The 144,179-nt window shown below is 34.1% G+C and overlaps 7 protein-coding genes, 1 long non-coding RNA gene and 5 pseudogenes across 10 annotated transcripts in view; 9 read left to right on the top strand and 4 right to left on the bottom strand.

The window, feature by feature from the left end:
* Positions 1–252, top strand: part of LOC120212644 (protein SHORT-ROOT-like) — a 1,813-nt gene extending 1,561 nt beyond the window's left edge. The window contains exon 1 of the mRNA XM_039210875.1: positions 1–252. This exon is cut by the window's left edge and continues 1,561 nt beyond it. Within this exon, the coding sequence (XP_039066806.1) occupies positions 1–14 (14 nt within the window). The 3' untranslated portion in view covers positions 15–252.
* Positions 253–22,197: 21,945 nt separating this feature from the next.
* Positions 22,198–25,703, top strand: LOC120212699 (protein TRIGALACTOSYLDIACYLGLYCEROL 2, chloroplastic-like). Of its 2 annotated transcripts, XM_039210920.1 has the most exons (6): positions 22,198–22,282; positions 22,827–23,482; positions 23,566–23,895; positions 24,211–24,326; positions 25,140–25,230; positions 25,332–25,703. In XM_039210920.1, the coding sequence occupies exons 2-6, from the start codon at positions 22,964–22,966 to the stop codon at positions 25,422–25,424; spliced, it is 1,149 nt and encodes a 382-aa protein (XP_039066851.1). In that variant the 5' UTR covers positions 22,198–22,282; positions 22,827–22,963; the 3' UTR covers positions 25,425–25,703. The 2 variants fall into 2 exon arrangements, with proteins under 2 accessions (XP_039066851.1, XP_039066852.1); XM_039210921.1 differs by lacking the exons at positions 25,140–25,230; positions 25,332–25,703 and having other exon boundaries at positions 24,200–24,332.
* Positions 25,704–34,844: 9,141 nt separating this feature from the next.
* On the top strand, positions 34,845–39,561 carry LOC120212772 (annotated as a pseudogene).
* A 1,427-nt stretch (positions 39,562–40,988) lies between these two features.
* LOC120212698 (hydroxyacylglutathione hydrolase 1, mitochondrial-like) lies at positions 40,989–43,059 on the top strand. Of its 2 annotated transcripts, none has more exons than XM_039210919.1 (4): positions 40,989–41,110; positions 41,989–42,171; positions 42,355–42,545; positions 42,840–42,850. In XM_039210919.1, exons 1-4 carry the CDS (start codon positions 41,087–41,089, stop codon positions 42,844–42,846), a joined length of 405 nt encoding a protein of 134 aa, XP_039066850.1. In that variant the 5' UTR covers positions 40,989–41,086; the 3' UTR covers positions 42,847–42,850. The 2 variants fall into 2 exon arrangements, with proteins under 2 accessions (XP_039066850.1, XP_039066849.1); XM_039210918.1 differs by having other exon boundaries at positions 40,990–41,110; positions 42,355–42,558; positions 42,758–43,059.
* Positions 43,056–46,466, bottom strand: LOC120212771 (annotated as a pseudogene).
* Positions 46,467–50,096: 3,630 nt separating this feature from the next.
* LOC120212770 (3beta-hydroxysteroid-dehydrogenase/decarboxylase-like) lies at positions 50,097–54,601 on the top strand. The gene is made up of 9 exons (XM_039210964.1): positions 50,097–50,261; positions 50,359–50,529; positions 50,893–51,009; positions 51,106–51,185; positions 51,533–51,719; positions 52,593–52,701; positions 53,279–53,453; positions 54,156–54,312; positions 54,485–54,601. The coding sequence occupies exons 1-9, from the start codon at positions 50,097–50,099 to the stop codon at positions 54,599–54,601; spliced, it is 1,278 nt and encodes a 425-aa protein (XP_039066895.1).
* A 35,525-nt stretch (positions 54,602–90,126) lies between these two features.
* On the top strand, positions 90,127–93,524 carry LOC120212697 (conserved oligomeric Golgi complex subunit 5-like). Its single transcript, XM_039210917.1, has 3 exons — positions 90,127–91,243; positions 91,377–91,850; positions 92,523–93,524. Exons 1-3 carry the CDS (start codon positions 90,149–90,151, stop codon positions 93,456–93,458), a joined length of 2,505 nt encoding a protein of 834 aa, XP_039066848.1. The 5' UTR covers positions 90,127–90,148; the 3' UTR covers positions 93,459–93,524.
* Positions 93,525–96,056: 2,532 nt separating this feature from the next.
* Positions 96,057–97,706, bottom strand: LOC120212696. Its single transcript, XM_039210916.1, has 6 exons — positions 97,609–97,706; positions 97,452–97,488; positions 97,277–97,348; positions 97,014–97,164; positions 96,702–96,845; positions 96,057–96,548 (listed from the first exon to the last, which is right to left on the bottom strand). The coding sequence occupies exons 1-6, from the start codon at positions 97,631–97,633 to the stop codon at positions 96,120–96,122; spliced, it is 858 nt and encodes a 285-aa protein (XP_039066847.1). The 5' UTR covers positions 97,634–97,706; the 3' UTR covers positions 96,057–96,119.
* A 6,119-nt stretch (positions 97,707–103,825) lies between these two features.
* LOC120212768 lies at positions 103,826–112,731 on the bottom strand. Its single transcript, XM_039210963.1, has 6 exons — positions 112,517–112,731; positions 105,991–106,200; positions 105,228–105,345; positions 104,941–105,003; positions 104,282–104,396; positions 103,826–103,869 (listed from the first exon to the last, which is right to left on the bottom strand). The coding sequence occupies exons 1-6, from the start codon at positions 112,729–112,731 to the stop codon at positions 103,826–103,828; spliced, it is 765 nt and encodes a 254-aa protein (XP_039066894.1).
* Positions 112,384–127,769, bottom strand: LOC120212767 (annotated as a pseudogene).
* A 2,775-nt stretch (positions 127,770–130,544) lies between these two features.
* LOC120212695 lies at positions 130,545–136,550 on the top strand (annotated as a pseudogene).
* A 1,791-nt stretch (positions 136,551–138,341) lies between these two features.
* LOC120212766 lies at positions 138,342–140,309 on the top strand (annotated as a pseudogene).
* A 2,344-nt stretch (positions 140,310–142,653) lies between these two features.
* Positions 142,654–143,765, top strand: LOC120212738. The gene is made up of 3 exons (XR_005524737.1): positions 142,654–142,736; positions 143,491–143,588; positions 143,677–143,765. It is a non-coding gene; the product is annotated as an uncharacterized LOC120212738 (long non-coding RNA).
* The last annotated feature ends 414 nt before the right edge of the window (positions 143,766–144,179 follow it).

Below are 144,179 nucleotides of genomic sequence, written 5' to 3'. Positions count from 1 at the left end.
ACTACAGAAACTGAACCATTTGGCACTGCATTTATGCTAGAATTTGGAAGCAAATCAAAACATGCAGAATGGAGTTCATTGCTTTTGCAATTATCTTTCTTTTGATCATTTCATATATATCATATATAGATGTAGTTACATATATGCTTGTATTTTATTTAATGTTTACTTTTTTTCAGCTTTATGCTTTGGAGTTTGTGATGTTCCTTTTTTTTCTGATTTAGATCATTATTCTTGTTTGAAGGTGTTTGAGTTTATGCCTCTGTCGTCTCCATGACAATATCCCACTGCTTCCCTGTATTCATTTTCCTTATATTTGGTTCATCAATTTATCATAATTTTGTATATATATATATATATATTATGTATTATAAGTTTAAAATAAAAATACAGTAATATTTTTCTAATAGTATGAGATGATTATAAGGTAATATTATATTATAATTTTTTATTTATTAATAATGTACATATACACATCAACTGTTTGAATTCGAATACTTTAAGATGAACAATATTTCTTTTACAGGAATGCATATCTCAATTTTACAAATGAAACAGGAATACATATCTCACATTAGGATGTTTTGATATAAATATTAACTACTAAACTTAATAAATAAAAAAAGGAAAAGCATTTATCCTACGAAAATAGTCATAATCATAAGCTTGTTGTAGTTTTTCTTTATCTTTTTATATGGTTATTCTATAGATTGAGAAATTATTTAATATTAGATAAATAGAAATTTTGACATGAATTGTTACATCAGTGATGAAATAAATGATGATTATTTTTAGAGATTTTGTATTCGATTATCAGTGATTGTAGAGTATACTAAATATTTATTATTAAGTAGTTGAGAGTTTTTAAATAAATACTACCATTGGTAACTAGCCTATACTAATAAATATATATATTTGAAGTTGTATCAGTTGATATATGTACATGCATGGAAAGATGTTTTTAAGATCAACTTATTTCCAAAATGAGAAATATGTATATATATAATTATAATTCTAATTAGGTAAGATTAAATCGTCGCCCCGCAAATTTAGTTAACTCAATTAACATTGTTATTTTTAATATAATTATCAGTATCTGATTTATTGATCGATTAATATAGATCGGGTATTGCAGAGGCAATGGCAACTCTCCCAACCCAATTTACTTCATTCGCAATCGCTAAGATTTGAACCTCTGACGTTGCTTAAGAAATCTAGTGTCTCGTTCCACTAAATCAACTAGTTGGTGGTATTAACATTGTTATTAGTTATAGGAATTTTAAATGTTAATATATCAAAAATAAAAACTTTTAAATTAATATAGCCAAACAGAAAATCAATAATATATGAAAGAGTTAATTGCATTATATACTATGACTTTAAACTATATTTTCATTTTTAATTGGTCTTAAACTTTTGAATATTCTAATTTAATCTCTATACTATGACTTTGACTCTAAATTAGTCTTTAAACTTTTAAGCATTCCAATTTCATCCGTAAACTATTATCCTCTATCTAAATTGGTTGTCAAACTTTTGAATTTTCCATTTTCATCCTCAAATTCATCCAAATCTGTAATTAGTTTCAACAACAATTTAACCTAAATTATATTTTTTTCAAACATATAATAATATAACTTAGCCTCACAGTTTTATTAACAAGTGATGTGATTAGTATATACATATAATTTGGGATGAAATCAAAATGCTAAAAAAGTTTAGGGACCAATTTAAAATGAAGGTCATAGTTTGGGGATGAAATTGAAATGTTCAAAAGTTTGAGGACTAATTTAGAATGATGCTCATAATTTAGGAATGAAAATAAAATATTTAAAAGTTTGAGGATGAAATTGAAATGTTCAAAAATTTGAGGATCAATTTATGAATGAGACTGATATTCATATTTTTTAGGACATGTGATGAATTAACTCTATACATTATAATTATTGATGGAATAAATGGATTGTGGTGGTGATAAGCTTTTCATTCTTTTTTATTTAAGTAGGATCAGGTGGAAAATCGATCAATTGTTAGTGTAAAGTATTTTATCTTCGTAAGGAGGTAAAAAAAGACAAGTGAGAGTAAGATGATTCTATTTGGTTCTATACATTCTCTTGAACTTGATTGAGATGTTTTATAGTGTCTTGGAGCTAGTGCCAAATTAGGGTCACTATGATTACTCGTAGACTAACATGTTAAACGGATATGGTTAACTGACGATAGAATTGGCTATGGTAGATCATATAGGTCTGTCAGATATCATGTCAATAATTTGTATTTTTAGGGATGTTAGATATTTGATATCCATCTTCTAGTGATATTTTTTCCTACATCTTTCAGAGTTCTTGAGGTTCATTATTCAGAAGTGCTTTTTGAGACGTAGGAGTGGAGATTAGGGGTGTGTAAATTCGGATATCAAATTCGATTTGATTTAAAATTTTCAGATACCTAAAATAGCGATCCACATCCGATCCGAAAAAATGAAAAAATCAAATATCCAAAAAAATTTATCAAATCTGGATCCTAATATAAAATTAAATTTAACAAAAATTAATTTTAAATTTTAAATTTTTTGATTTAATGTAATTTATTCGATAATTCTATTATATTATATATATAATTACTATTGTCACGCCCAATTTATGGGCTAAAATTTATTGATTTAAGTAAATTTAAGGGACTAAATTGTAAGTTTTAGAAACTTGCAGCTCGGGTTTAAACTCTGAGAAGTTTAGAGACTTAACCTCAAATTTTCCCATTTTATGTTAAGTGAGAAAAATAAATCTTCCCCCTATCGAAAGCAAAATTCCCCAAATTAATTCCCAATACCCCAACCCTAACCACCGCCTCTTCACCGTGTTTCGCTCCGATCCGACCATTGTTGCCGTGCGCTGACCCTACCAAATGATCGACAACCTCCCGCGACCATAACCTCTCATTTTTCTCATTGAGATCGGCCGCCAATTGTCGTGGAAGAGTCGAAGAAGCACCGTCGAGAAACCTCCCTGTCGCGTCAGTTTTTTGCTCGATTATGGCTGATTCAATGACTGTCTCGTCTCAGCATCATCACCAATGTGTTCCCTAGCCTGTTTCGCTCAAAACCGACCAGTGGGTTGCGTTAACACTGCCGATTTCCCTCCATTGCAGCGTGGGTAAGTTATAGATGTTTTCGGTTATTTTGGCTTGGTTGGTTGATATCATTGGTTTAATTTTGGTTGGAATTGGTGTGTAGATGCTCATGGAGTAACCAGACGACCGCCCCGAGCCCGTCGTCGCCGTACACGCGTCGCTGTACGCGTGTGGGACTTTCTTCTCAACCGAGGCTTCTGAAAAATTAAGTCAACTCAATTGAGTTGGCCGAGTCAGCTGAGTTAACTCGTGAGTCAACCCCTTAAGTTAACTCGGACAAAATCAACCTGATCTGACCCGTTGACTTTGACCAGAGTTGACTGGTCTAACCATTGACGGTTGACTTTGACCCAAAAAGTCAAAATTCTTGAAAAGACTTATTTTATGTTTTTCGACATCCTAAGTCCGAATATGGAGTCCATTTTTCCAAATTCGCACTCGGTAACCTGTTTCTTAGTGTTTTACCTTCGGATTCAATTTGGTTTCTCAATTAAGTTCAATTTCTAACATAAATTTGGTTGCTATGTGTTGAGTTAATCGATTGACGGAATCGGCCAAGAGGGGGTGAATTGGCAATTAAAATTTTTGTGGAAGATTTTGCAGAAAATTGAAAGTAATTGCACAGCGATTTACAGTGGTTCGACTTTCTCAAATAAAGTCTACGTCCACTACCTTAGCTATCCACACTAAGGATTTTCCAACAAATTCACTAATTTGTTCTTTCTTTTGAGGCCAAAGAGATAACCTTACAATTCCCTCAAGAGTATACCCCAACTCTTGAGAACACTCTTTTTCCCAAAGAGAAGATTACAAATTTGCAAACTTACAAGAAAACCTCACAAGGTAAGATGTTTGCACAATTCTAGAACAAGAAAAGAACACTCAAAGAAAATTACAAATGAGCACAATAAGTGTTCTTTGAAAGCAAAATGAATATTGAATGAAAATTGGCTTGAATTGCACAAACTTTGTGTTTGATGCTTTCTCTCTTGTTTCTCTATGATTTCTTGCTGATCAAGGGCTTCAGAACTTGTTTAAATACACATTGAATCACTTCTGAACGTTGGGGATAATTAATGAAGATAATATAGCCGTTTTAGTATGAAAACAATTAATAAAACAGCTTGGAGCGTGGGGGGAATCGGTTCCTCCTTATAGGGAATCGGTTCCCTAAGTGTAAAATTCAAATATTTCGACCGTTGAACAGGGGGAATCGGTACCCCCTATGGGGGAATCGGTTCCCTCCGAGCATTTTGGAAATCTCGGAGTCAAACCATTCAGGGGGAATCGGTACCCCTATGGGAGGGAATCGGTTCCCTCTGAGCAATCTGGAAATTTTGGGTTTGAAATGGTTCGAAATACTTTGAAAGATTATTTTGAAATTGTTTTAAGATTAAAAACTTAATTTTACACTTAAGTAAGGATTAAAAATGATTTTTGAAATATTTGGAGTAATGTTTTTATATTCGAATAAATTTATCGAACATACTTTAGAAAATCATTTTGGAAAATCTTAAATTCATTTAACTTAATTTATATCGAAATATCAAAATGTTTTCAACAATCTCCCCCTTTTTGATATAACAAAACATTTTAGTAATTTTAAGATTTTGAAATCAAGTTTTGAAATTACTCCCCCTTACTTTAACACTTCTCCCATTTATCATTTTAAAAACACACACTTAAACACACTTCTTCTCCCTTTTTGTTAAATCAAAAAGATTCAAATAAACGTGAAAATATTAAGCCATTTGATTAGGTATATGTATGCATAAGCTGCTAAGATCACAATTAAGAGAAACGTTAGCCATTAGTTCCGTAATCAATATTCATAAATAATGTGATATGGCAAAATTGGTCTATTGCTAATAATGATGTAAATGATGCAATAACGAATAAAACACACCAAACATATAAGTTCACACTATCCATAAATCCAAAATCCAACAATCCACAAAATCAAACAATTCAAAATGTTGAAACAATATTCATTTTGTTCAAAGTTGTAAAGCTAAACACAAAATCAAGCATCCGGATCGGTGGGAGGAAAACGGGCTCGCATAGCAGCCATTTCATGAGTTAGTTCATTAATACGAGCATTGGTTGCTTCATTGTTTGCACGCATCTCCTGAAGAATCTCTAATTGTTGAGCTCCCATTGTGGATAAATGAGACTCTATAGAGGAAAAGCGCGAATCCATTGTCGCATAACGAAAATCAAATGTCTCCATAAAGGATTGAAAATATGGAGGCATTTGAGTCGATTGTTGTGCGTGCTCCTTGGGTTGTTCAGGTTCTTCTTCAGCTTCATCGATATCCCTCATTAATTGTTCAAACTCGGGATCTTCGTCAGCTTCAGGTGGAGCTTGTGAAGAACTAGCTCCCGGAGTAGAAGATCGAACCCATGCACCGGTTTCCTTATTTTTGACCCATCCCGCTCTTGTTAAAGAAAGAAGATTGATTTGTTTCTTAAGAGGAAATGAGGCATCTAGACCAACTCGGAGTTCGGCTTTAAAAAAGAGATTACTAAGGATACAACCGTAAACTAGTGAAGAACAGAGTTTCTTATTTGGCACTAAGTTAACGGTTTCAACGATCTCAGCAAAGATAATCTCGGAAATGTTTATTTTTATATTGTTTTCAAAACAATGCAACCACCAAAGGTCTAAAGCTCTAAGAGTAGAATAACGACCCCCGGATGGTCGAAACCACCAAGTGATCATAAGATGAAGAAAACGCTCATGGAGATCTAAAACACTTGCACTATCATTCCGTTTATATCGTGAGCCTAAAACTTGTTTTTCGTTTGATAAACCTTCATTATCCAAGCCTAAGGCATTAGCTAATCAAGATCAAGATGGAAAATTGACCTAGGAGGTAGGAACGCACTCCTATGGTTTTGGTTTTGTCACGATTTTTGATACAAATGGCATTACAGTAGAAGATACGAACAAGTTGATGATAGACAATTGGTTCAAGTTCGAAAAGTTTATCAAATTTCCATTCGTGCAACATAGGGAGATATTTAAAGTTAATATCAACCATAGTTTGAAGAGATGGGATACGTTCTTCCCTAATCTTATATGAGTCAAAATATTGATAAAACCAATAACGATAATCTTTAGGACCCGGTTGATTGAAACAGAATTTTGGATAGTCAAGTTAGGATCAAGATTTGGAATAGGATTTGAGGAAGGAGGAGGATTTGTTTGACGACTAGAATGACTAGATGAAGACCTAGCACGTTTAGGATTGGACATGGTTTAGGAAATCGGAATAGAATTGATAACCTGCAATTTTAAAAACAAATGTATGCAATTCAATTAATCCCAAAACTCAAATGAGTCCTCAATATTTCAAGGTTCTCTAAACCAATCCTAATGGGCAAAGTTTTTGAAAAACTTTTGAAAAATATGGTTTTGAGAAACAATATATGTATAGTTTTTATAACAACAACATAATTTAATCAAAACACAATAATTTGAAAATTAACATTTTTTTTTCGAAAAATTAAAAACTTTTGGAAAATTCTTGTGTTTTTGATGAAATTAGTTGTAACATCTAGTTTCTAATCACTAAATAATCAATGCCCGATCACTATTTCAACCTAGAACTAATTAAAACTAATCATATGTTCAAAATCAATGAAATAGAGAGTTTAGAAAAAATTACCTTGAAAGATGAAGATTAAGGGGATTTAGATGTTGTTTGCACGATTTTAATGATGATTGCAAGTTTAGGAGATGATATTTGAAGTGATTTCCGATTAAAATCAATGATTGAGGCAGAATGGAGATTTGAGTGCTTAGAGGGTGAGAAACGGCGGAAGAAGAAGAAAAATGAGGGTTTTGGGGTTTTTGGGGTGTTCTGCCCGATTTAACAGAACCCCAGGGGGGTATCGATTCTCCTGTGGGGGAATTGGTTCCCCTTCAAATGGGGAATCGGTTCCCTCATGGGGGGATCGATTCCCTCTGCACAAAAATGCTAAAATCCGACTTTTAAGCACATAAAATGCTAAATTAATCTTCTCTAGTGGTATAGGCAACTCATATATTGAAAAATAATTATGTTCAAACAATTAAATTAATCTTTAAACATTATTTGAACATAAAATTAATTTTCATTAAGAATCATAAACTCCCCCTAACTAATAGCAAGAATGCAATCAAAAATTATTATTATAAGCATTTTTCAGTATTTATTAAAAGTGCTAAATTATTTTAAACACTAAGTAAAGATAGGTTAGTTAAACCTAATTCTCTTCTAAGTGTCCAAAACCTTTCCTTGTCTAAGGGTTTTGTAAAGATATCCGCTAATTGATGCAAAGTATCAACATATTCTAAAACTATATCTTCCTTAGTGACATGGTCTCTAATGAAGTGATGTCTTATTTCAATGTGCTTAGTTCTAGAGTGTTGGATGGGATTTTTAGTGAGACAAATAGCACTAGTATTGTCACACTTGATAGGAATGGTACCTACTTCAATTCCATAATCAAAAAGTTGTTGTTTCATCCATAAAACTTGTGCACAACAACTACCGGCTGAAATGTATTCCGCTTCAGTGGTAGATAATGCAACACAATTTTGTTTCTTTGAAAACCAAGAAATTAGCATATTTCTAAGGAATTGGCAAGTACCGGAGGTGCTTTTCCTATCTAATTTGCATCCTCCATAATCCGTATCAGAAAAGGCATGCAAGCTAAAGCTAGAGTCTCTAGGATACCAAAGTCCTAAACTAGGAGTGTCCTTAAGGTATCTAAAGATTCTCTTAACAGCTAGTAAATGTGATTCTTTAGGACATGATTGAAACCTAGCACACAAGCAAACACTAAACATAATATCCGGTCTACTTGCGGTTAGATAAAGCAATGAGCCAATCATGGATCTATATAATTTAACATCCACACATTTACCTCCTTCATCTAAGTCAAGCTTTGTTGAAGAGCTCATTGGAGTGTTATGAGGTTTCCCATTTTCCAGTCCAAACTTCTTGAGCATATCTTTGACATACTTAGCTTGATTAATGAAGATGCCATCTTTTCTTTGCTTGATTTGGAGTCCCAAGAAAAATGAGAGCTCCCCCATCATGCTCATCTCAAACTCACTTTGCATTAGCTTAGAAAATTCTTGGCAAAGAACATCATTAGTAGAACCAAATATTATATCAACATAAATTTGAACTACTAATAAATCTTTACCTTTTCTCTTTAAAAATGTAGTGTCAACATTTCCTTTTAAAAAACCTTTTCAATTAAAAAATTTGACAATCTTTCATACCAAGCTCTAGGAGCTTGTTTTAAACCATAAAGAGCTTTTGTCAATTTTAAAACATGATCCGAAAAATTTGAATCTTCAAAACCTGGAGGTTGTTCCGTACACTTCTTCTTTTATAACCATTTAAAAATGCACTTTTAACATCCATTTGATATAATTTAAATTCATTGAAACATGCAAATGCTAATAACATTCTAATTGCTTCCATCCTAGCTACGGGAGCGTATGTTTCATCATAGTCTATGCCTTCTTGAGTATAGCCTTGAGCAACAAGTCTAGCCTTGTTCCCTATAATACCACTTTCATCAAGTTTATTTCTAAAAACCCATCTAGTACCTACAGTAGATTTATTACTAGGCCTTTCAACTAATGTCCATACTTTACTTCTCTCAAATTGATTTAATTCTTCTTGCATAGCCATAATACAATGTTCATCTTTTAATGCTTCTTTGATGTTCTTAGGCTCTATACATGAAATAAATGCAACATAATTACAGATATTTCTAAGAGAAGATCGAGTAGTTACCCCTTTTGATGGATCACCTAATTTCACCATTGACATAGTTGTACTCTCTTGGAAAAGATACTTCCCTTTCTTCAATGGTTGGATTCTCGAGGGGATCATGAGTTTCCTCATCTTTTGTTTCTTCCTTTGATGATGATTCCAACGTCATGTCTAACGTCATTTGCTTGTACAATACCTACATCATCATTAACAGAAGAATCCTTCCTCGGAAGGGGATTATCATCGAAAACAACATGTATAGACTCTTCTACAACTAAAGTACTTTTATTAAATACACGATAAGCTTTAGAATTTAAGGAATAACCCAGAAAAATTCCTTCATCACTTTTAGCATCAAATTTGCCAAGATTTTCTTTACCGTTGTTTAAAACAAAACATTACATCCAAAAGGATGAAAATAGCTAATGTTAGGCTTTTTATTTTTGAGAATTTCATATGGAGTTTTCTTTAAAATTGGCCTAATCATTACTCGATTTACAACATAACAAGCGGTATTTGTGGCTTCCGCCCAAAAATATTTTGGCAAATTATTTTCACAAAGCATGGTTCTAGCCATTTCTTATAAAGTTCGATTTTTTCTCTCAAAACTCCATTTTGTTGAGGGGTTCTAGGTGCTGAAAAATTATGGCTAATACCATTAGAATTACAAAACTCAATGAATCCAAGATTTTCAAATTCAGTTCCATGATCACTTCTAACACTAGTGATAGAGTAACCTTTTTCATTTTGGATTATTTTTGAAAATGTGATGAAATTTTCTAATGCTTCATCTTTAGTACTTAATAATAGAACCCAAGTGTATCTAGAATAGTCATCTACCAAGACAAAAGCATATTGTTTTCCTCCCAAGCTAGTAGTTCTAGTTGGCCCAAAAAGATAAATGGATCAATTGTAATACTTACTAGTTGATACATCATTAATAGATTTAAAGAAACTCGTTTTGTTTTCCTTTAGCACAAGCATCACAGATTTATCATTATCAAATTTAAGCTTAGGCAACCCTTACTAAGTCTCCTTGAATTAACCGTTGCAAAACACTCATACTAGCATGACCTAGTCTCCTATGCCACAACCAATCATGCTCATCCTTAGCAACTAGGCATAAATTAGTCATATCAATAGAATCTAAATGCACCATGTAAATGTTTCCTATTCTATGACCAATAAGCATAATCCGATTAGATGCAATGTCAATAACTTTACAACCATTAATTTCAAATAAGACATTGAATCCTTTATCGCATAATTGACTAATACTCAAAAGATTATGCTTTAATCCATTCACATATAAAACATTAATTTGTATGGAAGAGGTATTACCTATTGTACCAATATCTTCAATGTGACCTTTTGAATTGTCTCCAAAGTCACTTCTCTCCATTTTTGGCGTTAAGCTCAATGAACCGACTTTTATCTCCGGTCATATGTCTTGAGCATCCACTATCAAGGTACCATGGGTTTGAATTTGTTTCCCGTGCCTTGTAGCAATGCTCATTTCCCTACAAACATAGATTAATTTTTGATTTTTGGTACCCAAATTCTTTTAGGTCCATATTCATTAGTTTCCAAAATCCTAGTCCTCTTAGGTATCCATTTGTGTAGGATATTTTTATCTTTAGTAGTAATGAGTTCTTTAGGAACCCACATACTTCTAATGATTTTACCATTAGAGGTTCTTTGGGGACCTCTATGATTGTAGTTTCTAAAACTTTTTCTAACAAAGTTGGATTTTGAATTTCCACCTCTTTCAAAATGTTTTGTTCCAACTTTATCAAAAGAAGTTTTAAGATCATCAATTTTCTTTTGATGATCATCATTGATCTTTGAAAGTAAATTTTGCAAATCTAAATTTTTCTTTTCAAACTCTTCTAGTTTGATTTGCAAATCTTTGATTTTACTTTCAAGATCGTTGTTGGTTTTGGATATGAGTTTGTTTTCATTTTTCAATTTTGAAAACATCATTTTTATATTTTAAAAACAATTTCTCATAATCCGAAGCCAACCCATTGTACTCCTAAATAACTCATCATAAGATAAATCATCAAAATCGGATGAGTTAGAGGTTACCTTAGAATCTTCCCCGAATGCCATCAAGCACAAGTTTGCTACTTCTTGTTCCTCTTCATCGGAACTTTCTTCATCGCTCCATGTAGCCACATGAGCCTTGTTTATTCTTGATTGACCTTTTTTCTTCAATTGTGGGCAATCATATTTGACATGCCCGGCTTTTTGCATTCATAGCAAATGATTGGGTCCTTCTCTTTTGGTTCATTTTTGAGGCCTTCGTTTCGTTTGAATTTTCTTCCTTGGTAAGGTCTCATCATTTTTCTGAACCGTTTGGCAAACAATGCCATTTCCTCGTCATCATCATCATTATTAGAATCACTCATCTTTTGTGGATTTGAGAGCAACTCCAATATTTTTCTTCTTCTCCTTTCCTTTGGTGTCTCTTCAATTATCAAGGTCCACCTCATCTTCGAGCATGATCTCATGAGTGAGGAGTGAACCGATAAGTTCTTCAAGAGTTAAGGACGATAGGTCCTTAGACTCGATGATTGCCGTCTTCTTTGATTGCCATGATTTTGGGAGGGAGTAGACTAACTTCCTCACAAGCTTTTCATTTGAGATGATCTCTCCATATGATTTGAGACCATTGACAATCGTTGAAAATCTATCCGTCATAGCTTTGATGTCTTCATTTGGTTTCATCCTGAAATTTTCATAGCTATGCGTTAGAATACTAATTTTTGATTTCTTTACCTCATCTGTACCTTCATGTGTGACTTGAAGTTTGTCCCATATTTCTTTGGCGGTTTACACGATGAAACTCTTCCGTATTCATCTGGTCCAAGAGCACAAAAATAATATGGATGGCTTTGGAGTTGAGCTGGAACATTCTTGTCTCTCCTTCACTCCACAACCTTGGATGAGTGAGAGGTTTGATGTATCCTTCTTCTACAGCATTCCATGCTCCCATGTCACTTGCTTGAATGAAGTACATCATTCTATTCTTCCAATAGGCATAGTTAGCTCCATTGAAGAAAGGAGGCTTGTTGACGGGCATCGAATCGAGACCGGAGTCGAAGTTTGAAGCGGAGGCCATTGATGACTTTAATAATCGATATAACTCTTCCCGAATCGACTCAAGAGGCGATAAAACCTTCAAATGAGTTAGGCTCTGATGCCAATTGTTGAGTTAATCGATTGACGGAATCGGCCAAGAGGGGTGAATTGGCAATTAAAAACAAATTCACTAATTTGTTCTTTCTTTTGAGGCCAAAGAGATAACCTTACAATTCCCTCAAGAGTATACCCCAACTCTTGAGAACCACCCTTTTTCCCAAAGAGAAGATTACAATTTGCAAACTTACAAGAAAACCTCACAAGGTAAGATGTTTGCACAATTCTAGAACAAGAAAAGAACACTCAAAAAATTACAAATGAGCACAATAAGTGTTCTTTGAAAGCAAATGAATATTGAATGAAAATTGGCTTGAATTACACAAACTTTGTGTTTGATGCTTTCTCTCTTGTTTCTCTATGATTTCTTGCTGATCAAGGGCTTTAGAACTTGTTTAAATACACATTGAATTACTTCTGAACGTTGGGGATAATTAATGAAGACGTGTGTGAAAACAATTAATAAAACAGCTTGGAGCGTGGGGGGAATCGGTTCCTCCTTATAGGGAATCGGTTCCCTAAGTGTAAAATTCTCTATGATTTCTTGCTGATCAAGGGCTTTAGAACTTGTTAAATACACATTGAATTACTTCTGAACGTTGGGGATAATTAATGAAGACGTGTGTGAAAACAATTAATAAAACAGCTTGGAGCGTGGGGGGAATCGGTTCCTCCTTATAGGGAATCGGTTCCCTAAGTGTAAAATTCAAATATTTCGACCGTTAACAGGGGGGAATCGGTACCCCCTATGGGGGAATCGGTTCCCTCTGAGCATTCTGGAAATCTCGGAGTCAAACCATTCAGGGGGGAATCGGTACCCCCTATGGGAGGGAATCGGTTCCCTCTGAGCAATCTGGAAATTTTGGGTTTGAAATGGTTCGAAATATTTTGAAAGATTATTTTGAAATTGTTTTAAGATTAAAACTTAATTTTACACTTAAGTAAGGATTAAAATGATTTTTGAAATATTTGGAGTAATGTTTTTATATTCGAATAAATTTATCGAACATACTTTAGAAAATCATTTTGGAAAATCTTAAAATTCATTTAACTTAATTTGTTATATCGAAATATCAAAATGTTTTCAACACTATGTATTCGAGCAATTATTGGAAGTTGAACTTAAGTTCGAGAGTGATCGAATGAAGTTTAAATGTGTAATCGGTGGAGCACAAAAATCGAGGTAATACTTTACTACCTATTGTATGCTTTCTGGAACTTGTTGATAATTGGTAACTACATCAATGAAATGATTGATCTTTGGGTAAAATTTATTTATTTTGGACTTGAACAGAATTTCGATAAAAAGACAGTAAATTGTATAAGACTCAGAGGCTCGTATATGAAACTGAAAGATCGATAGGAAATAATTAAGTTCAGTGATTCATTAATAAATGAATTGACTTCAGGATTTGTAAATTTTGATTAATTTCTTTAAAGGTTGAATACCGGGAATATTTGGATTAGAAATTACTAAAATGCCCTTCTACTGTAAAAGACCAAGACTTCCCCTGATGGTCAAAAATAACCCAAAAATGACATACTTGACCAATTATCATAAAAGTGCATATGTTTGGATTAAAAGAAATTACTGAAATATCCTTGAGCTACGAAATAACTAAAATAACCTCCAATGATCAAATGAACAAAATACCCTGAACTCTAAAAGAACTAGAATTCTTTCAAGCTTAATTTATCGGAAGTAATGCCACTAACAGAATTGAATGGAATGACGATAATACGCTTAAAATGTAAAAAAGGACTATGGATTGCTATGATAGTGGAAATGACGTGAGAACTCAAATCTTGATTCGCTTGAACCTTGAAATCGCCGAATTAAATTCCTGATCTATTTAAAAAACCCCAAAAATAAACTTTTACATTTAAAAATTCTTAATACTGCGATCCCCTTATTTTTGAATGATCATTTGAATATTAGATTATTGGAAGTGACACATCACTAAGTATTTAAATGATGGATTATTCTCAAGTTTTGAAATAACTAATGTGCCTGGACCCCAAAATGACTAAAATAACCCCGAATACCGAGATGACCTAAATACCTTTATGACTTGGATTAAGTGAATGTCGTTGGATAGACTATGGGAACATCGTTGAACCTAAATGATGTACTGCTTTTAAAGGTTATGGACTACAACCCAAGTCGTCGTACATTTTGGGATACTTTTACAACGTAGAAATGAAATAAATACCAACGGGGTACCTATTAGTCTCCTCAAGAAATGATCAAGGATGATTATGATATTGATCAGATCAGCTGGTGCAGTCAGTAATAAGAAGTGAATAATAATGAATTATCATGGTCTGAATGATTGACAAGTATCGCAGTGTTAGGATCTTTGGTTCAATTGGACTTGAAATATTGATAATTCAATATATATTCTTAAATACCACAAATCATCGCTCTAATTTTATTAGATTAAATTACTAAGAATTCTCCAATAATCAAATGTCTAAAATGCCCCTGATTTGCCTGAATGATGGGAACACTCATGTTATGTCTAAATCTTCAATAATTCGGATATAAAAGATTCTGAATGCCTTCCTGATACTCAATTGCCTCTGAACAATATCTCAAATATTGTATGATTTTGATAAATCACTTCCTGAATGATTGATGACTCTATTAGCTATCAAACCCCCTTTTTATAGGGATATTGATTATAAAATCCTATTAAATTACAGAGGTTTCATGGTCTCCACTTGATAATTGCTAAGTACCTCCAGAAAATAATTGGACCCTCTAGTGTGTTCCCTATGTACTACATGATTGTTTTGTCTATTTTGAAATGTGTTTCACCGAAACTTATGATTTATTGATTTACTGGTTTATGAACCACAACCACATGGTATGTGTTCTTTGATTACCATTTTCACTGAAAAAATATAACCGTTCATGATTTATGGATCAGGGGATATATTGGTTACTACTTGAACTGTTTTATTGGGACACTATCTGGGTAGGCTGGAGTATGGAGGCTCAACTCTAATCAAGTTGATAATTCCTTACGGACCTAAGGTGACCCTTGGGTAGGCTCCGAGGCCCCGAGAAACTTTCTTAGGTAGGCTTCGAGGCCCCGAGAAACTTTCTTGGGTAGGCTCTCAGGCACCAAGGCACTCCCTTGGGTAAATCATGGGATTGCATATGGTGTACGGGTGGAGGGCAATTATATGGTTTATTTCATTGTCACACTTACGAGATTTTTCTGGATCACAAACCAGATAGTATTGTTTAGTGTTAAATTTGATTTCTGCCAGATAGTATGGAGGTTCAGCTCTGATCAGGCTGGTAAATCCTTACGGAGCTAAGAAGACCCTTAGGTAGGCCCATAGGTCCCAAGGCATTCCTTTAGGATAACTCCTTTGCTGTATGTTTATGGTAAGTCCTTATGGATGCAGTTCTGGGGAACTGCATAAAGGTGTTTGGTTGGAGGGTTTTACTATGGTTTTAAAAATATGTTTTAAATTGTTATTGTTTTAAAAAGATTTGTACCTTTTCACTGGTTTTGTGGGAACACACTATACACCCTATTCTGATCTCCTGAACCTAGTCCTCTGAACTGTAAGCTTCATGTCGTTTACTACCTGAAATATTAGTGGAACCATCAGCTCATCACAAAAATCTGTAGACGTCTAAATCAATAAGGAAAATTATGCTTGCCCTTTATTTGCATGTCCTTCAGCATCACTTGTTAGTTCTGTATTACTGTGTTTCCTTAAGCTCATTCTTTTTACTTTTTATTTTAGGTTAAAAGATTTGATCCAGTACATCTATCGACATCGGTAAATGAGTTTCATTCGGCTTTGCTTGCAGAGTACGGTACAAGCGCAGTTAGGGGGCATGTAGGTCACATTTGGTTTTTATAACGAGTATGAACATGTATGATTTTAATTATGCCTGTAATATATGAATAGTTTTCCGAACTTGTATTTTAATTATAAATTGTTTTATGATTTTACATATTTAAAAAAAAATTCCGAAATTTTACTGTAGGTCGCTCTGATGGCCCTAATGTGGCACCTCGGATCGGATCGGGTCACCCGCATCGGTCTGTGGGTTTTACAACTATACAAAATAAATAATTAAATATTCTAATTTTTATTGCGTTAGAACTTTAATAGGTTAGTGGGTTACTCATTTATGTGTTAAAGTTATCCAAAATCTAAAAGCCCAGTTTTTCGAATTTTTGGATAATCTGAAAGTGGAATTTATTTGATCCGATTATCTGAAGTTTTTTTGAGTATCCAATCTGAATTATCCAAAAATTAAAAAAACGGATCAGATATCTAAATTTTCAGATCAATCAACAAATCAAATCATTTTACACACCCCTAGTAGAGATGACACGTGAAGAATATTTGAAAGATATACAACATTTGATTTTCTATAATCAAAATAATATCATAAAATGACTTGACCTGAGACTTAATTACTAAAGCGGTACATATGTTTTAATGGATTATTGTTTCGTGGAAACGTCATACTTATTATTTTTTTGAATGGCTTAAAGGCTTAAATACGTTGGTTCTCATGTTTTGCGCGGTGGAATGGCGTCAAAATAGACCTCATTTGATTTATTCATTACAAACTAAGCTTTTAATTGATAAACAAATCCCACTTTTCTCATCTCTTAATTGGTAGCATATAGTTTATGCATATCTTATTGGTTTACATCATGAATTGCCCGTCTAGCTCAGTTGGTAGAGCGCAATGTTTTTAACCTTGTGGTCGTGTCCCACTGAGGGCAATTTATATAATGGAGGTTTTCCACGGAAGCTGCTCTCAACCTGGCGTTGGGGGCAACCTACTACCTTACATCCCCCTTACCACATTACATATGGAAATATGGTCAGTTAATTTTTTTTATTGGTTTACATCAATCTTTCTTTATTCCATATATTAAAAATTATTGTCCACTCCTATATTTTGGTGCACATATATATATACATGAAAAGAATTAATAATTAAGATATAAAAATAATTAACATTAACATTGTTTTAAGTGTATATCAAAGTGTCACGAATTAAACGACTTTAGTGATTAAATGAATAATTATTATTTTTAGAGGTTTTAAGTTAATGATTACAGAGTATTTGAGCATTCATTATTAAATAATTTAAAAATCTTTAAAACAAATAACGCTACTGGTAATTGCCCAAACTTAATAAAAGAAGAAAGAAAGTGTACATCAAACGACATTGCATTTGAATGAAATTAAATTAACAGGTTTAAATATATACTTGGTAAGTGCTTTAAAAATTATTAAAGTTGATATTGAAATTTTATTATAAAGTATTTTGGTATTTTTATTAATAATATTTTTTTTGAATTAATCACTGATATCCGATCTATTGACAGACTAAACCAGATCGAGTACTGCAGAGGCGAGGGCGACCCTCCCAACCCAGTTTGCTCCATTCACAAACGCCTGGATTCAAACCCTTAACCTTGTTTAAGGGACCTAATACCTCATCCCACTTTACTACTTGGTTGTTGGTTTTTTTTTATTAATAATATTAATTCTTAAAGACGTGAAAATATAAAATTATATAATATATCAATGATAATATTATAGTCTATTTTTAAAAAATTATTTAAAAAAATATTCAAAATAGAAATAAAGATATATTAAAAAAATTAATCAAATAGTCTTATCAATTTCTCTCTAATCGACTAATCTAACTTTACTCATTTACTTATTTTTTATTTAGCATTTAATATGTTTTTATTTTACTACTAAAGAACATTTTATTTGTTTTTTCTTATAATCATTATGTTTCACTGTTTTCATTTATTTTCTGCTCATTTTTGTAGCAGTCATTTTCAATGGATACAGCATCAATGATGACTTTGTTTTAATAATCTTCAATTTTAGGCTTAGACTCATGTTTTAGAATTTTAGGATTCATACGAAGAACAAAATTGTAATTATTTTAGGCATTTATTTTCTTTATAAAAAAAATAAAAAGACAAATCCTATGACTTTTAGGATTCATACAATGAATAAGATTTTATTTTTTTTTTGTTTCAAATAAAAGAAATTTTTTTGGAGTCAATAGCTTGCACGTCAACAAGCTTCCGCCATCCTCGTTCCATAGGTTGATAAGGGAGCAATCATTACCTTTATAATATGTTTGTACATGTGTAACATAATAATTTTTATATTCATGCATATAGTATATGTCTTGAATTTATTAAGTGATTTTAGTAGATAAATAAAATAATATTTTTTAGATATTTTAAATTCAAATAATTGTATCTACATAATGTTTTAAAAATCCAAATTAACTTTTTCTTTTCCTTAAAAATTACTAAAAATGGAAAATTGATAATGAATGTTTTAAGTTGCCTCCAACAATGGATTGCAATAATAAAGGATTCATTTCCCACGCGATTTGATCAGCTTGGCCGGTGATAAAGTCTCATTCAATGTCAATATTTTATGAGCTTTTTACTTAAACATGAATCGATTCAGATTGTGATAACAACAAGCATATATAAGTTTTGTCTTCAATCATTCAATGAGTGCATGTTTAAAATATTATATTTAAATACCTGACAAATATCATATCTAAAATATAAGATTTAAGAAATTTATAGATCAAACTCGTATCAATAAGCGAGTCAAAGAAAAAAATTTATATTAAAATCTCAAGTATTTCAAGAATATTTTAGGATAACAACGGAAAGAATGTGGCAATATATCACAATAATTATTTTATGCATAAGTAACAAAGTAATATTTTATAAATGAAGTTATAATTATTTTAATTTGTTTAATATAATTAAAGAATGAGTGATAATGTTGTAATCTCACTAATAAAATATTTATTATCATTGATACATATTTTATAAAATATGTATTAAGTGTGGATATAATTATTTTCATTCGTTATAAATCAAACACACACAAAGTCTTATATATATATATATATATAAAAGATAAGATTTAGACACACAAAGTAAAATTAAAAGTTTATACATTAATTTAGAATCGTTGAATATTTGATAATTTCAGTAGTCCTAAATTAATATAAAACTAAAAGTTATTAACTGTGTAAGACTGTAAGTGAACTCTAATCTTATATAAATATATTTTTGGAAATTAATTGTAAATGAAAATTGTTTGTTTTAGAGAGAGGGGGGTGACCAAAGAAGAGACATTGGTGGCAAACATAAGGAAAGCAAGAAAATCCCATGTTTGGCTACCATGCACTGACTTGAATAGCATATTTTGGGCCTTTGCTTATTCTTACTTTAGTCCAACATTATGTAGTGGAATGCACTTTTTTCTACATTTAGATAAGACCCCATTTCCTCTTCATTGTTTCCTTTCTTTTTACTTTCAATTCTGCAAATTATTGTGCACTTTTGTCTGGGATAATAAGTCAATGCCAAGGAGATAGTTCTATTTCATGTGTGCCTAAGAGGTACCCGACATATTATATCAAAACGAAAATGTAACTAAAAAAAAGTTTTAAATAATATTATACCCGAAATTTTGTTATTATTCATGTGTATATTTGAATTTGATATACTAATGGTTAGTTGAGCTGTCTAGAGTTCTTTTTCTTTCTTTTTAGGTTCTTATTTTTCTTCCTTTTAAGTTTTTTTTTCTCTATTTGATTGTTTAGGGGATAGTACGATCGTTTTTATTTTAATAGTCTTGGGTGGACACACTCTACAGACACAACTGTTCGAATTCGAGACCTCAAAAGAAATCAAATATCGAATAAAATTAACGTGTACACTATACTTTTATTATACCTGTGATGTGGATGAATAAAATTATTTTATATAGAAAAATATATTCTTAAAAATTATATAACTAGTAAATATAAGTAAAGTGTTAAAAGATTTGTAAAACATCAAACTTGTTGAACCTATTGATTGACTTCAGTGGTCGAAGGAAATGTCGTTCTCTTTAAAGGTTCGAGCATTTACATTTGCAGGTTTTATACGTTATCAATAATTAAGAAAAATTATAAATATATTATTTTATAACTACTAAAAAATACCACTCAACTTTCAATATGTTTCGATTGCATTCTGATTTGCTGGACAAGTATCCAAACTTATTTCATTGCTTCATGGGCCATACGTCATATAAATTGAAATGATTTTTCAATTTCCAATTCCCACAAACCCAGCTTGATGTTTGGGCTACGCAAATCAACATTGGATTTTAATCTTGGGTTCATTAATTTTTGAACCTTATTTTTAAAAAAAAAATCTCAAACCTAATTTCAAATACTCAAATAAATATCCAATAATTAAAATGGATTTAAATAGACCATACAACCATTACTTATACCTATGTTCGGTGGAACAATGCTTAATTACTTAATTAGATCGAATATTATCTTTGTCGTTGATATTTAATTACTTATGTAACATTGGGTCTCATTATTAATTACATGATTATTTAGTAAGACCAATTTTCCATATCATCTGATATTATAATCGTAGCTTACTTGACCTCTAGGTGACACCAAATGTTGTTGTTTGTTTGCCCTTGTAATTGTGACTGATTATTATTATATTTTATTATTATCCAGTGATATAAAATTATGTAACACTGTGATAATGATATGATTTTATAGCTTAGTCCTAGAGTCAATAATTAGAATGTGCATGAGAATATTAATGGTTGATAAATGATTGATGATAAGTATGTTATGTCTATGGATAATGAAACATGTTTGTGAATTTTACGTAATATAATAAAGTAGAAGTGTACTAGTAAACTTGTAAAGCTCAATGTTTAGACGTTTTTATTCTTAAGTCGGTAGATTAGAGTTGTTTCGTAATTTACCATCGTTATATGACTTCCAACATCATCACTAGAGTACGATACTTGATTACTTTATAAGATATATGTATTCATAAAACTCTTATTTGTATTTAATATTTAACTCTGATATTAATTTGATTTATACAATATCACGGTGCTCCGAATTTTATACAAATAATTTTACAATCATTATGAATATTAATATTTTAGTATCACTTATTGTATTTATATGTTTAATTATCAAAACGAGAAAAAATTTAAATTAGACAATCAATTCGGTGATTTGATATTACATCTTATACCTATCATCATTGGATCGAGTTTAAGGTGTTATAATTATAGAAATTCACCTATTATAGTTGAGTAGAGCCCAAAAATAATGCAATTTCTTCTACATTTCATTCAAGGGTTTCGATCAAGGAGCTTATCTTGTTGTACAAATGAAGACATCTAAATTTGATCAACAAGTATTTTTAGGACCCGATATAATGATAAGAGATCTATGAACATTTTTATGGATCAAAACGAGGCCTTCAAGTAGAGGGATCTACCACAGTAAGATTAATGATTTTTTTTAAGGATCTTACAATATAAATTTTTTATTTGGAAAGAAATATGTTAATTTTTTAAAGTTATGATTTTTAAAGTATTTTTAGAAGAATATTGACATCCTTAAACATAAATTGACACACACTATTTATTTTCATTCACTTAAAAGATTTTATTCATACAATTTCTAAATTTGACACCCAAAATGATTTTTGAGCATAACAGCTTCAACGACAATTTAACTTTAAAATGTTATTGTTGTCCATGCATTACATTAAATCAAAAGAATAAATGATTTATTCATTTGAAACAATTGATACCAAAGGTTCATTGAGTTGCCAACAATCAACTAGAAGAAAGCTCCAAAGGATTCTAGGTTCATGACAGTGTAATGTAGACAATGCACAACATTATCATTGATATTGACATCGAACGAAAATATAACAAATTGATTTTGCACCAGCTTGAAAGAAATTACAAAAGAGCACCCAACAAAACTGAATCAAAATTGAAAGTTGAATGATCGATATGTAAATTTAATTATACTTGAGTGACATCTCATGTAATTTATCCTTTTTCTTACAGTTAGTGTCCATTACACATTTAACAAAGTATAGTATTCAATTGTAAATTTTCTCATAGTTGAGTGACCATGCTGGAATTTACTCTTATTATTATTATCATTATCATTACCATTATTATTGTTATTAACCATTGAGCACTTTATTTGTCTTTTGCATTTCCAACAAAATGACTGAAATACGGCCTTTGATTCGTGAAATGAAAAGCCCTAGCTAGCTCTGAAGGTACTCATCACTCACCAAACCTGTATACATCTTTCTTTTTAAACTGTTTGGTTTAAGAGAAAATTTCAAGAATCTCTGTAAGATATCTCTCAACTGTTAATTTTCAATTTATTTATTGCTTATACTTTTTTCTGTTTCTCTCTGTGAAATCTTAGGTTCCTAACTTCCTTTTACTGAACTAGTTATTTGATATGAACCTCAGTTATTGTTGAAAAAATGTGATGAATTTCAGTTTTAATATCAAGGACTTGATTCCCCCCTTTCTTTCGATTTCTTTCTTTTCATTTTCCCTTAAAACCGCTGTGAATTGAATTTAATAGATATTGGAGTTGTTTCTTTCGACTTCAACCTAGGTTTTTGCTTCTTAATTTCATTCTGTTTTGAGTGGTGCTGATTAATGCTACATCGAAGAGTCACTGATCTGGTTGTTTTTTCAAGCTTGATTGACGGTATTATAAGTATTCAATTTAGCTTGAATTTTGTTTTATTCATGGAATTGTATTTTTGGCTGAACTGATGGAATCTCAATTGTGTTGCCTTTCAGTTAAATGGAAGCCTCAGCCGCTGAATGTTTAGAGAGAACCTGCATTGTTTTGTTCTGTATTTAGCTAAAAGGGATAGTATTGTTAGCAAGTTTAGATTTCTTAGTACTCATAGCTTTCTGCTTTCAAATTTCCGAAAATGGTTGGAAATACATTATTCAAGATTCCAACGTGCCCGTCTTTGTCATCTTCAACTTTGACCACCATCCCACATTCTTCTCGGAGAGTTTTGCCGTTTGTTTCACCTAAACCAAGAATGAGGCCGGCAAAAGTTAGAGTTATGTCTGCCAGTACTGAGCATAACCCACCGCCACTTTCTTCAGAGGAAAAGAATCCACTTGCTGCTGTTTTAGATATTCCTCAGAATATTTGGAGACAAACTTTACGTCCACTGAGTGATTTTGGGTTTGGTCGTAGAAGCATTTGGGAAGGTGGGGTTGGGTTGTTTTTTGTGTCGGGTACTGTGCTTCTTGCGCTTAGTCTGGCTTGGTTGAGAGGGTTTCAGATTCGTTCTAAATTCCGAAAGTACCTAGCAGTGTTTGAATTTGCTCAGGCATCAGGTATTAGTACTGGAACACCTGTTAGGATTAGAGGGGTGACTGTAGGCAATGTTGTACGTGTTAATCCCTCCCTGAAAAGTATAGAAGCAGTTGTTGAGGTACGTTTCAGGATAAAAAAAATCTGTAATATTTTCTTCTGATTGGTTTGTGTATGCACCTACATTGCTGCCATCATTCTTAGGTTGAAGATGATAAGATTATTATACCTCGAAATTCACTGATTGAGGTCAACCAATCTGGTCTTCTGATGGAAACTTTGATTGACATCACACCAAGGGATCCAATTCCGTCACCTTCAGTTGGACCTCTCAATGCTGACTGCATTAAGGAAGGCTTAATTGTATGTGATAGGCAAAAGATAAAGGGGGAACAAGGGGTAAGCCTGGATGCATTGGTAGGGATTGTCACCCGTCTTGCTCGTCAAATGGAGGAAATCGGTATTGTCAACATCTATGAACTTGCTGAGCGAGTTGCTGCTGTTATTCAGGATGCAAAGCCCCTGCTCACAAAGGTGTGCAATGTTTTATTACATTTTATCTTTATGTCTTAGTGGTGAAGTTTCTTTTTCTAAGTTTTATTTCTGATAGTTCTATTAATCACAAAAGAAGTGAATGGGTCTACTTCATTATCTTTTCCTTTTCTTTTTGCCCCTCTATGAGTTCTGTTTAAATGATTTATTATTACACATTGTAGCCTGATGTGCATAAATCTAGAAGTTTATGTCTGTACGTTTTCTGTGCTCTAACTGATTGGATAAACATTCTAAACTAAAATTTTGATGGATTTTCATGTTCAAAATTTTGAATTTGTTGTAGTGACTTTTCAGATTGAAGCCATGGCCGAAGATGTGCAACCTTTGTTGGCTGAGCTTCATGATAGTGGTCTGCTTAAGGAGGTTGAGAATTTGACCAGAAGCCTAACCCAAGCCTCTGAGGATTTGAGGTGAATTCTCTATTCTTTCTTGGGTATAATTTTATTAAGATGTGCTTGTTACAAAGAGTTGCTCCTACATGCTATAACCAATAATTGTTTTCAGAAAAAAACATTACGCCAGCATGCTTATAACTGAGAATTGTTTTTAAGACACTTTTATCTTTGTCATCTGAATCTTATGAACAAATTATTGTGAAACTTCAAAGTAATTGGGTTATGAATATTTACAGAATATCAAATAAAAGGTCTAGCACATGATTTTTATTTTTCTAGGTAATTTCTGAAAATGCATCAAACAATGATGTTAATTCATACATCTTACATGTGTCATCTTCCACCTCCACTACATGTTATGGGGTCGTTTTATGATTTTTCCTCTGTGTTCTACAGTTAGCATTATATTATTGCTACAATCAACCCTGACGCTTAATAATTACAAGCAGCCACCTTATCTTCTTTACCCACTGTCTAAAACAAAAGTACTAAATGATCGAACTCCAGCTATCAAGGTATATATCCTTGCTCCTACAGTTAAAACTCAGTCGTAGATGTTGCATCATGAACTCATTCTAGATCCTTGAATTTGGAGTAGCAACTTTAAAAATGCTGTGGCTCAATAAATATTTAGTAATGTGGAAGTATCAGCCATTAGTGTGGACACTTTGAATTTGATCTATACTAAGATGTAATTTTCTAATTATGATGTGAGGGGAAGAAGACGGTTTGTGTAAACAAGATTTGACCCCCTTCATTTTGTGCCTTGGCTGCCCACTTTTTCATCTTTAATGTATGGCCTTAAAACTACAGTTCCTTTCTGTGCAGAAGGGTGCATTCATCCATTATGACCCCTGAGAATACTGAATTGATTCAAAAATCAATTTATACTCTAATTTTCACTTTGAAGAATATCGAGGTAAAAATTTACTTACCTGCTACTACTATTCCTCTCAATTGTTTATTTAAATCTCAACTTCACACCTGTCCCTGTCTCTCTCTCTTCATTTACCATTGCAGAATATAAGTTCTGATATACTGGGATTCACGGGTGATGAGTCTACAAGAAAGAATCTAAAATCACTTATCAAGTCGCTTAGCAGGATGTTGTGATTGTGAAGACAAGTGAAAAGAATACATAATAATTGATTACAGAGTCCAAACTCAAAACTGGTTTGTCTTTTCCATTGTTATAAAGGGGGGAGATATTGAAGTGAAGCTTTTTGTTTGTACTCTTTTTGTTCTATTGCAGTTGGAAAATCTTGATGCCTGAGTTATTTGTTGCACACAGATCACAAGTATAAATGCGAATTAAATATTTTTTCGGTTGTTAATTAGTGGTTGCACACTGTTGCTGTGATGGAATAAAAGTAGAAAACATTCTGGAGGCAACTGATTGCAGGGTGTGATGCAAGTAAGTGCATTTCATCATAGTTTCGCCGTGGTTTTGCTGTTTTTTCGAGAGGATTTGCAGGTAACGTTGTATCAAACCTATGTATTCGGGTTAAACCGTGATCGTTTCTCTCTGGTTATGCATATTATTTAGTTGGAGTAAGGCCTTGCATCTCTTTTTGTGCACTTTTTGTTTCCCATTTTCACTCCTCGTTGCATATAATCTAGTTGGACTAATTCCTTGCATCTCTTTTGTGCACTTTTTGTTTCCCATTTTTCCTCCTCATTGCATACAATCTAGTTGTTCGAATGACTTAATATTTTTCTTTTGGGTCCAAAATCCAATTTACACACTCATATTCTTCTCAAAAAAATTTCTTTAAAATTAACTAAAATGATGGATCAAACTTTTCATTTAAACTGTTTATTCTAATTAAAAGCATCGAATAAGTTAATTTAGATGGAAGATAAATGAAAAATAACTCGGTTAATTTAATCAATCAGGTGATGTTATGGAATAATAAAATTATTTGAGCATTTTGATTTAATTTTAAATCAAGCCTTTTAACTCATATTTTTTAGGGTAAAATATATGATTGATCATTTTCGTTTGAGTTTTATGCACTTTTCCTTTTTAAATAAAAATATAATAGTTGAATCTTATAATCTTCAAAAAATATTGATTTTGTGGTGATATTATTGTATAAGTTAAATTCAAAATGGGGTGATGTTGTTCTTAAATTAATTCTTTTAAATTTTTAATTTATTATTATTTAGGGTTGTGACATGGGAGATTTAGTTGGGAGGATATAATTTGTTTTGGTTAATTACAATGCAAAAGCATGAGATTCCTAGAGAAAATTAATATAAATAACATATATAATGGATTTAAGAATAATCTCAAGTATAATTATATAGAGTGTAGGCCAAAGGTTTAAGGGACAAAATTGACTAATCTCATTGGGGAATTAATTAAATAACTTAAGCCTAAATTCTAGATTGGCACTAAAACATGCAAACACATTAAACAAAACATGCATACATTTTAATTGGACCCTCTCATTTTAGGTAGACTCACTATTTTAAAACGTTGTTCATTTGTTAACTATCAATTTTTAAAAAATAAAATATTAAGATTAAAATATTTCAAAAAATAATAAATAAAATGATTATTTTATCAAATATTAAACGTATTATTAACATTATCTTGTCAGAATATTTGTTTAATAATGGTCCACAATGAATTATTTTATGGATGGTTTCAGTGACAAACTAATAATTAATATGAAGAGAATTTGTCAGAATATTTGTTATTTGACAAATATAAATTATTTTATGGATCATATTTGTCGAATCTCTCCACTTAGATAATTTGATTCCATCGAAGAAATTAGGTAAATTTTTTAATATGGATATATAATATATTTAATTGGGTTACAATTAATTTTCGTGTTATTTAAAAATTTAATTTATTCTTCAAATTAATAACTGAAAAAAATAAGACGATGCTTTATATATGATAGTCACATCTGCAAAATCGTACCTAACAATTTAATCATATTAATACTTACATCAGTTGGATTACCAGTTCTTTTCAAGGGAATTTAAGGAAGTTTCCCAAATAGGTCAGTTTTCACACACTTACCAAATATAATAAGGGGAAACTTCCACGTTAATGCATGGCCAATATATTATTTCCCAAAATAATATACTCATGCTATTATTTCTCCAAATGGGGTGTTTGTTACAGAAAAGTAAGATTTCCCGGCGTCTTCAGAGGTGTGGGATTCACTATCGGATATCTCGGCGTCTTCTATATATGTTAGTTCAAAAGATGTTCATGGGAGTTCTCGGCGTCTTCTATATATGTTCGTTCAAAAAATGTTCATGGGAGCTCTCGGCGTCTTCTTCAGCCTTGGGGTGGAGTTCTTGGCGTCTTCTTCAGCCTTGGGGTGGAGTTCTCGGCGTCTTCTTCATCAGCATCATGCAGGTCCACCAATAATGCATGCTAATGAGTTAGTTTGGAAGCCAATAATTCAATGAATTTTGGTAGTTAGAAACCGATAATGCCAAAGGAAATTTTATATAAAAGCATACACTTTATAAAATGTTGCAAAAGTATTGGGCCCTAGCAATAAACAAAAGCACATGTTTTATAAAAGAAAAGTTTGGTCCCTGGCAATAAACGAAAGCAAGCACATGTTTTATAAAAGAAAAGTTTGTTGTTATTAGAAGAAAATTTATAAAAGTATTAATTTTATAAAGTGAAAGAAAGAAATGTGACAAGTTAAGCAATAATGCATGCAATAATCAATAGAAAATTTTGCATGGTGGTGTAGTAATCGGAAATCACTCCATAATATGTGCGCATGTGAAGTAATAATGGTGTTGTTAATACACTGAATATGATTTATAAATAGGAGGATAGTGGTGTCTGGGAGAGTGAGAGAGTGAGTTCGAGGAGAAGTTAGAAGAGAAGAGAAGAAAAGCTTACATCGAGATTTCGAGAGTTATTTCGGGAAAAAAAGAGAAAAAAGTTTGAACAAAGGAAGAAATAAATCGGATTTATAGTAAGTTTTATGTAATTTTTATAATTCGTCCATTATTTTAATTTTTAAATAGAAATTAATTAGATTATTTTTTTTGATTTTAAAGAATGAACTATATTTATGATTTTGTTTTTGAGTAATAAATCGAGTATGTTAGTGGGTTATTAATAATCCATTAACATCTCGGTAGGTTGGTGGTTGCAGGTTATTAATTATCCATTATAATTTAGAATGTAATTTATTCTAAATATCTATATTTTTACGTGTAGAGAAAATGAGCAACAAGTTTTTCAAGATTGTCCATTACAATGGACACATGATGGAAAACGAGGCCGGGGTTATTTTTCAGCCTGAAACACCTATAAATATGATGTTTAAAAGGGACATCACATTTGTAGAGATGAAGGCGAGGATAGAAAGAAAAATTCGTGCTACTGTTGATGGTATGAGGTATAGATTTATGGTATGTCCCAATCCGGTCAGGTATGCTGCAGTACCAGTTGTAGAAGATGATGATATAATAACTATGGCTGAATTACATGACTCGACAAATATTCCAATTATTGAGTTACTTGTTGAGTTGTGTAATATATCTAATGTGCCTGGGTTATCGAGAAATGCGGTTGGAACTTCATCTCAAATGGGTTTTGAGAGACAGTTCGATAACCCGACATATAGGTCGATGAACAACTTTGTGGCGATGCTGGAAAGTGCAAATGAAGTTGGTGGAACATCTGGAGCCGCACAGTATGACGCAGAAAACCGATGGGAAGAAATACTTGAAGATTCCAGTGAAGATGAAGAAATTGATGAACCTCATTTGGATGAGGAAGACGTCATGTTCGATGGTGATGAAGCTGATATCAATATTGGTGAATATCCGACACCGTATCAACCTACCCCTCACATGCAAGAGATTGATTATGAAGTAATGAGGGCACCTGAATTCCCAGAGATGCCACATTTAACTTCAGGTTACATGATTGAATCGTCTGATAACTCTGGTGAATTATCAGTTGGGAAGCAATATAGAGGAAAAAAAGAAACTACACTGGCGATTAAAGAGTATTGCATAAGAGGTCATGTAGATTGCAAGGTTGTAGAGTCCAACCAGAAAACGTTGTACGTGAAGTGTGTTAAATATGGGCTGAGTGTAAGTGGCTGATCAAAGTGTCCAAAATACAGATGCAAGATGCTTGGGTCATCACAAGTTACAATGGTCCACACACATGTTTGCAAAACTCTATCGAACAAGATCACCGACTACTGGACTCCGATGTAATTTGTCAATAAGTGAAGGTTTTGGTTGAACAAAATCTAAGGATTCCTTGCTCGGTGTTAGCTGCATCTATTCGAGATCAGTTCGGATACAACGTAAAATACAAACCTGTTTGGCATGCGAAGGAGAAGGCAAGGAGGTTGGTATATGGTGATTGGGATACATCATACAATGAGTTACCTAATTTGTTACGAGCTATGAAACAATTCATACCTGGAACCATCGTGAAGTCTCAGACCATGCCTGCATACAACCGAGAAGGTCAACTTGTTATAGGGAAAAGAATATTCCATAGACTCTTTTGGGCATTCAAGTCATGCATAAAAGGTTTTCCATTTTGCAAACGTATGGTCCAAGTAGATGGCACATGGTTATACGGTCAATACAAACATATATTATTGATTTAATAATAATTACTTTAATGATTTAATTTTAATGATTTAATAATAATTACTTTAATGATTTAACTTTAATGATTTAATAATAATTATTTAACTTTAATGATTTAATTTTAATGATTTAATAATAATTACTTTAATGATTTAACTTTAATGATTTAATAATAATTATTTAACTTTAATGATTTAAAAATAATTACTTAACTTTAATGATTTAACTTTAATGATTTAATAATAATTACTTGACTTTAATGATTTATATTTAATTATATAATAATAGTAAATATATTCGATTCAATTACTTTAATTTGATACAAATAATTAAAATAAGGATTACAACTCTTGTCGGTGTCGGGGTGTTGTTGAGTAATAATGTTGAGGCCCACATCGGTTTCGTTGTGGTCGTTGCACTTGTCCAGGAGTTTGTTCAACATAACCAACCTGCTCATTCATCGAGGGCATAGGTTCTGGTGTTGTAAATATATGCCCACCACCACTATGCTCTCCCATCTGAGGACAAACACTCGTACTTGTCATCATAGATGTCATCTGATCAAAATCATTTGTTGCCCCAAACATAGGAGAGAACATGAGTGATTGATGAGGAACATGCTGAGGAGTGTAGGGCGTAACACCAGAATCACCAACCACTTGACTAAATGATCTTGTGTGATCAAAAGATTCTGGTGGGATATTATCCATTGTCTCTTGTTCTGCTCCACGGTGAGAATAACTCCTACTCCCACTCCCAGTCCTTCTTGGTTTCTCGGGTTTATCAAATTTTTCTGTATACTCTATAAATTGTCGTCTTTCTCTGATCGTTGTTAAGAACGGCTTTCCATGTTCCCAAAAATAATTCAGGTAATCCGAACTCTTGAAGTCAAAGTCATCTGCTTGTATGGGAGTGAGCGTTGGCAAGTATGAACCCCTGTTGTTCCAATGATTGATATGGTTGGCATGCCTCACCGACCCTACCCGCCCATCTAATCGATGGAGAGCATCATGATTCTCTGGAATGACTGGAATATGTTGGTGAAAGCCGAACTGCCTCAACACTTTATCGGCAAATTGGAACTCCACAAACATGAAATGGATCAATGGTGTAACAGCACACCAATATTCACAACCCTTCCAGACATGTTGCGGTACGCACGACATAATTTCTTGATCATCGTACGGCCTCCAAATAAACTATAAAATAAAATTATATAATTATTATTTAATTAAATAATTATAAAAATCAACAAAATAAATCAATAACAATATTATAATATAAACATAATAAAAAATAAATTCACTTATTAATTTTATATATACCTCAACTTTGCATTTGATGTCAATCTTAAACCTAAACTCTTTCACGTTATTGTGCGCCAACCCCGTTCTTTCTATTTTATGCCTCCATCTGTATACCAATCAAAATAAAATTCTATAATTATTTTTCATTTACAAAATATTCTTTATTTAATTTAAGATAAAATATTTTAAATCAATAAAATTACCTTCCGACAAGAGGAAAGTCAACTGCAGTTCGGCTAATCGGTGTTAACCATGGAATTCTGTACCACGCCCACGATTGTAATAACATCATGCATCCACTGATTTCAGTCGTATACGCATCATTAACAATTAATGACGCCTTGCACATCTCGCGATACAAGAATGCCAATATTGCTGATCCCCAACTATACTGACGGGTCATAAAGAAGTTCTCCAAAAACGGAAGATATTGTATATGGACAAGATTACTGGATTTATCTGGCATCAAGATTCCGTCGATCAAACGTAATATATATGCTCGAGTTGTATATATAATGTCTCGCTCACTACATTGTGGATCGAGCTTAAACTCATTTGCCAACCAGGATAATCTCAGTCGTGACCCTTTTGCTATATCTTTGTCTGGTACCTTCCCAAGGTAACGCTCACATGTTGCAAACACGTCAAGATCTGTATTTCCCACCACTGCCATTCCATTTGTAGGAACCCCGAGTTGTAAAGCCACATCCTCCAAAGTGATCGTACATTCACCACATGGAAGATGAAAAGTATGAGTTTCTGGTCTCCACCATTCAATTAATGCACTTATCAAACCGAGGATCAACCGAAATTCTCTTACAAAAGCAACATCATAAAAACCCACTGTTTTCAAATTATCAACAATACGTTGATCTGGCATCTCACAGTTGATAAGTCGAGGACGAAGGACTCGTTGTTCGTCATCCTGTAATTTATTAATCCATGTAATTAGAATTAATTAACTGTTCTTAAATAAAAAAAATAAGTCGATCATATTACCAATTCTCCCAAATGACTCGAAATATGTCGACCATCTAGCCTCAAAAGAACATTTTCTTCTGCCATGTTTCAACAAATCTAGACAAAAAAATTAAATATTACAATCAAATATTAAGTTGTTTTTTTTCAAATAACATGTTATCTAATTTAATAAAAAATAAAAATAAACTTCAAAGATAAATTTCAAATAATTAACTATTTGGTTCTCAATATTTTCAAACTTTGCAATATAATTCCTAAATTTATAAATTCTATCAAATTAAACCAATTATGCATACTAATACTAAATTCCAGCATAGTATACAAACTTTTAATAATTTACATCTTATTCCTTAAATTCCACAAAATTTGCAAAACGGTCACCATAACTTGACAATGTTCCAAAATGATCCAAAGCTTATTTCAAATTATGTAACAACATATAAATCATTATTTCAAACTATGTAATGTAATAACATATAATCACAACATATAATCACTAAACCTTAAAACAAGAAGAAAATTAGATCTAGGGCTTGAGTTTAAATTACCTCAATTTTTTTTGACTACGATGATGATCCTCTCGCTCTCTTTCTTCTGATATCCTTCCTCTCACTCTCTTTGCTTGTGTTATCTCACAATGAAGAAAGACGCCGAGCCGAGCACTCTTATAAAGATGTTTCGAACTCTTGTGCATGCATTATTATGAAGAAGACGTCGAGACATCCCCTCCCATGTGAAGAAAACGCCGAGCATTCCACCCCAAATTGTGAAGAAAACGCCGAGTAATCCACCCAAAGTGACCAAGACGTCGAGACATCCTCTACTTAATCACATGCCATGCCCTATTATCAACTCACCCCTTGAATTCCCTTTTGCGTGCATGATTCACTTTTGCATAAATATAGATCCTGTAACCTTTATTAATGTTTAGTGCTACTTTATAAAATTAATGTTTTTATATAATAAATGTATGGATTTGTTTAATATTAATCATGGGCCCTAATGTTTTTTGCTTTTGCATAAATTTATAAAATGTACGTTTTATCTTCCCTTGCTTTTGCTTTTGGTGTTTAAACTAACTCACTCATAAGTTGGAAAGTTTTCACGTTGGACCCTACAACCCATTATCTTCCCTTGCTTTCCTTGTTTTGCTCAAAAATCTATGGCTGCCAACGAGACCTCCATGTTTGAATGGAACAAGCATGGAAACCAAAGGAAGACGCCGACAGATCCGACGAGCATGGAAAATAATTTGAAGACGCCGAGACCTCCATGTTTGAATGCAAATTGTGTAGAAGACGCCTAGAGATCTGATTTTGCATGCAATTGTATTGAAGACGTCTAGATCTCCCTCGAATGAATGAACCAACCTGAAGACGCCGATAAATCTGCTAAAGACGCCAAGAGATCCATGTTCCTGTGTCAATTACCCCATTTGAGGAAATAATCACATTACAACATTATTTTGAGAAATAATATATTTCCCAAACATTATCGTGTCAGTTTTGCCAATATAATCACTGTCCTGCTTTATTTTATATGTGATTATATATATATATATATGTTATATTATTTATAAAAATCATATAATATATATTAAGTTTCATATAATACTATAATTTTATAATACGTAATATTCGTATGATAATTAAAGTCTTTAAATATGTAATAGGGGCTTTCCCATTATGTGGTTAACATTAAAAGAAAAATATAAATACATACAAATATTTCATATATAAAAAATATTACTACTATTTATTTATTTATTCATTATCATATTCAATTAGATTTATGAAAGAAAACATAAATTACCATAAAATAAGAATAAGATTAAGGAAAAGCAATTACCTTGGAATCCGGTAACAGGCAGCACCACCCCCAATTACTCTGCACATGCACCCATTTGCATACACAATATAAAATACTTTTTTTCAATTTCTCATTATTGGAAAACGATTTTTACATATTCATTAATCTACTTGAATGATAAAATAAAATAGTATTACTTTTAAAAATTATATATATTTAATTTTTTTTAAAATAAATATTATTTTATAGTTATTTTATGAATTACCCGTCTAATCAATTGATAGAACATAAGGCTATTGTAAGAATTACTGAGACCCATTTCTATTTTCCAGCATGTAGCAGTTCCTTTATTTACTACAGTTTCGAAGTTTTGCATTCATCATATATTGGTGCATGTGTTTGTATAGAACGTGTAAGATTCTGACACACATTTTCGTCTCTCTTTCTTGTGTTGCCAATCATGCATTATACCAACCAATCTATTATTCTCTTCTTCTTCTTTTCCAACTTTTTTCCATTTTCCTGTAAATTTCCAGCAACCAAGCTTTGTTTTTTAATCTTTGATATTCTTTTAAAAGTTGCATTTTGTTCTAAAGATAAAGCCTACCCAAAGTTATTTTTCCCAGTTTTTTGCTCTTCTTTTCACGTTTTCCATTTTGGGTTTCTTTCTATATAAACATTTATTAATTTATCTATTTTCTCATCCGGGTTTGGTGGATTTTTCAAGAATTGTACCACCATTATTGTTGTTTGTTACTTCTAATTATTGAATACATCTCATTTGATAAAAGGGGTCTATGATTAATCTTAGTACAATTTGTTTCTCCCTGTTTTAGTTTGGGTTTTTCTTTTGGTAAAAGACAATGTTTTTCCTTTTCTTAATCTGGGCATTGATCAGAGTCCTTTTATTTTCAGTTCCTTTGATTCAATTCCCCCATGTATTTTAGTACACAACTTGTTTGAGTTTAGTTCTCTGAGGTTTTTGTTCTAAAGAGTAAATGCAAATTGGAGGCACCTAAAATGGCAAATCTTGTTCCAGGTGTTCTTTTGAAGCTCTTACATCATATGAACACAGATTTGAAGGTTGGTGGTGAGCACAGGTCATCTTTATTGCAGGTAGTGAGTATAGTTCCTGCACTAGCAGGAGGTGAGCTATTCCCTAAACAGGGCTTTTACCTTAAGGTTTCTGATTCATCTCATGCTACATATGTATCATTGCCTGATGAACATGATGATTTGATTCTTGGTGATAAGATCCAATTAGGCTAGTTTATTCATGTCGATCGGTTAGAATCCGCTTCCCCGGTTCCCATTCTTCGTGGGGTTAGGCCGGTTCTGGGGCGACACCCTTGTGTAGGGAGCCCTGAGGATATTGTTGCAACTCATTCTCTTGGCTTGCTTAGTAATGGTAGTAAATGTGGCTCGGGTATGAAAACTGGGGAGAGAGTCGCCATCGAAACAAGTCTTAGGTAGTGGTCACAATGGAGAAAAAGATAAATCTGTTGGGAGTAGATCGAATGGAGGTGTAAGGACGATCAATTGGATAAGAAAATGGCTTCTTTGAGTAGATCGAAACCGCAATCGATTAAACCGGTATTGAGTTCGGATACGAAGAAGGAACCTTTGGGGATCGAAGGTTCATATTTCGAGATCAACTCCATCTTTCCCCACAAGTTGCTACTCATTTCCAACATCGTTTGAGAAGTTTACCACGGGCGTTAAGCAGCAGGCAGAAATAAAAGGTACCGGTGATCAAGTCTTTTGTTCAAATGATTGAATTAGGGGCCAAGGGTTTGAGAAAGAGCTGAGAAGGGAATATGGAAGTTAAGGGTAGGGAGCATTCTGATCTGAGGGCTAGCAAGCATGACATCAAGCAAGAATCTAGGAGCACTTCGGTATGTTTTTCTTGTTCGTGATCTTTAATTTGGCCGATCTGTTACTCTTAACTGAGTAAAACATTAGTAAGCTTAAAATATGAGATTACAGAATGTGATTGATTTTTTCTCTTACATCCATTTCTACTGTTTCATACGAGTTGTTCAAATTTTGTAGCAATATTTCCTCAAGGCCATAACCTAAGATGATGCTTGAACTCCAGTATAGGTTTAGAATACGAAATACATTACATGTATTACATGATTCCATTTGATTTGTTGGTAATTTTGCCTTTTTTTAAAAAAAATAATACATTATTTCAAGCTGTTTTACTCTTATGTAATGATTAAAACCCGGAGGCCAGGTTCCTAGAATGAGCACATCAAGCAAAAAGTTGCTTTCCAAAGAGGAGGCTAAGCTCCAAACATCTGCCAGGTCACTAAAAGAGGAGAGTAAATCTCCGGTTTCAACTAAGAAAATGTTGGATGAGCACAAGAAACCGAACAAGCCAAGAACTTACATTGGGAAGAAATCCAGAGACCTAACTAATAATAATGGTGGCCTGGGGAACATGATTAAGGTTCCGATAAATAGTAAAAAATATACAGATGCAAGTGTTTCATGGGGTTCACTCCCCTCTTCTCTTTCAAAGCTCGGAAGGGTATGAACCTATGACTCTTTACATCGTGATAACATTCATAGTTTTTATGGGAAAGTCTCTTTAAGGGCTATCTTTCGTAAAAAGGTTGTATCTCCTATTAGCAAATTCCTAGTGAAGAAAAAATACGAAGTTCAAATTTAACTAAAACTAACTTATATATGTCACTTCCTAGCATTTTGCAACACAGTTTCTTTTGTGATTCTCATGCCAAATTTATGTTTTTGGTTACAGGAGGTCTTGACACATAGGGATGCAGCGCAAACTGCGGCAATAGAAGCTTTGCAAGAGGCTGCTGCTTCAGAGAGCTTACTACGATGTTTAAGGTATGGCTATTTAACGATAAGGGACATGTTAACAAAGAAAATTATAGAAATTGGCAGTAAAACCCAAGTTTTCTTAGTTTCAAACTAAGGATTAAATACATTCAATGCCTGGATTTTGATTCGCCGTATTTTCATGGTTAAACTTTTTAATGATTGTGAACGATCTGTGTGTGTTAACTTACGTTTGTAACTTTAACCTGTAGAATGTGCCAACTACAATTCAGTCCATCATGTTAGTATTACTTCATGAAAAAATTTATGGAGTTCACGGGAAAATTTTACGTTATACACTTTCCATGAACAATTATTTCTCTTTTGTTTCCGGTTGTCTTTGATCTAAGTACCAGATAAGAGTAATTCAGTATCTAATTATTCAGTTTCTCCTTTAAGCTCAGCTGCTAACATAAACTAGTGCATCCCAGTCTGGCAGTCTTAATTTTCTAGTTTGATTGCTTAGCAATCTTACATTTGCAACTCTTATCTTGGCTTTATGGGGTTGGAACCAGTTGAGAATAGAGGGTCTTCTCCGGTCATAGCAGCAAAATTTCTTGCTTTTATAAGTGTGAAGAAAAACGAAGTATTTATTCCTTCATTGGCACAGTTGAAGTCTGTAATAGGCAAGCATCTCATCTCAAAGGGACAATTGAGAACTAAATTATGAAATTTTACCTCGACAGTCTCTAGGAAATTTATACATTTGGTATTGTTAAACTCCACAAGCAAAAGTGGTCACAAATTCCCAACCGCTTTGGCCTTCATGTCAAAGCGCAGAGAGATAGAACCACAATGGGGTTATGTAAATTCCTCGGTAATGGCATGACCAGCTTTCTCTTCCATACCCAGAAAACAAGTTCCATATGTCACTGTTGTGTGTGCTCTAACTAAACAAGTGAGGTTTTGTTGTTCAGTAAGAGCTATTATGCTTGGTTTTTCGTTTTAGTTCTTCACTAGACTTTGTTTTCCCGAACATACGATGTTCTTTGTAGTAGGTCTTAGTGGATACTATGTGATTGAGACCTGGAGAAACACATTTAGGATGGTGCATGTTGAGACACCCATAGACCCCCCCCCCTTTTTTTTCCTAATCATTTTTTTAATATTGTTTTTTGTAAATTTGTCTCTTCCTTTTATTTATCATTATGTCACATGGATACAATCTAAATGGACGAATTTATTAGACCAAATCATTGCATAAAAATAAAAAATCAATATCAGTATTTGATTGAGCTAAGTTCATGCAATTTATTATTTATTTATTAAAATAAAATTTTCTTTTGGTCAATCATTGAATTGAATGAAATCGGCTGAAATGGGAACCATTCTATAGAAAGAACAGCTTTTTTAAAATCGAAAATCATAGACCCTAAATTGATACCATATGAATTCCTATTCTAATTAGGACTTGAAATTGATACCACAACTTTAGGCTACGTAACATAGTGTGGACTGATTCTGGGTATTTTGGTCGTATTTGACAATATGTTTTGCAATTGTGGGTAGATCATTTCTAACTAAATTGTTCTATGCTTTCTTGCATGACATTTTTGGTATACCATCTTTTTCTTGCAGCTTATATTCTGATCTTACTGCTTCTGCCAAGGAAGATAATCCTCAGCCTGCGGTGGATCAGTTCTTAACCCTGCATGCAAGCTTGAATCATGCTCGGATGATTGCAGATTCTTTATCGAAAACTATACTAATTGGTTCGTCTCCGGAATCTGAAGGAAACCCATCAGAAGAGGCAGTGAAGGTCACATCGGATAGACGGAAATATGCAGCTTCATGGGTGCAAGCTGCATTGGCTACCAATCTATCAACCTTCTCGGTATATACCAAAGATCATAATTAAATTTCCGGTCATGCTTCAGCTTTGATGAAATATTAGAACACAGGAATAGAAACTTGAGGAATGAAGAACTATTTTATTCAACAAAGAACTATTTTTCTCAGTAATGTATGCAGAGATTTATAAACAGCAAATACAAAGGCTGTTAACTGCCCAACAACAAGATAACCACTTTAGCTTTAACAGTCTAACAACTATTTGTTTCATCTAACAAGCTTCTGCTCAAAGCCAGAAGGCTACCCCTGCCAACCAAAACATTTTAATTCTAGAAAATTCTGCGAAGAATGCTTCTGCAAAAGCCCAAGCAAAAACCAGTCCCGTAATCGGTTCTAAGCTTGTAGCACAAGGTATTCTTAGAAAAGCAGTGGATGTTTCAGGCCTTGGTCCGAAAGTACCGGTCGAACCACCACCAGAATGGACAAGGGGAAATGGCTTTGACGAGGCCGTTGACTTGGCTGAAACGCTGCGAATGGAATCCCAGGACTGGTTCTTAGGATTTGTGGAGAAATTCTTGGATGCCGATGTCGACACATCCGCTTTATCCGACAGTGATCAAATAGCTGGGATGTTGACACAGATGAAGAGTGTCAATGACTGGTTAGATGAAATCAGTTCGAGCAAAGACGAAGGAGAAGGAGGAGAGACGACGCCCCATGTTTCATCCGAAGCAATTGATCGGCTAAGGAAGAAAATATACGAATTTCTTCTAACACATGTTGAATCTGCTGCTGCTGCTCTAGGTAGCGGCGGATCCCAGCCACCACCACCCATCCGAACTGCCGAAATGAAATTGTAAAAGTGACATGGGCAAGTAGAGAGTGTCAATGAACAGCAGTGAGGCCAGCTTATACTAAATCAACACTTGTGAATATTAAATCCAATCCAACATGGGTCTTGACTTTTGAGGTATAAACACAGTAACCATATCAAAGGCAAAGCTTTGCAAGTTGCATTTGTATTTGTTGCCTTCAATTATACAAAGGAAAACACCTTTTAAGATACATTCAGAATCAGAGAAAAACTTGGTTCCTTTGACAAATGATTTTGGAACTTCATTTTTTAACCCCTTTGAAAAGTTGGGACTAATGTTTTATATTTTGATCTTTGTTTTTATTTTTGAAGTATTTTAACTTTGATTTCTTTCGTGATAGAAATTGTTAATCAACAAACTATTAACGTTTTAAAATATAAGACTTTTATCCTAAAATGAATTATTGAGATCAAAATGTTCTAAAAAATAATAATTAAAATAACTATTTAATCAAATATTAAGAGTATTTTCTAACATTATTTTTCAATTTTTATACAACTATAAGAGTTTTTTATTAAATCATTAATATATGATTTATTATTCAATTATTTTAGATATAACTTTGCAGCGTTTATCATCTGGATGATCGTCCCAATTCAATTTATTATATTTATAAATAAAATTTAATGACATATCTCACTATATCAATTAATTGAAATGACCATCCAGCTCAGTTGGTAGAACACAAGGTTCTTAACCTTGAGGTCGTGGGATCGAGTCCCACGGAGGGCATTTCATAATTCGGAGGTCTCCTACGAAAGCTGTTCTCAATTTGGTGTTGGAAACAACCTACTATCTTATCTCCCCTTACCACATATGGTTATAAAGACAACTATAAAGGTGGGTGAAGCTAACAATGTCCCGCAAAAGGTGATAGCAATCATGCGCCAATACTGCCCAACTACACTTGCACGTGTGAATCATCCATGAGCTCTAGTTCCTTTAAATTCTCACCGACGGTAACCTTATAATGAAAACGTTTTCTCAATATGAAATAAATAAAAATAATATATATTTAAATATAATTTTTAATTATTTAATATTAAACGATCATAATTTTAATATTCTTAATAATTAAATAAAATATGTCAAAAAATAATAATAATTTTTTTATTATCGAGTCAGTGGATTGGTGCTTATCATTGGAGCTTAAACGTCAAAATTAACTTGAAATAAATTATACGTGTCTCCTAAGTATAATGACGGGTCGAAACAGAATAGTTATTTTTTTAAAAATATGTTTGTAGTTTTTATACTATAAAAAAAATAAAATATTTAATAAATTTATTGTTTATATATATATATTTTTGGAATCTATTGATACGAAAATATTTATTTAATTATCTTTATTTTTTTACTAAACAAGCTTTTGTTGTATTTGAACTGAATCTCTCCTCCGCCCCTCCCCCACATAAACACACACATAATTGAGTGCCAGAGACGCTTTCTGATCTCTCTACAGAGAGACAGGCCTCTTAAGAGAAAGTAAACCCATTTTAGAGAGAGAGAGAAAGATGAAGTTGTAACCAAATGCTCTAAACCTTCATCTGCCATGGCCTCCTTCCCTTGTTCCGGGGTTTGTTTCATTGCTTTCATTTTGCATTTTTAGTTTTTTCTTCTGCTGAATTTCTATCTAATTTTTGGAAGAGAAATGAAAGTATAATGGTAAATATCTGATTTTTACCCCCTGTTGTAGCTAATTAAGGAAATGGGTGTTTTTGAATTGTTTTATTCTTTTTTCTCATGCTTAGTGTTAGCCTATTTTTGCTTATTTGCTAGTCTGTTTTTTTTTTCTTTTAGTAATATTTGGTTTGGTTTTTGTGACATTCTTACTCGTATTTTCCTACTTTTATTGCAATCATCCAAAATTCAGTCAAGTGTTTTTCTGTAGTTTTATTTACCTTAATAAGGACAATCAAAACTTGTGGTAAGAAAGATAACCAGTTTCTCCCTTTTTGTCACCATATGATGATATGAATCTCTTTTTGTGATGGTACATGCGAATGGGGTGATATAGTGTATTTTGTTGCAAGTTTTTTTTCATGTATTTGGAGGATTGTACCTTTGTATACATGTCCAATTATCTGTTGAACATAGGTGTTTCAGGAGAAAAAGAATGAAAAGTGGGACTAACATGGCTTCAAGTCGTTAAAAGAAAGCCTTGGTTTAGATCTAAGCTTGAGTTTTGATAATTTTGTTTGTTTTGTATGTGAAATTATTGATATCCCCCTGTGAAATCGTTTCATGCAGAGTATTGGTTTTTTCCCATAAAAATGTTAGATTTTGGTGGTTTACAATCTCGACTGTAACTACAAACCCTTCGATATGGAATTTCATTATTATTTTTCACAGAGCTTCTCTAAAATCCGTTGATCGTTATTGCAGGAACCGTTTTCTTGATTATATGTTGGTTTATGGTATTTACATTTCCAAGCCTGGTTTCCAATGTTTTAGGTGAGGAGTGGGCTTTGCCTCTGGCCAGGCAAGAGGCAACTTTGCATTAGAAAGGGTCTTGTGTATGACCTTATGCACTTACTATCAATTCCCTTCAAAACCTTGCGTGGAGCGAGTCGCTCTCTTAGGGTTGCAGAGTTTTGCAGTGTTTCCAATATGTCTTCCTCATTACAAATTGAATTGGTGAGCAAACCTCTCTCTATCTTTAATTGCATTTTTTTAACTTTTTCTTTTGCTTGACTGGTTATTATCATTTTTTACATGAAAAAAGAGTCCTTTGATGACTTCTTGTTGAAGGTTATAATTACTGGTTTTCATGAGCAGTAGTTATGAACTTTTTCTAGCTTTTTTTCCTTCTTTTTTCAGGTACCATGTCTAGGAGACAATTATGCATATCTTTTGCATGATGTAGACACAGGCACAGTTGGAGTCGTTGATCCTTCAGAAGCTGCGCCAATTATTGATGCTTTGAGTCCGAAAAACTGGAATTTGACCTATATATTGAATACCCACCACCATCATGACCACACTGGTGGGAATACGGAGTTAAAAGCAAGGTATGGTGCAAAGGTATGGAAAACTTTATCTCTTAAGTTCCAACTTTTCTGATGTTCAGAAAAAAAAACTTCTGTCACCTTTCAGCTCATATCAGATAATTTCCTCTCAAATTATCAGCTCATATATGGCGTAACTATTTGTAGTCTAATAGGCCTTTCGATCTTGCTCATAATGACCAAAATAATAACAATAATTGTGCTTTTTCATGTAGGTGATTGGTTCTGGAATAGACAAGGATAGGATTCCTGGAATTGATATTGTTCTAAATGATGGGGAAACGTAAATGTTCGCAGGTCATGAGGTACAAATCATGGAAACTCCTGGTCATACCCAAGTTTAGATCCGTTAGTCTATTCTGTTGGAAATCTCATTAATTAGTTACTTTTTATCATTTCAAAAGTCAGCGATAAGGTCTCGATGTAGAAACTCATGATTGTGGTTCTGCATTTTGTAGTAGCTTGTATCTTCTCATTCCCCTTTATTGTTATTAATTTCTAAAATTTAATTTTTCATATGCAACTCAGTACACATATACAAACAGAGAGTAAGTGAGAGAGACCGTGTAACCTGATAGATGTAGAAAAGGCGTTCTGAAACACTTTCAAGTAGTACATCATAGTAGTTGATTGGAGATCGATAGTGAGTTCCCATTAAGAAAAGCTCAAAGCTAGTGGATGATAAAGATCTATATCCTGAGAAACAGTAAAAATGATTAGCAACAAAAAGATCCGAGCGAGCTTATTATTTAATCAAGAGTAAAATTATGTTTCGAAGATCATCGCAAACCTACCTGCCTAATCGTGAAAAAGTTTCCTAGGGATTTGGACATTTTCTCAGAGTACAAAGCCATTGTGTATCCAGTAGCCTACATTACTCTGTTTACATGCAGCACAACTTTGTGCAATTTCATTTTCATGGTGAGGAAACACAAGGTCCATTCCTCCACCATGTATATCAAAAGTGTAACCCAAATAAGAAGCACTCATGGCACTGCACTCAATATGCCATCCAGGTTTTCCAGGTCCCCATGGACTCTCCCAAAATGGCTCCCCTTCTTTTTCAGACTGCAAAAATATTCAAATGATAATCAAGAAAAATAATACTATGCTGAGAAAGCCTACTTGGTGATAGGCATATAACATATAGTATTCTTATTTTTAAATTCAATACACCTGTATCTAAAATATAAAACTGGCAAAGTTGACATAAATTCAAGATAAACAATAATACTAGGTTAAATTGAACCATAAACTGATTATAATAGTTAAACATTTACATTCAAAGAAGTTATTATAATGAGCTTTAAGGATGATTTTAGGGATATATTCATTTTGCAAAACTGAGACTTGCAACAAAAACAAAAAATAATGCAGTTTGATGTAATATTTACTTATTATCTCAGTGGCATGAAACCCTCCTTTACATCTTCCAACACACCAATTTACGGTATCAGTTAGGAAAGCCTGGGTTCCTTCCTCCGCCCACTGTTTAACAACTTAAGCTGAGACATTTTGCAAAGTTCACATTTGATGCATGCCTTGTAGGGTACAAATAATGAAGAAAAACTACAATTTTAATCTACAGATAGTCAGGTACTTTATGTGATACTCGCAACATATTTTCCACTTTTTATAGTAGTATATACAGTATATAATACATGCATGACATAGGTGTATCATAATATTTCTCATAAAGATTGCCTTCCATAATGAAAAATCAGCTGGATTTCGCTTCCTTGAGTCAACAGCAACACGCTCCCCGGCTCGATTATCTTCTAATTTCCGCCCAGATAACTGGCCATAATCTGGAAATTTTTCCACCGCAAAGAAAACATCACCTTCAACTCTGTAGGCATATCCATTATCAACAATCTGTTCGAGGTAGCACATTGTAGATTAAAAGAAAGAAAACATCAGCTACAGAACAATTCAGACAAATGTAATTATAAGTTAAAACAAGCCTAAATGTTCATCTTGACATTGCAAAGCCTTAGTTAAATAGGTCAATATTAGAACTTCTGACACAAATAAAGATTCTAATTATAGCAAGAGAAGGGTGCATAAGTGGAAATAAAGTAAACTTTGGGTCTGTTCGGTAGGAAAGGTGATCATTTTCCATACCCATGAATAAAAACAAATCATTCCAATTAGGAATGATACTACTATTTTCCATCTTTCCAATTTTCGTTCCAACTTCCAAGCAAGGCATTAAAGATTACCAAAAATCTAACATAAAGGACATGAAACGATAAACAAAATCATGAATTATATTCAATACTGCTACAAAATATTTACACCGAGAATTTTAATACAGGGTGTATTACTTTGAGAATTTGCATCATTCCCTGCTCTTTTGAAGGTATCAAGAACATCCATCATAAGGCAATAAAGTGGCAATAAACAGCATTGCAACGAAAAATTGTTACAGATAGAAACTTTTGCATGCATTACCAATATAGCATGCCAAAGAAGAAATGCTAATTGCCAATAAAGAAGAAATGCTAATTGCCAATGAATAAGAAAACATACAACCAATAGTCCAGAAACTACCTGCTTGATCATATCAATGATCTGAGGAATGTGATCTGACACACGAGGTTCAACAGATGGGGGCAGACATTGAAGATGCACCATATCTTGATTGAATTCGTCACAGTACCGTCTGCTCAAGTTAATCGGATCCTCCCCCAATTCATTTGCTCTAGCAATTATCTACAGAATTTGAAAAAGTGCAAACTCAGCTATCCTTTCATATCAATTAAAAGAGAATAGTCGGCATCCAAATCTTAAAGGAAGGAAAAGAAAACAATTTGAAAGACAATTTCCCAAGCAGTAACAATTTAAAGATGAAATTTTGAATTAAGCAATAACAATAAAAAACTTAACTCATTTGTTTCTTAAAACTATCGACTGAAGAAATGAAATGCCCTCTAAAGATTAAGGAACTCTTTTGTTATTGCTTTTATAGCTTGATTTTGGTTTCCAAAAATATTTCCGGGTAAGAAAGCAAACAACAACATTTTTTTTCTTTTTGAGAAAAAAAATAATTTTACTTTTATGAAGAATAATTCTGTTAGAATAAACATTTCATTATATTCTTCATTTTTTTATCTTTAATTTATAAGTTTGCGTTCTATCATTAGCCTTGTTCTTTCAAAAATATTTTAAGGAACATTTGATCAAAGCAATAAACTCAAACTTAAGTTTTCAAGTTTCAGTTTTTGCTACTGAAATGGGGGGAGCATACCTTTTATGTTTTAACACTATACATTCTACAATAAAAAAAAATCAACTTAAAAAGAAAAAGCAAAACAACAATTTGTAGCTAAAAGATACAAAGAATATATATAAAAACTGACCTTGTCATCTACATCAGTGAAATTCCGAACATAACAAACTTCATAGCCCAAATGCTTAAGGTATCTGCCTGATTCCACAATTTTAACCCACAAAACCAAAATTCAAAATTTCCAATTAGTACATAATCCAATCACAAATAAAATTCAAATTGAAAAAAAAAATAGTTTACTAAATGGATTTGGGAAGAGAGTAAAGGAAGACCTGTAAAGAACATCGAAAGTAACATAGACACAAGCATGCCCGATGTGGCTGAGATCGTAAGCGGTAACACCCCAAACGTACATCCCAACTTGACCTTCAACTTTGGGCTTAAAAAATTCCTTCTTTTTACTCATCGTGTTGTGCAGCCAGAGCTCGGATGATGGAATCTCAGGCTCCAAAGCTTTGACATTGATCAACGGCTGTGGTGATGTGCTCAAGGAGGTGAAACAACGTCGGATTGGATTTCTCCGTTTTGGATGATTGAAAGAGTGAGTACTGAGTTGGAGCGAGCGGAGTGAGTTGGGGAAGGGAGAGAATCGGAGAGAAAAGAGGCTCGTAGCACTTCAGGAGAGTGCCCATTCGGTAATTACACTACCTTTGGATCCCCGGGGCTGCTTTTCTTGTTATCTATAAAAAGCTGTTTAGGGTATATAACACTCGCACCCAATCATTTGTATTATACTTCCTTTACACGCAGCGTTTCCAAATCAGTTTGCCCTCTACAATATCCATGACGTAACACGTTAATATTTAATTTTACCTCTAAATTATAATCAAAACATCAATTTAGTCTTAAATAAAATCTTTTTAACTCTAAAAAAAATTAAAAACCTTATCTTCCTCAATTAATTAACTCATCATTAACCTTCAATTATTAAAATTCATTAGGTTATTTCAATGATAAAAAATTATTGATCTTCTTAAAACTTTTGAGTTTAACCAATTACGTTTATAAATGTATATAAGCGTTATTCATAGATTAAAAAATATTTAATATTATCTTATAATTACTCATATTATTTAAAAAAAATGTTAAAAAAAAGTAATCATCAGTGAGAACTAAAAGAAAAGGTGTTAAATTGTCCAAAACATTGAGGTTGTGTTAATACAATCCCAGTTGTATAATTTTTCCACAAGTAATGCACTGGTAATTTATTTATTTATTTATATCATATTTACATTTTATGACCAATAAATAATATTTTATTTATATAATCTTTTTGTGTTAGTTTTGAATGATATTAAAGTAATTATTTTTAAGGTATGAAGTAAACAACATATTTAAAAAATGTCATATTCTAGTGTTGTTTCTGTATATAATTATTTTTGTTGATAATTTAATCCCCGATTTTTTTTTTACATAATTTGATACTCTCATTAATACCATGCCTTAGTTCAAACTATTAAGATAGTTCAAAATTTTCATTAATCGATTGTTAACATAGTTAAAAATTAGGTAAATTACACAAATGATCTTCCGACTATAGGGTGTTACTTTGTTGAGTCTCCTAGTTTTTAAAAGTTACAAAATGATCCCTTGATTCTAGGGTGTTATTTTGTTGAGTCTCTTGACTATTAAAAGTTATAAAATGGTCATTCAATTATTAAAGTTACAAAATGGTCTCCAGACTATTCGTATGTTTCAAACTCATCATTTTCTGTTAAAAAAATTAACAGTCGTCTAAGTTGGGCATTAACATGCTGACGAGATATGATAAAATCATTTTTTTTTATAAAATATGGGGTGAATACAAGGTAATATTTGTTAAAAGACTCAACCATTTGACAACGAACACTCGCACCCTTACATATGTGATGCTCAAACCTGTGACTTCAAGGGATAACAACAATTCCTTAACCATTGAAGTCGCTCGGTTCACGCTAAAATTATATTTTAATGATGTCTACCGGTATCATCGTTGCTTTCAAGCGTTGGCTAAACATCATAATGTTTTAAGCATTAGCTTTCTTAATGTAAACAAAGAGTCGATTCACAAAATACAACTCAAATGGTTCTAGAATCATATTTTATCACATCTCAATTAACAGGTTAACATCTAGCTCAAACAATCGTTAATTTTTATAATGGGAAATAACGAGTTTGAAATATATGAATAGTTGAAGTGTCATTTTGTAATTTTTAATAGTAAAGAGATTCAACAAAATAACGTCCCATAATCATTTATGTACTTCACCCTGAAAAAAATATCGTTGCATTGCAACCACATTTATATATAGTTTTAGAATATAATGAAATGAATTTAAACAAGTTTTTTTAATGTCAAAGTGAGATAGGGAGGGAATGAAATTAGGTTAACAGAGACTAAATTAGTATAATATCAAAATATTAAAGGTTACTTTTTAAGATTAAATTAAAATATACATAAAATAAAGGTTGAAGGAAGTTGAGCAAATTCCTTGAATATTTTACACTAAGGTAATATAGTTGTAACTTTGAAATGTTTCATGAAAATTATAAATACAATATTTTGTATGTCAAATGATTTCATTTTGTCTGTTGGCTAAAAAGCATGATTTAAAATCAAGTAACATTTTATGTTAGAAATGTGCAAAATGATATCATAAGCCTTTGAAATCATTTAGGGCATCAAACAATAACTATTTTAGTGACTAAATTGATAATATCTTAAAAGATTATGACTATTTGAGTAGTTAACTCTATTTTATTTTTTTTCTTCCCCTTATCTACCAATAAATATATCTTTTTTCTCCAAAACAGAACGCCCTCGCAAACAATAATAAAACATTAATGTAACGGTTCCCCGCCAAACACCTCGTTTGTTTACAACGCCCATAATTGACGATCTCTACAACGATGCTGGTGAAGACGACGTCCAATGACGTGGCCAGCGAGAACAGGACGTGTGTCGTTCTCGGAGGCCGTGGATTCCTTGGGAGATCGCTCGTTGCCAGGCTGCTGCGACTCGGCGGTTGGATCGTTCGAGTCGCCGATTCCTCTTCTCACTCCCTGCTCAACGATCCTTCCTCCGCTTCCGACTCTCTCCTCTCCAATGCTCTTTGCTCCGGTCAAGCCTCCTTTTGCCATGTTGACGTTCGCGATACGTCTCAAATCATCAAAGGTAAAACGATATAATTCACATATATACATGTATGTTTAAACGCAAATATACGCTCAATATATGCATGTGTGTTTTAAGATTAGGGTGATTTTAAGCTCGTTTTAGCTAAGAATAAATCCAGTCTGAGCTGAGCATTATTGTCTGAATTTACTGAAATTTTTGCGAGACTCCCCCCTCCCCCCGAGGTTTCATTGATCCTAGCCTTCAAGTAAAAGCATATTCATTGCTGATTTAAAATGAAAATGATCAAAAAGTAATACTAATTATACCATAATTAGTATATAGAGGTTAAACCATGCATTTTACAACCAAAAGAAATAGTGTATATATATATATATATATATCTGTATTTGCAAAAATGTTGTTTGCTTTTCATTTCAAACACGTTTTGGTTCCATTTCTTTTGGTGGGGGGGCACTTAGTAGTTTTACACTGTCCTTTCTTAATTGAAATGGGAATCCCTTTTACTAGAAATTTGAAGTAAAATGGAAAATGCTAAAAATGATGACTTTTCCTCAGAGATTAATATTTACCTGATTTATTTAGTGTAGCTGGAAAGAATGGGAAATTAAGGTTTTTAGTACCCATATTTTGCTCCTAAGAAACTATACATATTCTGATAATTGTAAACTTGAAAAAATGCTAGAGCTTAATCAATCTTTTCTTCTTCTTCTTTTTAAATTTTCCTTTACGAACTTACTGGGGAAATTGACTCATGGAATTGGTCTTGTTTGATTGCAAGAATATTAGCTAAAATATAGTAGTACCTACGTTCTCTTTGTTAAGAAACTGAAAGGTACTGAGGTGATGAGGAAATAAATTGAATTCATAATCTAATATTTTTAGTCTCATTTTCAATTTTGAAATTTCCTTGCAACATTGAAAATGTTTGAGAATTGACTGTGTTGACAATGCACCACTTGCAGTAACTAAAGGTGCAGATGTTGTATTTTACATGGAGCCGACTGAATTAGACATACATGATTTTTATACTTGTTACATGATCATAGTTCAAGGTAATTGATCTCCCCCCCCACCCCACCCCTTTGTGGATTTTTTCTTTCATTTGATATTTTAGTTTTGTAATTAATACATCACATTTCTAAAAATGGATACCCTTGTGGAGGTACTATATTCAGGTGCAAAAAATGTCATTAATGCATGTCGGGAATGTAGAGTTAGACGACTTTTATACAACAGTTCTGCAGATGTTGTTTTTGATGGTTCACGGGATATACTTCATGGTGATTTGTCTTTCATTTGCCCGGGGAAAGTATGTTTCCTATTGTTGCAATCTAATGAAACACTTTGGAATCTGGGTTTCCATTTGTTGTTTGCTAATTGTGATTTATTTTATTGCACTAATACAGTTTCTGGATACACTGATTGACCTTAAGTTTCATGCGGAAGGTCTAATCAGGTTAGCGAACAATATTGATGGTCTTCTAACATGTGTACTTCGGCCTAGTAATGTCTTTGGACCTTGTGATACACGCTTCGTGCCTTTGCTAGTGGATCTAGCCAAATCTGGTTTGTCAAAGGTTTGTGAAATGTCTCAATATAACTTAATCTGTGTAGAGCTGTAGTTTTACTACTATCTTATTTTTTTGGAAATTTCCTGATATTATCAATAGTAGCTGAAACATAATTACAACAATTTTCCTTTTAAGAACTTCTCCATTTTTATCCTAACCTCTCATTTTTGGATTCATCTCAGGTGAGATCCTTAGTTATGCATCTTAGATTCTTTTTATGCTTTCGGTGTTGGTGGATGTCTGCTTGTAAAATTCTATTATTTCTCTTGATTTGTTTTCTTCAAAAATTAATTGTCTATTTTATTTTATGATGCAACATGGAATATTTTTATTTAATTCTTTTTACATTGACTGGGTTCCTTATTTCAGTTTATTATAGGAAGTGGTGAAAATATGTCTGACTTTACGTATGCGGAGAATGTTGCTCATGCTCATATCTGCGCAGCAGAAACTCTAGACTCTCGGGTGGTCTCTGTCGCTGGAAAGGTTTTCCTTAAAAGTGTTATTGGATATGCAGAAAATCTCTTTCATATTTTAATTTATATTGAATCTATATATAAGGGAGATGTTCTCAATGTGCAGGCTTTTCTCATCACAAATCTCGAGCCCATAATGTTCTGGGAATTTGTATCTCTTATACTTGGAGGTTTAGGGTATCCCAGGTAAAGCCCCTTGATTTTAATAATGGGCGAAGTGTGACATGTCATTTATCAGCACAAGATGCTGCTGAATTTTTCCATGCCATTAGCAGCAGGGATCTATACATAATGAATCTTCTTGCTTGTTTGGCAGTGAGTTGCAGATGGTATTTACTGTTATGCTATACAAAACCTGTTGTTATATGTTTTGTTGTGCAGTTTGATTTTGTTTTCTGAATTCTCATTGTTTTTTTGTAATAAAATTGTGTTTGTCTTTCTACTGCATTGGTATAATTCCTTTCTTTCCCTTTGTTCGATTGTTCCAGACTTTCAATGTTTTTCTCCTAACTAGAGTTGTAATCGTACTGCAGACCTTACATAAAGGTTCCTACTTGGATGGTTTCATGTATTGTCTCACTTCACCAATGTTCACTTGACAAATTGTACAAGCATAGCGTATCATCTCACTACATGCTTCAATTAGCTTCACGCACCAGAACCTTTGACTGCTCTGCAGCTCAAAACCATCTTGGATATTCACCTGTTATCTCCCTAAAGGTAAGTTCCTTCCATCTTTCTTTTTATTTAAATGCAGTCCTTTCTAACATATAATAAACGCATCATATGTCCTTTCTATTAGCACTCCTATATTATATAGAGTATTTTCTTGATCTTCTGTTAGCATATAGTTGTTCCTAATTTATGTTGAATTTCCAAAGCATGTATACATTGCATTCAATTTCTTTTCTTCTTCTGTATTTGCTTTTTGTCCCTTGATGTCTTATTGCTAATGTTGATCTTTATAGGGTAGAAGCATTACTCCTTGTTTCCACATCTGAAAAATTGACAGGATTATACATCATCAATTTGACTTGTACAATCAATTAAACTTTTTCGCTTCAATTTATTTGTTTCCGGACAAGCTGTAATGTAAATAGGTTATGATGCTAGTTCATTATTGTTCAAGTTCCTTAAATATCCAGATGTATTGTTTTTTATGGCAAGGTTAATTCTGCTTATTTCCTTGAACAGAACTGATATAATGAATGGGATTTTGTAGAATTTGGAATCCTTTTTTGCTATGCGAAATTCAAAAGTAAAAATATGGTCCTTCAGAGTAGGCTTTCTAGCGGAATCAAATAACATCTTTTGTCCTTATCTCTTTATCCTTGTTCTTCCCTAGTTGATAAGCGGAAGACCATTATCATTCTCTGATATGCGTTTTTCCTCACATGACCACCTTAAGATATAATTAATGTTAGTTTCAGTCTCTAACTGATTAAATTCAGCACATATAAGTGCTTGATTCAAAGACTGTTACTTATCGTTTACTGATTACCTGGAAATAGTTTTTCAAGATCCAGTAGGTAGACTGCTAGCTTTTTTGGATCTGAAAGTTTGTCATCTTTTTTTGCTTTTTTGTTGCTTCAGGATGGTATCAAGTCAACAATTCAAGCATTCTCTCATTTAGCCAATGACACATTTTATACGAAATTTAATGAACAATCCAAAGTGGAGAAGATGCTAGGCGGCGGGATAGGTAGTCCATTATTTGATTTTTTTTTAATGCAGACTTGTAATGGCATTGCATAGGCATTTTCTCTGAAGTTTATGTTTGGCCAAAAAATTTGAAGTGGTGTCCTTTCAATGATTGAGCATATGTTCAGTTTTTAGTAGATTTTTTAATATTGGAACTAATTTTTTTTCCTTCAGATTGGTATTTTGTCTATCAGCGTTATACCTAATTTTCAAAGTCCAGGTGCTTTCTGATGCATACTAAGCAATAAGATTGCACTATCGGAAAAATAATTCAGATTCAGCTCCTTCTTCCCTCAAATGCTGGTGAAGGTTTCTGGGTTTTAATCATAACCAATAGGCTAAACAGTGCACGTTGACTTTGCCTGAAGCCTATGTCAACTTCATGGCAAATTGTACAATCAGATGCAGGCATAGTACTAGATGCACCAACTGATCACTAATTGAAGACTTTAAGACATTTCTCTTGACTCACCACCTTTTCCTTCAACGCATCATGCATCCTGATATGCTACTGTAAACAATTGAGGCATGATAACACAATTTTTGCCATTTAATGACCTTAATTTACTTTGTTTCAGTTGCAGACATCTTATTGTGGAGAGATGAAAGGAGAACATTTGCATGTTTTTTTACTCTGGTTTTGTTATTTTGCTGGTTCTTTCTCTGTGGAAGAACTTTTGCCTCATCTTTAGCCGACCTTCTGCTTCTAGTTGTAATCACTCTTTGTGGACATGGCATTTTATCATCAAAGCTGTGAGTATTGGAAATTAGATGCCTCTTATGGCATTTCATTGTGCCTTTTAAAAGCATCTTCATTTGTTGTGGTTTGTTTGAGCCCCATTTTTGCACATTGATTGAATCCATCTGGAAATTGAAACAGTAGCTTCCCATTTTGGTTTTCCCATTTCATCCTTTTTCTTTTACACTGTCCATGTTTTATGCCAAACTCCTTTGATTAATGTTATGTTTTGTTCGGACATACATTCCTTTCCATTCCACTGTTTTGGCTACATTGCTCTGGCTATTCTTTTTTTTTTTTTTTTTGCAGATTTTGGTGTTCTCTCTCGATTTTTTATAGTCAAATAGATGTTATGATGTACTTAATCTTGATTCCCTTTGTTCACTTTTACCATTTCTGTCAATATGACTAATTGAGGCTTTCTTTCCATACAATAAAACCAACATATTAGATACCATGACTTTTCCACCCCAAAAGCAATTAAAGAATGTGGTTTAGTTGTGTGCATGGTATAGAACTCTTGACATACCAAAACATTTTTCTCTCTAAAGTATTTACATTCCCCTTATCAACTGATAAAATCTGCAAGTTTTATTTTTTCTTCCATAGCCTGTTGAATTTAAATAATATTTTATTAAAAATCTTTTTGTACGAGGGTGCACACACTAATGTGAAAACATATTTATCTGTCTCTGATATAATTGCCTTTGCAACAGTTGTGGTTATGCTGTTCAAGAGATACCTTCTTCTTGTTTCCAAGTCACTGTATCAGATGTTCAAAAGTCATTGAGATCCATAGCATATATATGGAATAAAGCAGTACGCAGAATAAAAACGTTGGCAAAGGGAAAGGAGTGGAGCAAGTTTTTCAAGGTTTGCATTTTGATGGCAATTCTTTTAACAATCTATTGCACTTATATAGTGTTTTATTATTTGTTAGTAAAGCGTAACGGATTTCTAGTCTAGAACATGTATAATATGAAATCCCCTACATAGAACTTGTTGTTTATACATGTCATGTTGAAATCCTTCGTGTTCGGGTTAGATCATGCCGTACATTGCACCGTGTCATACCTACAATCTGGTATCGTCCTCTTCGGATGTTTACCATCTCTCAAGGTTTTGCCATCTGAAGGGCGCGCTTCCCCGGGTTCAAACTTAGAACATCACATATAAGGTTTTGTTTTAGTTGGACTTTGAAACAAAGGGTGAGGTTTTTTTATTACCCTCACACGCTATGCTACTCGGGTGTGAGGGTCTGAGTATGAGCAAAAAAACTAACAGTTCTTTCTTCTTGTTCTTTGAATTTCTCACTTATGCATTTAACTTGTTCAGGTTGTGGTTTCCCTTTATCTCTTGAAGTATATGCAGTCTTATTCCTTGGCCGTGCCTTTCGGCTTCGGTGAGCAAAAACCTAACAATTTGCTTGTACCAATAACTCAACATTTCTCTGGTTTAATTCTCGGTATTGACTTCGGAAATGATCCATATTGCAGCTCTGGTTTATGCCTTCACTGCATATTTTGTTTATGATCAATATGAAGCAGAGATTGATGCATTAAGGTTACTTCTGTTCTGTTGCATGGTGGAATTAAAAGAATTCTTATGGAGGTGCCTACCATCATCCTCACAAAAAGACAACGTTTCGCATCAACCAAAAGTCGCTGTTCGAGTAAAGGAGTGGAAATAGTCTGTTAGAGCTCGGATTATAGGTGTAAGTGTTGGATACAAGTACGTGCCCAATACGAGTATGTTCATTTCATTTTATGTATTTGGGATGTCCTTGAAGGATGATATGTAACATCGGACTACAAAAAGATTATTTTCCTAGCAAAATAGAGAAGTAGATGTAACTGAATGGTGTTTTATCCCTTCTAATTAATCGTTAATTTTAAAAGTATGTCAGGAGAGATATATATATATACATACATGGTTGAATATAAAAACATGGACGGCTGGAAAAACAAAAGCAAATGGGACGACTAAAGCATTCAAATGGGGATGCTTAGATTTCACTGTTAGGTGTTGTTTTTGTTGAAAATAGAAATAGAATTAATTACATTTTAGTCATTAGACTTTAGGGTATTTTCAAATATTAGTCTCTAAACTTCAACTATAAATACTCTAGCTCATTTAGCTTCAAAATCATCCTAAATCATTTCTTTCTCCCAATACTAGAGAGCTTTCTTGTGAGTAGTGAGTGTTTTATAAACACCTGTAAATTTTCTCTCTTAGTAAAAGATCTACAGCAGTCCGGAGACGTAAGCAAATTGGTTGAACTCCGTTATAAATTTCGGGTATTATTTTTCCGCTTTTATTTTGCATTCTCACTAATCTGATTATAGGAAAATTACTTGTACTCGGGTTTATTTCCCAACAACTGGTAATCAGAGCTTTTGGTTGTGAATTTTGTCAATTTTTTGTGAGGTTGCTACTCATGTGAATAGTGAATTTTGTGAATAGTAAAATTTTGTCGGCGATACGAATTTGTCGACGGAGGTGTTCTAATACACGGCGGTTCGCGAAAATTGTCAGAACGATCCAAACGAAACCAGATTCGAGTGGGAGCGATGGTTGCAGACGAAGGGAAGGTGAAAATTGAAAAGTTCGATGGTGCGGACTTTGGCTTTTGGAAGATGCAGATTGAAGATTTTCTGTACCAGAAAAATCTATATTAACCTCTCTCTGGAAAGCAACCAGAGGACATGAAGAATGAAGAATGGGCTCTTCTCGACAGACAAGCCCTCGGAGTTATCCGACTGACGTTGTCCCGAAATGTTGCTTTCAACATAGCAAAGGAAAAGACCACGGCAGGTCTTATGGCGGCTCTCTCCAGTATGTATGAGAAGCCATCAGCCTCAAACAAAGTTCATTTGATGAGGCGATTATTCAATTTGCGGATGGTGGAAGGGGCATCGGTGGCTCAACACCTAAATGAACAAAACACAATCACAACCCAGTTGAGTTACGTGCAAATTGAATTCGATGATGAAGTTCGAGCTGTAATTCTCTTATCATCTCTACCAGACAGTTGGAATGCTACTGATACAGCAGTCAGCAGCTCGTCGGGAAACAGCAAATTAAAATTCGACGATGTTCGGGATCTGGTATAGAGTGAAGAAATTCGACGGAGAGAAGCGGGTGAAGCATCAACCTCCTCAGCCTTGCACATGGAGTCCAGATGGAGAACTTCAGAAAGAAATTCAAATCGTGACAGATCAAAATCCAGAAGGGGCAAATCAAGAACAGGAAAGAAAGAATTTACTTGTTATAATTGTGGCAAGAAGAGTCACTTTAAAAGAGATTGTCGAGCATTGAAAAAAGATACCGGCGCACAGGAATCTGCCATAGAGGAAACAAGTGATGTCATGATTCTAAACGTCAACAGTCCGATTGAATCATGGATCTTGGATTCAGGGGCATCTCACCCCATGCCGAGAAATCATGGAGAACTATGTCAGTGGTGATTTTGGGAAGGTTCATCTAGCTGATGATGAAACCTTGAAAATCATCGGAAGATGAGACATCCGACTAAAGTTACCAAACCAGACCACCTGGACGCTGAAAGGTGTGAGACATATTCCTGGTCTCAAAAGAAATTTGATTTCTGTTAGACAGCTTGATGGAGAAGGATATAGTACAACCTTTTCAGACTGTGAATGGAAGATTACCAAAGGAGCACTCATCATTGCTCGTGGTAAGAAGACTGATACTCTCTATGCAACCTCAAACTTAGAGAATATCATTGATGCAGCATATGCTGATGGAAAATCAAACTATGGCACCAAAGGCTTGGTCATATGAGCGAGAAAGGGATGAAGACACTTTTGTCAAAAGGGAAGCTGTTGGATCTAAAGAATGTAGATGTCGGGCTATGCGAGGATTGCATCTTATGCAAACAAAAGAAAGTAAGCTTTGCAAAGATTGGTAAAACACCCAAGGCTGAAAAGTTAGAGTTGGTTCATACTGATGTATGGGGACCATCTCCATTTTCATCTCTTGCAGGCTCATTATATTATGTCACCTTCATTGATGATTCTACAAGGAAGGTGTGGGTTTATTTTCTGAAGAAGAAATCAGAAGTCTTTGATACCTTTAGAAAATGGAAGGCCATGGTGGAAAATGAGACTGGTCTGAAATTCAAGCAGTTGAGGTCTGACAATGGAGAAGAGTACAGAAATCGTAGATTCAGAGATTTTTGTGCAAACAATGGGATCAAGAAGGAGACAACAGTTCTCATGACACCGCAGCAAAATGGCGTAGCAGAGCACATGAACAGAACTCTGAATGAACGTGCCAGAAGCATGAGGATACATGCCGGATTACCCAAATTTCTATGGGCTGAAGCTATCAACATTGCAGCTTACCTGATTAACCATGGGCCCTCAGTTCCTTTGGATGGCAGAATACCAGAGGAAGTTTGGAGCAAGAAAGAAATAAATCTTTCACACTTAAGAGTGTTTAGTTGTATTTCTTATGTACACATATATTCTGCTGAAAGAAGTAAACTTGATGCCAAGTCCAATAAATGTGTTTTTGTTGGTTATGGTGGTGATGAGTTTGGTTATCGATTTTGGGACTATGAAAATCGGAATATCATCAGAAGCATAGATGTTATTTTCAATGAGAATGTAATGTACAAAGATAGGGCAACCATAGAATCAAGTAGCTCCAATACCGAAGCTGAAACAAATGAATTTGCTGAGTTCGAGGAGATTTCTGGAAATGATGTTCAAATCAGTCCTGAAGCAGTTCAAGAAGAACCAGACACACCAGAACTGAGACGTTCCTCCAGAATTCCTAAACCAACCCAGCGTTATTCGCCTTCTTTGCACTACTTGTTGCTGACTGACAATGGTGAACCAGAGTGCTATGATGAAGCAATGCATGTGGAGGATTCAATCAAGTGGGAGTCTTTCATGAAAGATGAGATGGACTCGCTTATGTCAAATTAGACGTGGGAATTAGTTGAATTACCACCAGGCAAGAAAGCACTCCATAACAAGTGGATTTATTGGATCAAAGAAGAGCACGATGGGAGCAAACGCTACAAAGCAAGATTGGTTGTCAAAGGCTTTCAGCAAAAAGAATGTATTGACTACAATGAAATTTTCTCTCCAGTCGTGAAGCTATCTACAATTAGACTGGTATTGAAAATTGTAGCTGCAGAGAATTTACATCTTGAGCAGTTAGATGTGAAGACAACTTTCCTTCATGGTGATTTGGAGGAAGAAATCTATACGAGGAAGCCAGAAGGCTTCATAGAGGCAGGCAAGAAAAACCTGGTATGCAGGTTGAAGAAGAGCTTGTATGGTTTAAAACAAGCTCCTAGACAGTGGTACAAGAAGTTCGATAGCTTCATGGGTAGCAATGGTTTTACCAGATGCCAAGCAGATCATTGTTGCTACATCAAGAGGTTCGACAATAGCTTCATTATTTTATTGTTGTTTGTTGATGACATGCAAGAGATTATAAACTTGAAGCAAAAATTGTCGAAGCAGTTTGCTATGAAGGATCTGGGCGCTGCAAAGTAGATTCTTGGGATGAGGATTAAGAGAGACACAAAGTCGGGGACTTGGATGTTATCACAGGTTGAGTACATAAACAAAGTATTCTCCAGGTTCAACATGCAAAATGTTCAACTAGTAAGTACACCTTTAGGTGTTCATTTTAGAATCTTCAAAGAACAGTCACCAAAGACGGAGGAAGAATGTGCACACATGATGAAGGTGTCGTATGCCTCAACAATTGGAAGTCTAATGTATGACATGGTTTGTACTAGACCAGATATTGCTCATGCAGTGGGAGTTGTTAGCAGGTACATGAATAATCCAGGTAAGGTACATTGGGAAGCTGTCAAATGGATCCTCAGATATCTGTGGGGTAGTACAAACAAAGCACTTTGTTTCAAAGGTGGAGATACGATACTGACAGGCTATGTAGATGCTGACTTAGCCGGAAATATCGACATCAGAAGAAGCACTACAGGGTATGTCTATACTCTAGAAGGAACTGCAATGAGTTGGGTTTCTCAACTACAGAAGATAGTTGCTCTCTCCATAACTGAAGCAAAATATGTCGTTGTTACGGAAGCCAACAAGGAGATGGTTTGGCTCCAAAGTTTCTTGGAAGAGTTAGGCAAGAAACAAGAGAACAATGTTTTGTATTACGACAGTCAAAGTGCTATACATCTAGCAAAGAATCCGTCTTTCCATTCCAGAACGAAGCATATATAATTGATATATCATTTTATCCGGTCTCTTCTGGAAGATGGGATTTTGAAACTTGAAAAGATCAGTGGAACTTAAAATCCAGCAGACATGTTGACAAAGACGGTGACCATGGACAAACTGAATTTGTGTTCAGCTTCAGTTGGCATGCTAGAATAACAAGACTATAAATATTGTTGCATTGATCGAGGTGTGAAGACATATTAAAATCAGTCTTCAAGTATGAGAATGTTGAATATAAAAACATCGGCAAAACAAAAGCAAATGTGGCGGCTAAAGCATTCAAATGGGGCTACTTAGATTTCAATGTTATGTGATGTTTTTGTTGAAAATAGAAATAGGATTAATTACATTTTAGTCATTGGACTTTAGGGTATTTTCAAATATTAGTCCATAAACTTCAACTATAAATACCCTAGCTCATTTAGCTTCAAAATCATCCCAAATCATTTCTTTCTCCCAATACTAGAGATCTTTCTTATGAGTAGTGAGTGTTTTATAAATACATGTAAATTTTCTCTCTTAGTAAAAGATCTGCAGCAGTCCGGAGACGTAAGCAAATTGGCTGAACTCCGTTATAAATTTCGGGTATTATTTTTCTGCTTTTATTTTGCATTCTCACTAATCTGGTTATAAGTAAAATACTTGTACTCGGGTTATTTGCCAACAACTACCGTACGTAACACATGCTGAGTGCACTAGAAGGGGTAAATCATTGTTAACTATCGTCCCCCATCGAGAGTATGGACACATATTCGTAACAGCAGCAACTAGCTGAACACCAACCACACGATGTCATATAGAAAGCCTTTAATGAGGCTTCCAATTTAGTTATGTGACACCCAATATCTATTAAGACGATTTATCTTTAATACTAATTTCATATTAACTATCGAAGTGACCCAAAATAAAACGGATTTTATGCCTGTATATTTCTTTTTATACATCATTAGCAGAACTTAAGAGTGAACAAATAACCTAGAACATGCTTGAAAACTAAACTGAACAAGTATTTACAAACACAATGACATTCTCACCTTCGTGTAGCATACTTACTAAATTATTATTTTGGTTAATTTACTAGAAAATCATATTTATGGAGTACCATTTATGATTTCACTATAAACATATATAGCAAAATTAATTTACTAAAACATTCATATTTATAAACTGAATTATTTTTATTTATATTAAATATTATATTTCAAATTAGCACATTTATATCAACAAAACCCTCCTACTAAACAAGAAAAACTCCACTCTATGTATAGGCATTGTCGTAACCGGTTTTCGTCCGGGCACGAATTTTTTACTTGGCGGGAAAAGTGATGTGAATAAATGGTTTTTAAAATAATTTGGGAGTCGCCATCGGCCTTTTGGGTCAGGTAGGTCGAATACCTAAAAATCATCATTTAAAAGAGTTTTTAAGAAAACATCGATTAAAAGATAAACTGATATGCGTTTTAACCAAAAATTCGTTCTTTTTAATATTAAAAATAATAATTTTCCTTAATAAAATAAAACAATATGTGTTTTATGGTTTTTATAAGTAAGATATTTATTTATTTTTAAAATACTAGAATAGAACATCTAGTTGCTTTAAGACTGTCCTTTTCTTAATATCGAAAAATAAATAAATATTAATATTTAAACAAATATATAGATGTATATTTATATGACTAATATGAAAATAAAATAATAATTAAAATAACATTTAAACATATTGGAATTGAAATGATAATAATACGAATTAAATTGCAATTAAATAGTGACTAAAACATATAAAATTAAAATAATAGGATTAAAATATAAAATATTAAAATTTATAGCCCTTATTTATAGTATTATAAAAATACAATTACTAATGATGTAATTAACCCTAATTATTAATAAGTAATTAAAATTATAATTATTAAAATTAAAGGCTCTAATTCGAATAATAAAAAGATCTAAGTACTAATAATGTAATTTAGCCTTATTTAATTAATTCGGGTTAAAATGATAATTACTAAACTATAAGGGACTAAATTAGGTATTTATCCTAAATATATATATTATATTATGTAAAGGACTAAAATAAAATAAAATAAAATTACTAGATCGAATTATAATATATAAAAACATGCTATAAGGATCAAATTGCAAGTTTTTAAAGTTACAATGGCTGTGGGAATAGTTTAGCCGTATGCAAAATTACACAGAGGCCCTCCCTTAAACGACGTCGTTTAAGAGAGGGCATATATACCCTATTTTGGCTGGCCCTTCGGGCCATCTTATCATTTCCTTCATTTTCTCTCTCTCTAGAACTGAGAGAGAGATTGCTCTCTCGCCTCTCTCTAGATTCCTCCAACCAGAGGACGGCCGGCAGCCACATTCCGGCGCCGATCACTGCCGCCGGCCGCCGTCTCTGGTGGCCGAAGATTACCAAACTACACCAAATTAAGGATTTGAACTCCTAAAGGCCAAATCCGGCCTCCTTTTACCCTAAATCTCCTTAGATCGACCTAGATCTAAGGTTTTTTACCTTTGACTTTCGGCTTTCCGACGGCACGAGGAGGCTCCGATGACTGCAGTTTCGTCGGTAAGTTTCTTTCTTCTCTTTTTTTTTCGATATTTGGCTGTTGGGTTGTTGCTATCTGTTTTCCCTTTTTCTGTTGTGTTGGGTATAGTTCTCTTTTGTTCCTCCCGTTGGTTGTTGTTGTGTGTTTCTTTCTTTGCAGGTTCGGTGGTGGCTTTTATAGCCACCGCAGTGTGCTCCTCGGACCGGATAATAAAGGGTCGAGTTCGGTGAGTCACCATAGCTATGGTGGTGACTCACCATAGAGCTTGACGTGGGCGGCTGTTATCGTTACAGCAGAGCTTCTGGAGTATTCTGTTGGCGTCATCGTGGCACTGAAGCGTCGGCAAGGCAGCTGGAGGTTTCTGGCGAGGCGGCGGCTGAACATGGCCCTAGGGTTATGATACCCTAGGGTTTTCTTTGCTGGAGTCATCTGGGCCGTTGGATCAAGGCCAGATCCAACGGTTGAAAAGAGCTGGTGGCTGACTGAGATGATATAAACTTTAAATTTGGTTTAGGGTTTAGTTAGATTCGGGTTGGGCTTGTATCTGATTGGGCCTGAGCATGTAAACTGGGCTGAGTTGATTTGTAATTGGGCTCCGGGTTTTGGGCCTGCAATGTATTAAAATTAATTAATTATTTAATAATAATATAATATAATAATAAAACAAAATAATAATAATAAATAAAACAAATGAAATAAAAACTAGTGTCTTCAGCTGCCCCTCTTTGTTCATTCTTGTGCTAACGAGAATAGGGCAAAGACGAAAAGACAATAAGTTTTTTTTTTTCATTTGACTTCATTTTATTATGATGGAAATGTTGAACAAGTTCTTCTTCTTTGGGATTAGTTCTTCTCATTATGAACTTTTCCACTGTGGATGACAATTTATCTCCTTTTGTGATGTAATCTAGCAAAAAGTTGAACAAATTCTCCTCCTTATGAACTTCTTCTTCTTCAGATGAGTTCTTCTCATTATGAACTCCTTCTAGAAATGCTGATGATGATATATCTCCTTCTATGATAGAGTTATGCAAAAGGTTGAACAAGCTCTTCTCATTATGAACTTCTTCTTCTTCTTCAGATAAGTTCTTCTCATTATGAACTTTCTCTAGAAAAGTTGATCCATCGAGTGATGAATTCAAACAAAAAGTTGAACAAATTCTTCTCATTATGAATTTCTTCTTCTTCAGATGACGAGTTCTTCTCATTATGAAATCTACCTGGCAATGTTGATCCATCAAATGATGAATTTAAACAAAAGGTTGAACAAGCTCTTCTCATTATGAACTTCTTCTTCCTTCTTCAGATAAGTTCTTCTCATTATGAACTTTCTCTGGAAAAGCTGATCCATCGAATGACGAATTCAAGCGAATGGTTGAATAAGTTCTTTTCATTATGAACTTCTTCTTCCTTCTTCAGATAAGTTCTTCTCATTATGAACTTTCTCTGGAAAAGCTGATCCATCGAGTGATGGATTTGAGCAAAAGGTTGAACAAGCTCTTCTCATTATGAACTTCTTCTCCCTTCTTCAGATAAATTCTTCTCATTATGAGCTTTCTGGTAATGCTGATCCATCGAATGATGAATTCAAGCGAAAGGTTGAATAAGTTCTTCTCATTATGAACTTCTTCTTCCTTCTTCAGATGAGTTCTTCTCATTATGAACTCTTCTGGAAATGCTGATGACCCGAAGGTTTCGAAAACATCAAAAAGCTCCCGAAGGCTTTTTTGGAAACATCACGCACTGTAGGACTTACAGATGACCCTAAGACTTTGAAAACATCAAAAAGCTCCCGAAGGCTTTTTTGGAAACATCACTCACTGTAGGACTTACAGATGACCCTAAGGCTTTGAAAACATCAAAAATCTCCCGAAGGCTTTTTGGAAACATCATGCACTGTAGGACTTACATATGACCCTAAGGCTTTGAAAACATCAAAAAGCTCCCGAATGCTTTTTGGAAGCATCATGCACTGTAGGACTTACAGATATGGGAAATAGTTTACTAAGTAAGAAACTATGGAAATCGTTTTCTTACTTTTCAACAATTTCATTTTCAGAAAAGATTGAATGAGAAACTATGAAAAATCGTTTTCTCATTCTTCTTCAAAATAACTTGTTGATTGGGTAACATGCCCCATTTCGAAATAACTCGAAATAACTGTCTCAAGCGAAACAAATCTTTGTTTTAAGAAAAACAATCTCAAGTGAGATAATTTTTGTTTCAAGTGAAACTGCCTCAAGCGAGACAAATTTTGTTCTAAGAAAAACAATCTCAAGTGTGATAATTTTTGTGAAAATATCATGCACTGTAGGTCTTATGGATGTGGGAAATAGTTTACTAAGTAAGATACTATGGAAATCGTTTTCTTACTTTTCAAGAATTTCATTTGCAAAAAAGATTGAATGAGAAACTATGGAAAATCGTTTTCTCATTCTTCTTCAAAATAACTTGTTGATTGGGTAACATGCCCCATTTCAAAATAACTCGAAATAACTGTCTCAAGCAAGACAAATCTTTGTTTTAAGAAAAACAATCTCAAGTGAGATAATTTTTGTTTCAAGTGAAACTGTCTCAAGCGAGACAAATTTTGTTTTAAGAAAAACAATCTCAAGTGAGATAATTTTTGTGAAAACATCCTGCACTGTAGGTCTTATGGATGTGGGAAATAGTTTACTAAGTAAGATACCATGGAAATCGTTTTCTTACTATTCAACAATTTCATTTTCAGAAAAGATTGAATGAGAAACTATGAAAATCGTTTTCTAATTATTTTTCAAAATAACATGTTGATTGGGTAACATGCCCTAATCTCAAGATAATGCTCATTCTTGTGGATTACGTCCATATATTCTTCAGATGTTTGCGTGATTCTTGTTTTTGCGGTTTTGAATTCTACCTTCTTCTTGTAAGGTATTTTCATCATGAATCTTCTTGTTCTTACGAAGATATGTAAAACTTTATGTTTGAATGCACTCAGATGTATCAATGTAATGCATTATCTATTGTACAAATGATGTTCTTATGAATGCATGAATGTTGATACAATCTTCATTTGACTTCAAAGTGGTGAACTTGGTCTTCCTTCACTTCATTATTTATTGCCAAGGTTACCTCTGGATATCAGTGTAGCAACTTATGCTATCAAGCTTGCATTTCTGCAGAATCATCTGATCAACTTGTATCTTTGCGTCTTCTTTGCTTCATGAAAGTCTCAGAGGAAATGTTTCATTTATGGAACTCTTGCCGTAGTCCAAACTATGATCTTGATGCACCATTATGTCTTTGATAAAACCAACTTTCTTTGCTTGGACTTGTGTAGAAATCCAATAAAGCTTTCATCTTTGAAAAGAGAATCTATCATCTTTAAAAAGAGAATCTATCATCTTTGAAGAGAGAATCTATCATCTTTGAAGAATGTAGATGTAGATATGCCAAATTCAGCATGGAAACGTCTGTTCTCATTTGACTCTTAAAACACATCATAAGGAGAATTTATCCTAATTCCTTTCATGTCTACACATTTAATAAGATCTCGAACAAGGCAACTTGGACCATATCATGTCGAGATACTAACAACAACCTGTCGTTCAATCATAGTTGGCTCCACTAGTTTCTTGTTGTTAAAATTTTAGCTCTCCTTCTGTGGAAAGAAATCTTCATCATATCTCATTTCTAATCTTGGGGTTGAAGAAAACATAATTCATCTTGAATCAATAGATGGATACCATATGATCACAACATTGGTTTAGCACCATAATTACTGGTTCGTATTTGACAACACATTCATCCTTTTCTGTGCCTTCTGCTCAGATTTCTCAATCATTGAAGCTCTTTGCCTAGTATTCAAAGCTTTTGTATGATGTCACAAGATCACTTGAGAACAAAACTTAATGGGGATTCAAGTGTGATGTTGGTATGACCAAAAAGTTGGTCAAGTCCACAAGATATGCTAGTGTCGAATTGAATAAGAGATACCAACTGATCTTGATTTCATCTTGGGCAAGGGAAAGTGTAATACCAATCATGTTTTCTTCCATAATGAGTGTTGTAAGAAATGAAAACACATCAGCTATAGGAGCCATGTATAGAACGATATCCATGAAATTCTTGTCGTTGGGGATGAAACACCCATGATAAAACCAAAATAGATGAAAACTCCGTTCACCCTGGCTGGCAATGATAACACCAATAACAATGGGAGTAAGGGTAATATAATATGAGCCTCTTTATTCAATATCATCAAGCAAACAACAATTGATGTGAAAAACAGCTTCGTAACCTCAACATTATGGTTGAAACTAACTGCCAGAAATCTCAAAGAAATATTTTCAATCATCACCGACACACAAAATACAAAATTCAAAGCCGAGATTTTGAGGAATTGAACCCTGGATCGACTGGTTTGCCTGAGGACCATCTTTATTCATGAAACCATGATGTAGATTAACAAAGAACACGCTGTCATGTGACACATGGTTAAGAAGATTGGGTATTTAAAACCATACTTGCTGAGTAAATATTTGTTCAACAACAAGACCCTGATGTAACTGCATGATGAAAGAATTAATTATGTATAGATAGCTCGACTGTCACTGTTTTACCCTTTTCATTCTTCATATCTTTCTGTCTGATTGGAAATATTTGCTCAAAATCAATGATCTTTAACACATGACGATGTAGGCCTTCAGTGAGCCCCAACATTGGCTAATACAAACGTTCAAAATGTGTCAACATTCCAATTAATTGAAATGGGCTTGCAGTAAGCCCCAACATTTGTTGACGTAAACATTCAAAATGCGTCAATGTTGTTGATTATGAATGAAATAGGTTTTCAACATACCCCAATATTTGCTTCTTGTTGATGTGAGCTTTCAAAATGCCCAAATATTCATACTGACGTGGGCCCTCAGAATGCCCCACATGAATCATTTCTTTCTGAAATGGGCTTTCGATATGCCCCAACATTTGCTAATACAAACGTTCAAAATACATCAATATTCCTGATTCTGATTTGAAAGGGGCTTTCAGCATGCCCCAGTATTTGCTTCTTGTTAATCTGAGACTTCAAAATGCCCCATATGGATATGTCTGAAGTAACCTTCAAAATGTCCCAACATTCTATTTCTGGTTGAAATGAGCCTCCAAGAATACCTAAAATGCCCCACTATTCTATTTCTGTTTGAAATGGGTTTTCAAGATGTCCCGCACGAATCTGTCTGAATTGGACCTTTAGAATGCCCCCAACCTTCTAAACTGTAAGGATTATTTCCAATGTTTGTTTGATTTCAATATCGTGATCCCCACGAGGTTCAATTTTGACAATGTACTGTTGTGGGTACTTGTAGCTTTATTCATGCCTTAAATATATTTATCTTGAATACTCTCATTCTGGTGTCACTAAACAGCAGTTGTCAAGTAACTTGAGGAAATCTCTTCATGTTGTCACAAACTTAAGAAGTGCTCAATCATTTTGACGGAAATGACTGAGATATGTGCCTCTTCTGAATGAGGTGCCCACTTCTTGGATCTGGAAGGATCTAGTTGGACAGAGCGGTATAAATCGTTTGGTAACTCATTCCAGGCTGACACAATGAACTTTTTTTCAGTGAAGGCTATTTCTAGAATATACTTTTCCATGCAACATGTTGATTCTGATAACTACTCGTCTGATTATGAAGCGATCTTTCAGGATGATTTCACAGATATTGATAGTTCTTCTGATACTGAGGAAATCCTGAATTCTGATTCTGATGAGGAGAATAAACTGTTATACTTGACGAAAATGGGGTACTCAGAGGCTGAGGCTTCAATATCCATGGAGATATGTGATCCAAATTCATCAATTGCAGAGTTGACAGATTTTTTATGTGCTGCTCAAATGGTTAAGGCTGCTGACACACTTCTTTCAGTAGAAGATAGGAATCAATTATGCAATGACCCCAATTACAAGCAAAGACGAAACTCTGGCTATGATTTTTGGAAAATGAAGAAGCAGAGGAAGCTTGAAAAGAAGCTTCTTAATGAAGATGATCATGTTCATCTTTCAAATCTAATGATTGGTTTTGGGGTTCATACCAAACCAAATCAGATAACTCAAAGAACACTTCCAGAAGATGCTATTGGGTCTCCTTATCTCTACTATGAGCAAATTCATCTTTCAAATCTAATGATTGGTTTAAGGGTTCTTACCAAACCAAATCAGATAACTCAAAGAACACTTCTAGAAAATGCTATTGGGCCTCCTTATTTCTACTACGAGAACATGGAACTTGCTCCAATTAGTATTTGGACTGAAATGTCACGGTACTTATACGATGTAGAGCCAGAATTTGTAGATTCGAAGCATTTTTGTGTTGCTGCCCTGAAATGGGGCTATATTCATAATCTGCCAATTAAGAACAAATTTCCTCTTATTCTACTTTCTCATTGCACCATACATGATGCTTTTCCATTGACAACAAACTGGTGACCTTCCTGGGATAAAGTTGAACTGTATACACATATGTACAGGAAGTGCCAAATTGACAGAAAGGATCCGTAAGGCTCTTGAAGCTTATGACGATGAGTTACCTTCGAGTGTCCAGAAGTATGTTCTTGATGAGTGCTGAAAATGGAATCTGGTATGGGTTGGAAAGAATAAAGTTACTCCACTTGAACCTGATGAGGTGGAAATGCTTCTAGGTTTCCCTAAAAACTATACATGAGGAGCTGCTAGAGACAAGTTCCCCAGTGATATCAATGTCATGTCTCTTTTCTCTGGAATCAGTGATGCAAGATTGCCTTCTATTGTCTTGGCATATCTTTGAGATGTGCAAGAACTGAATGGTAATCGGTTGGAGCAATTGATAAGAAGATTTGGCGGATTTGACCTTATTGTCGGTAGCATCCTGTGTAACAACCTTTCTGGAAGAAATAAACACCATCAGGATGAACTAGAAGATTTTTGTTGGTGCATTTTCTTGCAATGACTGCTACGACAACTGTCTCTTCTGCTGCTCCAATATATCCCACTCTTTTCGAATCATGGAACAGTTTAGTTGACAGTAAAACTGGTCATCTTCAACTTTTGGAATCCTGTAACCAATATTACTCTATATAAAAGCCTATAAGGGTAGATTCTGTTCCAATGTCTTATTCTGTGCCATAAGTCCTCAAATTCAAATTCAGCAATCTTATGAATGACATAATGGATATAATCTTGACAAAGAAAATGATCGAAATAGAAGAAGTAGCAATGATGTATCAAGACTTAAGCCAGCATCACGGTATAACCAGAGTGCAGGTAGTGACTTGTTCATGGCTCTATGATGTAATCTTCTAGAGAACATGAATTGATGGTTGGGGAAAATAATCTGTCTGGTGATGCTTATCGCCCTCAGCATGAGATAAACGATAATATTTCTTGATGAGCTACTAATAATATCATAGGAGAGTGTCACAAGTTCAATTCTCCAGACTTTCTGGCTTCTTGGACCACTTGCCTTCAAAAATGTGAAGTGCTTCATTATTCTGGCCTCGTTCATTCTTTTTCTACAACAGAGGTAGAATAAGCAACAATTGCTTTAAGGACCTTCCTCATTTGAGACTGTCCTGTTTGAAAATGTTTTTTTCTCCTTTCTTTATTGAAGAATGAAAGAATTTTGTAAAGTATTACCCCTTTCAGGTTCACAATATAATCAAATCATAAACAATGAATTTAATGAATATCCAATAAATCAACTATACTTTTAAATCATTCAAAAATCATAGTCCTATGGCAAGTGTCAAAATTATTGAGTGATTTGAGGTGTAGGTTGATTTTGGTAAAGTAGGTTCTTTCAAGTTGGTTCAGTATGTCGCTTCGGGTTGATTTTGGTTGTTATGTTCATCTCGTAGAGATACTTCTTGATTCCAGAATATCAGGAACGTCTTTAGGATGTGCGGTGATTCATTAAGAGCTTAAGATCGTTTCTAATGTCGTTGTTGCACCATTCAATATTCGAACCGCCCTTTCAGGTTTTCAACTCGAATCCTCCTTTGGTTCTAAGATGTTATTTAAAAATTTATATCTTGAACCCTCATTTTATCATTTTTCATATCATGCATTAAAGATTTTAAAAACCAATTTTTGTAAATAAAAATCAATCTTGAGAGGCGGAATAAAATCTGAAGATATTTTCTTTCACTTAGAAATCCATGTATGATTAGAAGGGACTTTTCAGGTACGTAACGTAGGCCATGGCTTATGGTTACAAAAGAAAGGGATAAAAAGGCCCAAATAAGTGTTTAAAGGTAATCAAACCAATGATCAATTCATTCTGATGCCTTCACCTTGCCTTGCTTAACTTGGATCTGCTTTGTTGGGGATTTTTCCATCATCTGGATCCCTCTAGACTGCCAAATTTTGGATTCATTTCTATTTTCTCATATCTCCAGCATTTCTTGCTCTTCTTGTTTGTACTTGATCAACCTTGTAACTTGAGGCTCAATAAGTCACCCATCTTGATTCAATTTTCCTTTTTTTCTTTTTTTCTTTTTTTGAGCACCTCTTTTCCTCTTGCATTTCAAATTCTTTTTGTACTTGATCAACCTGTAACTTTCAATAAGTCACCCATCTTGATTCAATTTTCCTTTTTTTCTTTTTTTCTTTTTTTTCTTTTTTTCTTTTTTTCTTTTTTTTTTTTTTTCTTTTTTCCTTTTTTTTATGAGTATAGGACTTCAATTGCTTTGAGCACCTCCTTTTCCTCTTGCATTTCAAAAAGTCTTTCGTTATTCTTGACTGGATTGATCTTCAAGCACTTTGTATTTGACATACCTTGTAGTTCAAAACTTTCTTGACTTCATGGAAACTTGTCTTCGTAATAAAACTATATTGACAATCTTTATTCTTGTGAGAAAATATCCTTCACTTTACCCCCCACTGTAGAGGGTGATCCTTGGTTAGGGTTGAATTAGAAGAAAAATTATTGAGGCTCAAATGGGGAAAACAAAGGATATATATATATATATATATATATATATATATATATATATATATATTAAAGGATAAATGAAACAATGCCGTTCATCATCTCATACACAGAAACCTTTGTAAAAAGAGGTATCCACAGGGGGATGAATATTCAAGATTAACTTTATTTACATGAAAAAATGTAATTAATGCATGATATATTTATTTCAATCAATCACTTTTTCCTTCTTCTTTGAGTATGTCCCAATCACTCGAAATTATCTTCGATAAGTTGGTCCATGATGCCTCATCTCATCTCTTCTTGTAGGAAAATTCACGGATAACTGAAAGTTTGGTTCTTTTGAAGTCTTTTGGTTTATGATGGTTTTGTATTTGGAAGGTCAAATGTGTGACTTTTGAGGTCATATATATGGTGGAAGGGGTAGTATCATAAACCAACCAACTCTATCCGAGAAGGTAAACATCTAGAGTTGGTGTCTCAAAAACAGGTAGAGACATTTCTTCAGAGTCTCAGATAAATGTACGGTCAAAATTTGGTTTTAGTAAGGATCAAGTAATTGGCATTGGATGGAAGGTATAATTTTATCACTTGCCAAAGATATATAATTCTTGAAAAATTAAAAGAATATTTAATCTACTTGATACTCAATAATCTCAAGATTAAAAATTGATTCCTTGCTCATAACCATAAAAGCAACACAAGTTTATTTATTACACACAAGGCGGAGAAAGGAACAAAAAACATGTTCAAACAAGATACTGAAAATAGAAAGATACTACAGTGGTAGATATCACTTCCACTTGTTTATTTATTATGCATCATTACTCCTCTAATGTTGAGTGTGTAACAGGATCATAGTCTTTTTCCTCACTTGCCCGCCATTTCTTGATCATTTCTCTTATCTAGGCTCGTTTGGATGATTCCTCAGACGTACCAATCTCTATTTCTTCCTTAGCAGCTTTGTGGTCTGATCTTATCTCCTTGTTTAGCGGTTGGAATTTGGGCTCAAAACAATCTTTATTAGTGACAATAGCTTTGTCCCGGTTCTGAACACATATTGCAGCTGTGATTGGCATAGTATTTGTCCTGTTCTCTAAACTGCCCAAAGTTTCATCTGTCTTCAGGAAGTCTGATATGGGTGTTTGAGATGTTTTCATGGTTGCATCTTCCTAGTTTATTTTTAGGCCTACAGGCCAATCTCTGATTACATCCATGGGAACCTTTTTGCTTTGATTTCCTTTCCAATTTTCTTGTGTATGATATTCTTCACAGGATTTGATCACATTAGTCTCAGTCGAGGCAATAATTTCTGAGTGTGGAACTTTAACCCCTTCTTTTACCTTGCATTTTTGAATTGTTTGCTCTAAAGGATCTTGGAAATTTCCCTCAAGGTTATCAGGAACCTTAGTTGAACAACTTGGAATTCCAGTCTGATTTATCCAAGGAGCATCCTTATAGGTCCAATTCTCATTTGGAGGCCATTGTGACTGAACAAGTCGTGGAGTAGTTAAGCTGGCAGAGAGCATTTTTTAATATGATTTTTCACCTGAAAAGTGGAAAGGAGGAAATTGAAAACTCTGCACATTCTTTTTCTTCTTGACTAGCCTTTGACCCTTTTCTATGTCCTTTTTCGTTGGGTAAAACTTATCTCTCACAAGTGAACTTTTTCCATTCATTGATTCTTCATTCACTATTAATTCATTCATACCCTTCGGGACCAAATCTTGAAGCTGTCCTGAATTACCATACTCACTAATAGGTTCGTAATCATCAGACAATATCACGTCGAACTCATCATTATCATTCAGATCCTCATTCATAGCCTTCACTGCGGAATCCTCTAAGGGTTTCTCTCCATGGATCATATCATTCATCATATCCATTAACGTGGTCATTTGTTCTTTTGAATCATCTTGGATCTTTTTTGCGTGATTAGTCATTTCTTGTTGAGTCTTAATAAGTTGCTCTTGCAGTTTCTCGATTCTACTGGCCCTTGCTAAGATCTCATTCATGGTTCTTATCCTTGTTTAGGAAGACAAAGTTAACTCCACTTTGATTTCAGAAATTCTGTCATGGAATCCTCCACGAATTACTCTCATGTTTTCATGTTTAAATGTATGTAAAATAGTTTAAAACCAAATGTAATTATGTAAAAATGAAAATGTAAATACAAACGTAAAAAATGCAAAGGTAAATGCAAATGTAAATATGTGAATGTAACAATAAAAATGCAAATTGTATAGTACAAAAGCAAATATAAAAGTATAAATGCACAGTGAAAAATGCAAAGATGCAAAATACAAATGCATGTATGAAAAGGTGTTTACTCAAGAGTGATCATCTTAGAACAGATTTCATTGAACACAAAAGTTTCGGTACATCAAACAAAACTTTACATATAAGGATATCTTTCACTCCTAACTTCTCCAAAGCCCAGTTAGTTTCCATTCATGCTCAAAAAGTTGAGTCTTAAGTCTGCTTCATCTCCTTGTAAAATCAGCTAAATCTATCATTTAAGAACCATATTATTTGTCTGGACTGCAACTTCTTCCATGACATTCTCTTTCATCTTCTGTGTCATTTCTCGGAGTTGCTCATTTTCCCTTGTAAGATAACTTTTCTGTCCAAGAAGTTCTTGAACAAGATCTTCATATATGTTGCAGTTCTTTTTCAGCTTGGTGACCCCTGTTATCCACTCTTCTAAGGTACTTCCTAGGCCAGCATTTTGAAAGGTTTGACTGATCTTCTGAAAATATTCATGCATGGTTTTAATTTATGTGCTCAATTTCTTGTTTTGGTCATTCAAGTCCTTCAAATAACATGCTTGAGCTTCATAAAAACCTCCACTACTCTGAATGCCCTGACTGTTGTTCTTACCATAGACTGCTTTTGGTATCAATCTGGTAGGATCTTTGTGTAACACTTTTGGTATTAATATAACCGGTTCTCTATGTACAGAACTTCCCTCGATCCTCGTAGTTTCTTCAGGATGTTTTTCCTTGGCCGTATCATATTTTGTTTGATCATAAAACTTTTTGTCCATTTACGATTTCTTTCCAATTTGATGAACAGTCTTTCAAGTCAACACCTTTTGATTATGCCATGATCATGCAATTCAAACAAAACAAATTAAATATAAACAAGTTTAGAGCAAACAATATGTATGAAAAAATGAGAAGTGAAAAAAGAAATTAGTTAGTACCAATTAATCGAAAGAAAAGTCTATCTATCAAGGTATAAATCTTAACCTCATGCTTTCTAGTTCCATGCTTTGTTTGGAAAAATTAACCTAACTGCATGATTTCTAGTTCACATGCATTTATTCAGAGAGGAAAATAATAAATTAAATAAATTAAAAGCTAGAGCTTATTTCTCCTTTGTGTATACCTATGGACATGGTTTCAGTATTGTCTTAGATTAGGAGAATTTCTAGGGTTTATTATATGCAGGTTTTTAGTTCTAGGAGTAAAGGTACTCGAATTGTCCTTGTTGATGCCCCCTTGGGCTATCAACCCTCAATCCTAGTCCATTACAGACTTAAGCACACCGAGTTCAATTCGAGGGGACACATTTCTTTATGTCTAACACGGAGAAAAAATTCTCACGAAGACATAGAGCATCTGAACCCCGAAAGTTACTTGCTAGGTCTGACACGGAGAATAAATTCTCACGAAGACGTCGCTTTCACTCCCACTTAAAAGGGACAAACTCAATTATAGAGCTTTATGTTATGCAATGCAAGTGTTGTGTGTAAGGAGAAAATGTTCAAACCTCTGACAGAAAAATAAATAATGAAATAAAATACTTGCAAATAAAATGAAATATTAATAAAATAATATATATAAATACTATGAAAAAATAAGTATATATAAAAATTTTGAAAAGAAAGAATTATAAAATAAATATATGAATTTTTAATTTATAATTAATAGAGATAATTTATAATTGATTTTAAAAGCTTGACTTTATCCCCAACGGAGTCGCCAAGCTGTCGTAACCGGTTTTCGTCCGGGAGCGAATTTTTTACTTGGCGGGAAAAGTGATGTGAATAAATGGTTTTTAAAATAATTTGGGAGTCGCCATCGGCCTTTTGGGCCAGGTAGGTCGAATACCTAAAAATCATCATTTAAAAGAGTTTTTAAGAAAACATAGATTAAAAGATAAACTGATCTGCGTTTTAACCAAAAATTCATTCTTTTTAATAATAAAAAGGGATTAGTGGTCGGTTACGTTTAGGGAATGATTAGTACCCCTACAACGCCCAAAATTGGTACTTTTTAATTATAAATTGTCTCTATTATTAGAAATTTAAAAATTCAAAGATATATTTATTTTATAATATTGTTATTTTTATGAAAATATATTAATAAAATATGTATTTATTTAGAAATATCAGAAAAGGGATTCTAGGTGTTTTAAGACGTCTCTTTTCTTAATATTCAAAAATAAATAAATAAATATTAATAAAACATTTATTAAAAATAGATTAATATATACAATTTATAAAAAAAGTAAAATATTTATTTAAAAATACTAGAAAATTGACATCCAGTTATATTAAGATTGTCATTTCTTAATATTTAAATAAATATTAAAAATAACTATTTTCCTTAATAAAATAAAACAATATGTGTTTTATGGTTTTTATAAGTAAGATATTTATTTATTTTTAAAATACTAGAATATAACATCTAGTTGCTTTAAGACTGTCATTTTCTTAATATCGAAAAATAAATAAATATTAATATTTAAACAAAATATATAGATGTATATTTATATGACTAATATGAAAATAAAATAATCATTTAAACATATTGGAATTGAAATGATAATAATACGAATTAAATTGCAATTAAATAGTGACTAAAACATATAAAATTAAAATAATAGGATTAAAATATAAAATATTAAAATTTACAGCCCTTATTTATTGTATTATAAAAATACAATTACTAATGATGTAATTAACCTTAATTATTAATAAGTGATTAAAATTATAATTATTAAAATTAAAGGCTCTAATTCGAATAATAAAAAGATCTAAGTACTAATAATGTAATTTAGCCTTATTTAATTAATTCGGGTTAAAATGATAATTACTAAACTATAAGGGACTAAATTAGGTATTTATCCTAAATATATATATTATATTATGTAAAGGACTAAAATAAAATAAAATAAAATTACTAGATCGAATTATAATATATAAAAACATGCTATAAGGATCAAATTGCAAGTTTTTAAAGTTACAATGGCTGTGGGAATAGTTTAGTCGTATGCAAAATTACACAGAGGCCCTCCCTTAAACGACGTCGTTTAAGAGAGGGCATATATACCCTATTTTGGCTGGCCCTTCGGGCCATCTTATCATTTCCTTCATTTCTTCTTTCTCTCTAGAACTGAGAGAGAGATTTCTCTCTCGCCTCTCTCTAGATTCTTCCAACCAGAGGACGGCCGGCTGCCACATTCTGGTGCCGATCACTGCCGCCGGCCGCCGTCTCCGGTGGCCGGAGATTACCAAACTACACCAAATTAAGGATTTGAACTCCTAAAGGCCAAATTCAGCCTCCTTTTACCCTAAATCTCCTTAGATCGACCTAGATCTAAGGTTTTTTACCTTTGACTTTCGGCTTTCCGACGGCACGAGGAGGCTCTGATGACTACAGTTTCCTCGGTAAGTTTCTCTCTTCTTTTTTTTCGATATTTGGCTGTTGGGTTGTTGCTATCTGTTTTCCCTTTTTCTGCTGTGTTGGGTATAGTTCTCTTTTGTTCCCCCGTTGGTTGTTGTTGTGTGTTTCTTTCTTTGCAGGTTCGGTGGTGACTTTTATAGCCACCGCAGTGTACTCCTCGGACCGGATAATAAAGGGTCGAGTTCGGTGAGTCACCATAGCTATGGTGGTGACTCACCATAGAGCTTGACGTGGGCGGCTGTTATCGTTATAGCAGAGCTTCTGGAGTATTCTGTTGGCGTCATCGTGGCACTGAAGCGTCGGCAAGGCGGCTTGAGGTTTCTGGCGAGGCGGCGGCTGAACATGGCCCTAGGGTTATGATACCCTAGGGTTTTCTTTGTTGGAGTCATCTGGGCCGTTGGATCAAGGCCAGATCCAACGGGTGAAAAGAGCTGGCGGCTGACTGAGATGATACAAACCCTAAATTTGGTTTAGGGTTTAGTTAGATCCAGGTTGGGCTTGTATCTGATTGGGCCTGGGCATGTAAATTGGGCTGAGTTGATTTGTAATTAGGCTCCGAGTTTTGGGCCTGCAATGTATTAAAATTAATTAATTATTTAATAATAATATAATATAATAATAAAACAAAATAATAATAATAAATAAATAAAACAAATGAAATAAAAACTAGTGTCTTCAGGCATGGTATTTAACCAATAATGAATTTGTTTGTTAACCGAACGCTGAAGACTGTTTTGAGAAATTCGTATCATTTCTTTAGCAACAACGGTCTTCAATTTGGATTTACAAATAATATTCAAATTTAAAATTCAGCATAATAAAGGGACTAAAACAACAATTAATCATTATTTTAAAGATTTGGCTATCTGTTTCGATACGACAACGTTGCAATGTGGCCCTATCCTTTATCCTTCCTTCTCGCTTGAGGTTTATATATTTCCCCCCCAATCTCCTTCAATGGGATTCTTTGAGCCATAACTTTAAAACCCGCGCAATTGGTCCACCGATGAATCTACAGAGGCTAGGCAAAGAATCGTACGATTCCGCACCGCCGTCGAATCATTTGTGGGTAGAAACCTGCCAGGCGAGACGGTGGATTCGGATCTGACGGAGTTGTTCAACAAATTCGGCGCACTAGATAGCGTCACCACGTACTCTTCGAGAAGCTACGCCTTCGTCTACTTTAAGCACGTGGAGGATGCCAAGGCGGCAAGGGACGCTCTCCAAGGAGCAACCTTGCACGGAAACCAGATCAAAATTGATTTCGCTCGACCTGTTTGTTTCGTTCTTTTCTCGTTAGGGTTTTCAAAATCTTCGCAAGTTTTGTATAACTATTCCTGTTTATATTATGAAGTAATCCTGAATAGAAACCGATGTTTTAGGTGTCTTCCGAATTCGTATTTTTATTTTTTGAACAATTTTTTACAAATCATTCGTACTATTTTTCATGAAACCTCGAAATAAACCTGGAATTTAAATGCAGTCAAAATATGAGACTAAAGCGAGCTTAATCAATTAAAAAGAATAAAAAAATATCTGGGTATAGATGGTGGGAACATATTTAAGGCCATAGATCGTACTGTAATGGAACTGACAAATCCTCGCAACCGCCAAGTAGTTTTCAAAATTCGCGGATTTAAGGGTTGAACTTGAGAGTCGGGTATGATGGAGATCTTTAAGACATACGAGTTTTCTAATATAATTTCTTCTTCTTCTTCTTTTTCTGAAGAATGTACATAGCAATTAACTTTTTTTTCTTTGTATCAAACAATAATTTTTGGTATTCACAAGTGGTCGAAAGCAACAACTTGATCAATTATATTTTTCCTGCAATCAATCTCTCAACGGAAATAACGGATGCCATTGCTGCTAGCTGAGTTGCAGGTTTTATAAATTTCGTTAGTCGTTAACAAAATAATCAAGTTATGCTTAATCGATGTGTGGATTATTCGTTTTCATTCTGAATTTAGTTGGTATAGGGTCGGGTTAATGTTTTCACCCGGTAGATTCTTTAACAAAAGAAAGTGAAATGAGTTTTCCCGAGTTGGATGTGTTGATGGATCAAATTTTTTATTAGTTTGGGTGGTTATAAGATTCTATCTGTTTAGAATCTTCATAGTCGATTGACAATAAATGTTCACATATTTTGCATAACTACTCGAACTCGGAATTTTTGGAGAGCATATTCATCAAATCTAATTTTAAATGTACAAACTTGTATCAATAACAAGAAATCTCCCAAAAGAATTTTCAACTAGTCGCCGTATATTGAGTTATATGAATTCATTACTTCTTTAAACCAATTCAATTGCACGATCGCCATAGGGTTAAGGAATTTGGCAAATTATAAAATTCCTTTAAAACTAGTTGGTATTTTAATTCATTTTCACTACTTTTCCCCAGAAAACTTTTCTAAGCCAATTAATGTTAGTTTGATTAAATTTTGGTAAATTAGATTTAGATTAAACAAACAAGGTGGTTAAATTGGAGTTTGACAAAATTGTTGTTTAGGTGATTAAACAAACAAGCCAATTAATCAACAGAATGATAAGCATGTGAACTTTAATTTTCTATTTTATTTCTGGAGGCTGGAGAACATATATACTGATGCATTTTGACCAAGATAACATTTTTTTTTGTTTGAAGAAGACAGTTAGTACAACTTAAAATGAGTTGAAATCTTTCATGTCAAAAGAGACCAGCTTCATATAGATTAGAAATTGTGCAAGTAGAAAGTGATATTTTTCTTGACTTGAAGAATTGTAGGATATCATAATCTACATATTTGCTTGCAATAGAACAAATAGTAGAGCATTGTTGGATATATGAACTGCAAAACTACACCGTTAGCACTGACTGGAAATAAAAACAGTAATTAAAATGAACAGATTCGTAAACCGTGTCGTGGTAAAAACCACTGCCTTAGAAACGAATTCGCCCCGATGTGTGTAATCGTTGCAGTAGGCAGACCGTCCCCCGAGGTTAACACGGTCGCTCCAAATTCCGTACACCTGAAATCGGAGTGAACTGCTGGTAGTATTGCTTTTCTGATCGGAAAGTACAAAGAGAGAATTTTTAGAAAACACTTGGAGAGTGAATTCTGAATGTTGAGAGTGAGTTGAGAAACTGAATATAGCTCTCTATTTATAGGCTAGAAATAGGGTTAAAATCGTCCATAAAATTTCAGGATTAAATCTCTTCTTTGTAACAGCTGAAACGTCTAGATGAACCAGACTCAGAAATAGTCCAGGTTCATTGCATCATTATTCAGCTGTTATAACTCTCGAAATTATATCATGTAACCCCTGGAATTAAATCAAATAACTCATGTAACTCCTGATATTAACAGCTTGTCTCCTCTGTACAAAGTTGGAAATCAGTCCAGATACATCTTAACGTTCTTTGATTTAGTTTAGGAAAGAACTGTTTAATTTCTGATAACTCATAAATCATCTATTATCATTTTGAATTTAAACAGTCCTCAGCAGCCTATAAATATCAATTGAAATCTTTCACATTTTCCATTTGTTTCTTTCAAAGAAAAATTCCTCAAGAATTTTCTCTAAAAAGATAGTATCCGCGCGGACGTGTCGAAGACACGTATTACCACGAGCTGAGCCAATTCGTGCCGTGCCGAGCCGAGCCGAGACGAGATGGACGAAGGCGGCAGCGGTGCGCGAGAGTCCCCCTTGTTCTCTATCACTCAACAAGGAAGTGGGAAATCCAAACCTTAAATACTCATTCCCAATAGTGTTTCCAATACTATGTGGGATTGAGCATTACCAACATTCCCCCACTAATGCGAAAGAATTCTTCTTAAACTCAAAAACATACTTTCCAGAAAAGCAATAGCAAGATTAGTTGCTTAAGCACTAGTGAACGTATCTGGAACTAGTACATAGTGATGATGAGAAATCCTTCTTTTAGATAAGTGAAACTAGTCTGGAACTTTCTAAGATGGGGGTAAACTTATAACACACAACTGACCCCTTCATCCGCCTGAGTCCTCGATGTGTAAGATATATATATATATATATATATATATACAAAAGTATATATTTGGCCATCTTACCTCAGGATTCTAGTAAGTGTGCTAGAAAAATGGCCCAATATTTTTCATAGAAGGCGGCTAACCCTTCTCACTTACATAGGTTATTTTATCAAGTTTTCTTAACATAAACCACCCTTTAAAAAAGGATATGAAATAATTAAGAGCTTTTATAATAGCTCAACCTCACAAAGGGTATGGTGACTTTCTTCAAGTTCATTATTAATGAACCACCCAAACTCTGGGCTAAGAAGTCATTAAGAATAAATATTCAACCTCATTTATCAGTAAATTCAATAAGTCCTTCTCACTAGAACCATCCAAATACTTGGATTTGAATTTATATATTAAGAGTTTAACAAACTCAACCTTTCTGTCGGTAAGTTCATCATTTTCTACCCACTCACTCTGGGTTATGAACTTATTAAGAATAGATATTTAGCCAAAATCGGTAAATTCATCAAGTTTTTCATACTAAGACCACTTAAAGCATGAGTTATGAATTTATTAAGAGCAATTAAGCTCATCCTGGGCATTCATATTATTCATCATAGGGATATGCAGTAGGAATGTGCACTATGAGTCTTTCTATGGTTTCGTTTGACCTCATGGAACTTTGATAACTAAGTTGGGTATCCATCATGAATTCCTCAACCAATGGGCTTTAGACTCATCCCCCTCGACGAATCTAGGACCAGCTTCCGACTTAACCCTTTGGTAAGTGGATCTGCTAGGTTCCTTTCTAACTTCACATACTCTAAAGAGAGCACTATATTCTTTATTAAGTATCTAACAGATTCATGTCTTATGCGAATGTGTCTTTTTCTTACCATTGTAAGCTTGGTTCTTAGCCACACATATCGCAGCTTGTGAATCACACAATAATGAAACTGGAGGAGTCGGTCTTCCCCACAATGGAATATCTACTTACAAGCTTCTGAGCCACTCGGCTTCTTGCCCAGCTAGGTCAAGAGCTATAAACTCTGACTCCATGGTAGAACGAGCAATACAAGTCTGTTTTGATGATTTCCACGAGATTGCTGCTCCACCCAAAGTAAAAACATACTCGCTCGTAGAGCTTACCTCATCATTATCAGAAACCCAGTTGGCATCACAATATCCTTCCAGTACCGCAGGAAAGACAATGAACTCAAGTTTCCAATCCAAAGTACCCTTAAGATACTTCAGTAAGCGTTTAAGAGCAATCTAGTGTTCACCACTCGGATTATGAGTATATCTACTCAGTCTACTCACAGCATAAGCAATATCAGGCCGAGTATAGTTCATTAAGAACATTAAGCTTCCAATTAATTTAGCATATTCAGTTTGGGAAATGCTACTTCCTTTATTCTTAACAATATGTATGCTAGGGTCATAGGACGACATCAAAACTGTCAAATTTCTTTAGCACTTTCTCTATATAATGTGCTTAACTTAAAGAAAATCCCTTATCAGTTTTGGTAACTTTGACTCCTAAGATTACATCTACTTCTCCCAAATCTGTCATCTCAAACTTAGTGGACAAGAAATTTTTAACTTTGTTAATGGACTCAATGTTGGAACTGAAAATCAACATGTCATCAACATACAAACTTATGATGACACATTCAGTGTCAAACATCTTCGAATACACACAAGCATCTGAACCATTCACAATAAAACCAAAACTAAGAATAGTTTTATGGAATTTCTCATACCACTGTGGTTGCTCCATGTAAATCTCCTCATCTAGATCCCCATTCAAGAAAGCAGTCTTAACATCCATTTGATGTACCTGTAACTTATGAATAGAGGCTAGCGCAAATAATGCACGAATCGTTGAGATTTTCGTAATGGGATAGTATGTATCAAAGTAGTCTAAACCAAACCTTTGAGTGAACCCTTTGACAACTAACCTAGGCTTGTACCTTTAAATCGAACCATCTGGCCTCAGTTTCTTCCGGACATTTATTGTAGATTGGTTTGAATCCATTAGGCAAGTCAACTAACTCCCAAGTATGATTAGACATTATCGATTCTAGTTCATCATTAATAGCGCTTTTCCAGAAACTAGCATCGATAGATCTTATAACTTTTTCAAAAGTTTTAGGATCCTCATCTATCAGAAAAATTTGAGCTATAGGATCGAAAATGGAGCCTAATAATTTATCTCATAAGTAAAGGAAGTAATAAAGTCTGGTCCAAAAGTGGTTTCAACTCTTTGCCTTTTACTTCTTCTAGGATCGAAATCATTTTCTTGAGAAAACCTAGCAGGAATACTAGAAGAAGTGGATGGAAAATATTTTATTTTTGTTTCGACATTTAATCTCGGTTCCTTTAAAGGAAAAGTATTTTCAAAGAAAACAACATCTCTTGACTCACAAATAGAATAATCTTGTAAAAGCATGAATTTGTATTCGACATTATTCGTAGCATACCCTATAAACACTGCATCAACGGTTTTAGGTCCGATGGTGGACTTCTTAAAGTCTGGAAAACCCACTTTAGCCAGACATCCCCACACTTTCAGGTATTGTAAATTAGGAGCGTATCCTTTCCACAATTCATATGGGGTAGAATCTAATTTCTTATGAGGAACTCGGTTCAAGATATGAGTTACCGATAGAATGGCTTCCCCCCATATGTTATCAGATAACCCTGAACTTATTAGTAAAGAATTCATCATCTTTTTTAAAAGTTCTATTTTTCCTTTCGGCTATACTATTATGTTGAGGAAAATAGGGGGTTGAAGTTTCATGAATTATGTCATTCTTTTCACAAATATCTTTTAAGAAATTAGATCCATATTCACCACCTCTATCAGATCTAACCCGTTTGATTCTCCTATCTAACTGATTTTCAACTTCTGCTTTATAAATAAGAAAGAAGTTTTTCAGCTTCATCTTTAGTCCTTAGGAGATAAACTTTTGTATATCTTGAATAATCATCCACAAAAGTTATGTAGTAGTGTTTTCCTCCTTTACTTTCAGTGTTTCTAAAATCTACTAGATCAGTATGAATAAGTTCTAACAACTCAGTCTTTCTATTAGAAACAGTCTTAAAGTGAGGTCTAGTATGCTTAGCTTCTACACAAATCTCACATTTGTTAAAGCTAGTTGTGTTTAGTTTAGGCAGAACATTCATATTTATTAATTTCTTTAAAGAATGAATATTCATGTGTCCTAATCTAGCATGCCACATATCAATGGATTCAACAATATAAGCAGAAGTGGTAGCTTTATTTTCATTAAATTGAGTTTCTATGACAAATAAACCATTGCTTAAAAACCCTTTCCCAACATAATCACTATTTCAGGAAAGTACAAGTTTATATGCCTCAAAAACTAACTTAATGCATGCCTTATTCAAAAGCCCACCACTTATCAAATTTCTACGCAAGGTAGGTACATACAGAACGTTATTTAAAGCCAGAGTTTTACCAGAGGTCAGCTTGAGTAAAACTTTGCCTTTGCCTAGCACTTCAGAGCTGCTAGAGTTCCCCATGTACACACGTTCACCTACATTCCCATCATCGAATTCGGTGAAAACCTCCTTCCTTGCGCAGAAATGCTTTGAAGCGCCAGTGTCAACAACCCGTTCCAAAATGTTTTCCACCAGATTGACTTCTGAGACCACCGCAACAATGATCTCATCATCTTCTTCTACAACGTGCATCTGTGACTTGTTTTTATTCTGGCGGTCTGAGCGGTGTTGGCATTGGTAAGCTTTGTGGCCGGGTAAACCGCAGACATAACACTTGAGCGTCTTTCCTTCAGGTTTGGCCTTTCATGACTTCTTGAAGTTGGTAGCCTTATGAGGTTTTGTCTTCTTGTCTTAATTCCCACGTTTCATGGTCTTCTTAATTTTAGACTTAACCAAGTTAGCTCTAAAAGATAAATTACTCATAGAATTAGTAGGCTTATCTTTTAAACGGTTGGCTTCTTCAATCTTCATATGGCCCACGAGCTCTTCAAGCGAAATTTCTCTCTTCTTATGCTTAAGAGAGTTGTGGTAGTCGGACCAGGACTTGGGCAGCTTCTCAATGAGAACATTGGCTTGCAGTACCTCGCACATTTGCATCCCTTCGGCGATGATGTCAGCGAAAAGGTTCTCATAGTCATGGACTTGATCCATTATTGGCTTGTCATCAGTCATATGGAATTTGAGCCATTCGCCGACAACGTACTTCTTGATGCCAGTATCGTCTGCACCATACTTTTTATCGAGAGTATCCCATATTGCCTTGGCACTCATTTCTCTAAGGAACATATCAAATAATTTATTTGACATGTGACTGAGCAGATGTCCTCGCACCGTTTTGTTATCTTTCTCGTACTTCTCGTAGGTAGCGAGTGCAACAGCGACAGTTGCTAAGGCAGCATCATTGAGGACCGCATCAGTATCATTACCGGTAGCTGGGGTTGGCGGCATGGTAGAGCAACACGTAGTCAAGATCAAGTTGCTCGAAGAATATCAGGATTCTTTGGGACCGCCTTCTATAATTCTTTCCATCAAGTGCATCGAGCTTGGAAAGATTGGGTATCAGTTTGCTCAAAGGTGTTGACATGATTGCAGTATATTTGAATTCGTTTCTAAATTGTTGGATATATGAACTGCAAAACTACACCGTTAGCACTGACTGAAAATATAAATAGTAATTAAAAGGAACAGATTCGTAAACCGTGTCGTGGTAAAAACCACTGCCTTAGAAACGAATTCGCCCCGATGTGTGTAATCGCTGCAGTAGGTGGACCATCCCCCGAGGTTAACACGGTCGCTCCGAATTCCGTACACCCAAAACCGGAGTGGACTGCTGGTAGTATTGCTTTTCTGATTGGAAAGCACACAGAGAGAATTTTTAGAAAACACTTGGAGAGTGAATTCTGAATGTTGAGAGTGAGTTGAGAAACTGAATATAGCTCTCTATTTATAGGCTAGAAATAGGGTTAAAATCGTCCATAAAATTTCAGGATTAAATCTCTTCTTTGTAACAGCTAAAACGTCTAGATGAACCTGACTCAGAAATAATCCAGGTTCATTGCATCATTATTCAGCTGTTATAACTCCCGAAATTATATCATGTAACCCCTGGAATTAAATCAAATAACTCCTGATATTAACAACTTGTATCCTCTGTACAAAGCTGGAAATCAATCCAGATATATCTTAACGTTCTTTGATTTAATTTAGGAAAGAACTGTTTAATTTCTGATAACTCATAAATCAGCTATTATCATTTTGAATTTAAACAGTCCTCAGCAGCCTATAAATATCAGTTGAAATCTTTCACATTTTCCATTTGTTTCTTTCAAAGAAAAATTCCTCAAGAATTTTTTCTAAAAAGATAGTATCCGCGCGGACGTGTCGAAGACACGTATTACCACGAGCTGAGACGAGACGGACGGCGGTGCGCGAGAGTCCCCCTTGTTCTCTATCACTCAATAAGGAAGTGGGATCCAAACCTTAAATACCCATTCCCAATAGTGTTTCTAATACTATGTGGGATTGAGCATTACCAACAAGCATTTTTGAGATTACATGAATTCAAGCAATTAGATGTTAGCATTATGGATGAATGCGTTTTAGTTTATATTCCTGCAATGTTTTTGATTTGTTGTTCCTCCTTAGATGCTCTGTTCTATGTAAGAAACCGTGTCTAACCTTTGAACTTTTTTGGGGTTTGGTTTGAAATTTCCCAGGCAAGACCTTGTAAGAATCTATGGGTTGGTGGGATTAGCCAGGCTGTTTCAAAGGAAAAATTGGAAGGAGAGTTTCGTAAATTTGGTAAAATTGAAGATTTCATGTTCCTTGGAGATCGTAATACTGCATTTGTTGAATATTCCAGCATGGAAGATGCTTCTGAGGCCATGAGAAACATGAGTGGGAAGCGAATAGGTGGGGAGCAGATACGTGTTGATTTCTTGAGATCCCACCCTTCAAGAAGAGTACCTGCATTTGGAATTTTAAGTCTTCTTTTCCTAGTTAGAACTATTTTATGTTACTCGGACTCGACTGAGACGATTCGAAACAAGTTTGTGTTCAACATGGGCATGCTCATTTTTTCTTCCAAGTTTTTTCATGTGTTCTGAGGGTCCTTGGAGGGCATATCTTCATACTCATGTTCAATTACTTCAGGAAAAATGGAGAGTCAGAATGACACAGGAATTGCCTTTCTGTTAGAATTGGCATCTAGTTCACACGCCAATATTTTCCTGTTCTTAAAGCTTGTGGATCCAGTTCTCCATTCCTTGTATCTTGAAATACACATTTAAAACTCTTTAATGTGCTGGTAGTTATGGTACTGAATGAATTTTCTCATCGATCCTCTTGACAGGATCAATGGCCTAATAATCATGACCTCAGAGATGGGACTTTTTCTGGAAGGATGGCGTCTTCTGACAGCCATTCTCTTGCAAAAAGAGCTGTGAGTTCTAAACCGAAAAGCTTCTTTTGATCTAGAATTTTCATAATGTTCTTCATCGATCCAGCACTCACATTTATTGCCTGACTTGAATGTTTTTGCATTCTGATTTGTCGAATAATCGTAAGAGCCCTTGATCTCACAAAAATAAATTTAGAAGTTATTCATCATGAGATGAATTTGTTTTTAGGGTTAATGTCGGGGCATCGTCACAATATTGCCTTCCCATAACAAATCGAAGCTTGCACTTGTCCTACTGACTACACGTGTAATTCACACCACCAACTTTGACAAAGATACAATAACAATCTATGTTTTTGTTATGCATCTTGTTTTTGGAACCATGAAACAATTTTGTTTTGTTACATTTTACAATTAAGTTATGTAAGAGAGTATAGAATTTATTAAATATTATGTACAAAAAATATTATGTTTCAATAAATATTATTTTATTAAAGATTATAGAAGTTATATTCAAATGAATATTATATATAAAAATATTATGTTTGAATAAATGTTATTTTATTAAACATTATGTTCAAATAAATGTTAATATAAAAAGAAAGTAATATTTTCATGCATATTATGTTTACAAGACGCGAGGTATATTGAATATTGCTCGTGATAAATTACTCATGACGGTTTAAAGTCTTGTAGATCCTGCGTCCTACAATACGCGAGGTATTAAATAAAAATATTAAATATCGTTATGTGAAAAGTGCATCCACGTATGACGTATCACGCGCATAGTGAGAGACAATTAATTACACCGCATTTCATATGACACGAGGTAGTTCGACGTATTAAGTTTAGGGAACATCTATCTAAATAATCTTGGGAGGGGTTGAATGTTTAAAAAAATATTTAATGGGTTATTATTTAACAATGTCATTATTTGATTCGTACAAAATATGAATTATTTTAATATCAATATATATTAATTAAAAAAATTAATTTTCGACCCAAACTATTTTTCTTAAAAAGTCGCATTTATTCTTTCCTAGACGATGGGTCTCTTCTCACGGTAACCCATATATTTTGTTAATAGTATTAGGGCCGTAAACGAAGTAAGTTGAGTTCAAATATTATGAGTTTTACTTGACTAAAAAATTGGATGAATTTAATAATTCAATCTCAATCATTATATGTACTATTCAACATATATAACATTTTTTTAATTAATCATTTATATCTAATTTATTAATGACTAATCTAGATTGAGTACTGTAGAGGCGAGGGCGACCCTTCTAACCTAGTTTGCTTCATCCGCTAACACTAGGATTCGAACTCTTGGACCTTACTTAAGGGACCTAGTACATCATCCCACTAGGTAAACTGGTTGTTGCCTTGTTGGTGAACATATCTAACATTAATATTATTAAAATGTGTAATTTTTATCTTAATAAGGAAACAAATTTAAAATTTATTTAACAAATTATGTGATAAACTAATAATCTAATTAATAAATTTTAAAAAATGATTGTCCCTTATTCCCATACGTAATGGGGTAAGGGAAGGTAAGATAGTAGGTTACCCCAACACCAAATTAAAAGCAACTTTCGTAGAAGACCTTCTAATAATCTAATTAATAAATTTTAAGATATTGATATATATTCTAAAAAACAATTATATAAGTGAGTCCAAATATAAATTATGATGGCTTAAGATATCAGCCGGGGCTCCGAAGTGTTTGCCCAACGGTATGTTATAACTACAGTCTACAGTTACTTTTAAACTGGTTCTCCATTTTTCTTATGGTTTTAGAATCGGACCGATTAGTGAACCGGTCATACTACCAGTTCATTGATTTAATTGGTCGAATTGGTCTGATCGGTCGGAAGAATCGGATGACATCATAATTATTTAAAAAATTAAATAAAAATACCAAAAAAATTTAATAAAAAAAATTTATATCACAAGTCATATTCAAAGCAAGTCATAACATATATAAGTTAAAAATCATAAAATCAAGTGAAACAAAATGATTCAAATTAACTACAACATAATATTTAAGGTAAAACATATTAAATAATAAATATAATTATATAACTATAATTTAAAAATAAATTTGTGGCTAAAAAATCATAACAAAATGATATTGTTTGGTTTAATTTAAAAAAAAAACAATCTCACATGGCTATGAAACATAGAAGAACATCACAAAAGTCTAAAGAGTAAAAATATGAGAACAAAACAATCTACATGGCTAAAAACATAGAAGAGCATCCCAACTAACTTCTATAAATAATAGAGGTAATTTGACATTCAAAATCATGGAGCCTTTTGGTGAGCATAGAGTGAACTATTCTTTCACTTCAATCAAACTCGAATTTTAGGCTTCAATCGAGCTTCTAAATTTTTTTTGAGTTCAAGCATTTTCGAGTTTAAGTTTCAATATTATATTTCGAGTTCGAGTTGAACTTGATAATTTTTAGCTCGTGAGTTTGAGTCGAGTTGAGCTTACTTTTAAAGTTTTCAAGTTCGAGTCGAACTCAACAATACTCGAGTTCGACTTGGCTCGTTTAACAAACGACGTCGTTTGATTTAATTTTTAAAAAAAAAAACAAAATTGACGGTTTTTTCAAATTTTTCCGATTTTCAGTCGATCTGGTTTGAACGATTCAGCAGTTCCGGCTGATTCACTAGTAACGATTCAACCAATATAAATTGAATCGAACTAGACAACGATTTTCGATTCAACAGTCGATCCGGACTGATTTTCGAAACACTGATTTTCCCCCTTCAATCTTCTCTTAAATTTTCTTTTAATTACTTGATAGATCTGAAAGATTCGTGTTCATTTTTTGATTCGGAAAACCCAGAAAAATGGTTTCGCCGGCTCCCCTCCAAAGACCCACCGCCTCCTCCTCCCCTCTCCACCGTCTCTCCACTTTCAAAAACCCTGCGGCTTCTCCTCATGCTCCTCCTCCTCCTCCTCCGCCTTCTTCCATTCTCGACTCTTTCGCCAAAGACTCAATCCTTTCCCCTTTCCTCTCCCCTTCTTTCTCTTCAACCACCTTCTCCTCCGCCGCTCTGTCCTCCGGATCCCCCGCTTCTACCGCCGAACACCTCCTCCAAGCCATCCGCCAACTCGATTCCCAAATCCGCTCTCACGTCCTTGCCAACCACCCTCTCCTCCTCACTCAGTTATCTTCTCTCAACAACGCTGAGGTTTCCCTCTCCACTCTTAGATCTTCCATCTCTTCGCTTCAATCTTCGGTTCGTCGAGTCCGATCTGAGCTCACCGAACCCCATAATTCAATCCTCTCCAAGACTGTCCAGCTCTCGAATCTACATAAAACTTCCGAGCTTCTCTCCCACTCCATACGTGCTATTCGTCTTTCCAAAAAGCTACGAGACCTTATGGCTTCCGCCGAGGCAGAGCCTGATAAGCTGGATCTTGCTAAGGCTGCTCAGTTTCATAATGATATCTTGACCTTGTGTGAGGAATATGATCTTGGCGGTATCGATATGGTCGACGAGGAAATCAATGCGGTCAAAGAGATAGGGAGTAAGTTAAGAAGTGAAGCAATGAAAGTTTTGGAAAAGGGAATGGAAGGGTTGAATCAGGCTGAGGTGGGAACTGGGTTGCAAGTGTTTTACAATCTTGGTGAGTTGAGAGGGACGGTGGAGCAATTGGTGAATAAATATAAGGGAATGGGTGTGAAGAGTGTGAGTGTGGCATTGGATATGAAGGCCATTTCAGCTGGTGGCGGCGGATTCGGTCCCGGAGGTATAAGGGGGAGTGGAACCCCGCAGATTGGGGGAAGTGGGAAGGCAAGAGAGGCCTTGTGGCAGCGGATGGGGAGTTGTATGGATCAGTTGCATTCTATAATGGTTGCAATTTGGCATTTGCAGAGGGTTTTGTCGAAGAAGAGAGATCCTTTTTCACACGTCTTACTGCTTGATGAAATCATTAAGGTAACCCCATTTTGATTCATAATTGAATTAGTCTAATTTAGTGTTAGACATGAAATGAAAGTCATAACAACATAGGAAATGGCATAACATGTAACTGCTGTTTCCCTGTAATTATTTATACGTCTTGGTGCAGGAGGGTGATCCCATGCTGACAGATCGGGTGTGGGAAGCTCTAGTTAAGGCTTTTGCTACCCAAATGAAGTCCGCTTTTACTGCATCAAGTTTTGTCAAAGAGATATTCACAAATGGGTATCCGAAGCTCTTCTCTATGATGGAAAATCTTCTTGATGGAATTTCACGTGACACTGATGTCAAGGGGGTGTTACCAGCCATAACTTCAGAGGGAAAAGCTCAAATGGTTGTGGCTATTGAAACTTTTCAGATGGCTTTCTTGGCTGGCTGCCTAAGCCGTCTGTCAGATTTTGTTAATTCTGTTTTCCCAGTCTCAAGTCGTGGTAGTGTTCCCTCCAAAGAACAGATCTCTAGAATTCTCTCTCGCATTCAGGAAGAAATCGAAGCTGTTCAATTGGATGCTCGATTGACTCTTCTTGTTCTGCGTGAAATTAGTAAGGTTTTGCTGTTGATTGCAGAACGAGCTGAATATCTGGTATTTCATTTTTCCTGTGCAAAATCTGTTTTCCTTACTGATTTCAATAACTTCTATGTGCAGAATTATACATTAGTATACACTAAACACTTCATATCCCTGATTTAGAATTGGGATCAGGATTCAGGGTAGGGGAGGATGAACGAGGTTACCGCATCCTTGCCTTTCCTACATCTGCTATGGTTTGTCTATAGGTGTTTATGATTAAGAACTTGTTAATATTTCGTCCCTGCAGTGTCATTGTAAGTTTTTGGTATATTTGGGAAATCAGGTCGCAGTGATTGTATTGCATCATGATGTAACTGCATGGGGTAAAGTTTAAATATCATCAAATAAACATATTCACTAAAAGTTACAACACTTTTCTATTTTGTTATTTCTAAAATATGAACTTGAGAAATATATGTGGTGTCCAATTTGTTTATGCCGATAATGTTTATGCAATTCTATTTGATCTAATCATGGACTTGATCTTGCTACTAGTGATCAGTTTAATCTCATTGATGATTTCTGAAGATTTCCTTTATCCTCAACCCTGAAAAGTCTTCGCCAAATCTTATAATAGTATACCAATTAATACAACTCTGTGTGTCATGTAGTACATAATTGCCGTATACAAACACACACATATATATGAAATGATAACTGTATTCAACTTTGTTAAACTGGCAGATATCAACCGGTCCTGAAGCTCGCCAAGTATCTGGTCCTGCTACTGCATCTCAGCTCAAGAACTTTGCATTATGTCAGCATCTACAAGAAATTCATACACGCCTAACTTCTATGATCATGGAGCTGCCAACTATTGCAGCAGATGTGTTGTCACCTTCACTTGGTGCAATATATGGTGTTGCTTGTGACTCTATAACATCCTTGTTCCAGGCAATGATTGATCATCTTGAATCTTGCATCTTGCAAATCCATGACCAGAACTTTTCTGCACTGGGCATGGATGCTGCTATGGACAACAATGCTTCGCCTTACATGGAGGAGTTGCAAAAGTTCATTCTTCACTTTCGTCGTGAGTTCTTATCTAGGCTGTTGCCGTCTTCAGCCAATGCTACAACTGCAGGAACAGAAACCATATGCACAAGGCTTGTGAGGAGCATGGCTTCAAGGGTTTTGATTCTCTTTATCAGGCACGCTTCTCTTGTTAGACCCCTTTCGGAGTCAGGAAAGCTGAGAATGGCCAGGGACATGGCTGAGCTGGAATTAGCTGTGGGCCAAAATTTGTTCCCAGTTGAACAATTAGGAGCACCATACCGAGCTCTTCGAGCATTCCGGCCACTAATCTTCTTGGAAACTTCTCAACTAGGAGCATCTCCTCTTCTTCAAGACTTACCATCTAGTGTAATACTGCATCATCTCTATTCCCGAGGCCCTGAAGACTTGCAATCGCCGCTCCAGAGGAACAAGCTTACACATTTGCAATATTCGTTGTGGCTGGATTCTCAAGGGGAAGATCAGATCTGGAAAGGAATCAAGGCAACACTGGATGATTATGCTGCAAAGGCTAGGGCTAGAGGAGAGGAGTTCAGTCCTGTATATCCTCTTATGCTTCGATTAGGTTCATCGTTGAGTGAAACTGCACCTTCATCTCAAAAATAACCAAATCATCTGCAATTCATCCTGTAAATTAGAATAAACAAATCGAAGCAACAGTTGCCATGTTGGTTGCCTAGTAGCAAAATCTTTAGCAATGAACATCTCTGGGAAAAAAACTGCAAAAGTGTTACTGGGTCTACTTTAAACCTTTAGGTAAGCACGGTCTCATCATCTTTAACTTGGATTTTTCTTTCAAAATGAATTCTTTTGTGATGAACTGACAATTCGTTTTGTCATCTCTCTCGGTGTTTAGGGTCTTATCAGCTTTGGGAAAATAGGATCAATGGCAGATTTCACAAGTGGTTGTAGTTGAATAAAAATGCCTGCCTTAAACTTGGCATTCTATGCTGTTTGAATTTTGAGGTCACCACTGGTTCATTTTTCTGGTTATGTTCATCTGTTCTTTCAATTTATAATTCTTTCATTTTGTCATATAGTAGGGTTCCCTGTCTCTCATTCTGACAAACTTATTATATGAATAATATCTTCCTTTTTGGTGTGAAAAATGTTACTGCAGACTGAAATCAGATATTTCATGGCTTCTGCCTTCTCGTATGTTTTCATAGATTTATTAAACTAAAGTTCACACTTAATAAAAAAAACTGTAATATGATAAAAGATTTAAATAACCCGCATGTTTTGATAGTAATTTATTATTATAAGATGAATTTTTTTTAGGGATATTATGTCAGCAGTCTCCTTTGTTTTTGGTCTGACCAAACCGACTTTGGTCACATGTTTTCTAATAAAGTGGGCTTGGTCCCTTACGTTATCGATCCGCTGTCGACAGCACTTCCATGGCTTTCGCCTTTAATGATCTCATGTGCCAAGTACTCTTGAGTACCAAAAAATGACTTCGATCAAGCATTGGTAGGTTCTGCAATGAGCTCAGGAAGAGGACTCACTTGATGATTTGATTCATTCTTTATTTTGTCATTCTTAGGGTCGTTCGAAAAAAAAGGCTGGATACAATACGACTCCAGTACACATGTTGGTTGCAAACATGCAGGCTGAGTACAGAATGCTGAACTTTTCAATTCCAGGGTCGAGTTTGATGATTTAACCAGCGTCGGCGAGACTTGCATCTAATAGAGAGGTCGAAATCCAAAGCATTATATGCCCATCTTCTCTGTAAATGACCCTAAGCATGTGCAGATACTCCAGTGAGAACTTTGGCCGCGTAAAATCTGCAGAACAATAGAACATGATCAATGGCATTTCCTAACAGCTAACATTAAAAATGCAAGAGAAAAAGGAGCTAACCTGGCAGCTTGGGAAGTACCTTCCAGGTTGTCTTTGTCTGAGAGCATGCAAGTCTCCTCCATGGCAAAACTCCGTAACCAAGCAAGAAAGCATCTCTGTCTCAAAATGTGTATACAAGGTGAAGGTAGGGAGGAAAGAATGATCCAAAGATTGGAAACCTCTCTCTCTCTCTCTCTGTTTGGACTCGGAGAAGCTTCTTTCGACTCGTCAAAAGAGCTTTACCCATATCTTTCATCGCAAAATATGTGCTGGTTCCTGTCAATACAGACTGATGAAGCAAAGGAATGTAGTCGGTGGATGTGATAATGAGAATTTGAGGAGAAAATTCTAATTTTCTCTCTATTTTATATCTTTATTATTTTGAATCAAATTAAATTCAGATCAAACTCCTAAAAAAATTATCAACTCAATTAACAATTACCTTTTTATTCTTCTAACTTAATATTAATTATTTTAAGATTGCCATAATTTTTGACGTTTCTCCATAGACAGATAAGAACAAAATGAATTTACTGAAAAAATGGATCATATTTATTATGGTGGGTTTAGGGTTTATGTATTAAATTTATGGAAATATTAAATATCGGTTTAAGAGAGGTTAAATACACATTTTATTATTAAAATCTCACACCTTAATTTAAAGGGTAAATCACAAATTTGATAATTGAACTTTACTCTCTCTCTCTCCTATTTCACTCGCTATACTTTAAATCTTTTCAATTTCCTCACTGAACTTAATACATTGAGATTTTTTTGTCACTTGGTTGATAAATAGTTAAGGGCGTTAAAATGTGTTGTTATATAAATACAAAACAATGTCGTTCTGGTGAAATTTTTGTTTTTCTTAAGCGGTGTCATTTTTAGCACGTTTAACTATTTAACGGCGGAATGACCAAAATAGGAGAGAGAGTAAAGTTCAATGACAAAAATAACCTAATGTAGTGAGGAAATTAAAAACTTTTAAAATTCGGTAGCAAAATGGGAGAGAAAGTTCAGTGATGAAATTTGTAATTTACCCTAATTTAAATTAAAACCGATTGAACATATATTTTTTAGATTCTTAACCCTAAAACTCCAGTAACTAAAATCATCTGAAGAGTAGTTATCCTTCAACAATATGTTTACATAGTATTAAGGGGTTGATCCCCGGATTTGGCAGTACAATTAATTAAAGAAGAAAAAAATATGTAATCAACTACAGTACCTAAACTTTAAATCAGACCAAACAAACTGGCCCTTGTATTCTATCTTCCTATACCTATCTCAGATAAATTAACTCTATCATTATTTCAGTTTAATTAATTTCGTATCTCTACCTGTACAAAAACCAGTATTTTTTGGAAGCTGCTGCCTGCCTTGTCTTCCAAGGTATCAATCTTGAGTTCTTCAGTGCTTTTGCCTTTAAACTGAATCATGATTTGTTGAGTGATGCTTGATTATCACATCATTATTTCTCTGTAATTCCGATGAATCCGTTGCTTGAGATTCGGGTTTGGATGAAATGTCCGATGAATGAAGTTCATGATCATGGCGAGCTTGCGCTGTCCATATGAGAACCAAAATTACCATGACGACAGAGAGAAGAACCATTGCCGCCCATGAGATGCGAGCCGATCGCTTCCACGGTCTGCAGTGTTGGGAAAGGATCTCCGAAAATGCGTCCTTCACGGACCGGCATTGGACTAGATTCTCCACGCCTGGATAAACGTTTAGCAGGTTTTGAATTGAACTCGTGTAGGCCTCGACCGTTTTGTAATCGTTGCTGGATATGAATTGTCCCTCTTGACAGGTCCCATTGTTGGCATCTGAACAAGTAAATACTTTCAATATCTGCAAACAGATTGGACAATTAGTCACTGATATCCGAGATCTAATCGACAGTGTCGGATTTAACCAATGTGGTAAACTCGAAATGCATGTCAGGTAGGAGTAATGTATAGGAACAAAATTACAGAACCTGAAACCACATGATCGATTGCATACCTCTGGTATGTCGCCAATCCTGATCGTATTAGCAGGGCAGTTATTTGGCTGATATGTATATTCCGGTGGTGCAGAGAAAGGGTTGCAAACATGAGAAAGAGTTGGATATGTTGTTGCTTGCAGCTGCGATATGTTTGAATTCACCTGAAGAATTGAAATCACAATGATCATTAAATTGTTTATTACATTTCGTGTTTAGTTCGGTTCATGTCGTTGCGCAAGTTCATATTGAATTTGGATTTAGGTTAATCAGGTTAATTTTCGAGTTCGGATTAAACATATGAAGTAAAACATCAAATGAGATTGAATTACCTCATTAACAAGGTTGTAAATTCCAGCACTAACATCAGAGAGGACTGACTCTGCAGACAGCAATTCATCACAAGGGAGGATTGAACTCAAAGTGTTGTTGTATGGATTTTCTTGGAAGTTTTCTAGGGCGGTGCATGTATCTCCTGAAAACCTGGAATTCAAACATTTGTGTTCAGTTTTTCAGTTCAATCAAATCTGGAAAAAATCCTGAGAAAATAACATATAGATTGAGAAAACCAGATAAATATTAAGCTTGCACTTACTTCTCCAGGAAGAAATAAACCCCAAAGAACAACCAGCATAGAATTGTCAAGATCCAACACATTCCAATTAGCCTGAAAAAAATTGGAAAAAAAATTAAATCTTCAGCTAAATTTCATCACCTTCAATCATTGATTCATTAAAAATCTCAAGCTTATGAATGCTCAAGTGTCTTACCAGTAAAGTGCTCGTCGAATTCTCAAAATTCCAGTCACTGCAGAAGAGGAAAAAATTCAACTTTGATAAGAACAATGGCAAAAAAAATCTAAATTCGATAAGGATTGGGGATTTTGTTCGTGATCATGAAAAGTTTCAGAAACATTGATAAACATACCTGACAAAGCAATAACTGCTACCATGTTCAAGGAAATAGTCACAGTGGTTACTATAAACCTGTAAGAACAAATAGAAACAAGGATCCATAATCAATACCAGAGACACACTCGGGTTCGAGTAACATACATACAAAGATACTAAGTAAGTTCGAGAGGGATTTACACAATCTTGAGACCCCTTTCGATCAATCGCCTGTTTCTCCTCGCCTGTCTCGCGATATCGTCGGCTTGGATATCCAACCTCCGAGATGTAGTAGTAAGAAAAGTAGAAGCCTGACCAGTTGCATCCGTGTCTCCCAAGCTATCCCTCATTTCTTTCATGGCTCCCGTTGTGTTATATATAGTTTCCGATGCCCCGTTTGCCGTTCTTATAACAATGTCCACCACAGTTTTCGCTTCGGAATGGAATCTAACTGTACCTCCAAGGGCTAAACCTGAAGCAACTCTGAAAACGAGAACATGGTTTTCTTCAGAGCCCGGAATTGATATCGATCTTTGAAACTCGGTAACATGAGATTATTGAATCGAATTGATTAAATTTGAGATGTTGAAGAACTTACAGTGTAAAGATTGTGAAGATTATAGCTAGGAGAAAAGGCCATAGGTAACATTGCTTGTGACAGACCGATTTCGTTCTGGGTTTTCTGCTTCTTCTGCAACAGTAAGCAATTGCCAGGAGATATATTCCGTACAAAAATCCACATAAAAGCCATGAGAATGCGATTGCGAAGCCGTAGATCCCTGTAAATACAACTGACTGCAAAACAGCGGAAATTTATTCAAAATTAGATGGAGATTATTTCGAACCCAAATCAAATAAAATTATGTTTGAATTTTAATTAGTGAAATCAAACTTCGAATTCCGATCAAATTCTAATAAAAAAATAATGTGAAATTGTAAAAGAGAAGAGAATTACAGCCCAATAATGCTTGTTGGTGATATCAAATCCTCCTCTATACTTGTTGAAATTGTCCAATGGATCCACCCTCACTGTATCATCTTCATTGCTTGAATTTGTATCTAATCAAAATTGAAACAAAACCAACCTATTAAAACTTACAAGTCATGGATTTATCAGTTTCGTTAACTAAAATGATCACTAAATTAAAAAAAAATATTTTGATCGCTTACATTATTGATTTATAACGCTTTGATTAAATGTAATTAAAAAAAATTTGATCCTTAAACTTCAGATAAAATGTTTTTTTGATCCTTAAACTTCAAATAAAATATTAATTTAATTCTTAAATTTTAGATAAAATATTAAATGAATCTGATAAAAAATAAAATGAATTAAAAAATTTAGGATCCAAAGATCGATGACAACGACGGTCGACAATGACTAATGATGATGGTGAATGAAGGCTAGTGACCAAAACGTTATAAAACAATAAAATTAATGAGCACAATATCACTTTCAAAATTTAATGACCAAAAGTAAACACTTATAAAATGAAAGTGACCATTGTACATAGTTTTACCCTTAGATTAATGTGTTGCATCCCAACCAGTTTGTCATACACTAGACTCGGACCCTCTCATATATTTTTGGGCTCGGCTCATAGTTCATACCTTAAATAAGAGTTTTAAACTTGGAATTGGCTTAAGATATTGTTTTAATTAAATATTTAGTTTTTATTTTAATTGGTATAGGAAGAAAGAATATATTTTCCAATATTTTATTTTCTACGAAACATATTTATTCCACCCTTCGTAATCATAATAGAGGAGTCAAATGTAATTAGAACTGACCTGGGGAAGGTGAATCAAATTGGGCAGCAATTGCTATGAAATTCAAGGCTAAAATCAGCACCGTCAACAACGTTGTTCCATTTGTAAACCCCATTCTCAACCTGCCAAACCATCAATGCCATTATTTTCCGAGCGCGAACTTATGAAAATATATTAGAGTTGTAAAATATAGATATATAAAATTAGATAATAAAAAAAATATTTAAATTATACGAGGATTTGAATGGTCAGAGGATTGGACAGAGTAGTTGCTCTACAGACATGTTAGAAACCAAAAATGGGAAGTTGAAAGCAAAATATTTATAGCAAGAAGCCATGAGGTTCAGTTGTAAAAAAGTAGGGGACTTGAAGTGTGAATGGAGAAAGTAATATATGAAAGTGTTGGCATAACTTTTGTAAAAGCATTGGCCTCTCAAGCAAGCAAAGAACAATTTCCTTTTTACTCTCCGAGGATAAGAGATGAAGAAGAAACTTGATCTGCAAAGGAAATGGAACTACTCACACGACAATCTTCAAACCTCTGCCACAACAAATTCTATAATACTCCCAGATAAATAGAAACTCTTGTAAAAATGAATGATCAAATTGAAAAATACTTTGAGGATTTCATATCCATTTTCATCGAAATCTCCATCAGCTTTAAAGTTCCCCCGGAGTTTGAGGTGAGGGGGTTTGTTTAATACTGAACCCACTTGCGAAACAACCCTCTCGGCTTTACCACATGGATATATATTCATTGGGTTTGTCTGAAATGGAATTGGTTTGAACCGAAACCATTTCCTTTTGTCTCCCTGTTCTTTGCAAAAGTCAAGAAAGAACCAAACTTTGGTTTTTGTTATTTATTTAGCGGTCAAAATGGTTGTCCGCCTTTTTGTCAAGATGATGTGCCCGCGTTTCTTCTCTATTTGGGTCAACTATGTATTTAGTCAGTCAAGTATTTCTGTGGTTTTATTTTGATCACCAACTATTTTTCTCAAATGTATATCTATTGTTATGTTTTAGTTTCGTTTTGGTCATTTGTCATTAAAAAATGCCTTAAGGGATACTTTTATCCCCGTAGTAGACCCAATTTATTATTTTCGCCCCTATGGTTTTTTACATCAATTTAGTCATCGAAGTTGTTTAGGGGCATCATCCTAGCCCTTGAAGTTCGTTTTGACTAACAGAATAGTTGGTCTTGTGCATTTGTTTATGCCAAGAATTTCCACGTCAGCCAATATTATTGACGTGACTTAATGATGACATGGTATGTATTAGATATATAAATAATAAAATATTTTAAATGTTTACTAAATACAACGGTCATAAAAAAATCTCAAAATTTTGACCTAATCTCTTAATCTCATTGAAATAAATAATAAAATTTTGGGAATGTTTTTCTGATCGTTGTATTTAGTAAATATTTTAATCTAATCCATCAATCCACAAACACAGAAGATTCACGATTTTGTTAGTCAAAATGATCAATGAGCTTCAAGGGTTAGAATGATGGCCCTAAACAAATCCGAGGGCTAAATTAATGCAAAAAAAAAAATCATAGGGGCAAAAATAATAAATTAGATCTACTACAAGGACAAAAGTAACCTCAAAGCCTTAAAAAATTAACGATGGTGTGAATGTGTTACCATAAGATAATGTCATGTCATCATTGAAAAAAAAATTATCACATCAACAGTTCTATTTATTCTTTTTGGATGACCAAAATGAAACAAAAACATAACATTAGGTATGACTTTATAGAAATATTTGAGTGACAAACAAAAATAGAGTGACTAAATATGTAGATTACCCTTTTAATTTTTGTGCAACAAAGTCCAAGCTATAAAACCAACTTGTTGATTGTAGTTGAAAGTAAGATTAATCCTTTTTGACACCGTAAACCGCCATTTCATACTTTTTGTTTTCTGTTAACTAAAGCTATAAAACCAAATTGTGACTTCGACAGATGATTAGACCACATTCAAAGCACAATTCTTTCTTACAAAACACGTGTTTTGCCTGCTTTTTCACTCTCCATAATCATCTTTTATGTACTTTCATTTATTACATTTCTATCCCTTAACTTTTAATTCATATAGAATGAACCAAAAAATAAATAAATCATTCAATCTAACTGTTCATTTAAGAAATGAAAATGAACATCTCTCAAGTATGATAACGAAAAATGTTAAACTTCATAAATGCCTGGGACGTGTGGACATATAATTGTTAATTGAAATTTGTTTTGAGTTTGATGATCATAAAATTAATTAAATAATTTTAATAATAACTTAAATTATCATAAAGAGGGTCACATTTGATTGAGAGTAGTTGGTTAAAATATTAATTTGATCTGAATTAGATTGAAAATTGAAAAGTGATGATTGAGAATTTAGGGACAAAATTGAAATAGAGGGAAAAGGATGAATAATGCATGGCGATTACCCCAATCGATAGTTGTAGTAGATTTTGATGGATAAATTTGGTATGTGTCATTGATATATCACTTGGATTTCAATATTTAACACTTTGATTATTCAAGTCAAAAGATTTCGAATTATTCGAGTTGACGAGTTCTATTTTATAACTCGGAATTGACTTGAAATTGTTTTCGAGTTGAGTTTATAAAATTCGATTCGAGTCGAGTCAAATTTTTTAATTTTTTAATTTAATTATTAATATTTATAACATTATTTGATTCAAATTTAAATGTTATTTTATAACCATATACAATGCATATATATATTTTTCGTATTTTTTCATATGTGATTTACATATACCATACAAAGTCGACGAACTCGACTCGAACTAAACTTGAAAATCAATATACTAATTACTAAAATTTTCGAGTTATTCGAGTTGTATTTTACAACTCGATTTGAACTTAAATTTTTTTCGAGTTGAGTAGTGTTTATGAAATTACAACTCAAAGTCAATTCGAATTAAATTTTTCTAAGTCGAGTCTAGTTTTGGTCCACCTTTCAACTTCGATATATATTGGTGACTTTTGATCCCAAATTAGGTAATTGAAATCCTAATGTTCAAATAAATTCATTGATTCACGCATGTACTTGACAAGTAATCTTTATGTGTAATATATTTGTATTTGAAGCTTCGGACGAGGGTCCAAACTTAATTCATATTGACTAGATTAGAAAGGAAATCCTGCTTCTAGATCTAAACCCTTAAACAAAAATAATAAATTAACAAATATATCTTTGTACAACATTATCAAAGCAAAATAAACAAAAACTAAACATAACATAACATAATTGCATTCAGTCGAATTTCGTTAAAAAAACTTGATTTTGATTTTATAATATATAAAATTATTATATAATCACGAAGCTTGTAAACTATATAAACAGATTTAAAAAACCATCACGGTATCTTTATAATTAAAATCGTTAAAGTTTAATTTTTTATTTCACGAGAAAGCTAACAAATTGTAGGCTATAAGAAGGGGTTAAGATGGTCCTAATCTAATCCATGTTTTAATTATAATTATGATAAGGACACTCAACATCTTCGTAGGGGGAACTCTATTAATAGGCTTGTCCTTCCTATATATTATATTATATGGTAAATTATACCCAAATCACTTAATTATAAGTTAGGTAAGAAATATGTCACTTTTTTTTGTTACAAAGAAAGGTTTAATTAACAGTTAGGAGTCCTCCTCCTCCACTTGTCCAAGTCCAGTTGGAGGAGACGATACATATCAACTGGCGGATGAGCGAGTTCTGACTGAGTAGGAGTGCCCGTGCGTCCAAGTAGTGCTAAGGCATCGGCAACACCGTTAGCTTCACGGTGAATATGCTTGAAAGTGATTTGCCACTGACAATGCAGGAGATCCCGGAAACGACAGACCAAAGTTGGTTCAAAAGGGGAAGAAGGTGAAGAGAAAATCTGAATAGCTTCTTTGTTATTCATCTCGACTTCTATGCTTCTGAATCCTCGAATCCATGCAACCTCTAAACCGTCAGCAAGAGCCCAAAGTTCGGCATGGAGAATGGAACAATGCCCCAAGCTACGATAGCACTCATCAATCCAATCTCCTTCGGAATTGCGAAGGACGCCGCCTCCTCCTGCTCCCATTGTATTTTGATTCACAGAACCGTCGATGTTGAGTTTGGTAAAGCCATTAGCAGGAGGCTTCCAAAATTGAATTCCGTTCCTCTAAATGGTGCACTTGGGTCCGGACATGTGATTTAGTCTTTTTTGAAACATGCCATTGTATCCTTACGATTGAAATGTATGTCTCATGTGACATGGTATAATAACATTTGTTGTCTTTAAATTTACATATTCTATTAAATTTGTCTTAATTGAAAACAATATAATTAATTTAATTCATTGTATTTAAAAATTTCATCGTTTTAGTCTCTCTCTTTTTTTGCGCTATTATCAAATCAAGAGAACTTATCTGATTAAAGTAGTAGTTGGATAAAGATATTCTACCATAAAACATTAACAAGTTATTATTAATCATTCTGCTCCGGAAGTTCGCCCGTCACCCCGCCGATGGCTGTGAAATAGCATCACGCAGCTTTCAATTTAAATTTCCAACGCAAACATCATAAAAGACAGAGTTCTCGTGCTTAGTAAATTTCAGGCACCATAAATAAATTTAAATTCAAGCTTCATTTGTTAGTTGTTACAATGATCAACAACAGAAAATATATTCAATAAACAAAATCAGAAACTCGAACAACATCCGAGGGAAAAAACTCAAAAATACATAAAACTTGAACTACAATACTAAGTATATTTTGACTAAACAAAAAACAACACATTCCAGTAAACATAATTTAAAATGCAGGCTAAAAGATAGTATTTTTAAGTAAAACTTGCAATTGCACGAAAGAAACAACAGAGCACATCTCTAAACCCCAAGCTCCGAAAGGCAACTTTAAAAATATTCAAAGATAAATTCTAACCTTGGTATGAAATGCCATCATCATAGTCCCTAGGAATCATTGGAGGTGCATATGGAGAAAGATTAGGTTGAGCTGCAAAATGGGTACGCTTTCCCGGAGAATCGGCAACTCTTTCCTGAAAACAAACGCAAAAGATATTCCTAAGCATCTTTTGGTCCAAAACATGGTCATAACTCGACATATTTACTTAATTCTATTTATATCAACAAAATATTATCATGAATTGGCAACTTTGAAAGATATTCTTTTTACTTAAATCTAATATATTCCAAGTCTAAAAATTAATTGATGTAGAAAATGTTTTATCAGCAGACATAACGAATGCTCCAATGCAAATCTTCCAACAGAAGCCTCAATGAAAAGATGGAAAGAAAACGATGAAAATGCACCCTACTGTGATTCAGGCATACTGTAATGAACATGCCACAAGAACCTAAGATAATCAATAAAAAAATCCAGAGAAACAGCTGCTTCGCCAAGGTACTAATTAAATCTCCGTTTAACATCTCTACCATGAAAATACAAAATACTATCTCAATTACCTCCATACGATCAATTAGCTTTGCTCCACATCTCTTCAGATGTTCCAGAGTGATGATTTACCTTTTAAATGATATCTGATAACTTAGCACACAGAAGAAAGAACCAGTAAATAATACCTTTTTGTCTTTACTTTTCCTGGCTATATTAAGTTCTTCCTTCCTTCTCTTGCTAATTTCCTTCTGCATAAAGCATAAATGAGAACAAGTGCACACATTCACTACACACACGTGCACGCGGAACACGTAGTACAATTATGGTATCATCCCAGCAAAATATGACTAACTCCAATAATTACAGCCTGACTCATTGTAGAAGCATTTTAAGTACACTTAAGAAATATGTTCTACATGTGGCATAATATGTAAGTCAAACAGTTGGCTGATGAGTTTAAATCTAGACTTACGGGAACAGTAAAGCTTACAGTCATCCATCTGCACCTCAAGGCGACATCCCGGACAGTCTTATTTTGTAACTGCAAAGCTATTTTTGCGTAACGAATTATGCTCGACTCTGATGCATATCTGTGAGATGTCACTCAGAGAGTTAGAATTAAAATTTGCAGTCTCCCAGTTCCAACAAAAGAAAGAACTATAAATAAATTAGGCTAATAATGAGCTCATTCGGCAAAATGTGGAAAAATAGCAACTGGATTATCTAAAACAACTAAAAAAGAATTCGGATAAACACAATGACATTCAACAGACCTCTATCTCCATTAAAATTCCTACAAGGAACAATGATGGATATAAATATGTTGCTCCTATGCTTATTACCAGCTGAACTATTCCATTCTCTTCCATTAATAAGCTTAAACTCTGTGGTATGCAGAGTGACCAGGGATTTAAATAGCCGCCGGCTATCAAAATAGCATCCATTATACAGTAGTAAAGGCACCATTCGAAACCGTTATTTCACAACCACGAGACCGCAATCGCACCAGCTATTGCTGCCATCGCGAAAAAGGCAATACAACCGAAAATGGCAACCGCGATAAATGTTACGCGACGGTAACATCAATTTTACTATTTCCTTCTTATTCCAACCAGTTTGAATCGATAAAAATCACATTCCCAAAAGTTAAAATTCAAAATTAACAAAATAGAATTTCACCAAAACCCCAAAATTCCATGCCAACCAAAAGAGAAAAAAGAGTAAAGAAAGCTCACTTTTTTAACCCGTTTTCTAGTATAGCGTGCTCCTCTAAGGTCCAATCTAAGGAAATAACAGGATTATGCTTCAAACCCGAACCCGAGGTCTCAGGTTTAGGATTCCCGTTGCTCAAGTGAGCTCCATGAAAAGAAGATGACGCGTGATTTGCTTCCTGTTGATGGTTCCCGATGGGTTCGCCATTAATTTTAGATTCAAAACCTTCCTGTCTTCAGAATAAAATGGAAACACCAGAGACAAGTTGGTTCCTTCCCGCTAGCTAAGGAGTTCTCGCCAGGAAAGAAGCAGAACCTAGATTAGAAAAAGAAATTTGTTAACAAATTGTGAGAAATAAGAGAGAAAATTCAAAGATTAAGAAAGAAAAATAGAGTATGGGGTATTATTAGACTGAAGGAAGCTCCTTTTTTTCCTTTTTTTTTTTGTAATTGTAATTTGTGTAAGCAAAGGGAGTTGAGAGATAGAGGGTGTACGGAAGGAGCATCAATCAAACTCCATTCGAAGTGATTTGAAGTTTTCCAAAGTTCAAAGGACAATTCTTTTCATTATTAACTTCATCTCTTCGAGAGAGAGAGAAAAAACTATTTCTTTCTGTTATATATATATATATATATATATATTTGCTATATTTATTTTTTTGGACGACTTGGGGAAAATATAAGGTCAAATTCTTTTATTTAGGCCTATATATCAGGAAGAGTTTATTTTTTTATTTTTTTAATCATTATATTGTCAAAAAAAATTTATTTAAATAAGAATTGTGAAATTTATTAAGTCGATTTTTTGTTAATTATTACATTATATATAGTTTATAAATTTAATTTATGTTAATTAATTTAATCATTTTAAGTTTTATAATTTAATTAAATTATCTTTATATTTTTGAGTCAAGAATGAAATCGCAAGATTCAACATTAAACTAAAATCGATCAAATTAAAATATAAAAATCAAATCTATAATTTATATATAGTATAAGGACAAATATAAGAATTTGATCAAAATATAATATTTATTAATTGTAGTGTTTACCCCTTGCGTTGTAACAACATTAATATTTGATCTTTTATTTTAAAAATTTTAAAATCATCTTTAAGCTTTTATTTATTTTAATTAAGTTCCCTTTGATTGTTTTAATATTTTTTGATAAATCATAATTTTTTTAATTTAATCTTTTAAATTTTTTAAAAAGTTTTTAAAAAACTCCTTCAACTTATTTTACATAGACCTAGACCTGACAAGCTTGACCAAAATCCGATTATCAGAATCGATTTATCTGACCCAATATTCGATATTAAATCGAACATGATGATCAAATTTGATTCGAATCTTGAACCATACTCAATCCAAAATTTAGTTGACCCAATATGGATCCATATCCAATTTGACCCGAATTGAAAACAACCTGAACTGAAATTAACCCAACCTGAACCAAAAGCAATCTAAATCAAAAAACCCAAACCGAAAGCAATTCGAACTGAAAATCTATATATACTTGATTAGACTTATAACCGAATTAAGCCTAAATGATAAGATTAACCCAACCTAAAAATCAACCGAACTGATATTGATCTAAATTGAAAAACAACTGGTATGATAGTCACCCGACCCGGAATTGACCCACCCAAAAATTGACCCGACCGCTACCCAACCATAACTGATTTACCATACACCCGAATTAAATTCAAATCAGACTCGATCCGACCTGAATAAAATTAAACCGAATATAATCTATACCTGAAATAATCTAACTCGAAATGATCCAACACAGACCTGATTAGAATAACACGTTTGCCACCTCTACATAGACGCTCCACTGAATATATATATATATAAATGTTAAACCAAAATTTCTTATTTAAAACAAATAATATTTTTTTTATAAGAGCAATTTCGAGTCTCCACAAAATAGGGCAGAAATTAAGTTAGTTGACAATGCCTTGTTTGATTTTGAATTGACTTGAAAATAAGTAGCTTCCAAAAATGTCTTCATTTGAGTTATGGGTCTCCATAGTTGTCAGATTCCCAATTATTGGACTTTCTTTTACAATATTTTCTGCATTAACTGTCCTTGTCTTTTGTTTGAGAGTTGTATAAATTATTGGCATTTCATCAAAATATTTTAACATTTGATTTCCCACTTATCAAATGACTAAAAAGTACTACATCTAATCATTTGAAATAATACCCCCACGACATGGATAAAATTAAGATTAAATACAAAAAGAGGTAAATATATATTAAATTTAAAATTTATATAAAATGATTTTTTTTAAAATATTATTCTATCAAAGAAATTTAAGAGCCTCTCCCATCCAATAAATGATTTCCTCTCTCTCCCACCATGCAATGAATTTAAGAAATCTGATGGTCTAATTACATTTTATGTCACTAGTAGTTTCGAAATCAGTGTAATCAGAAGTTTTTGGTTTAATTGTTTTAAGGACCCCACCAGTTTCAAGATTAACAAAATCAAGCACCGATTCAAAATTTCCTGATTTAATTACCTTTTTAAGACCTTTTAATATTACAATTAGGTGGCGTTTGGTTGGATGAAATCTCTTGGAATTGGTGGCCAATTCCACCACTTTCCCATGTTTGGTTCAAATTTTTTCAAGGGAATTGGAATCTCTGATGGAATTCAATTCCATCAAATGAGGGAAAGTGAATTTCATCTCATAAAACCAAAGTAGGATGTTTTTCTATGAAAATTGATATTTTCTTGTCTTTGGATTTTTGCATAGAACATTTTCTATTGTTTGATTTTTTTTTTCAGAAATCAATTTATGAATTCCATTTTCATTTTATATGAAAAAAATGTGAAAGAAGATAAGAATTAAGTTATAATACCGACGAGCACACTTGTTCATAGACAGAGTCGGGGGTATTTTCGTTTCAATACTTCAAGTGGGTAAATTATTTGTTTCGATAGGTCAATAGGGTTTATAACTTGGGATCTACGAAATTTTTTACAGCAACGGATAAACTCTTCACATCGAAGTGACGAGTTCGCTTGAATTTTTTTTTATTGATCCCAAGTATGTGGGTCCCATGTGGGCCAATATTTTAATATTTCTAACGAGATTCGTCACGTTACTTGAATTTTAAAAACTATCAGTTGGGCAACAGGTAGAGTTTGAAATTAAAAGAAAACAAATTTTGAAAATCATCAGGTCGACGTAACGAGTTTCTCCGAATATAATTTTAAAAAATATTAAAAAAATTAAATAATACAAAATAATATAGTGCATAATAAAATTTATTTATATTTTCGTAGTTCTTAACAATGTCGAGGAGTGGTTGAATGATAATGGTGTGAGGCTCGTCGAGTACGTCAGGGTCGTTTGTCTTGATAGTCTTCGTTTTCATATTTGTTTGCTTCTTGAAGAGGTGTATTGAACATCACTCAACTTTGAGATGCACCTTCGAAATACGGTGATGGGTTAATGGTATTTGACGTCATCATTGTCGTCATTAACTCGACTTAGCTATGTTGTTAACCATATATAATATGATCCCATTCACCCTTATCCGCTTCATCGGTCGAAGATACTTGTGTGCTTTGCATTGCATCCCATGAACCTCCAACCTAATTCGCTTGAATCTTCGTCGAAGCATGATATAGAGAATAAAAACCAAAACTGGTCTATGATGCAAAAAAACCCAACAAAAGCATAATCAAAAGCAGAAGTAGAAGACAAAGATGATGATGATTCCTTGGCCTTTCATTGTTCACATACCCTCTCTTCTGAAGTCAATAAATATGATTTCTCATTTGTTTGATAATTTCAGAGGTAGGGATAAATGTCAAAAATCAAGGTCAACGGGTGTAATATCGTAACATATATGGACTGATAAATGATGCTAATTTCATTGCTCAATGTAGCCATCATGCTTCCTCGACCAATTATCTTTATGTTACTACGTGTATCAATTCTATTGAGTGTGTCCATATCAAATATTTGCGTAGAAATCGGTTGATGAGACTCAATTTGTCACAATACTCTATCTGTTGTGTGAATCTCAACAATTGCAAAGTGTAGCAGAGGCGTAACGACACACCATAACTCCGACCCTTCAAAAACTCTAAGTGGCAATACCAGGTAGATCTCACCATCATAATACGAGATCCAATAAAACTGTAAACATTAATAATAAAAGTTAGTATAAATCATTTTTTAAAAAATTAATTAAATTTTATTAATCCCTAAAAATTAATATTTACCGCAAGTCGACCAACGATATCGATTCTCATTTGTATATCCTTTTTAGTTGCGCCCAACAACTTCCTCTCGGTAATTTTATGTCGCCATCTACGTAATATAAAAAAAATAAAAATTTAAAAATCCCAAAAGATAAAATAAAAAAATTATTAAAAAATCATGTTGAAAATTATCTTGCAACGAGAGAAAACTCAATCGGGGTTGGTGTAATTGGCGTAAAAATGGGAACCGGTACAACGCCCATGATTGTAGCAGGACTAGACAACCCGCTACATCCGTTTTTTGACCTCGTTCGACGATTGAAGCCTTGCAAAGTTCTCGGTATAGGGAAGCCAAAATCATTGAACCCCAACTAGTGTTGCGACACTCAATAAATTTTCCAATATCGGAAGATATTGAACGTGTGTCAACTTACCAAATTTATCTGGTAACAAATTCCTTCAAATCAATTGGAGTAGATACACTCGGGCTACAAAAATCACCTTAGCCTCAATATAGTCGTCCATCACTTGAATTTTGGGCTCCAACCAAGTGATATGTGTTCGGACCCTCTAAGACCTCTAATGGTGGCATCTTTCCCAAAATTTGGTGAACAATTCCGAATCGGTCGAAACTATTATGCCTCACTACTACCACACCATTAGGCATTAATCGGAACACCGAGTTGATAAGCGATATCTTCCAACGTAATTGTCGCTTCACCACTCAGAAAATGAAAAGTATGTATCTTCGGCCTCAAACGTTCAATCAGAGCCATAATCAATGTCGAGTTCATCTTAAAACCACGCAGAAATATCGCTGGTACAACCTGGATTGTTGCAAATATATAATATTTCGTTGATGTAGATCTCTCAGAGTCATTTCTCGTTGATGAACGCTCTGTTCTTCTTTCGGACCGAGCTCGAGGGAAGAATTATGAACATCATCGAGGCATAACATTTCTTCGTGGGTAGACATTTTTCAAAATATTCGAATTACTCTCAATTTTTTGTTTGATGAAACAAAATAAAAACATAAACCCCAAACCCCTATTTACAACCTAAAAATTAAAGACCATAAACGGTTAGTTTTTTTTCTCAAAAATCCCACCAAAATCGTCACTTGAGGTGACGAGCTCCATGTGATCGTTGTAGTTGCCCGTTGTGCAAGGGCTACAAAAGACTAGTTTTTTAAAATTCAAGGCAAACTTATTACATAGACATGACGAGTTTATCGAGATTATTTTATTTTATTTTTATTTGAATTATTTAATTAATATAAAAATAATATTCTCAGTGAACTCATCACGTCGAGGTGACGAGCCCTATTAGGTATTAAAATATTAACCCACGTGGGACCCATATACCTAAGACCAATAAAAAAAATATTTTCAAGCGAATTCGTCATCTCGACGTGACAAATTTATCCGTTATTGTAGAAAATGTCGTAGATCCTAGATTAAAAACCCTATTGGTGTATTGGGCCAAATAATTTACCCACTTTAGTATTGGGCCAAATAATTTACCCACTTTAGTATTGGGCCAAATAATTTACCCACTTTAGTATTGGGCCAAAACCCCCGAGTTTGGTCGAGTACTCAATTTTTTTTTAAAAAAAAAGAATAGGTCCAAGCTCAGACCACACAAATTGCATCTTTTACTATTTAAAGATTTGATTTTATATTACTTATAGTGCTCATGAATCAAATCGAGGCTCACATATATTTTCTTAAAATAATAAAATATATGATATCATATTAATATTTTTAATTAAAATTAAATTAAATAAAAAAAACTTGAAAACCAATTTAATTGTGTTCAAATTAACCTAGCATACATACCAAAAATCTGTAATCAGAATCTGATGAGCTGAATCGATCGAGTCAAGTTAAAGATATATGGTTCTTATTTCATGTTGGGAAATAACTCATCTGTCTCTTATTGCTTATTAAAAGTGTTTTTGAGGCCAAACCTCAAAAAGTACTTTTGGAGCTATAACCGTGTTTGTATGAAGAGAAGTTTTAATAAAAAAATGTATTATTTAATTTAAAATTATTTTTATTATTAATTAAATAAAATATTTAAAAAAAAAATTGAAAGGCATTTAAAAAAAAGCAGCTTTCCAGAAATGAAATGTATAAAATGTTGAATCCCAACCTAAATATCCTTTTACATGAGAGCTAAAAGATGAGCAATTATCCAGCTAGACACCATATTTTTGTTTCATTTCGGATGCATAGAAATAAAAATACGAGATTTTTTAAGCACATTTGAATTTACAAGTACTTCTTTAAGTGAAAAAAGAAAGGCAGATCAAGCTGGGTCTAACCTGGGAGAACCTCTCCCTGTAATTTCTAAATGCTTACATGCTGTATCAATCTTCACAAAAATGGAGACTGGGGGGCCTTCAACATCAGGAAAACTCTGCACAAACAAGATGTCAAATATGATGCAAATTCCACTGATATATTCAATAATATGTGCAATACACTCTAAGCAAACACTTAAATTACTCAAACGTGTGCAAGTATCTGCTACGGACATGTTTATTTATTTTTACTTTTTTGCTCAAGTTTTGTGTATTTAGAGGGTAATATCTTCAAATATGGCCGCAGGAACAGATGATTTCCCCCGACACTACATAACCAACAGTTCAAGTCTTGAAAATGTGTCATTGTCCCAGAGCATGTAGTACCGAGTCCGCTAGACCCAAAATTTCAATATGAATATTTTTATACATTCTTTTTGCATCAAATATACTGTTTACGTAAAACGGAATATACACCAGACAGTAGTTACCTAGGAACAGACTTGAGGACAATGGAGGTGCAAAAATTGGATGAATTTTTGGACGGCAAAGTGATCTTTATATGCCATCAGAAAAATCCACCATAAACTTTCATGCTATATCCAAACTAGGAAATCCGGATAGAAAATACTGGCTCCAAGTGCTGTCACCTTTTATTTCCGTGAAAGTAGGTAGGAAACGTTGCCGACTTACTCAATACTGCGATCTACGCAGCCTCTTCTCTTGGTTAGCTGATTGAAACAAAACATGAGATTACTACAGGTTACTGTCAAGGTGAACCAATCAATGGAGAAACAAAACAAGTGATGTCATGCACGTCAATTGTCTTACTATATGGATATACACATTTCGCATGCCACTCGTTTAACATAACTTAGCAACGGAGATGATAAATTTGGTACGTTCAACTTGTTACTATTCTCATCCAATCCATTCAAAACAAGAAGATTCTGTCAAAACTATGTAATGCAGGCAATGTGATAGTCAAGAAAAGTCATTGCAAGAACAATATAGTATCTCCCCATATGGGGTTCACTTAATGAATCATATCAAAACCACTGTGCTCCATTTAAGACTGCATATCAGCAACCAAGTAAAAAAGAAAGGGTTATACGTATCATGTCTTAACTCACATCTTGTCACATGGGTAATTGGATACTTGCTTTCACATGTTCGAGCATGATAACAGCATTAGAATTTCCAATATAAAGCACCTTCATTTTTTCATCAGAAAAAAGGACCAGAAAAAAAAAGCAAAAATTTTCAGGATTCGTCTCACAGTAGAGAGTTGAATTCACATATAGCCTCACTCATAATTCCGTAAATTACTAACCTTGTATAAATATTTCTTTCTGAGTTTAATTGCAGTGCACACACATCTTTTCACATGGATTTTAGACACTTATCATTGAAAATCTGCAATAGAAAAGCAAAGAAAAACAATTGAAATCAAAGCAAGAATTCCAGCTGTCCTAAATAAAGAATGGAAAATCTTCCCCATTTCAATTTTGAAGTTCTTTCTACAGCAGAAAAATATCATAAAAAGGTATTGATAGCAAGCATTTTTCCTTTGGAAAAGTTGTACATAGAAATCAACCCTTCCATCAAAAACATTTCTCACACACCCGGAATTTATTGGCATACACAACAGAAAGAAAGACTTTAAAAATAACAGGTTATACAGGAAATAAATCGGCCACAAATATACAAATTATGCACTCACTCAAAACCTGAGTTCTCTGGTAGGTTAAATTTCATTTAAGCACAAAAATAGTTTCTATGAAAATTTAGTATGGAACCAACTTATAAAAAAATCAAGCAACACAGGTGAGATCCCCCCAAGTTTCACTTGTAAGGTTCAATATAGCTATAGCTAACCACTGTCCAAGTGTATAAAAGTCAAAAGTATGGAAGATAACAAGAGAACATGGGAGAGAGAAAAGTTAAAAGGGAAAATAGATTCCGGCGAGGTCTGGAAGGCTTTTGTCGATAATCTTAGCAGGAGAGTTTCTCGGCGAGAGCTTAGGGATATCTTTTCGTCCCATGGGACTGTGGAGAGAGTTTTCATCCCGAAAGAAACTAAAAATCCAAAATACAGATTTTCCACTTTCGCTTTTGTTCAGTTTGAGAGGGAATCTAGTTTGAAGAGGGCAATCGAGATGTTGAACGGTTCACTGATAGATGGGAGAAGGATTTCTGTTGGAGTTACTAAATACAATGATGCTCGTCCAAGGATTGTGGCAAACAAGAGTCCAGTTAAGTTGGTTCCAAATTTGTCCACAGCAGGACCTCCTAAGTTGAAAGAGGTAGATTTATCCAGTAGGAGTGTTAGAGATGATAGAACGTACAGAGATGCTTTACTTACTGAGGTTACGAGGATGAATGCATTGGAGTATAGGGAGAAATTTTCTGAAGGGAGCCATAGGGAGAAAACTAAGAAGAATGTATTGGAAATGTATATCCCAACCGAGGGTCGGAGTTGGGTCAGAAGATCTTTAACGGGGATTATTAAGCTCTCTCTTGATTTTAAGTCAGTTTATGAGTTTTTCCTTAGTAACGGTTATGAAGTTCAGATTGCTGGTTGGGGTTATGCCCGTAATTCCTGTGCTATCATCTTCAAATCTCAAGAGGAGATGTCGGAGGCATGGACAAAGAAGAGAGGTGTAATAGGCTTCTGGTTTGACAGATTGACCCCTTTACTGAATGAAGAAGGAGTGCCAATGGCTTTCTGCCAGCTCGAGTTATCTGGGGTGCCTCTGTTATGCTGGGATGAATCTTTTTCGATACGAGTTGCTGGGAGATGGGGGAATAACGTAGAAATTCATGAGTCCACAAAGAACAGGGATGATCTCACGTCTGCTAGAATTCTTATGAGAGTTGCTAGTCCTTTTGATGTTCCCGAATTTATTACTCTCGGCTCCTATGGTAGATCGTATAGAGTCTCCATTAAAGTTGGATCACCTAGTGAAGATTCAAATCCTTTTTTTAAATTTTCTCCGGCGACCGGAACATTTGGGGAACAGTTTAGTGAGACGGGGTCTGAGGAAGGCGATTATAGGGGGAAGTCAGATTATAAGGAAAGTTCAGTCAAATCAGCTGAGACGTTCAGACAAAAGGTTGACTTGTGGATTGAAAAGGGCATGTCCTTTGGTTCATAAGGTACTGATGGGGAAAAACATCTTCCAAGACTTACTAAACATGGGAAAAATATTAATGAAGGAGTGTCAGATGGTCAGAACGTTGGGAATATCAGAGGTGACTTTGCAGGTCTGGGTATCAGATTTTCAAAAAGTTCGACTGATGGGCCAGAAGCCCAATCTGAGGACTTTGAACTGGGTGGTTTGGAGGCTTCTAACATAATTCCTTCTGGGCCAGCGTATACAATCAATAAATTTGGTAAATTGGTCCAGAACAGGGGAATTGCAGAAGCAAGCTGTGTCAGAAAACAATATAAGGGGTTCTGCTCTATTCCAGGTTCGTCTGGCAGTGCAGATCTGGAGGTTAATAAAACTAACTCTAAGCTGACAGTTCCTAGTTCAGAACTATCAAAGAGCTTATCAAGGGGCAGAACGAGGGTGGTGCGTAGAAGTTCCCTTTCTACAAAAAGTGAGCCTCTTCAGAGGAGGGAAATGGCTAGCTTTAGAAGAGTCTACAGAAGATGTAAGGAGAGGAATTACTGGTACGGGAATGATCAAAAAGAAAATAATGCTACAGAGGATGTGATAGGTCTAAAGAAGGCTAATGAACAGGATTATACGACGGTTCTCCAGATTACTACAACATCAGAGTCTAATTTACGGGGCAGTGAGGTTCCAAATTTAGTGGATAAAGCTGGGGCCAGGAGTTTGGTTGAAGAGTCTGAGGGTGGTGTTGAGGAAAAACATTTGTCTATCTACAATTCTGACACTTCTAAGAGAAGGGCAAGAAGAATTCTGGTTAGAGAAGCTTTAGAACATGTCAATATTTATACAGCATCTTCTTCAGGTTTCTCGGAAATCTTGGATGAAGCAGTAGCTACATGGCAAGTTAGTCAGATTCTGGGGGTTTCTTTTACACAGGGGAAGGAAGCTTTCTTGGATAAAATTATTGAGCTAGAGAAAGGTTTGAAGGTGGCAAACTGAGTTGCCATTTTGGGGAAACTAGATTATTCATCAGTTTTTATGAAGGATAAACTAGCTATAATTTCATGGAATGTCAGGGGTTTGGGAAAAAGAGAGAAACAAAGAGCAGTTCAGAGATTAGTCTCCAACTATCATCCTTCTTTTCTTTGGTTACAAGAAACTAAAACAGAAAACATCCACAGGTCTTTTTTGAGAAGGAAGGGATTGAATATTTTTCAGGGGGTTATTGAATCTCCAGCTACTGGTTCTTCAGGGGGGTTATTATTTTGTTGGGATGAAAATGTGTTTGAAATGGAAAATCACAGTATTAACAGAAGATTCATTGCGGTTATAGGGAAATTCAGATTTAATCAGTTCGGAAGTATTCTCATTAATGTTTATGGGGACCCTCAGTGGATGAAGAAAAAGAAAGTTTTTTTGAAGAACTGAGTGTGTTCATTACTGGACAGGATCTGCCTGTTTGTGTTGGAGGGGACTTTAATGTCTACTTGTGTGAGGATGAGAAGGTGGGCAGAGCTCAGAACAGACTTTCAATGATGATTTTCACTCAGTTTATTCAATCAACAGGTCTAATTAATCTGCCTTTGAATGGGGGAATGTTCACTTGGTGCAATAACCAAGATGATCCGACTTTTGTTAGGTTGGACAGGTTTTTTGTGGACGGACAATTTTTGGATGGTTTTCCCGAGATAATTCAGTCACTTATTCCTAAATCTATTTCAGACCATAATGCTATTCTTTTACAAGATGGCAGAGTTGATTGGGGGAAAAAACCTTTCAGACTATTTAATTATTTGATGGAGGAAGAAGGTTTTGAGGAAATGGTTTGTCACACTATAGCAGATTGCAAGAAGGATGGGAGAAAAGCTGGAATCCTAAGTGTTTTGAAGAAGTCTAAGGTTGCCATTAAGAATTGGACAGGGCAGAAAAATCAATTTCTGGGAGCCTCAATCTCAGATTTGGAAAGGAGAATTCACAAGTTAGAGGAGGATGTTCAGATGTTGCAGGACAGCTCGGTTCAAGGGAAAATCGAGGAGTTACGTAATTGTAGATCAGAGTTGTGGAGACTCCTTAGAATTGAGGAACATATTTGGTATCAAAATTCCAGAAAGAAGTGGATTAACGATGGGGACCGAAACACTCGATTCTTCCATACTTGCGCTTCAGTTAGAAGAAAACGGAATGCGTTGAATGCCTTGTTAATTGAGGGGAATATTACTCATGACCCAGTTGTAATTAAGGCCACTGTTAAAGAGCACTTTTTAAATATTTTCAATAATCGGTCTACTTTGGATGTGGAAGACATTGGGTTGACGTTTCCTATAATTTCCGTGGATCAAAACATTTTTTTAGAGAAGGAATTTTCAAAGGAGGAGGTTTGGGAGACTTTAAAGTCTTGCGATAGTAATAAAGCTCCGGGGCCCGACGGATTGAACTTGGGATTTTTTAAAAGGTTTTGGTCTGTACTTAAAGGTAACATCATGCAATTTTTTCACAGATTCCATAGGGGGGGAAATTGGGAACATGGTATTAACCACACCTTTATCACCCTTATTCCTAAGGGCTCTAACATTGGAAGTTTAGATGATTATAGACCTATTAGTCTAGTAGGAGGTGTATACAAGATTCTTTCCAAGTGTCTGTCAAGGAGGATTAGAAGCTGTATGGGAGATATCATCAGCCAATCACAATTTGCTTTTATACCCGGTCGGCAAATTTTGGATTGCTCCCTCATTGCTAACGAGGGCATTGATTATTGGAGGAAGAAAGGGCTAAAGGGTTGTGTTTTTAAAGTAGATTTCAAAAAGGCTTATGACACGGTTGATTGGCCTATCTTATTCAAGGTGATGGAAAAAATGGGATTTGGTTCGACTTGGATTAGTTGGATCAGGAAATGTGTCTCTACTGCCTCCATTTCAGTGTTAGTCAATGGGTCTCCAACCGAGGAATTTTCGATGGCCAAGGGACTAAGACAGGGGTGTTCACTTTCACCTTTGTTATTTAATCTAGTAGGGGAGTTGTTGAATTTATTAATACTGCGGGTTGTTTCTGAAGGACTATTTTCTGGTTTGACAGTTGGTAAGGTGGAAGGGTCTTTCAAGCTCACACATTTACAGTTTGCTGATGATTTAATTATCTTCTGTGGAGCTTCGAAAACACAGATAATGAATGTGAAGAGGGTGCTCAGAGTTTTTGAGGTTATGTCAGGGCTGCAACTTAACCTAAAGAAAAGCAGTTTGTTTGGTATTAATATTTCCCAAGAGGAGGTTCAGACCTGGGCAACCTCTATTGGTTGTTCGGTTGGGAGTTTCCCCTCTAATTACCTAGGTCTCCCATTAGGGGCAACTAAGAATGCATCTGCTATTTGGGAACCGGTGGTGCAGAATTTTCATACTAAATTAGCGGGTTGGAAGGCTGCTACACTTTCATTAGCAGGGAGACTGGTTTTGATCAAATCGGTTCTGTCCTCACTGCCTACGTATTTCTTGTCTATGTTCAAGATTCCAGTTTTAATCCTCAAGGCTCTAAACTCGATCATGTCTAATTTTTTATGGGGAGGGGGAGGGGGAAATGGTTCAAAGAAGATTCACTGGGTTAAATGGGATGATGTATGTAAACCTAAGAACGAGGGTGGTCTGGGAGTCCGGAATCTGACTAGTATGAATAGAGCATTGCTAGGGAAATGGTGTTGGAGATTTGCAAATAAGAGACACTCTGTTTGGAGGAATTTTATTTGTAGCAAATACAACATTGATTCTTCAAGGTTACTGTTTGATAGCAAGGTTCCTCCTCAATCTTCTTGGCTTTGAAGATCGGTGGTTAACAATCATTACAAACAAGACTCCTTTGGCTCTAAGTTTCGAAGTTTGTGTAGTTTTTATGTTGGAAATGGTAAGCTTATTCGTTTTTGGCAAGATAGTTGGGCTGCAGATTATCCGCTTCAGTTTCTTTTTCCTAGATTGTTTTCGGTTTCTTCTAATAGATCTGGTAAACTTTGTGAGTTTGGGGAATTCCTTCCTTCTGGCTGGGTTTGGGATGTTCAAGTTAGAAGAAATTTAAATGATTGGGAGGTTGAACAATGGTGTAACTTGGTGAGCTTTATCTCTCCCTATTCTTTGTCTAAAGATTCCAGTGAAATTTTACTTTGGAAAGGCAGTGGGGATGGTGTTTTTTCAGTCAGTTCTTGTATTAAAAGTTGTGCTTCAGGATCAGATGATGTTTGCTTCTGGAATAACATTATTTGGAGAGGTTTGGTACCCCCTAGAGTTGAATCTTTAATGTGGCAGGTTGTGCTTGACAAGCTAGCTGTTAAATCCGAACTGATCAAAAGAGGGGTTCAAGGTATCGAGGATGATTTATGCCTTCTTTGTAAATTGGTTGAGGAAACTTCCACGCACTTATTCTTTACATGTTCGGTTGCATGGGCTTTGTGGTACAAGTTTTATAATTTTTGGAGATTTAGTTCTGTGCTTCCTGCTGATGCAAAAACCTTTCTTACTGCTTGGGATGAGTTGAAATCAAATTCTTCTATTTGGGCTTTCATTCCTGGGGCTATCATTTGGACCATTTGGAAGGCCAGAAATTTTATTGTCTTTGAAGGGGGAAAGCTTGATCAGTTAGAGTTATTTTTCTTATCACGAGTTAGGCTGGCTTCTTGGTTTCTAGCTAAGCACAAGGACGTTTCTATTCATAAGGATTCCTTGATTATGGATCCTTCATTAGCAGATTCCTACTCGCCCTACAACTCTATAAAGTCTTCCTCATTCCCTTGGGGACCTCCCCCTTCTGGTTTTTTTAAATTGAATGTGGACGCAGCCGTTAGTAGTGACTGGAAGAAATCGGGTATAGGAGGTATTTGGAGGGATCATTCAGGTTCAGTCCTAGGTTCTTTTCAAGAGCCAGCTGGTCCGGGACCTCCGACTATGATTGAACTTAAAGCTATTCAGAGGGGTATTTCATTATATGCTTCTGCTCAAGGGAGGGTCAAAGATAGGCTGATTGTTGAGAGTGATAGCAGGGTTGCAGTAGACTGGATCAACAATGTCAATTCATGCCCAGGTGTTTATGCTTTCGTTGTTAGTGATATTGTTGACAATCTTAGATCTTTGGGGGGTTATAAATTGGGTTGCTAGGTCAGCTAATATGGACGCCGATGCTTTAGCAAAGGCTGGAATATGCTAATTTTTATGTTGTTTGCTGTTTCAGTTTAGCATTTGATTCCTGTTCGGGTGGGATTTATATACTGTTGTAAGGGTTATTTCGAAGAGATTTATCGAGGTTGTAATCTTATTTTCTTTTATGAAAATCTAAGGCGCTCTTTTCCTCCTTCCAATGATTAAGGAGCTTTCAAGATCCATTAATCAAGAAGGAGGTTTTTAATGAGGCCTTCTAATCTTATCAAAAAAAATATATAGCTATAGCTAAAAGCGACATTTCAAAGGTGAGGCATCACTTTGATCAACATCATATCTATCAGGCATGTTTTCCAAGTTTTTTTTTATATCTTGTAGAAGAGAACAATAATACTCTTCAACCTTTTTACAGAAAGGAAAATTAATAATAATGCATCTTAAGAAAAAAACGTTTTCTACTTTGGGTAAATTTAATAAGCCCTACTTCAGAGGGGTTATGAATAGAATGGATACTCAAAGCTGTGCATGTGTGTAAAGACAGAGGATGATAGTATAACTTAATAATTTTAAGGGACTTACCTTTATCATGTCATCTATTGAACGGGTTTGCTTGATGATTTTTTGACGGTTCATGATAAAAATAGCAGCTACACAATATACAGCCAAATTTTCATCTCCTTTCCTAACTGATGAGACAACACTACGTAATTGGAGACTATTATTTTTTGCCAAAAAACTCTTTGTCAAACCACAAAAGCGATCCGATGCTGACAATGAACGTGAATGTTTTGATTGTAGGTCACCCTTTACGCCGTCATCTTCATTTTCTGGGTTTTCTTCTTGGATTTCTTCCCAAGAATCCCTAGGAAGATGTAAAATCAATGCATCTAGACAGATGTCCTCTAAATTGCAGGTGGTAGATTCATCAAAATCAGCAGCCCACATCATCTATATTGAGGTTGATATTCTTAGTGCCAATCTCACCCAAAAAAATCCAAAAGAATATGCAAAAGTAAAATATAGTTTCATGTTTATCATGAGAAACTCTAGAGATATAAAATTTCTTTTCTCAACTTCCTTAATAGGATAATACTCTGTTTTACAGAAACCATGCTCATCAACCGCACCTCAGACTTGAACTTGACAATAAAATGAGGTGGGGAAGATCAAGATCTTGAGACTTAATTAAAATGAAAAACAATAACATGCATTACAACTATATAAATAGGTTAGTGGTAATCTCTGTCAATTTTTAGAGCAAAGGGAAATTTGTTGGAAATTTTAAGTAATTCCCTGTGGTCCTATTCGTTTAACTTTATATTGTAAAAGCACCCTCATAGATGCAGTAGTCAAAAGTCAAACCCCACAAATTGGTTTCAGAACCTTCATACAGAAATACCATCAGTCTAGGGTTTGAGTTAACTAGGTAAAACAAGCATCACTGATCAAAATAGGCAGGGCTCCTCATGGAACCGCAATGGTGAAAAAGAAGGGACAAAATACTCCAGAAATATGGGCTCAATCAAGAGTGAAATAAAGAAGATAATAGTACCAGTGACACTAATAGGCAACAAAATTAGTGCTAGAAGCTTTCCACCTTACTGTTGTTAACCTTGTGCTCAACCTGTTGACTAGTATGCCCATTAAAATTCTATCACAATGCTTTATTGTTTCCTAGATGTATTATAACATAGTAGTACCAAAGATTGCAATAGTTTGATAGCATCAAATGAGACTACGGGCACAGACCTCCCACATACGAAGAGACTCATTGAATGATAGCTCTCGCCGAAACAGAACAAGCAGCATAGGAAATGCAAAATGAAGGCTTTCAGCACCTATATTTGAGAGGTGTGCAAAAATTTCCCTGTCTGTGAATTCCAAAATATGCCACAGTGCTTGCAGCTGCTTCATCACTCCAGTCGGCCCGTCAATCTTAAAATTTTCACGCTGGAGGCGTATGAAAAAGAAGTGCAAGTATTAAAAGCATAAACGATCAAGATTAACATATTCACTAAGTAAATTACCATTCTCCTAATGAGCATCTCAAAGCACCAAAATGCATCTGCATTATCCTCAAAGAGCACAACAAAAGGAGACAGCAGGTCACTCATACCTAAGATCAAAATCCAAGCAGAACAGATAGCATTAGATGTTTAAAACTCAAAACCTGAAGCTGGATCATTCACAGCTTTGCACCAAATAAATAGCAATAATAAGAGAAAGGTTCAGCAAAACATGTTACAAGCAGAAGGCTAAAACCTTGACAATAACCAGTTGCAGGATCAACCCATGCATAAACAGCGAGAATATCAGCCATTCTAGCTAAGTTTCTTGTATCCTTATAGAAATCAAGATGACTATCTGTTCTGACGACATCAACAACTGAGAAAACAGAAATCCTGTCAGCTATGAAGAAAAACAAATAAACAGTATCCATCAAACGGAATAAAAAAAGAAAAAATGCTTTAAACTGCAAAAAACAAAAGTTACCTATTCGGTGCAGAGTCCAAAGCCATTCACTTACTCTTTCTTCTTGGGCAGCCACTTCTTGGGATCTGGTTGCATTCATCAATGGTGGTTTTGGGACACTTGATATGCTTAATCTGTTCACTGTTTCTGTTTTATAACTTACATTGTTGGGACACAGAGCTGGCTCAAAGGCATCAGAATGGGCCACCAATTCAATGTCAGTATTACATCGACGTGAGATATTTTTAGAAAGTGAGGATGTAATGTTTGATTCCATGATTAAATCAGCATTGTTATTGATTCGAAAACTATGCATATTATCATCCTCAAATATCAATTTATATCGGGCAGAATACACTTCCTCTGCATCAAATTCTTTCTCATCTTCACTCTCCTCAAACAAATCTGTTACTGGTAAGAAAGGAAAATCAAAATCATATTCAGTTATGAATTCTGACCCATTACAGTCTCCCCCTCTTTTAGAGGAACAAGGACCACATGGACCAGAAGTCGATGAAGAACAAGAATCATATGCAGCACTCTCAGCATTTTTCCTGACACTTGTAAGGTCACCAGAATTTCTAATATTCAGTCTTTGGTCAGCAGACGACTTATCAGAACAATCATTACTGAAATTGGAACATTTCTCTCTTTTACCAGTACCATCAGGGGAAGCTTCTCTACTCTTAACTTTTACTTCCTTGGACGGATTCCTCATATCCATAACTTTTGAACCCACAGGATATGCAAGTGAACCAGTTCCTATGCTTGAATGCATTGTCTGGCATTGCTTTATAAGGTCCTTGTACCGTTCCCTGCATATTTTCCATACAGCTGTTAAATATTTAGAAGTCAGCAAAACAGAGTCTTGATCTGAGAACAAAGGATAGTGGAATACGCAAAATTCTCAGCACTCTTGAGAAATTTTCTAAAAAGAAAACTTTAACTATTAAAATAAAAAATTCATCAATTCTAGAAGCATAGCATGCATCTCTACAAAATGCTTAATCAAGAGAGCCTTTTCCCAAAGGAATATATATATATATTTCTTAAATAGTGCTGAGGTGTATCCTTCTAGCCAAAGCATAAAACTAAAAGTTCTAGTCAAAATTCCTTTAATCTTAAGTATCCTATCTGTATTCTCAATGCATTGCAATTTGAGCACTTTTTCCAGCATTTAAAACCATAGTATGTTTTTTTGTTTAAATTTATTGGCATTTGAAGGAATTTATAGCTTGCAATAGCAGATGAAGAGGATAAGGATAAAATACACACATTATACCTAAATAATAAAAGCAAATAAGGATAAAATTATAATCCTTTACAAAATGAGCCTCTTAAAAGGTAACCTAATTGGTATAAATCATACCATAACAAATAAGACATCTCTAACAAATGACAACTTTCAGTCATTTGCTTGGATCGCTATTTCCTACATACGACTATGAGCATATTTGTCTATCTGCTGACAATATAAAGAGGAGAAACAATGGACAGTGCAGATACATTATTAAAAATAATGTTGATTGAAAGCTAACTATGGTTGACAAATAAGTATGATTACATAAGAATATTTAACTGAAAAAAGATATTCAGTTGCTTTGACATGCAAGCAGAACAACCTAAGAAAGGGACTCACAAGGAAAAGATTATTAGAATATAAAATGGAAAAGAACAGGACTAACCTCCGGGCTGTCCTTAATTGCCTTCTGTCATCTGCAGTGCTCCCCAATGCATAGCAACCTAGAAGAAATTCCCAAACTTCTGGTCTTATAGACGGATCAACCCCCTAGCATCAATGAGACAAATTGAGCTTAAAGTTTTGCACCAACTGCAGAAAATGTGAGTGTGTGCATACAGACTTGGAGGAGAGAGATATGTGGAAAGCAAATATGGCACTAACTGAAAACAGTCGCAATATCACCTAAAATCTTAAAGCTAGTAAAGGTAAAGAAGGTGACAAGTTCACTATATGGAACCAAACAAAATGAGAGAAGTTGCACTTGTATTTTCTCCTCTTATTCAGTCATGCAACAAAGCTGAGCTCTGAAGCCACATTGGACCTCCCACCTCTTAATTATGAGCTAAGATGTCATATTATATGAGATATGGGCTGATTAATGAAGCACTCGTGACTACCTAGAACCAGTGAAACCAAGAATGAAACCAAGGTGCATATAAAAGATGGAAATATGATAGCAAGCATCATGAATGCAAACAAAACAAGAGAGAAGTGACATTATGCCGAGAGGTCACTGCAGAACAAAAAACAAGCCGATTTCTAGAAGCCAAACCCAAGTGTGTTTAGAATTTAAGAAAATTTGAATCAGAAATGGAACAGGTTAAAGCGGGCATCCAAGCAAGACAACAACTAATTCCAAACATATTAGTCTCTTCACATTTTGGCACTCAAAAAAATTAAAAACTTCAAGAAACCAGTGACATAAAATAGGCATGGATATAATTACCATAATAACATGAAAATACACGCAAAAAAGAAAACAAAGTCAAGTTTGATTATCATATAAGGTATTGACAGTCTGACACAACCTATAAACGCTGGGACAAGTTAATACCCTCAAAATTACCCAATTGTCATCCATAGACCCTGCTAAAATTTTAGTTCCATATAGTTCAGAAAGGCATGAAGTATAGATATTTTCATAGGTTGAGGGTATATATAATAAGCATTTGCATATAAACATGCAAAGTTGAACATGACAAAGCTTAAAATAAATATTGATCAAATTAGAACGAAAGGAAGAACAATGATTGGCAGACTCTTAACTTTTGGTATTATTTATTTAACTTTACTAACAAATGGGTCCCTCAACTATACTCCAATTCTCCAATTGGTACTTAAAGTTTCTTTTTGTCAGAGCAGGTACTTAAACTATCATTTTATCTCATTTACCCCCAAAGGTGTAAGGTGTCCAATAAGAACATGCCACGTGCCACATTCTTATTGGCTAGTAATTTTTTGGGGGTAACAAGTTAATACTTTAGGTACCACTTCTGACCAAAAATACTTTTTAAATACCAATCTGAAAATTAGGGTATAGTTTAGGGGTCAATTTACTACTAAAGCCTATTTATTTCAAAAACAAGGAAACAAATCTTTGAGCATATCAGATCTCACCATGGGCCACAATCAAAATCCATTCCTGCAAGTACAATAGCAATACCAACAGATTTCCCAAAAAAAATAAAAATAAATAAGAAAGCATGAAATAAACAATCTAGTTGAAACAAATGTTTGGAAAAAGAAAAGGGAAAGAAAAGATAAGACATACCCCCAGAATAATCAACTTGAGTGCTTTCTGAAAACCAGAAACCTTCCCTTTGTCATCAAAAGTGGCCTGCCATTTCTCTGGCTTAAGCATCTTGCCTACCTAAATCATAAGTACTGGCTTTATCAATATGGTAATAGATAAAAAGAATCACCGTAGCCATACCATAATCAGAAAATGGGAAACCAAAAAAGGTACATTTTTGTGGAGATCAATTTGTTTCAAAAGCAATGAAGCCCCTTTCTTCTCTAGTTATTGAAATTAACAAAATAGAAAATGGAGAGAGTCGGTAAATAAACATTTTAAGACAAAAATGCTGCAATTTGTTTGAATTCACATTGCATGGTTCCAATTCAATTTTTCAGAGAGTATAAATTCTGAATATATATTAGTGTAAGCACAACGGTCAATGTTCGGACATGCAAAATTGTTTATCTCTTTTACAATTAATGTTTCATTGCATTTGACCGGCGTCAACCCTTCCCTCATAATTCAAACTTTTGTCCTTTAAAAACATACAAATACAATTCAACTATTAAAGGATCAACAATTCAACAAGGGTGTCAATCACTAATTATTTATTTCAAGCTTGCTCAATTTCTTAAACTATTGGAACCAAACATTTAACCAATTAAAGTTTCCGTTATTGTAATAATTTCCTTTCCTATTTTCAGGGGGGGAAAACAATAAACAAAAGAAAACCCTAGATTTTTCCCATGGATCTCATGTGATCAAAACGTTTGCAACTAAAACCTTATAAAACTTACACACTGTTATGATTCAATGATAAGAAACAAACAATATAAAGGAATTAAAATTGGATTCCACAAAAAACAAAATCGTTTCATCATATAATTTAACTGGTAAATATTCAGATATAAAGAATGTTAAAAGGAATAATCTTACAGCTAAAAACAACCTTGATGGAAGAATAGGGAAGGCAAGGATCTCCAATATCGCGAACGACCACCGCTTCCTTTTTTTCTCTCTCTTTTTTGTCTTTTTCTAAACCACCATTCACCCCCTCCCTCTTCCTTTTTTAGTAATTTCCAAACAATGAAGATATGATTTCACATAAAAATCGTATATGAACTATGGGTTTTCATAAACGTTTCCATTTGATTGATACGGATCCTCGATGTTTGATTGTTGATCGAATTCAAAACGCATTCAAAACCCGTTTCGAATACTTGACGAGAACAAGAGGCGAAGAGAAAAGGGATTTGTGAAAGAGTAGGAGTTTCTCATCCGTCGCCATTTCCACACGCACCGAGATTGTTTCTCGTTCCTTTTTTTTTAATTTATTAATTCGTTTCTCTGATTTTTCTCCAATTTTTTTGTTTTTCTCTTTTCATTTTCCCCTTTAGGGTCTTTCCTAGGTTTGATTTCTTATTTTTCAAGTTTATATTGTTTTCATTCCTTTTTCCTTTATTCTTGTTAATAGAAATGGCAATTCAAAATTTTGTATTTTGTATAAACAAATAATATAAATTTATTGAGTTGTTCTGACTGATTTTTAATTATTGATTGATCGATGAGATATTATATTTTAAATTTTAATTTTAAAAATAAATAAATAAATGAGTTTTAACTAAATTAATCGATAAATAAATTATATATTTATAAATTTAAATTAATTATTCAAATTGATTGATTTGAATATCATAATTATTTAAAAAATAATATTATTTTGTTGAGAAAAAATGTTATCTACAGCAACAACAACATTTCTTTTCCTATTGAGATCACAAATTAATTAATGTCAAAAGCAAAAGCAAAATAAAAATCTGAAAAAATGATAACATTTACTCTTAATTAAAACACCACAAATTTAATACTCCTTGTTTTTAGCAATTTTAATATCAAAATTTCACTTTAATTAGATGAAAAGTAGAAAAAAAATATTTTAGGGAAGTTTAATTTTTTTTCTTCTTATTAATATGGGGTATGTAAGATACTTTCAATCTTTTTACATTAAACGCTTGTACACTTAATATTTTCGGTGTTAAAACTCATAACTTCAAAGAATAACAATAATTTTTTTATCACATACGTTATTTGATTCGTGCTTTAAGGGGTGTTTAGTTTAATACAATATCATCTTTAGAAATAAAATTTTATAATGTAATAATATTTAATTTATAATTGGATGGTATATTATTTTATTTGTATATTTGATTAGAATAATATAAAATTAGAATTAAATTTTATTAAATTGTTTCTGTGATATTTTTAATAAATTAAATTATTAATATAAACTAAAAATGTTAAATAAAAATTCATAGAATTATTTTTGTTATATTGTCGAAGCTTAACAAAAACTTCATATTAGACTGATAATTAATAGGATGGGTTTGCCACGCTCAACGAGTATTGATGAGCATCATTAATTTAATTTATAAAACTTTAAAATTACGAAGTACTCAACGTATAACTATAAATTAGTTAAAAATCTAATTGTAAATTATTTAAAATAAAATATAAATTATATTATTTTTAATAATTTTATTTTAAATAATAATTAGATAAAATATTAACCTCTAAATTAAAAAATAATAATTGTTTTCTTGTTTTGAAGCCACTACTGCCGTTGCCATTGTCTCTTTCACCGTCGCCACTGCCTCTGTCACCGTTGTCACCGCCTTCGTTGTCGCCATTGTTGTTGCTACCTTCACCGTTGCTACTACCGTTGTCGTCGCTATTACTGTTATTGTCACCGTTTACATAATATTTATCTTTACAAATGATATGTGTCACACGATTTTTATTTGTGTATTGTATATCGATTATAATTTTATTTTAAGGCGGATCTTATAAGGTAGATCTCGAGGAATTAAGTAAGCTATACATAGATGCCAAGTCTTCTTCCAAAATTCTTCAAGAGCAGCATCGTCATGTTATTCATTTTGGGAAAGTAAGGAAAAGATTTTAACTAAGACACGTCTTTAATTTTTTTATAGATGTTTTTTTTTTCCGAAAAAACTATTAAGTCATGCTTATGCATATTTACATGGTTACCGTTGGTTAGAAGACACAAACGGCAGCAACGATGATGACGGCTTTGAAACAAGGAAAAATAATTTAGGGTTTTTGAATTTATGGTTAGTATTTGATCTAATTATTATTTTAAAATAATATTATAAAAAATAATGTAATTAATATGTTGTTTTAAACAATTTACGTTTAGATTTTTAACTAATTTATAATTATACGTTGAGTACTTTACAATTTTAAAGTTTTATAAATTAAGTTAATGATGTTCATCAGTAATGGTGTTCATCGGTGCTCATCGACCGTCATAAAATTTTCTTAATTAATATATCTAATAATATTTTAAAAAGTAAATTTATATAAATAAGTATTTTATTTGCACTTTTATCATAATATATAATAGTAATTTAGTTTTATTTTGTAATGAAAAATTGTTTAAATCACATTGTATGACTTGAAAAAGAGATTTTATCTCCATCTTAGACTCCCTCTACCGAAATGATCATCCAGCTCAGTTGGCAGGTTGAGAGCAGCTTTCGTAGGAGACATCTGAATTATGAAATGCCCTCCGTGAAACTCGATCCTACGACTATAAGATTAAGAGCCTTGTGCTCTACTAACTGAACTGGATGGTCATTTATTGTTCATATAATAATCGACTTAATTTATTGTTCAAATAGAAAGATATGAACTACCTACACTTATCGTAACCCTTTTTTCTTATCAACAATAAAAGAAATTATAATCAATGATATTTCTTGAACTATTAATTTTATGACATATATGGTCTCCGTTGTCACATTAGATACGAGTTTGGCATGTGTGCAAATGAAACTTTACGTATCGTATACATTAAATTTGTTTTAGTTGGATGGAAATAAAATTCAATTTATTTGATTTTTACCCATTTATAAACTATAAAATTAGATGGAGTAAGTAAACACCATGTACTGTGTCTTTTTTATTTAAATATTACTATTAACTAATTAATTCAATTAAAATGATAATATATATATATATATATATATATATATATATTCTGTTGTTAGGTAATGTTTGTGCTGCATGTTTTCCTGAGCAGATTTCCGTAGGAAAAACATGAGATTCAAGGAAGAAAAAGGAGCATCGGGCAAGAAGAATTAGTAGTAAAAGTGAAAGAAGAGAGCCACAAACCAAAAGAAAGAGGGGGGGGGGGGGAATCAGAGCATGCTTTTTCCATAACAACAGAACAATGAACAGCAACACCCACGGAGAAGACGGCCAGCCTAAGAAAGAAAGCCTTGATTCCAGATTCAGCCAAACCCTCAGAAATGTTCAAGAGTACCTCCTTTTAATCATACTCCATTTCCCAATTCCTCTTTCTTTGTTTCCCTGTTTTCTATTTTCTCTTCTGTTTCTCAATGTTTTGAATCTGGATTTAGATACCCTTTTGAGAAATATGTTCGGATCTTTCGAATTTCAATTCCAGTTATCTAGTCACGTGGTTGAATTTTCCTTTTCGAGGAGAAACTTTGATTTCCCACAACTTTTGATTTCTTTTTTGTTGGAGTTTGCACTTAGGTTTAAGGACCCTTTTGATAATTTAATTCAGATCTCTCAAGTTCTGCTTGATTGCACAAGCCCAGTCTCTATTTATCATAGAAGACGATCCTCTGTGTTTAAAATCTTTTCCTCCTCTGAATACTTTTATTTTGGTTGATGCTGCTATTTGATTACGGGATTGTGTTTGAAGAAACATAGGAATTACTAGGATTAAAAAGATTCACTTAACTATGTGTTTATAAAGGATGTTACTATGTGTTTTAATGTGCTGAGAGTTTGGATTTCTTAATACAATTTGGCTAGAGATCAATGATAACATGGGCTGCAATGTTGTTTTGCTTAATGAAATTTCTCCCGAGTGTAAACTGTAAAGAGGATGAACAGAAAAAAATGTTTCTTCTTCAATAAGGTTGTCTTGTCTTGTTATGGCATCTATATTAGCTTCTCCATGTGGCTTTTATGAATGTTGGGAATTTATTGGTGTTTTCTACCTTTTATTTGAATGGAAATGCAATTACTGTGTTTACCATTTTTGCCTATTTCGAACCGTACCTTTATCTAAGAGTATGTATTTAATAAAACCTAGTCCATTGTCATGTCTGTGGAGTGTTCGTTCACCTGATTTTTGTTTATTTCATGTGCTCACTTCTCTCAAATTATTGTGTTCAGTGCAACTAAGAATTTTCTATCGTGCCTTCTATTAAGGTTGCTTAAGGGTCGCAGCATTCCTGGTAAAGTATTATTGACCAGAAGGACGGAATCATTGGGCAATTCAGGCTTACAGAAACAATATCAAAGAAGTTATTCTCAAAATGACGCAAGCAGAAGTAATGATGTGGAAAAATACATGCAGGTGATATTGAGACTCAATATATGTTGTGTTAAATAGTTATTCTATTACTACAGTACCAAAATAATTATCGTATCAGTACTGTCACTTTTTAATTCTTCAAAAGTCACTAATATTGTTAACCGAAAAACTTTCGTTACATGTAGGGAGGGGTCAGAAATTCAAATACCTCAGATATTGATATAACTGTTAATAAGTTAAGATCTTCACCCTCGAACATTGAGCATGCTGCTAGAGAAGTCAAGTCTGCAATGGGTGCAAGATCTACAGATTCTGCAAGGGTTTTGAAGTTCACTAAAGAGCTCTCAATGCAAATGGTCGTAATAGGTACTATGTCTATTTTGTTGATGATTTATCTATTTTTTAGTCTGTTTTACTCTGCTGAAACTTGTACGAGGTGTTACCGGAGCCATTCTAACAATGATGTATAAGTAGTCTTTACAAGCTGCTGTCTAGCTCAAATATAGAGCTTTTAAATCAAGTTTCTTCTGAATGTTTTTTTTTTAATTTGTTTTTGGGCATAGCTAGTGCTTATATAGTAGAAAAGCCAATTCAAAAGTTCCGACCTGCTGGTTTGTGGTAGCATGTTGATAGTAACATATGTGTAGTTTTGTACAAGTTAATGAAACTTTAGGACTGCCTGTAATATATTGATGCTAAATCTAAGTGTGTATGACCTCCTTCATAAAAGTGCATGTCTTATGTCAAGCAATTTAGTGTTATTTTTTACTATTATGTAACTTTCATTATTTATAAAAGTTCCAAGGCACTCTTTCCCTCCTTCCTATGATTAATGACCTTTCTATAAGGTCCTTAGTTAAGAAGGGGGGTTTTAACGAGGCCTTTCTTTCCTATCAAAAAAAAAAAAAAAAGTGCATGTCTCCTTTCTTTTGGAAGTTTTGAACCATTATGGTGTATATATTGCTAAAACATGCTCAAAACTGTTTCCTTTCTTGAAGCAGTCGCAACAATATATACTGTGAACAAATTTGGTTCCTGATGCATTTAAACAATTGAATTTAGACATTACTAGTACCAACAAGATATGAAATCATATATCTTCAATCAATTTGAGTGAAACAAAATGCTGCTTTGTTGTTTATATGCCTACTTTCATCTCAGGTTAGAAAGAAACAAAATTCTGCTTCGGCCTGACATCAATATTCTGCACTCTAATGCATGGGTCATACTCATTCTGGTTTTTGATAACCTATATGCGCTTTTGTCCGTTTTAATTTGTATTAACAAATATTTTTCATTTGTCACTCTTTGTCACTTTCTGAATTTGATAGAGAACCTAGTATTTTCTGTTCGCTTACTTTTTCCGAGCTCTAGTTTAACAATCTTTTATTCATAGTATCATAGTTTGACTTGGTCGTGATTTCTTGTGCAGAGAGATTGCGTGAGCTAGCTTGGAGTGGTATTCCATCTTACATGCGACCTGATGTATGGAGACTTCTTCTGGTAAGCTTGATGGTCTAGTGAAACTATCAATTTTAGGCACTAGGACTGGAGCTATATATCAACCAATTTGTTCGTCTTCTTTTCTATGAATGATGATATTTCTTATGTTGTCCTATTAGGGTCGAAATTAGGGGTGTAATCGAGCCAAGCCTGAATAATGATAAGCTTGAGCTGGATTCGAAATTTGGAGCTCGATTAAGCTTGAAAAGCGTGAGCTCGATTAAGCTTGAAAAGCATAAAAACTTTACTAGAAACACGATTTAAAAAATTAAAAAAGGGGAAAAGAAAGAAAGAAATGAAAGCAAAAAAAGTCATCAATTTGCGATGCAGATTCAATATAGGAATTCATAATCCTACCCTAAATATTTTCAGCATCAATCGTAGGCTCAAATCTGACACTAAAAGCTAATTCATTCTCCCTACCTTTTTCTAACAGCTTTTCTATTCACAGCAGCTTTCCACAAATATAGACAGACTAGAGGTTTTCATAATCCTACCCTGCATTTCTAGAACTCCATCTTCTTTCTTGCTCGTTTGTTCGGCCCTAATTCTATTGATCTACTGCTGTTAAAAAATCACCCCATTATCTGAAGAAGTAGGCCGCTTTAGCATCAGATGTTTCCTTTTTAGGAGCTATTGGTTTTAGTTTGTCATTCCAGTATGCAATGTCTCCAAAGGTTGATGGTTTTGTATTGTTTTATAGTCTTTTTAGCTTTTTATTCCAATTGATGAAACCAAATCAGGCCACTGTTTAGAGCATGCATGGAAGAACCTATATGTCTAATATTTTATATTCAGGCTTAGCTAATGAGTTATTTAAGGGACATGGTTATCTTTATTGAATTTTGGTTGCTTGTTTGAAATTAAAGTATGAACTGACAACAGGGATATGCACCACCTAATTCAGATAGAAGGGAGGGAGTTCTTAGAAGGAAACGCATTGAATATCTTGATTGTGTTGCTCAATTTTATGACATTCCAGATACTGAACGTTCAGATGATGAGATCAATATGCTTCGCCAGGTACCTTTAGCCCATACTGAATTCAAATTTCAGCCTTTTATACCCAATTATCACCAATTGCCTTTATTCTGTTGTTAGATGCTGTTGATTGTCCTAGAACCGTACCTGATGTTGCCTTCTTTCAGCAACCACAAATTCAAAAATCCTTGGAGCGCGTTCTTTATACATGGTAAGGTATTATTTACATTGGTGAGTTCAAATTTATTGATGGCTTCTTCTTATAGCACTAACGATTGCAATTAAGATGCTGAGATCCCATGTTCAACTTCATGTATAGGGCCATTCGGCATCCTGCAAGTGGATATGTGCAGGGGATAAATGATCTAGTTACACCCTTTCTGGTTGTCTTCTTGTCAGAGTACTTAGACGGGAGCATAGATTGCTGGTCAATCTCTGATATATCTTCAGCTAATATCTCCAACATAGAAGCCGACTGTTATTGGTGCTTGTCACAGTTGCTCGATGGCATGCAAGACCATTACACTTTTGCTCAACCAGGAATCCAGAGGCTTGTATTCAAGCTGAAGGAATTGGTTCGGCGAATTGATGGTAAACTCTTTAGGGGCAGTCAGTTCTCTCGCTGGAATTCTTTTTCATTCATGAATTCAACCAGCTTTTGCTTCGTGTAGCAAATTTAAGCCTTCGTTTATGTGCTTATTTCTGGTGATTGTTATATAGAAGGCTAAAGGTTGTGTTGTACAGGCCCCTATTTTCTTACTGATATAGAAAGAGGGAAAACGTTTAGTTTTGGCATTTTCTTGTGCCTGCCTTTATGTCGTGTGCTTCTTTTATTTACTTAAGATCTGTGTTACCTGGACTTGGTATGAGTGCCAGATATGTGTCTGCTTGACATGCAAATCTTCAAATCTTTTATCCATTTTATTTTTAAGTTTTTCCTTATACATGTCCATGCATGCATCAGGCATGGGTACTTCAAGAAAGATGAAGAATTGGAAATTTGGAATAACATAACTTAGAATTTTTTTTCCTTTATTATTTTCGAATTTCTTTCTCATATTAATAACTTTGTTTTTTAACTTGTACAAGAACCTGTTCTAAACATGTGGAGGACCAAGGACTTGAATTTCTTCAATTTGCTTTTCGCTGGTCAACTGCCTACTGATACGCGAGGTAAAGTTCAATTTTACTATCCAATCCCTTAAATATCTAGGTATCCTGCATTTTGCAATATTTTATGTTTGATTGAAAAACCAATCATACTTTTTAATTTTCTTGTGGCTTATTTAACTTTAATTATATTGGTTTAACAGATTCCTTTCCATCTAGTAACCCGTCTATGGGATACATATCTTGCTGAAGGCGATGCACTCCCTGATTTTCTCGTGTACATATTTGCCAGTTTTCTTTTAACGGTGAGCCTTGCTTTAACTTCCTTTCTACTAATATAACTCACTTCCATCTTAGACTGCATGCATTTCTGGAATCTTTAGGAGAAATAACTACAATAATTGTTCAAATGAAAAGATGTATCTCCTTTTTCTTCTTCATTTAAACTTTTTCTTATTCAAAAAAATGAATGTCTTTCTTTGGTTCCAAACATAGTATCAGTCGAAGGTGAAGCTGTTGGATCAATGACATTGAGACTGAAAGCCAGCATCTCATACGGCTTCTTCAGATGCTTAAGAGCTTGATTTATCTCCAACAGAGTCTATTTAAATGGATCAATGCTTGTTTTGCAGGATTTCTATGACCACATTCTTTTTGTTCTTTTCTTAGCGTTCGGATTATGAATTTGTTGATCAGAAGGTAACCGAAGAATTTGTTTTAAAATTTCAGTGGTCGGACACGCTTCGAAAGCTAGATTTCCAGGAACTGGTGATGTTCCTTCAACACCTTCCAACACACAACTGGACATATCAAGAGCTTGAACTTGTGCTATCCAGGGCATATATGTGGCACAGTATGTTTAACAACTCTCCCAGTCACTTTGCTACCTAAACCCCCACACCCAAACTTTAAGTTATATCTTTTTTGTTGAGGAATTAATGCTCTTGTTGTTTGTTTTCAAGTAGAGGCGTAGAAATGTTATTCCTTGTATTTTGGCATGTAATTTCTCACACCAAACAGCACTGCTTTGTATATCTACCTTGAACCAAAGGGCACTTGTATAACTAATTGCATATTGAGAAAAGTTGACCATTGAACTCATTGAGAGTAGCTTCAATGGTAAAAATGATTATTGCTTTTTCTAAAAGATCCAGATTTGAATAATTGTATTTATAGGTGTGTACATTGTCAATAGACTAGGAAAATTTTTGAGTGAATAATCATCCCCTACTTTAAAAAATTGTAAATGGATGCCTTTAGTTTCTTATTCTGACAACTCTCATATTGGAGGATCATTATTCAATGGGCTAGAGAAATCTCCAAGCAGGTTTACCTATAACCACCAAATGATCATTGTCATTATGGTGTTCCCATATTACTAGGTTTGATCAATATTTATTAGGTAGACGCTATATCGAAGATCAAATGGAATTGTGATAGACAAGAACATAGGGACAATTTGGGTCTTGAAAGCCATGCAAAACATTACAAGGTGAACATTTTATGAATTCTTATAATTGGGGCTCAACAAAAGAATATCTTATAGTTGAAGAACTATTAGATATTGACTATTAAATAAAATATAAACAATATCTTAAAACTAAAAGCACATTCGAGAGATTACACGTCTACACTTTCTAGACAATACTGCTGCATGCATGCGACATGTTTGTTGAAGTAAGAAAAATGGGATGCTGCTGCACCACACGATACGGCTTCACTAAACCGTCAATTCATGGGGGGGGGGGAAACCCAGATGGTTTCACCTGATATCTGGAATTTTCTTCTTCTTATAAAATGGAACGCTACAACCAAAAAGTAGAGTAGAAAACGATGGGGAGTTCAGTTCAGGGTGGAAATTGGAGGATCACCCAAAGCTTCCAAAGGGTAAGATCTCGGCATCGTGGTCCTAGATGGGTGGGGCGAGAACAACCGATCAATTCAATTGCATCCACGTCGCTCAAACCCCCACCATGGATTCCCTCAAACAGGTTCTTTTTTTAAGAATTCAATCTCAAAATATTGGATTTTCTCACATTTATTCGCTTCGGGTGATCCTTCTTGATGCTTTTTGTCGGTATCGATTCCATTTCTTCCATGCAAATCAAGTTTTCATCTTGTTGGTATTCATTTGTGATTTAAACTTTTTTAATATGATCATGCTTGACGTCTTAATTGAAAAGGTACACAAAAATCAATGCAAAATAAAAAACATAGGTTTACGAAGTTCCGATGATAATAATTAATTTTATAATAAATAATTATTTTAAATTTTAATAAATCATTTTTAAAAATAAATCTACTAATTTAATCTTTTTCCATTCTAATTTGAGTGCGACATGCTTTTATATTTTTGAGGTATCTTATTCAATTTGTTGTTATTTAACTCAACTGAAAAAGTATGCAGAATTGAAGTATAAAATAAAAATATAGATTTACAAGGTTATAATAGTAATTTAATTGTTGGTGTACTAATAATTTTAATTAATTATTTTTAAAATATTTTACTTCAATAAATACATATTATTCGCGTTCATACACCGTTATATATGTAGTACTATTCTTTTGACTTTAGATATTACATTTTTATTTATGGTTTATGTCATTGTGTCAACTTGATTCCATTAATGGGAGAAAGATGATATAATGTTGCTTCTCGAGTCAACCCTTGTTGATTGGCTAGTCGTTGGCCTTTATATTTCACATACGAAAGTCTGACTGCATATTCACTATTATTCTCGATGGCATCATTTCGGTTAATGCTATAATTTGTATCTTTCAGAAAAAAAAAGTTAAAATGATAGGGATAATTATGATTCGGACGTTATTACATTGTATATGTTTCATAAAGAATGGCATAATGTAAGTGATGATGTTGGCAGGGTGCCCCCGATGCTTCCTTTCCCCATTTTAGTTGCCTTTTCTGCGTGTGTTTGCTTGCATGCGTGTGAATCGACGCGAATAATATTCATTTGTAACTGCAGGGCTAAGCTTGTTGATCTTGCTCTTGCCTCTGGTAAAATTTACAAGGGAGAAGGATTTAAGTATATAAGTGAATCTTTTGAAAAGGGAACTCTGCACCTGATCGGATTACTTAGCGATGGCGGTGTTCACTCCCGGCTTGATCAATTGCAGGTATTTTGGTGATCAGGACATGCTCCTACCTTTTGAGTGTTCATGATAAATCATTTCCAAAATGTATGCAGTTGTTGCTGAAGGGAGCTAGTGAGCATGGTGCCAAAAGAATTCGAGTTCATATTCTCACGGACGTCGTGATGTTTCAGATGGTTTGAGTGTAGGCTTTGTAGAGACTCTTGAGAATGATCTTGCAAATTTACGTGAGAAAGGTGTTGATGCTCGGATTGCTTCTGGTGGAGGCCGCATGTATGTCACAATGGACCGTTATGAGGTGAGAAATCGGTGTTTTCACTTTTTTCGCCCTTGACTCGAGGTGTTTATTCACTTTTGTGAGTTGATCTTTTGCAGAATGATTGGGATGTTGTAAAAGAGATGGGATGCTCATGTTCTGGGTGAAGCCCCACACAAATTTACAAATGCTGTTGAAGCTGTAAAGAAACTGAGGGAAAATGCAAATGACCAGTACTACCTCCCTTTATTGTTGTTGATGAAACAACAAGCTGTAGGTCCGATCGTAGATGGTGATGCTGTTGTTACTTTCAACTTCCGTGCAGATCGAATGGTTATGCTTGCTAAGGCACTTGAATATCAAGATTTTGACAAATTTGATCGCGTACGATACCCTAAAATCCGATATGCTGGTATGCTTCAGTACGATGGCGAGTTGAAGCTTCCAAGTCACTATCTCATTTCTCCTCCGAGATCGATAGAACATCCGGTGAATATTTGGTGCATAACGGTATCCGTATTTTCGCTGCAGGTATTTTTAGTGCATGTCGTTATAATACATGACTGAGATGTTTCTTATTTTACCCAAAGAAGTGTTCCTATATCAACAGTGGACTGTCAAATTTGGTCATGTCACTTTCTTCTGGAATGGAAATCGCTCTGGCTATTTCAACCCTGAATTGGAAGAATATGTGGAAATTCCTAGTGATATTGGCATCGCATTCAATGTTCAACCTAATGAAGGCGTCGGAGATCGCTGAGAAGGCTAGAGATGCGATTTTGAGCCGCAATTCGACCAGGTACGTGGAACATACCCAATGGTGACATGGTGGGACATACAGGATATCCAAGCTACAATTGTGGATGCAAGGCTGCTGATGAAGCTGTCAAGGTGTGATGACTAAAGTTCATTCTATCACTCTAGCTCGAAACTTTAATTGAGCTTTTCTTACTCTGTCGGGCTGCAGATCCTTGATGCCATAGAAAGTTGGTGGAATATTTGTGGTAACTGCGGACCATGGCAATGCGGAGACATGGTGAAGAGGAATAAGTCTGGGGAACTATATGATAAGAACGGGGAGCTCCAAATACTAACCTCTCATACTTGTCACCCTGTAAGTTCATCTTTCTCTTGTTCTGTGGGTGTAGAGTTGGAAGTCAATTTGGTGATGCATATTTTGGAAATTGGAATTAGTGCCTATTGCAGTAGGAGGTCCGGGATTGGGAGCCGGTGTTAGGTTCCGTAGTGATGTTCCGGATGGTGGCCTCGCGAACGTGGCTGCGACTGTTATGAGTCTCCATGGTTTTGTGGCTCCTAGTGATTATGAGCCAACACTCATTGAAGTAGTAGACAAGTAGGTTTGAAGAGAGCATGGCATTTGAACTCGTAGTTTGCCTTCTCTATTGGCATGGAGTCAAACTGCTCATTTCAAACTGCTTTGCACATCACTCCAACCCTATGGTCCACTTAGTTGCAGGAAACAAGTTATCTGCGGAACCAGCAACCTCCTAAATTTCATATAACTCATTAATAATATTTTTATATATGAAATATTTTATTAATAATTTTAATATTTTTTAATATTTGAATTTTAAAAATAATATTTAATCATACCATTTATTTAAAAATTTAAAATAAATAATTAAATGACATATTTATTCTTTAACTATTCAAAAATAAAAAAAGATATATATAATAATTTTTTAAAATATTATTATATATAAAATATATCAATTTAAACTATAATAAAATATAAAAGTACAAATAAAAAAATATGATTGTAATAAAAATATACGTATAATAACTCACTATTAATATTTTAATATTTAAATCATAAATTATATTTACTTTTAAGTAATTAAAATATTATTTTAAAGATGTTAGTATTAAATTATTGAAATAAAATGTAGATCTATAACTAATAAAAAAGTTGAATTTCAAATTATTTTTTAAAGACAAATGAGCGGAATCATACATTAATAAAAGTAAAAATATAAATTTATTTTTAAACATAAAGTTGGAAATGAAAAAGAAATCTCAGCTTTTGCTGTTGTTTTAAATCATCGTTTTCACATTATTTTTCTTTTTGATTTTTACCCGTATGACATTAATTTTGTAATCAAAATGAATTTTTTTTGTTAAAAATGCTTATAAACAATATTATCAAACGCACTTATTTATAAGAATAAATGAGTTACAATGATTATAGTCAGTTTACTCTTTCTAGTTTTGATAAAGAATCATAATCAATGTTCAGTGTCAAAATCTTTATCTTACAAGGAGGTAGAAGGACAAAGTTTAGACATTGTTCTCGTTTTTGATTGAGGGATTTTATAATTACACTTAATATTAATATTAAGCGTAGGGTAATAATAGTTATTTGTAGACCGGTAAGATGTATATATCCAACTGTCAATAGATTACGTTGGTCTGCCAGTGATCATATTATAAGATCATAGCTAATTAAAGAATATAAAATTCTAGATACTTCGAGTTCTTCCGGAATAGGTAGGACTTTAAATAAGCAACCTAATGTAATAAATAAGAATGTGATAAAGAACAGGCCCCTTTTAATTTTTTTCATATAATAATATTTTTGGTTCTTATTAATTTAAATTTAAACAATATTAGATTTTTCCCTCTAATTTTTTTAGATTGAATATATAATGGATCTATATTATTTTAAAGTTAGAACCTTACCCTATGATATTTGATCCTAATTTTGTCCTAAAGATGATTTACCATGAATTTCAAGTGCTTCATCTTGCAAAGAAGAACAAGGCTGATTTTTATATAAGATATGTGTTAGGGGTGTTTAAAAGTACCGATTTAAATTACTTGGTTCGTTGACTCGGTGAAAATTTATTGGGTATTTTAGAGGTAAATATATGATATTTTAGGTCGGATCTCGACTTACTATTTTTGGTAGATTTCTCTCGGGCTTGGAGTCTATCTGATTTCCTTTTTTATTTCATTATTATTTTTTAAATTAGATTTTTCATTTTTTTATTTCAAAATTATTTTACTATAACATTCGAAATCTCTATTTCTTCAAATTATTTCACTTTAATATTTAAATTATTTCTTTTAATTTTAAATTATTTTAAATTTAGATGTAATTTTATTATTATATTTTATGTTATGTATTATAACTTAAGTTTTATAATTTTATATTTTTATGTGATTTTTTTTAAAATTTAATATAAATTAAAAAATAAAATAAAATAGATATTAACTAAGTATTTGTGACCTGAAAATTAGTACTCGAATTTTATGGGCAAGCCAGCATCTATTACTTATGAATCGAGTCATAAGTTAAATTTTTATAAACCGAATGTCTCAACGTTCCGGATAAAAAAAAAATATGGATATCCAAATTTAAACACCGCTACTTTGTGCTTTCCCGAGGAACTATATTTTTTGTCACTATCATTGTGCTTTCTCCATAAACCATACTGGTGAAGAGCATGTTGAGAATTATATATTACACCCATACTTGGGTGGGAATTCTTATTTATAAAAAAACAGTGGACTAAAAAAGGAGGGTCAAATTAAAAATATAATAAACATTATGGATTAAAGTTATCATTATACCAAACATCGAAACAACGGTATAAACATTATGGATTAAAGTTATCATTATACCAACATCGAAACAACGGTATAAGCATCTTATTTTTCTGCAAAAAGCGAATTTGGCCCATGAAAAACCCGAAGCTTATTAATTGTAGGCCTCAAGAGGGTATTTCTGTAAAAGTAAAAATGTTACCGTTGCAACGGCTTCTTATAAGCAGATATGGAATTCCTCTCTTTCCAAATATTTCAAAGGAAGAAAAACCAAACAAATCCAAAAGAGCAAAGCAAAGTGCCCTGAATCAGTGATCCAAAAGCAAGAAGCATCGACTCATCAAAAACCCATTGTGAGTTTCTTCTCTTAACCTTTTTTACAGGCTTTCGTTTGTGTTTAATTTCTTGATGAAGTTATTTTTCAAGAGAAATATTTTGTTTGTTTTAATGGAAGAATTACATATAAATCATGAAAGCAAGAATTTCTGTTTGGTTGTTGAGAAAAGAATGGAAAAAGGAAATTAAAAAAAAATTCCAAGAATGATCTGTATGTATCCTAGATTTATTTTCTCCCTTTCTGGGTTTACTTTTGTGGGGTTGATTTGATGTCTTGGGGGCTTGTAGTGAATGGAAAGCACAAAGAGGAAATATAATTACTAACTTAAAAGAAATCCTCGACTGTATGTATTCATCATTAGAACAGAAAGGAAGACTACATGGATTATTTTAAACTGTATGAACATGTTTACACTCTTGATTATCATAGAAGTTCGATTTTTGTCCCTTCCTGTTCACCACATTTGTTTTAGATACCCAAAGATTTTTGGGTTTTGCAAACTGAGTTTGGATGTTACTTGCATGTTTCATTTTAAGCATTTGTTCTATAATCTGTTGATGCTTTAAGATGGAAATTGAATGTAAAATGAGCACCATTCTTAAGTTTTACGTTTGACAATTCCATAACTCGAGTGATTTGACACGACATTTTATAATCCTTTTCAAAGGAACTTTAGTTTTTTTTTTAAGTTCTTTTTTTTTGCAGGATTTAGCATGATTTCTCCACTATTGCGTCTTTGATTCGATTTTCCTATGTTTGGAACCTCACAGGTACTGTTGGTTCGGTGGATTGTATCAGTAAATTTCCAAAATGGCAACACGTGCTGCAGGTTTGATTCAAGATCAGAATTTAAGTGCTCAGTTTAATGGTACCATTCCCAACACTTTCTGATCTGTTGTTGGTTTTGTTATTTTGTTTCTCAAGTTGAGTTGATGATGGAAAATGCTTCCCATCAGGCAAGACCAATGTCTCTAAAGCACATAGGACAGCTGGTATTGGTGGAAAAAACCACTTGGTGATCTATCCAATTCAGTGAACCAACCCCCCAAACCAGTCTCGTAGTTTTAGCATATGCATTATCTTGATAATATTGGTTTTACTTATGTTACAGCCCCCGAGTCCCCCAAGGTCTGCAGAATCGAACAAGATGACTGCGATGCTGATCGAAGAACCATCTCCTACAAAACATGTGATGTCAAGGAAACTCGACTCTTTTGCAGCTAGTCCAGAACCATTGGATCAGCATATGCAGTGGGATGATCCCAAGTACATTCCCAGTTTTAACCTGCTCATAGAATCACCATAATGGTGAAAGGCATTGTTTTCATTGCAATTTTTCTACTGGACTGCAGTTATTTTTGCCGGTAGAAAAACATGAGTAGCGGGTTTGAGATGTATGTTTATTCCATTAATAAAATTGTCCGATTCAACTAAAAAAATGTTAAATCAATTCATTTTT

Source organism: Hibiscus syriacus, unplaced genomic scaffold (assembly GCF_006381635.1).
Source record: "Hibiscus syriacus cultivar Baekdansim isolate YM2019G1 unplaced genomic scaffold, ASM638163v2 tig00110015_pilon, whole genome shotgun sequence".
NCBI lineage: Eukaryota > Viridiplantae > Streptophyta > Magnoliopsida > Malvales > Malvaceae > Hibiscus > Hibiscus syriacus.
Note: the sequence above shows the minus strand (reverse complement) of the source record. Positions and strands in the feature narration are given on the sequence as shown.

Bases quoted from the DNA above. Each gene is read 5' to 3' on its own strand.
- LOC120212699 (XM_039210920.1), top strand. From the start codon at position 22,964: ATGGTTGGAAATACATTATTCAAGATTCCAACGTGCCCGTCTTTGTCA. The intron at 23,483-23,565 runs GTACGTTTCAGG...CATCATTCTTAG, and splicing joins GTATAGAAGCAGTTGTTGAG to GTTGAAGATGATAAGATTAT. The intron at 25,231-25,331 runs GTAAAAATTTAC...TTACCATTGCAG, and splicing joins TCACTTTGAAGAATATCGAG to AATATAAGTTCTGATATACT.
- LOC120212698 (XM_039210918.1), top strand. From the start codon at position 41,087: ATGGCCTCCTTCCCTTGTTCCGGG. The intron at 42,172-42,354 runs GTGAGCAAACCT...TTCTTTTTTCAG, and splicing joins CCTCATTACAAATTGAATTG to GTACCATGTCTAGGAGACAA. The intron at 42,559-42,757 runs GTATGGAAAACT...TTTTTCATGTAG, and splicing joins AAGCAAGGTATGGTGCAAAG to GTGATTGGTTCTGGAATAGA.
- LOC120212770 (XM_039210964.1), top strand. From the start codon at position 50,097: ATGGATACCCTTGTGGAGGTACTATATTCAGGTGCAAAAAATGTCATT. The intron at 51,720-52,592 runs GTAAGTTCCTTC...TTGTTGCTTCAG, and splicing joins CACCTGTTATCTCCCTAAAG to GATGGTATCAAGTCAACAAT. The intron at 54,313-54,484 runs GTTTGCATTTTG...TGTTCGGGTTAG, and splicing joins AGTGGAGCAAGTTTTTCAAG to ATCATGCCGTACATTGCACC.
- LOC120212697 (XM_039210917.1), top strand. From the start codon at position 90,149: ATGGTTTCGCCGGCTCCCCTCCAAAGACCCACCGCCTCCTCCTCCCCT. The intron at 91,244-91,376 runs GTAACCCCATTT...GTCTTGGTGCAG, and splicing joins TGCTTGATGAAATCATTAAG to GAGGGTGATCCCATGCTGAC. The intron at 91,851-92,522 runs GTATTTCATTTT...TTAAACTGGCAG, and splicing joins CAGAACGAGCTGAATATCTG to ATATCAACCGGTCCTGAAGC.
- LOC120212696 (XM_039210916.1), bottom strand. From the start codon at position 97,633: ATGGTAGCAGTTATTGCTTTGTCAG. The intron at 97,489-97,608 runs GTATGTTTATCA...CCTCTTCTGCAG, and splicing joins AGCAGTTATTGCTTTGTCAG to TGACTGGAATTTTGAGAATT. The intron at 96,549-96,701 runs GTATGCAATCGA...ATCTGTTTGCAG, and splicing joins GGATTGGCGACATACCAGAG to ATATTGAAAGTATTTACTTG.
- LOC120212768 (XM_039210963.1), bottom strand. From the start codon at position 112,731: ATGTCCGTAGCAGATACTTGCACACGTTTGAGTAATTTAAGTGTTTGC. The intron at 106,201-112,516 runs GTTAGACCCAGC...TTTATTCTGAAG, and splicing joins ACAGGGAGAGGTTCTCCCAG to ACAGGAAGGTTTTGAATCTA. The intron at 104,397-104,940 runs GTATTATTTACT...GTTTGTTTTCAG, and splicing joins GGAAAAGTAAAGACAAAAAG to GAAAGAGTTGCCGATTCTCC.